This window comes from Mixophyes fleayi, chromosome 11, assembly GCF_038048845.1.
Source record: "Mixophyes fleayi isolate aMixFle1 chromosome 11, aMixFle1.hap1, whole genome shotgun sequence".
NCBI lineage: Eukaryota > Metazoa > Chordata > Amphibia > Anura > Limnodynastidae > Mixophyes > Mixophyes fleayi.
Window position 1 is genome coordinate 81915993 of NC_134412.1, and position 123352 is coordinate 82039344.

General features: G+C 42.3%; 2 protein-coding genes across 2 annotated transcripts; one reads left to right on the top strand and one right to left on the bottom strand.

Moving 5' to 3' along the window:
- Positions 1–4420: 4420 nt before the first annotated feature.
- LOC142106903 (uncharacterized) lies at positions 4421–21360 on the top strand. Its single transcript, XM_075189956.1, has 9 exons — positions 4421–7008; positions 10291–10415; positions 12165–12229; positions 12598–12791; positions 15462–15627; positions 17245–17409; positions 18722–18795; positions 20128–20273; positions 20459–21360. Exons 1-9 carry the CDS (start codon positions 4434–4436, stop codon positions 20507–20509), a joined length of 3561 nt encoding a protein of 1186 aa, XP_075046057.1. The 5' UTR covers positions 4421–4433; the 3' UTR covers positions 20510–21360.
- A 1342-nt stretch (positions 21361–22702) lies between these two features.
- Positions 22703–115302, bottom strand: LOC142106904 (putative oxidoreductase YteT). The gene is made up of 15 exons (XM_075189957.1): positions 115073–115302; positions 103339–103398; positions 94909–95019; positions 83471–83555; positions 82446–82519; positions 81062–81121; positions 77820–77927; positions 76310–76366; positions 74991–75121; positions 74527–74581; positions 73129–73221; positions 65068–65202; positions 63365–63466; positions 28329–28490; positions 22703–24796 (listed from the first exon to the last, which is right to left on the bottom strand). Exons 1-15 carry the CDS (start codon positions 115139–115141, stop codon positions 24671–24673), a joined length of 1428 nt encoding a protein of 475 aa, XP_075046058.1. The 5' UTR covers positions 115142–115302; the 3' UTR covers positions 22703–24670.
- Positions 115303–123352: the final 8050 nt, after the last annotated feature.

Genomic DNA, 123352 nt, shown 5'->3' on the forward strand with positions numbered 1-123352 from the left:
CTTCTACATCTTCACAAACTTCTTCTTTTGCCCAAACATCAAGTGTTTCCCAAGCCACAAAGCAATCAACACTACCAAATACTTCACATTCCACTGAAAGCATTGAATTTTCTACTGTTACAGAGTTATCAAGTGATTCTGGAACACTACAAACATCATCTGTTACAAGAATGACATCTCCTTATCAAACAAGTGAGGTACCAACTTCCACAGAAACAATATCAGAAACTCAAACTCTGGAGCCATCAACACTGAAAGAAACAACAATTTCTTCTGGTATTACTGAAACTCAGACATCAACTGCTTCCCACATGGCAGAGACATCAACCATAACAGAATCACCACATTCCACGCTGCCAGAACAAACTTCAACAATCACAGAAATACCAACTACTTCTGGCACTCTACAAACTTCATCAGCTGTCCATACATCAAATGCAGCATTCACTGAGCCATCAACACTAACAGAAACTTCACATTCTACAGGCATAACAGAACCCTCTACAATTGGAGACTTATCAAGTTCTTCGGGTACATCACAAACGTCATCTGTGACACAATCATTAACTGCATTGCTAACAACAGAAGCTTCAACTTTATCAGATACTTCTCAAACAACAAAAGAAAAAGAATCCCTAACAATGATAGGGACATCAATTTCTTCCAGTATAACTGAAACTCAAGCAACAAGTGGTTCCCATACAGACGAGACATCAACCTTAACAGAATCAACCCATTCTACTGTAGAAACACAACCATCATCAATCACAGAAATATCAAGTTCTTCTACATCTTCACAAACTTCTTCTTTTGCCCAAACATCAAGTGTTTCCCAAGCCACAGAGCAATCAACACTACCAAATACTTCACATTCCACTGAAAGCATTGAATTTTCTACGGTTACAGAGTTATCAAGTTCTTCTGGAACACTACAAACATCATCTGTTACACGAATGACATATCCTTATCAAACAAGTGAGGTACCAACTTCCACAGAAACAATATCAGAAACTCAAACATTAGAGCCATCAACACTGAAAGAAACAACAATATCTTCTGGTATTACTGAAACTCAGACATCAACTGCTTCCCACATGGCAGAGACATCAACCATAACAGAATCACCACATTCCACGCTACCAGAACAAACTTCAACAATCACAGAAATACCAACTACTTCTGGCACTCCACAAACTTCATCAGCTGTCCATACATCAAATACAGCATTCACAGAGCCATCAACACTAACAGAAACTTCACATTCTACAGGCATAACAGAACCCTCTACAATTGGAGACTTATCAAGTTCTTCTGGTACATCACAAACGTCATCTGTGACACAATCATTAACTGCATTGCTAACAACAGAGGCTTCAACTTTATCAGATACTTCTCAAACAACAAAAGAAAAAGAATCCCCAACAATGATAGGGACATCAATTTCTTCCAGTATAACTGAAACTCAAGCAACAAGCGGTTCCCATAGAGACGAGACATCAATCTTAACAGAATCAACCCATTCTACTGTAGAAACACAACCATCATCTATCACAGAAATATCAAGTTCTTCTACATCTTCACAAACTTCTTCTTTTGCCCAAACATCAAGTGTTTCCCAAGCCACAGAGCAATCAATACTACCAAATACTTCACATTCCACTGAAAGCATTGAATTTTCAACGGTTACAGAGTTATCAAGTTCTTCTGGAACACTACAAACATCATCTGTTACAAGAATGACATCTCCTTATCAAACAAGTGAGGTACCAACTTCCACAGAAACAATATCAGAAACTCAAACATTAGAGCCATCAACACTGAAAGTAACAACAATTTCTTCTGATAATACTGAGACTCAGACATCAACTGCTTCCCACACGGCAGAGTCATCAGCCCTACCAGAATCAACACATTCAATGCTGCCAGTAGAAACTTCAACAATCACAGGAATACCAACTACTTCTGGCACTCTACAAACTTCATCAGCTGTCCATACATCAAAATCTTCAGAATTCACTGAGCCATCAACACTAACAGAAAATTCACATTCTACAGGCAAAACAGAACCCTCTACAATGGAAGAATTATCAAGATCTCCAGGTACCTCACAAACTTCATCTTTGACCCAATCATTAACTGCATTGCTAACAACAGAGGCTTCAACTTTATCAGATATCTCACAAACAACAAAAGAAACAGAATCCTCAACAATAACAGGGACATCAATTTCTTCCAGTATAACTGAAACTCAAGCCACAAGTGGTTCCCATACAGGAGAGGCATCAACCTTAACAGAATCAACACATTCTACTGTAGAAACACAACCATCATCAATCACAGAAATATCAAGTTCTTCCACAACTTCACAAACTTCTTCTTTTGCCCAAACATCAAGTATTTCCCAAGCCACAGAGCAATCAACACTACCAAAAACTATACATTCCACTGAAAGCATTGAATCCTCTTCAGTTACAGAATTATCTAGTTCTTCTGAAACACCACACACGTCATTTGTAACAAGAACGACAACTACTTATCAAACAATTAAAATACCAACTTCCACAGAAACAATATCAGAAACTCAAACATTGGAGCCATCAACACTGAAAGTCACAACAATTTCTTCTGGTATTACTGAAATTCAGACATCAACTGCTTCACACACGGCAGAGTCATCAACCTTGACAGAATCACCCCATTCCACGCTGGTAGTACAACCTTCAACAATCACAGAAATACCAACTACTTCTGGCACTCCACAAACTTCATCAGCTGTCCATACATTCAATTCTTCAGTATTCACAGAACCATCAACACTAACAGAAACTTCATATTCTTCAGGCATAACAGAACCCTCTACAATGGGAGAATTATCAAGTTCTTCTGGTACATCACAAACATTATCTGTGACCCAATCATTAACTACATTGCTAACAACAGAGGTTTCAACTATATCAGATACTTCACAAACAGCAAAAGCAATAGAATCCTCAACAATGGCAGGGACATCAATTTCTTCCAGAATACCTGAAACTCAAGCCACAAGTGGTTCCCAAACAGGAGAGGCATCAACCTTAACAGAATCAACGCATGCTACAGTAGAAACACAACCATCATCAATAACAGAAATATCAAGTTCTTCCACAACTTTACAAACTTCTTCTTTTGCCCAAACATCAAGTGTTTCCCAAGCCACAGAGCAATCAACACTCCCAAAAACTATACATTCCACTGAAAGCATTGAATCATCTTCAGTTACAGAGTTATCAAGTTCTTCTGGAACACTACAAACATCATCTGTTACAAGAATGACATCTCCTTATCAAACAAGTGAGGTACCAACTTCCACAGAAACAATATCAGAAACTCAAACATTGGAGCCATCAACACTGAAAGTCACAACAATTTCTTCTGATATTACTGAGACTCAGACATCAACTGCTTCCCACACGGCAGAGTCATCAACCTTGACAGAATCACCACAATCCACGCTGGTAGTACAACCTTCAACAATCACAGAAATACCAACTACTTCTGGCACTCCAGAAACTTCATCAGCTGTCCATACATTAAATTCTTCAGTATTCACAGAACCATCAACACTAACAGAAACTTCATATTCTTCAGGCATAACAGAACCCTCTACAATGGGAGAATTATCAAGTTCTTCTGGTACATCACAAACATCATCTGTGACCCAATCATTAACTACATTGCTAACAACAGAGGTTTCAACTATATCAGATACTTCACAAACAACAAAAGCAATAGAATCCTCAACAATGGCAGGGACATCAATTTCTTCCAGAATACCTGAAACTCAAGCCACAAGTGGTTCCCATACAGGAGAGGCATCAACCTTAACAGAATCAACACATGCTACAGTAGAAACACAACCATCATCAATCACAGAAATATCAAGTTCTTCCACAACTTCACAAACTTCTTCTTTTGCCGAAACATCAACTGTTTCTAAAGCCACAGAGCAAACAACACTACTAAAAACTTCACATTCCACTGAAAGCATTGAATCTTCTACAGTTACAAAATTATCTAGTTCTCCTGGTACACCACACACATCATTTCTAACAATAATGACAACTACTTATCAAACAAGTGAGGTACCAACTTCCACAGAAACAATATCAGAAACTCAAACATTAGAGCCATCAACACTGAAAGTAACAACAATTTCTTCTGATAATACTGAGACTCAGACATCAACTGCTTCCCACACGGCAGAGTCATCAGCCCTACCAGAATCAACACATTCAATGCTGCCAGTAGAAACTTCAACAATCACAGGAATACCAACTACTTCTGGCACTCTACAAACTTCATCAGCTGTCCATACATCAAAATCTTCAGAATTTACTGAGCCATCAACACTAACAGAAAATTCACATTCTACAGGCAAAACAGAACCCTCTACAATGGAAGAATTATCAAGATCTCCAGGTACCTCACAAACTTCATCTTTGACCCAATCATTAACTGCATTGCTAACAACAGAGGCTTCAACTTTATCAGATATCTCACAAACAACAAAAGAAACAGAATCCTCAACAATAACAGGGACATCAATTTCTTCCAGTATAACTGAAACTCAAGCCACAAGTGGTTCCCATACAGGAGAGGCATCAACCTTAACAGAATCAACACATTCTACTGTAGAAACACAACCATCATCAATCACAGAAATATCAAGTTCTTCCACAACTTCACATACTTCTTCTTTTGCCGAAACATCAACTGTTTCCAAAGCCACAGAGCAAACAACACTACTAAAAACTTCACATTCCACTGAAAGCATTGAATCTTCTACAGTTACAAAATTATCTAGTTCTCCTGGTACACCACACACATCATTTGTAACAATAATGACAACTACTTATCAAACAAGTGAGATACCAACTTCCACAGAAACGATATCAGAAACTCAAACATTAGAGCCATCAACACTGAAAGTAACAACAATTTCTTCTGATAATACTGAGACTCAGACATCAACTGCTTCCCACACGGCAGAGTCATCAGCCCTACCAGAATCAACACATTCAATGCTGCCAGTAGAAACTTCAACAATCACAGAAATACCAACTACTTCTGGCACTCCACAAACTTCATCAGCTGTCCATACATTCAATTCTTCAGCATTCACAGAACCATCAACACTAACAGAAACTTCATATTCTACAGGCATAACAGAACCCTCTACAATGGGAGAATTATCAAGTTCTTCTGGTACATCACAAACATCATCTGTGACCCAATCATTAACTACATTGCTAACAACAGAGGTTTCAACTATATCAGATACTTCACAAACAACAAAAGCAATAGAATCCACAACAAAGACAGGGACATCAATTTCTTCCAGAATAACTGAAACTCAAGCCACAAGTGCTTCCCATACAGGAGAGGCATCAACCTTAACAGAATCAACAAATTCTACTGTAGAAACACAACCATCATCAATCACAGAAATATCAAGTTCTTCCACAACTTCACATACTTCTTCTTTTGCCGAAACATCAACTGTTTCCAAAGCCACAGAGCAAACAACACTACTAAAAACTTCACATTCCACTGAAAGCATTGAATCTTCTACAGTTAAAGAATTATCAGGTTCTTCTGGAACACCACACACATCATCTGTGACAAGACTGACAAGTGAACGTTCCAGCGAAACATATACGGTGCCATCAACTTTGTCAGTGACAACAACAATTCCTACAAGGGTGACGAGTAATAGTGCTGTTGTCACCTCAGAGATACAAAGGACTACAGAAATATCAACCATCACATTAGAACATTCAACCTCTCAAGAGACCAGTACTACTCAAACAAAAAGCCTTTCAACAGCAGAAAAAGAAACTTCAACATCTGAAAATGCTTCCACCGCTGAGATTTCTACACATATGGTATCATCTACCATCAATGAAGTAATGAGCACACCTTCTACAACAGCAACAACACCTCTTTTGACTTCATTGTCTTCAAACTTATCAGTAGCAACACTGCCAACTTTAGAAACATTATCTTCAAGAGGGACTAGTAGCGTTGCCCCATTTACTTCTGAGACCCAAAGCACTACAGAACTACCAACTCTTACAGTAAAGACAACTTCCTTTCAAGAAACCAATACAACTCAAACATCTAATAGTTCAACAGTCACACAACAATCTATTGCTACATATCCAAAATCTGAAAGTGTCTCCACCTCTGAGTTCTCAACACATGCAATAACGTCAACCAAAAGTGAAGAAACCAACACACTTTCTAAAGCAGCATCGACATTGCCATTGACTTTCCCATCTTCTAGTTTGTCAGTAATAACAAAGTCAACTTCAGAAACAGCAAGAGTGTCTAGTAATATAGTAACTCACACTGCCGAGACACAAACAACTGCAAAAATACCAACAGTAACATTGGAAACTGAAACAGCTCATCAGACAAATGTTACTCAGACAACAACCCTTACAACACTACACCCACAATCTCTTTCAACACATCCTGCATCAGAAAGTGCCTTCACTTCTGAATTTTCCACTCGCATGATAACTTCTGCAAAAAGTGAACTTCCATCAACATCTCCATCGTCTTCCCCACCCTTTGTAACAAGTCCTACTAATACGACTTTCTTAACTTTATCGACATTGAATAAACCATCTGGACAGTCGACGGAAAGCATCCAATCAACCTCTTCATCAGCTGAACTTTCCTCCTTGACACAATCCTATACGACTCAAAATCCACTGAGTAGTCACATGACAACTGAGAAAACATCCATCTCTTCAACGCATAGCACTTCTGGCAACAGTACTACAGTGACATCCACTGGAAACACATCCACTCCTTTAAGTTCTACTTCTATTTCTTGTGAAAGCAGTAACAAGCAAAATTGTACCTATTATGAAAATAATGGAACCTGTTCCTGTGTCTGCAGCAAATATTACACTGGAAATGATTGCCAATATGGCATAAATGAGACAAGCGCTACCGTGGGTAAGTCATTGAAATGTAATAATGATGTATCATATAAAAAATGCACATTGATTAGAATCTTTCACAAAATGTGCATTGAATATAATTATATACAGACGTGGACACATTTGTTGGTACCCTTCCACGAAAAAAGAAGAACCCACATTCTTCTCTGAAATAACTTGAAACTAACAAAAGCAATTAGCATCCATCATTGTTTATTCCATAGTTAATAGAAATCAGACAAAGTTGATTCAACTGAATATTTTAAAGAAATAAACAAATGAAAATGGCATGGACAGAAATGATGGGACCCTTAACCTAACATTTTGTTGCACATACTTTAGCGGTAATCACTGCAATCAAACAATGTCTGTAGCTCTGAATGAGACTTCTGCACCAGTCAATAGGTAGTTTGGTCCCCTCTTCCTGAGCAAACTTCTCCAGTTGTCTCCGGTGTGATGGGTGCCTTCTCCAGACTGCATGTTTCAGCTCTTTCCATAGATGTTTGATAGGATTTAGGTCAGGGCTCCCAATGTTTTGTTCTTATCCATTCTTGGGTGCTTTGAGCTGTGTGCTTTGGGTCATTGTCCTGTTGGAGGACCCATGACCTGCGACTGAGACAGAGCTTTCTTGTCTTGAGATTTCATTGCGATTCAAGGCACTCCTAGCCAGATGCAGCAAAGCAGCCCCGAAACACAACCAAACCTCCTCCATGTTTCCCATTAGGTATGGTTTTCTTTTCTCTGAAAGCTTCACTTTGTCATCCATGGACATAGAGCTGATGTGACTTGACAAATAACCTCCAGTTTTGACTTATCTGTCCAAGGGATATTCTCCCAGAAGCATTGTGGCTTGTCAATATGCATTTTAGCACAATCCAGTTTGGCTTTTTTATGTTGTTCTTTCAAAAGTCGAGTCCTGGTGGCTCTTCTTCCATGGAGTCCACTGTCGCTATAAAACGTTGGATTGTGTGATTGGACACTGACATTCCTTGCCCTGGGGGTTCAGTTTGTATCTCTTTGGAAGTTTTCCTTGGCTCTTTTTCTACCATCCTCACTATTCTTCTGTTTAATCTGTGGTCGATTTTCTTCTTGCGGCTGCTGCCAGTATTGGCTACAGTCACATGGACTTTAAACTTTTTAATAATATTTGCAACTGTAGTCACAGGAACATTAAGCTGCATAGAGATGGTCTTATAGCCTTTCCCTTTAACATACTTGTCTATAATCCTTTTCTGATCTCCTCAGACAATTCTCTCCTTTGCTTTCGCTGGTCCATGTTCAGTGTGGTGCACACGATGATACCAATTCGCAGAGTGTCTACTTTTATCCATTTAAATAGGCTGAGTGACTGAGTAGAATATTGAAGACCTGTGTGATGTTAATTACAGAAAGCAAAACTTTGAAATATCATTATAATCCAATTATGTATAATCTTTTCAAAGGGCTACCAACTAATCTGTTCAACCAACTTTAGAATATCTTTGGACACTAATCAATAATGTATCTCTTTTCCATGTTTCTTTGCTTTATTCTATGACATACCAAAGGCGTGCAGGTATACCTGAGCCAATAACTTACAATGTCATCACTTTTCAGGAGGAATGAAGCATTGTTTCAATGAGCTGTAATGCAATCAATAAATTTGTCCACGTCTGTACAGTATACTAATAACTTATCAAAAAAAATATGTTTTGAAAAAGATTTTCATCCACAGTTTTAAATGGTCATAGTAGAGAAAGAGCATTTCAGCCATTTACAAAGTTTTAAAAAACACAGATATACAGTGCAGTCCACCGAATGACAAATTACTGCACACACAACCTTTGTACATATGGCAAATGAGTCCGTGCACGTGATTTCCACAACCATTGTGGGAAGTCTGCTTAGCATGATCGTCAACTTTATCAGTGACAACAACTACCAAGTGGAATTTTTGGCACTGATAAACCAATTTATTTGGGCACCTTCCATAGTCACTGGGGGGGCGTGTCCACACCAGGTTAGTGGCTCCTCCCACTACACAAGCAGGACTTATACCCGCCCCCCCCCCCCCCCCTCTCGGTATCCCCTGGGTGTACTATTAACAGTCACTCTCCACCATCTCTGAGGAAATGTACAAATCAGATAATTTTATTGAGAAACAGGTTCAACGCCCCGAAAATGCCCATTATTCTCATCAGAATAAGCAAAATTTTGCAACACTCCAGCAGCCTCCATCTTGATGTGCTAAGCCAATGCGTAAAGCCACATAAATAAGCCTATTGGTGCAAAAATACCATAAAACACCATTTTTGCCGTTTTAAAAGCCACTCTTATTGTCTATCACACTTTTCACAGCTAATTGATATGTCTGAATGACTGGACAGCGAATTCAATAAGCACCTATACTATTGCATCGTCCCTGTAATACTGTTGGAAACCCCCCCCCCCCCCTTAAAAATCCTGCATGTGCCCCTGGGGGTAAATTTATGAAGCTCCGATTTCTGCAAGTTTATCTTTACACCCAGCGCCGCTTTAAATTTCCCCTGCAAAGTCGCCAATATCCATCGACTTGCAGTAATCGGAGATTCATACTTTTACCCCCTGGAATTTGAAGAAAGTAGCAAGATTTTCATTGGAGGAAAGAAGAGACATTGTCATTGATAAATATGTCTCACTTAGGGTGTATCAGGTTTTGCCCTAGTATAACAACTCTTTAAAGGATAATTTCACCCCAAACTAAAATTTTAATTTTGGATGGAGTTCAAAGAGTTGAAATAAAAAAAGCAAAGTTATACTAATCTTGCACACGCCATTTGCTGGATCCGCAGAGGTCCCCAATAGTTGTAATTATCCCTTGGCCACCCAAGAGGTGTCATGACGCTTTCCTGTAAATCTTTCATTTCTGTTAAGAGTAAAGAGGAGAGCAGTGCGAGACCATTAATTCAGGAGTCTAATGGATCCAGAGAACTGCATAGTTTTTCTTTAACCCTGCACCATTTTTGTGTGAATATCAGAGTATCCCTCTGAATGCACTATTTCTACACAACACCGCTATTTACAAATTTACCGAAGTGTATTTACTCAACATTTTGGCCTATTTAATATCCAAAGCTAATACCTGAATGGTTGGTATGGGTTACCTCATATTTTTACTGTTTACACCAAATATATGGAATAAGCAAATGAACAGAATTATGTAGCATTTATTTCAGGTTATACACTAAAAAAATCAAAGAGGTGATGAGAGGTTATAACTCAGTGCTGAAAATGGGAGAGAGACGGAACGTTACTGGAAATCTGTCCTTTCATTTTACAGATAAAGAACGCGGTCCCAGGCGTAGTATCGTCGTTGAGATCACCATACACATGACCTTTACTGCAGAACTAAACGATCCTTCAAACGAAGCATATAAAACTCTGAAGAAACAAGTAATAGATGTTGTAAGTAAAAATGACCAATATATTACTATTGTGTTGTTGTTGTTGTTGTTGTTATTGTTATTATCATTAGTATACTTGCTTTCGTCTTTTTGTATTCATTTGCAAAATATTACTGGCATTGCCATAATAAATCAAAGTACATGGTTGGAGGCAGTGGAGGTGTATACGGTGGTATGCCATACCGCTACTTCTAAATTTTCACTTCGACCACTGGTTGGAGGAATTAGACAGTCCTCTGGGGGGGAAGCAGGAGAAGTGGAGATAACTGGGATGGAAGAAGAGAGGTGGAGGACAGGAGCTAATGTATTAACATGTATAAAAATGTACTTACAATGAATGATAATTCATTCATTTTACATGTATGTTAATACTGGTATTTATCTTCATTCTACAACGGCCTTTATTCTGATTGCTGTGATTACTTCCCCACAACGTATATTACCGGGTCTGTCTTTAACTTGGAGCTGATTTTGAGCTGTCGTGGCTGGAGAACATCAGTTTACTCACACCATCAATCAGGGGCGGGCTGGCCCGGGGGACAGGGGGGCAGTCAGACCGCTATTAGGGTCGGGGGGTAGGCCGGCCGGCCGCCCCCCGGATGCAATATACAACATTTTCCCCGGCGGCCGCATCTGATGACATGAGATGCGGCCGTCTGTGTGCCCCCCGGGCTTCCCTCTCCCAGCCCGCGCCTGCCGTCAATGTGAACTTAATACACACATATACACTGATCAGTCACAACATTAAAATCACTGACAAGTGAAGTGAATAACATTGATTATCTCGTTACAATGGCACCTGTCTAGGGGTGGGATATATTAGGCAGCAAGTGAACAGTCAGTTCTTGAATATGATGTGTTGGAGGCAGGAAAAAGGGGTATATGTAAGGATCTGAGCGACCGACAATGGCCAAATTGTGATAGCTAGATGGCTAAGCGCCGTGGGGCACGTGAGCACCGGAACTGGACCATGGAGCAATGGAAGAAGGTGGCCTGGTCTGATGAATCACGTTTTCGTTTTCATCTTCATCATGTGGATGGCCGGGTGCGTGTGTGTCATTTACCTGGGGAAGAGATGGCACCAGAATGCACTATGGGAAGAAGGCAAGTGTGATGCTCTGGTCATTGTTCTGCTGGGAAACCTTGGGTCCTGGCATTCATGTGGATGTTACTTTGACACGTACCACCTACCTAAACATTGTTGTAGACCAAATACACCCCTTCATGACAACGGTATTCCCTGATGGCAGTGGCCTCTTTCAGCAGGATAATGTGCCCTGCCACACTGCAATAATTGTCCAAGAATGGTTTGAGGAACATGACAAATAGTTGAAGGTGTTAACTTGGCCTCCAAATTCCCCAGATCTCAATCCGATCGAGCATCTGTGGAATGTGCTGAAAAACTAAGTCCGAGCCATGGAGGCCCCACCTTGCAACTTACAGGACTTAAAGGATCTGCTGCTAACGTCTTGGTGCCAGGTACCACAGGACACCTTCCATATCTCTTTGCTGGAGCACAGGTGTACTCATTACTGACTGACACATTTTGAAAGATCCACAGATGGTATAATTATATCACTGGTCACCTGGAAAACCTGCACTGTTAGGGGACCCTGAGGACTGGAGTTGGGAAACACTGCTATATGCTATGAATCAATAATGGAACTAATCTGCATGTTAAAAATTGCTATTTTGAACCCAGAAGCTGTGGTTATGATATACTAATATACTCTATCCTTTGTTTTTACAGCTGGAGCTTGCATTCAAGAAAGCGGCGTCTAAATATTTTTTGGCAGTGGTTATTAATGGTTTCAGGTACCCTAATACTCTTTAATATTGTATCTCTGTCATACATATGTTTTAAACAAGTCAAAAAGTCATCACAGATGGCACATTAGACTAAATAAGCTTCCCTACACAAAAGGCACTTATTGCCAGCGGTAACCCCTTTGAAGTATGTATTATTTGTTTTTTGCATGATTTTGTTATACCCTATGTCTGTTGCTGTGGAGTTTTGTGGCACCTACCAAATAATCAATAATGATGATGTATAGAGCAATGCGATAACAAACAGTATTTTCAAATTTGAATCTACTGCACCCTGTAGCTTTTTATGTGTATAAAATTGCAAAACATGGAGTTTTATGCGTAAATAATATCTTAACAATAAACGCACTTTACAGGAATGGGAGTGTGATTGTGAACAGTACCGCGTCCTACGGCTACCCAAACAACCAAACAGGCATTGACTTCATAAACCACGATTTGGAGTCTGAGGTAAACAGCTCACTAGTGCGGTCACTACCGGATCTCAGTGAAGCAGTGAAGGCGAACGTTTCGATCCGCAGTGTCAATTTTGAAAACGCTACTATAACAAGTAAGTAGTATGTTGTACTTAGTGAAATAATCAAGTGCATTAAACCATTTGTTTATTGGAATTAAAGAAACAAAGTCAAAGCATTTATTTTAAAACCTCACCTTAACGTTATCTATTATATAAGAGTCCTGATTTGGGGGGGAGGGGGGGGCTGCTCAGATTCTCTTAAGGGGCGTGACTTACCTTAAGTGGACTTGGCTTCACAGATAGGTGGATTTGGTTGGTTTTAAGGGGATCAGGATTGAGGCACCATTTTGATTTGTAAAATATTGGGTATGATCTATTCGTCCATTTGAACATAATACAGGGATAATGTATAGTGGTTTCACCAACTCAATGGTTGCTGACTGGATGCTGCCATAATGATCCCCCAGTGTAGGACCGACAACGACGAAACGTCAAAAATAATCAGTTTCCAAATCTGCAGGTTAAAAAAATTCTAATCTAACACTTCACTATAATACTTACCAGGACGTGTATTTATTTATTATGTTCAGGTAACTTGGGATGGGGATTAGACATAGATACCTTAACTATAGTAATCTGTAGTGAGTAACTTGAGCTACATTGATATTTCAAACACAGTCCTCTCTTCCCTTCATCATATCTGACGTAGTTTTAGGCTTAGTTCCACATGACATTATTTTCTCTATATGACCTGGCAATTATTTTATTATTGCAATTAAATTCCATTGTTTACCTTCAGTGAAAAAAAAAAATCTACCCATTTAACTGTTATAGTATTACAAGTTAACCGGTGCATGATACTCATGTATTCTAGTCAAATCAAGCTACTTAAGGTGTTAAAAAGGTTCTTGTCCTGCATTTGGGCCATAGCCCAGGCCTCAACCACCAACCACTCCCCACTGTCACCCCCGGCAACCACCAACCACTCCCCACTGTCACCCCCGGCAACCACCAACCACTCCCCACTGTCACCCCCGGCAACCACCAACCACTCCCTACTGTCACCCCCGGCAACCACCAACCACTCCCCACTGTCACCCCCGGCAACCACCAACCACTCCCAACTGTCACTTCTCCTTCAAGAAATATATATATATTTTTTTTAAATCTTTATAAACACTTTTAACAATTAACAAATTAAATTAACAAATTAAAAACATCTTAGTATACCAAATTTCAGCCCTTTCTGAATTTTTTTTTCCACACACACTAAGAATTTAGTAGGTCAGTGTATAACTCCGCCCAGCAGGTGGCGCTGCAGCTTGGTTTTATTTTTTCCCACACACACACAGACAGACTAACACACGCCACTAGACATTTTTATTATAGATAGTATGCCACACAATATTCTACGGCTGGGAATCGTGGCCCGCCCACGCCCCGCCCATTGTGGGTGTGGTCACTTCCCCTCGGGTGCTACTCGGCTTCCAACAACTCTCTGGGTCCCATAAATCTACTCTTCCCTGCCAGCCATAATTAGATTTACTACCTATGACTTTATTTCAGGTCTGCATTACCAGATCACATACAACAGTCATTGGGTTCCTTAGTGTAGAACTGAATCTCTCAATCACATTGCCTTGTGAAGAACCTGGACCTAGTTAAGACATCAGTATAAACATAGGTTCCTCATTCATCTTTGGAAGTAAGTCCCTCTGTGTGCTGTATCTTTCGTGAAACAGCTCTGTACATGCTCAGTAACGGACCTTACGCCGATGAACGCAATTGTATGCAATGACTGCCTGAAGGGCGGAATGAGGAAGGGAAGGGACGGACTGATATAGGACGTGCCGTGTGCCACTTCCAGGCTTGGGTTTCTCTTAAGTACGTCTTTTTTAGCCGTATCAGGGGAGGTGTAAGTGCCGACTGATAGTGATGATTGACACGGAGTAGTCTTTGTACTAAAAACTACATATCTGTGTGCCACTGGCTAGCACCGAACATGTGTATGCAAGTAAGTTAGACTGTAAACATGCATTGTATGTACAGTACGCGGTAATATCCGCTATCCTGCGGTCTGTTCTGTCTACACACAGCAAGTAACGTTTAGCCAGAAGGTACTTGCACCCAGAATCAAATTGAAACATATATTAAGACCCGCTTGTATTTGCATACGGTCGGAACTAAGCTCAAGTTCCCTGCTGGTTTTTTCCAAACTCGAGGGTTTTTCCAAATCCGGGCTGGATTAAAGGAATGGAGGCCCTTTGGCTAATGGGGTCCCCATTCCACCGTGAGGCCTCCCTGTGAGCCGCACAGGCGGGGGTGTCCCCGGCGGATCATTAATGCTGTTGGGCACTGTCAAGTGCCCCCTGGATGCCCGAGGCCTCTGGGCTGTAGCCCAGTTAGACCTCAGGTTAATCTGGCCCTGGCTGCATCCAAAGATTAATGAGGCCCATATAGTTAGAAGGGAGTAGGAGGGTAGGTTCTCCACAAGGCAACTGAGGTAAGTACCTGAGGCTCCAATTACAGCTACTGGGAAAGGGTGTTATCCAGGAGATTATAATGTCTGAAAGTGAACATTCCATTAAAAAAGACCATTCTTGTAATAAGGCTTTTTCATGATAAAGTGACCACTAGGTGGGGCTGTTTTATTGCTATCTACTGAAATGTCATTTTACTGAATAAAATGTGCATAGATAGTAGATGCACAGTCATTTGTCTCAGCATTGAAATGTACATTGATTTGTGTCCCTCACATTACAGAGGTAGAGCAGATAAAACAGTATGTGAATTGCTCCCTGAATTATACCGGGTATGCAGTATCATGTAATAATGAGTACTGTTACTGCAATGGACCATGCTTTTATAACTCAGACTACTGCCATGGCAACGGAGAATGTTTCAACGCATTTAATGGACCTATATGTCGGTAAGTACCTGTTTTTTTATTCCTGGTAAAACGTACCTGTGGCATTCATCCTACACACAGTGTAGGCGGACATTTTGTTGGATATAACAATATTTATGAAAATGCAGCCTATTAGCAACGTGTGTGACATCCTTGAGGCACTGCGGGTTAGCAATGGTTAAGTCACCATTTGACATTAATATATTTCAAAGGCTGTGTATTACAGGAGCTGAACATAGGCAAACCGAGGGGGGTAGTGTTCTAAGTGCCTGGAAACCCCCCTCCAAGTCTGGGGCACTATATAATTGAGGTGGCTGGACCCTGCTCCTGCTTCACACAGCTCTGCTTGAAAAGAGAGAGCTACGTGCACCTAACAGTAGTGCACGCAGCATTGCCCATGTATATTATGGGGATAGGAAGAGTTGGAGAGCAGCCAAGCACTGTCTAAAATTATAGCCATGCCCCCATGCATGCTGGTCACGCCCACTGGCGGCGTGGTGTGGAAACCCCCCCTCTACAAATCCCGCGTTAGCCCCTGCTGAATATTTTACTTACTATGCATGGAATGTTTACATGCTCCATGGAACAGGTTGCCATGTAAAGGGGGGAGGAGCTTCCCTAATACAGGAGACACACAGTGATAGTTTGTCAGTCTTGCTTTGCAGAAATCCTCCCAGTGGATTGGTGGATCTGTACACAAGGGCAGGGCCAGTGATGTCACAGCAACTCAAATAACTGCATTCTCAGCTTTTTGGCTCACTGTCCTAAACAATATATACAGGTAGAGCTGTAGCTGTCTGTAATGAACTGGGGAGGTAATAGTTTATTGTTTTCACTTGTGCTGCAGTGAAATGTCAGGGCAAAACTGTGTACTGCAAGCATGGGAGTTTTGGTTGTTATATTTCCCACTGAGGGTATTATAGTCATAGGGCCTCATAAAGGAGAGCAAAGCAAAAAAAAAAAAGGGAGTAACTTTGCATCTTGGCAAAACCATGTTGCATTGGAGGGGGAGGTAAATTTAAAATGCGGGGACAGATTTATAATTGGGGTAGGGCATGTCCTAGATCAACTTTAAATTTCAGTGTACAAATAAAACTATCAATTATTTGAGTGCTACGTGAAAAAGCAGCCAGTACTTTCCTTACATGCAAAAAATAAAACTAATTTACACCCCTTGTATTGTAACATGGTTTGTCCCGTAGGAAATTTACTCATTTTTTTTGCCTTAATGACTCAGGCCCATAGTGTACACTGTGAAGATGTGAGCTGTACTATATACTGAGGGCATTGGGGAAATTCTATATATGGTTCGTAAGCATGGGAGCCATACTGTATACTATGGGCATTGGGGCAATAATGTATAAAGTGGGCATGGGAACCATACTGTGGGCATTGGTAGCTATATTGTATACAGTGGGCATAGGTCTGAATGTCTACTGGGGCATTGGAGATTTATTTTACACTGTAGGCATCTAATGCTGACATCACAGCTCACTGACATTTGCATTTCATTTAAAATACATGTTCATCAGAGAATGACAAATGTATCCAAAAGGTGCATTTTTTTTGTTTGTGTTTTGTTCCTTTCTTTTTATAATATTATGTTGATTAAATCTTACAACATTTTTCCCCCACTAGGTGCTACAAGTACGACCTGTATCAGTACAGCGGCAGCCAGTGTGCCCTTTATGAACGGAATGGCGCGTTTTATGGCTTAATTTTTGGCATCCTGGGCGGAGCGCTCCTGCTTCTCGCTGTGTTGATATTTGCGGTGGTATTCTACAGGAAGAAGAGAATGACTAAGTACGTGTATTTAAATGATTTAATATCACAGGGACAAAATAAATCTTTTCTGCTTTTACTGATGGGAATGTGTTCAAACCTTTTTATATTCAAATTGGTGGGAGCAATGATTTTTCAAGTTAACTAGAATACAGTAAATGCAATCAGAAATGTAAGCCCACTAGGACAAAATCCCACCATAGCTGTAGAACCTTTGTCTGGCAGATAAAACTGGGACTTGTAGTTCCACAAGCCGTATATCTGTGCAGTAAGAAAATAAGTACTCCTAATTTGTTTTGCCATTATAAGCAGATAAGAAATATGTATTCACCAGTATGGTAGCTGCCATTTTGGAATATTGGATTGAAATATCATCCGCAGACTCCACTGTAACACTGCCCTCTAGTGGCCAAATTGCCATGAAAATCTTTAACTAATTTATTCATTTTATATTATGCATTTACCACTAAATGAAAGATCTCTTGGGCATGGGTATTATCTTGTTTTACTCAGCACAAGACGCTCTACAAAACAAATTACTTTTAGGACAATGTTTCCATATGAAGCAACGTTGCTATCGAAGTAATCAATTAATATTAATATTACGGTAATAGTGCGCATAATTACTGTTAATACGGTCATTTCAACGGCGGCTTTTTACAGCTTTGTGCACTTGCCCAGAAGAATAGCAGTGTATTATATGCCAAGAACGCTATTTGCATTCAACTTAACATAAGATCTTTAATCTCAAGCAGGGGCTGGCAAATTTTAGCCTGGAAGGGGGAGGGGCAAAATTCGGCTCAGCAGCCTCTTAGCAACATTTTGAAGTAAAAAAAAAAAATCAAGGTAGTCCAGTGACCCCCCCTCATAGGTAAACCAAGGGGGAAAGGGGTTTTCTAGTGCCTGGAAACCCCCACTCAAGCCTGGGGCACTGTATAATTGAGGTGGCTGGACCCCTGCCCCCGCTTCACACGGCTCTGCTCGAAAAGAGAGAGCTGTGTGCACCTAACAGTAGTGCAGGCAGCACTGCCCATGTATATTATGGGGATAGTGAGAGTTGGAGAGCAGCCAAGCACTGTCTAAAATTATAGCTACGCCCCCATGCATGCTGGTCATGTCAAATTTCTCCACAAAGAAATCACAAAAGCATCCGTTATGCTGATCGATCAACTAACCTCCCCCCCCAAAAAAAAAAAATAGCTATGGTTATATGTTATGCATGTTTTTAATGCTAAGAATATAAATGCCAGGTATAGCCTAATCCTGCAACACTGCTTTGTCTACAATGTCTATAATACACTTTCAGTAATATTGTTTCTCCTGTGTTCCTTAGCTTGTTCAGTGAGCGACGAGAGTCAAAAACTTGGTTTACGTTTGATGAAGAGCGATATAACTTTCAGCATACAAGTAAGAATCAAGAAAGTGCCCCTTTTATACAGCGAGAACGTTTTTTCCCCTGGATCATCTAAAATACTGTATTTATTAACAAATTCAGCACTATCGAAAATTATCAGAATAGTTATTACCTCAAAACAAAAATGTACAACATGAGGCCAGACCAACTCAGGATACTTGTTATTTGCGGACAGGGCTGGATTAAGGGAATGGGCTAAGGGGGCCCCCATTCAACTGTGAGCCCCCCCTGTTAGCCCCGACCCGATCAATAATGCTTCTGAGCTTTATCAAGGGCCCCCTGGATTCCCGAGGCCCCTGGGCTGTGGCCCAGTTAGACCTCGGGTGAATCCGGCCCCGTTTGCGGAGTACAGCGTTTGGTTTATGAGTGATCATAAAATAATGTTGCCGGAATCATAAGAGCTATATATAGGGATAAGAGGTAAAGAAATTCATGAATGTGTTCACATGTCTATCAATTACACTTGCAAAGTGACCCCCATTCCTATTATACCAGTTATTCCAAAACAGTTAATAGGAAACCGCTCATAAGTCAGTTGCCGTCAATAGTTAATTAGGAATACTGAACGGTAGCAGCAGTGAACCCATCACCTGTACTCCACACATTTAGCTTATTAACGGCTTATCACGCACACAGTGGAGGCAGCCATTTTCTGTTGACCGAGCACCGTGGCAAAGGCCATGCATTTGTAACTCATAGTTACTGACGCTTAGGGGCATATTCAATTAGGATTCCGGTCCGCGATAACACATGCGCAGTATTGTCGGTAATACGGTACCGCAATAATGCAGATTTTCGGACGCCACCCTATGGGGTGGGAACGAAAATCCAAGTTAGTGCGGTACCGTGGATTAACTTCGCGGCCTGTTCCGGCGCGATCCTGCGGACCGGAAACGTAATTGAATATGCCCCTTAGAATTTAGTTTTAAAGTATCAGTGCTAAAACAATGAATAATTAATAGCACTCCCAATGTGCCAAAATGAGGCAATACAATTTTATTTTTTTCACACACAACAAAAGTGTATTCCTGACAGACTGGCACATATGCATTTACACTTCCTGCCCTCTTGTGGGTAGATGAAGTACAGCAAGTAACAAAAACAAATCTATATAAAAGTTTTATTCCACTATACACAGAGGTGATTCTGTAAATGCAGATCGATTGGCATGAATCATGACACCAAACAATGATAGCCCTGCTGCATTGAAAATTGTTAAATTAATTTTGTGCCTTCCTACTGCAAAAGGGTGTATCATACACCGTGTATGGCAGAAACTTAAAGCAAAAGGTAACTGATGTTTTTTCTTTTCTCTGTAATTGTAGATATGGATGCGGTGGCCAGAGACAACATGACCACGTTCTCACCTAAATCTGGGAAATATGATTTAGAAGGACATTCGTCTACAGACAGTGACCTGTCAGCAGGGGTCTACAGGCCCAGACTGGAGAAAGTGGATACTATGCAATCGGTAAAAATGTTATTAATTCAAGAGGCTTGGCTATAAAAGGAAGGATGTATTCACTAAACACAAATATCACCTCTAATTGTGTAGCTAAACCTGCAGCAAAAATAGGGGGAACGTCACAAGCTGTTGTGCGAGGTCAAACATGTGGAACGTAAAAACAATTAACAATTTGTTTCTTTTCTCCACAGTTCAAAATAGATAGACCAGAACTGGTGCCGACCAATAGAGGACAAACGTGATCTCAAGTCATCATAAGTAGGGATGAGCGAAATCGAAGCGAAGCAAAATTTTGCACAAATGAAAATTGAGGCCTTTTAGCAGAAGTGCGAAGTTCCGGCGATACAACCTTTGAACTCCACTTTTGCTTCGCCGTTCCATGGAATGGCATTCTGCACTTTATTTATGAACTTTGTATTTTGTTGAACTTATAGTCTATAGATACAGCTGGGGCTACGTTGGTGTCAATTCCGGGCAAAACAAAAATGATAGGGGGGATTCTACATGGAACACTGAAAGCCTAATTTTGCCAGCAAAACTCTGCAGCCAAGTGCAGGATAAAGTGAATATTTCGTGGATAAGTGGTGGATCAACACTTTGCTCATCTCTAGTCATAAGATTGACATTACTTTATGTTGTGGCCAACGACAGAGTAAATTTGAACCTCATTTACTTCTGTGAATGTACACTTGAAAAAAATAAAAATAGCAGTAAACGTTTATGTGACCAATGTTGCTATTTGCACATTTCTATAAGAAATTAATATATTACATTTATATTTTCAGATTGATATATTATACTTTTATTTTCTTAAAACTAATGTATGAATGATAAAATGAACAAAAACTATTCTCTAAGCACTGAGTTTCTTCTGGTAGGGAATGAATAAATTCCGACGCTTCTGGCACTTATATATTACATTGTATATTTTATGGAATAACAAATAAATTAAGTACAGTTTTTAAATGAATACTATGCAGAGATTGTTTTTATTATGTTTATGTTTTATAATACTTTATTACTGGACCATGTGCATTAAAATGTTTGATAGGAGAGATCCCCGATGAGAACAGATCAATAAAAAAAAAATACCTCAAACAGCAAAAAATGTTTTTTATTTATTCATTGGTCCAATAAGTGACGAGCGATTTAGAATGGATAATGTTAAACACTGAACTCTTGCAGAAAAATCCATTGTGCAGGGTTGCACTGAACAGTAGATTCCCAATGCACACCTTGATGTAGGACTGATCATCGCCCATTATTGCATCAGCTTTTTGCATGGCTATCGGCCATCAGGGCACGCCCTCGCAGTCTAGGCGTTCAGTTCGCTCACTGAAAGAAACGATCAAATGGCATCCGCTTTAGTTGCTCTCTTTAGTATATGTTGCGTAGTGGTTAGCACTTCTGCCTTACAGCACTGGGGTCATGAGTTCGATTCCCGATCATGACCTTATCTGTGCGGAGTTTGTATGTTCTCCCCGTGTTTGCGTGGGTTTCCTCCGGGTGCTCCGGTTTCCTCCCACACTCCAAAAACGTACTGGTAGGTTAATTGGCTGCTAACAAATTGACCCTAGTCTGTCTGTGTCTGTCTGTGTGTGTGTATATTAGGGAATTTAGACTGTTAGCTCCAATGGGACAGGGACTGATGTGAGTGAGTTCGCTGTACAGCGGTGTGGAATTAGTGACGCTATATAAATAAATGGTGATGATGATGATGATGATATGTTCTAACCAAATTCTTTTCTCCCTATATATCGGTCCCTTGGGAGGGTTCACAGGCATATTTTGAATGTCTGTTGTGTGGATGCGTATTATTAAAGGACGACACTTTACGGTGTCAATCTCTTGAATGGATTTTATTTCTGCCCTGTGATTTTCTTTATACTTTGATTCGACTGATTCTCATACATCGCTGGCTAAAAGATCCGCTGGCGACAAACCTCTATATACTTTTGTAAGAACACATAGCAAGTTTACCTCCTATATACCATTTCATTATTGGCTTCTTCTTTAATAAAGGAGACCTTTTGCAGTAATAAAATACGGAGGTGCATGACTTGGGGTTATGAAATTATATGAACTAGTTTATAGTTACCCGATTGTGTAGCAGGAGGTCTGTAAACAATAATCCCCGTAAAGGGCAGATTGCCATCGGCTATTGTTTAACCAGACACATAATAAGTCCACCTACAGCACAACGGACTCAGTAACATGTAATTTGCATAGCTGTGTAATATCAGTTGCAGGCATGTAGCATTCACCTGAACCAATAGCAGCCCAGCGTGTAGTGTTTCTGGTCATACAGGTTGACACGGTCGCCCTGGAAACGCTGTCAATGTCCAACTGAGGAACAAAGTCTATAAAAGGAACGTATTCATCGTAACATACAAAGAAGTATTCAACAAAAGGATTAGGAAATAGCATCACACCGATTTCTATTTTGTATATAGCTTTAATGATTATTTCATATTATAATAACTTACAAATAAAAATGAAATACATTTCAGCCATATATATAATTCCCGTTATATAAAACATTCAGATTTGCATAAAGACATGATTGAGAGATTACAGTCGCACAGTTACTCTATGTAACACACAACCAGGCAGTAACACTTTAGCTGTAGCTGAAGTACATCTCCCTGCACAATCGTTAAATACTAGCGATGAACAAGCAATTTCTTCGTGTGAAATGATCACGGGATCTTCCTATAATAAGGTAACATGAGACATTGAGTTTTGGGAGCAGAAAACTTAAGGGAATTAATTTTTAAAAAATGTCAATTTTCTTGATGCAAAAGTTTAATTACTTGTATTTACCTCATTAGTAGTTCTAATAATAGTTAAAAAAATACTACGAGGTAAATTTACTAAATTTCTAAAATGAAAAAAATTGGAACCAATCAGATTCTAGCTATTGTTTTCTAGAATGTACTAGATAAATCATAGCTAGCATCCGATTGGTTGCTATGGGCAATACTCCCACTTTTCCTTTTTAGATTATTATATCTATCTCTATGGAGCCATTTTATCAACCTCAGAGGAGGTTAAAATCACATTAATTAGTAACTAGGCTATTTATGATTATAGGATATCTCCGATACCTGCTGCTGTCCCAGCCCCATCGTTCACAAATCGAGTCCCGATAGCCGTCTATGGGGACTGCAATTATGCATTTTTTTTTTTATCAAGCACCAAAATTCGGAGCTTGACCCCGACAGCTAACACCATCTGAAGATGGCATAAGCCGTTGTAGTCTAAGGGGTGGGCATCAAAGGAGCGGGATCTTCGGATCCCTTCTCCCATCGTAATTTTTGCCTGGTTATAAGAGCCTGTAAGTAAAGTGATTGCGAATGCTTATCATAAATTATTCGCCGGGGCAGGCTCCTATCAGAGCAGCTGTGTCAGCTGAACAAAGTTAATAAATTGGCACGTTATATTATTTCTTATCAATGCGATAAGAAATGATCGCTAACGTCAGAAAATTACGATGGCTCATAAATAGACCCCTGTATCTTTTAAAGTTAATACAGCTCAGCTATAAATGTTTATAACAGTCTGCATAAGGGATGAGAAGGACGCCATTTCTCCTGTAGCCTCAGGCACAGAATGTCTAAGCATAGTCCTATAAATGGTGGCGCCATGTTTGAAATATATATTGCATTAAAGGAAATAAAACCTTTTATTAGAAGAAAGGTGTAACTTGAAATACATTTACTGTTGTTTTACGATATACATCAAGAAAGAAATTGTTGACAGATGTGAATGAAGGAAAGAGTTAGCACGACTATCCCAGGATCCTAGGTTCCCTTCTGTGGTGTCCATATTGAATCTCAGTTGCTCTGCAATAAGGCAGATTACTGGAAGAGCCAGAGCTTCTGAACCCAAAATGCAAATGAGCAAAGACTGGTGTAAAGCTATATAAAACACATGACCGGCAGCCATCTTTCTCTCTCTTTCTCGTTTATGAAAGGCACTACAAAATGGCTGTTGAGTATTTATTTATTTGACTGGGGCCTGAGAATCCTGCTATCCGTGAACAAAAGCCAGCTGGGGGAGGCTGGCTGTGGGTTTATGACAGGAAGTCTGCTGTGCGCAGAAGAATAATTTCCCCCTCGATCACAACTTTCCCGCATATGTATTCAGTTCTATTTAACTCCTGAAACTTTTACTTATATATTTGAGATTATTATTAGGTAGCTTTTTTTTTGTTTATAATCCAGCTTGTATATTAGATTTATTGGTCCTTTGCAACACGTAGCTCATTGTAAACCGTCATACGGATATTATAATCCAGTTTAAGGTCTGCAGGCAGTATGCAAATAAAAGACGGGGACGCTGAAAATCTATGAGCTGTTAAATACAGTATATACCAGATTTAAACAGGACGCTCGGCAGAATTATTGTCCATGGTGGTCTATATGCACCACACAGCTGTCTCTCCTGGATTTCTCGGCCTGGAACACCAGCAGGTGACTTCGAAGAGTCTCGTCTGGGCCTGTAGCAATCAGCGACGGGTCATTATTCTGTTGAAAGCAACCACAAACCAGACGGTTAATACCAAGCATCTATATGAATAAAGGAGAAATGTATTCATTTTAGGATTTTTCCCCCACACCTTGAAATGCGTATAACTGAGTAACGGGGCTGTTCCTGGGAAGAATCCTGTACTCTGATGAATCACAATCACTGGAAACACACATTGACCAGCCGTCACCGATAAACATGGTCAGGCTTACATACACAGGAATAGCAACAACACCCTTAAATAAAGATATGACTATTATACATACTAGATAGAGGAATGGACACTGTAATAAAAACATTTATTTAATAAATATATCATACTTGCCAACTTTGGGCAACTTCTTTCCGGGAGAGGGGTGTGACTGGAGGGGCGGGACGCGGCCAAATGCGTCATTTTGGCCCCTCCCCCAGCGACGGAAATGCCGTTTGACGCAGGGGCGGGGTCAAAACGACGCGATTCACAGCGAATTGCATCATTTTCAGACGCCAGTAGCGGGATGCGGGAGATTTGCCTGCTCTCCGGGAGTCCGTGAGACTGACCCGAAATTTCGGGAGTCTCCCGGACATTCCGGGAGAGTTGGCAAGTATGAAATATATATGTGAAGAAAGAGTGGTATAAGACACAATTATTAACAAGACAGAAATGGACCCCACAAAACAAAGCTGTCCAGCATGAATATAGTCTAGACAATAAAGTGAATAAAGTTAAAAAAATAGAATATTGTTATTATTTATCAACATATAATTATTTTGATATATAAAAACAATATTATTATTGTTATATGTTATTATATATAATTGATTGCAGTGATAAACAGTAGAGGATGAGTATTGTATAGAAGGACTCTCTAAATTTTAAAAAGCGCTCGTTTTAAAGATGAGCTGATAACTCAATAATGTAATAAGCATAATATAATTAATAAATTATACTGCCACCCAGTATATTTAATTGCAAATGGCGATCAAATCAAAGACTGAGCACTGGCAGAACTGCTGTCACAGTGTTGTAATCTGGGGTAAATGCACAGACAGTTTCTGGCTAATGCGAGTCCTCACTCTGTAGCTATGTTACGTAGTAATATATCTGCGTTCTTAAATAGTTCAACTGCTAAATAAAATTTAAAGTACTGTGTAATGGAGGTAGTTATGGGAGTAGTTTCAGAGGTTCCAGACATGCACACAACCACATTATATCCAATGTTTCGCTAGGAGTCCCGACTTTCTCGTGTAGCTGTGACGGAAGCAGCACATTACCGGGTATTTAAAGCTAGGTGCATGGGCCACATAAACGTTACAAGAAAATTAACTGCATTACAAAGACATTGCTAAACTATGAAATATATAATATATACACACACACACACAGTATATACATACAATCTATGAATTAGTTGTTACAATTCAAATGTTAGAAACGTTAGTGGAAATTATGTATAGAAAAATGTGCACATATTGAGCATACAGAGTTAGGGGCAAAAAAACAAAAAGGAGCAAATTTGCACCTTGGCAAAACGCCACTGCACTGCAGGGGGGATACATTTAAAGACAGATTTAGAGGAGGGAGGGGACGTGTCCTAGCTAAACTCTAAATTGCTGTGTAAATATAAAACTGTCCACTATTTGTGTGCTACATGCAAACCAGCCAGTATTTCTTTGCATGCAAATAAAGAAATGCATTAGCACCCTTTGTCCGGGAGCAGATTGGTACGGTTCTCTATCTGCCTATGTCTGCGCTAGTTTGGTGAATGTAAGGCAGCAGTGTTTAGTAGCTGTGACCGGAAATGAGACGGTCACTGTCGCTGCAGTTCATGACAACCGGCTTCTACTCCTCCGCAACTGCTTTCAATCCGGAGGAAGCCCAAGCGTTTCTCTCTGACCTGTGCATCCCTGTCCTCCCTGCAGAGCAGAGGTCTCTCCATGATGCCCCACTTAACATGGAACAGATCTCAAAAACTATATATTTTTAACGGAAAGACATCAGGACTAGATGGTATTTGCAGATAGATTTATAAACTTGACATGGAGATCGTGTTTTCTAGTCTTATGTCATTATACAATATTACTTTGCAACACCAGTCTCCTTTAAGTCTGGGCTGCAGACATACTAAGCCAGATAAGCAGGAGATGAATGAGGTCACAGCACCTTACCATGTTCAAACACATATTTAAAAATACAGAAAACAAATAACCAAGCAAATGAGCTGTTCAGGCCATGTGCCCGGCACTCTCAGCCATAACTTTAATCCATGGACAAGTTGCAACGGCCATCTGCATGCGGCCCAAGGCTGGTCTGTTGCCCACCCCTGCTCTGGAACCCTCTAAGTCACACCCCCAGCAGAATGCTCAAGAAATAATTAAAAATACACAAAGCCCATCCAAACCTGGCTTGGACGGGAGAGCTGCCATTATGTGCTAATTTTTGAGTCATGCTAGCTCGAGTTTTGCATCCCTTCGACTCACTCGATGCCAGGTGAACCCAACAGTTGTGCGAGCTTGAGAGTGCCACCAGGTTAGACAGCGGTTACCCTGCCCTAATTGTGAGTCGAGAAGTGTGAAAATCGGTGCTTATTCCGTGAGACACCAATGAGGTCCGTGACTACACTTCCAAGTGTCCCAAGTGTACTTGAGGATGGTTGGTGATGAACCCACTCCAAGTGAGTAGGCTGGGGTGAGCACAAATGTTAAGAAGCAGAGAGATTAAAGTTCACGTGACAGTGCCACTACGTGAGGTCAGCTCTTGTGTAAAGTAACAGTACTGCCTAAAGTAATTAGATGAACTGTGAGGTTAGGAGATATAAAAGCGCTACAACATTTATTTTCATCGAGAGCTACACTCACTACATCTGCACTACATAAACTTTGCTGCTATTAAAACTGCATTTGCAGGGTCACCTGTCTGCTGATTTACGCCTAGAGACCCGAGCTGAGAGACTGAGCTATAATCCGAGTGGCTGATCCAACAGTGCCCAGACATAGCTGACATTGTCAGAATACACGTTTACCACCAACCAGGAAACTGCAAATATTATTTAATTTGGAGAACTATAGATCGTCTGCCTGTGGGTCTGTGTTGTACACTAGCCACCAGAAATTAAGCCTGCACTGCACAGTACACAACTGACACCAGCATTGTGTACTAGTCATCAGATATGGGGAACATCATTGTATACAATCCAACAGAATTGACATTGGCATTGTGTATTAACTGAACTGGGGTATGTGCTGTATTTTAGGCATTAGAATTTAGGGTCTGCATGGAACACTAACCATCCAACATGGGTTCTGTATTGTACACTAGCCACTAGGCAGGGGTCTGTATTGTACACTAGCCACTAGGCAGGGGTCTGTATTGTACACTAGCCACTAGGCAGGGGTCTGTACTGTATACCAGACTCACTGTGCTTCATGCCTTAGTACGGTCACTGGTTTCTAGTGAAGAGATATCCTCATGAATATCAGTTCAGGCCTCAACATTTCTACGTCCACTCCAATGAGTAACGGCACATTTAAAAGAGACGGATCAGTACTTACAGCGACTGCAGAAATGAAGCTGTTGATAAGGTAGTAGTCCGCCCCGCCGTGTCCTCCCAGATGCGGTGGGATAAATGCCTTCTTTACCATATAAGAGGTTTCCTTTCTTGTCACAAAATCAAACACTTGAATAGGACCCCCTCCACGGCAGCGTAATTCTCCCTTTAGCGACAGAAAAATTCTGGTCATTAGTAAGAGAAGACATTATAATGATACATTGTCAGACATACAATGCAACTTCTTCTTTAGCTTGCATTCGTGTAGGGATAGATATTAGTCACAGACTAGGCCTCCTCATGAACAGTTAAAGCAACAGTGACACCTACAGGTGAAATACAGTAGTACTAGCTAGTAATACAATAATTACCAACCTTATTATTAGCCTATTATTCGGAGCTACCTCAAGACATAGGGCCTGATTCACCAAGACACGTATCTGCCAATTGTGAGCGGATGGTCCGTAAAATCACTCTGAGCGTGCCCAGAAGCGAGAGATACGTCCGTGAACACAGCCCTGTACGCTGCGTCTTCATACGCAAAGGACACTTACTAAAGCCTACGATTTCGGGGAGTGAATTGGGCGGGGAAAGGGCAATTTGCCATAGTGAATTTACAGTAGGAGCATGCCAAACTCAAGAGCACCCAGCCACATGCGAATCCAGCTCTGGGCATCACAAAGTTACTGGTTTCTCTGCCGGATCTCTTGCTCCGGCTAGAGGTCTAGTCTAAGTCCCGATCAGTAGTGATGACAGTCTCGTATGCATGCTATAACATGTGTTGCATTGTTCTCAGAATACGTGACTTGATGAATCAGGCCCATAAAGAGTAACTGTGGGATACCTGGTTTGATAATTGGGGACAAACTGATGGCCAGATGACATCTTGACCTCTTGTAGGATACACAATGTACATTAGCAGGAGAGCACATGGATATCATTCACATCATACAAATCTCTAAAATATTAAGGGCCTATTTCACAATTCATCACATACTGTATTACACGTATGAGATTGAGAGACACAGTGGGGTTAGATGGATCAAACATTCTAAAAAGGAAAAATGGAGGTGTTGCCCATAGCAACCAATCAGATTCTAGCTCTCATTTATCTAGCACTTTTTAGAAAATGATAGCTACAAACTGATTGGTTGCTGTGGGCAACACCTCCAAGTTTCCTTTTTAGAAGGTTTAGTATATTTATATAGGTGCAAATGTGCACAAAATCAAATACAACAGTTATACACCTGCTTTCCCTGTCTACGTTGTTCTAAACAGATAAAAGACAACTGCCAGTTAGTTAATGAGCAATGATCACCTAAATGCAACGTTAATAAATAACCTCACTATTCAGAAAGCTCAGAAACACAGAAAGAAAAAAAGATAATAATTACTACTTCAGTGTCATAATCACATTCACTGAGTGTCTCCTTCTAGTCACTATGAGGAGCACTGCTACATAAGGTAATCATGATCATCTATTTATTTATATAGCGCCACTAATTCCGCAGCACTGTACAGAGAACTCACTCACATCAGTGCCTGCCCCATTGGAGCTTACAAGCTAAATCCCCTAACATACACACACACAGACCGAGAGAGACTAAGGGCAATTTAATAGTAGCCAATTAACCTACTAGTATGTTTTTGGAGTGTGGGAGGAAACCGGAGCACTGGGAGGAAACCCACGCAAACACAGGGGTGAACAAACAACTCCACACAGATAAGGCCATGGGCGGGAATTGAACTCATGACCCCAGTGCTGTGAGGCAGAAGTGCTAACCACTGAGCCATAAACAGACATGTTTTTGCTGAGCACCTACAGTCACTGCAAGGAGCACCGCTATATAAAAGATAATGATAAAAGCAATGTCTCATACAGACATGTTGACAAAGTCTCACATAGAAAGTAATCCGATGCAAATGGGAATCTCGAAGGAAAAAAAAAAAAAGTGCTCAATGTGTGAATGATTGAATGAATATACTGTAACTCACTGGAATTTCGCGCCTCAGTGATACAATTTGTTACACCGTGAAACGTGATTAGAAATTTCACAGCAATTCCATTCATCTCTCAGCCTGAATTAGTGCAGGCTTGTGTTAACATAACATTTCATTTGCCTGTATTTACTGTGCGTCAACACTAGGCGTCACTAAAACCACATGTCATACAACAGCAACGCAAAATATTGTAGCGCACTTATTATTAGTTCTCTAATTGTGACCACCCCACAGTATATTTGAGTGAGGTTCAAGGGGATGAAGACAAAATAAATCTACTGGTGGAAATACCAAAGTAGTAAAAAAATAAACTGTACAATTTTGACACGTAAAATAAAGATGGTCCAGGGGGTGTTTATGGATATGTTAATTTAGTGCATTCAACAAAACGACAGGTAGAATCTGATTGGTTGCTATAGGCAACATCTCCACTTCTCCCGACCTGCAGTTTAGTAAATATACCCCCAGATGTCTCCTCGCTCTCATGACTTTATTAAGACATGTACGAGGGTCAGCAAGTGGAAGTAGTTTTCAGGACTTTTCATTAATCTCATCCAGCGTGCACAGACCTGCAACCCCACAAGTTGTTTAGCAAAGTGTTTACATAGATACATATATAAAACATGTAATTGGGGCTATGCATCTGTTCGGGCACATGGCAGCCAAACAGACGTTTTTCCCCATTTATAAGTTGCACTTTAGGTCTAATATATCTCATAACATTGTAACTCAAATCTGGTCACTAGGGTCATGCCACATACCCTTCTGAAGCATATACCCTCTCCCCCCCACTCCAGGAAACATTGCGGTGTGGCATGACCGCACACCCTAGGGGCGTGCCTAGGCTGCCCTGTACTCCTAACACCCCATTCACATTTACAGCCGGCATCTGTCCAAAATTCCCAGCAATTGAGGCAAAAGTCCTGACTGTTGGGACGGACCACCGGAGTCAGGACTCTACAACTAAATTAGGACATTTGGGAGGTATGGTCCCAGATATGTTACACCGGCCACTTAACCACATTCAAACAGTTTGAACATTATTGGTCATTTACGAAAACCCACCATATGTGGCAGCGTAGAAAATCTCATATAGGGGTCTATTTATTAAAGTTTTTCCCCCTTGTAAAGCCACGAAAACAACGTTTTCGGGGCTTTACCGTTAAAATCCCTATGTATTAATCTAGCATAGCAGCAGATATCGGAGATATCTGCTGCTTTGCACCCATTAACGTTTTTCTGAGCACTCCCCATAACAATGTATGGGGAGTGCTCAGTACCGCTATGTATTAAAAACTGGCAGGTGAAATATTTCTTTTTTTTTTACTTGTTAATGTACGCCCTCTGAAGCTGGCGCCATCTGAAGCTGGCGTACATTAACATAAGTGAAACATTACACTGAAAACAGCGCTGCTCTGACGAGCAGAGCTGCACAGCGCATGTGTGGAGGGATCACATGATCCCTCCATCACATGCTTCAGGTTCCTGCAGACAAGGATCTCTGTGCGCATGCCCAAGTTTACCAGTCGGCGCATGCGCACAGGGATTGAAAGAGGGACGATCGGCACCGCAGAGGGAGGAAAAGAGAAGAATACAGTGTTAGGCAAGTGTAAGACTTCACAGGAGCAGCCGTTTTTCAGAACGGATGTTCCTGTGTTGATACATATGAGAAACTTTTCAATCCGCATCTATGCGATGAGGATTGAAAAGTTTCTACAGAAAAAAACGAAGGGTCATAAATAGACCCCTTAGCCTCATGCAAAACTCGGAGCACACTCACATTCCGGTCTTTGGAAATACCCCCAAGGATTAAACACACTGAGCAACCTTTTGCAAGTTTATAGGTCAGGCTGAAAATGTGACGTAGAAAGAGTAAAAACACCAAATTCCAGCCTACTACCACTTTAGGGCCTTCACTTCTATCATTTTACCATTTCCAGTTTTCCCCTGAAATCTGTTCTGTTGAGTGAGGGGACAACAGGACTGTTACAGGGAGAAACACATTTTACAACTGCACTACATTAAAAAAAAACATTACAGCTAAACTTTTCCAGGTTACAAAATCTGAGAGGCCGAGATCCAGACTGTAACCCGAGGTAACGCTCTGAACAGCGGCATGTCAACAGGTGTAGCAGACAGCCGTGACTTCAATGTGCTATGCCGGCTTATTGCTGGTATTTTCCATCCCGCTCTCTGTGTAAACGGTTACAAGAGAGATCCTAATTTGGGAGCTCCAAGAAGTGTAGACACTGTGTAATTTGGCTGTGCGCTGGGTGTTATTAGGGCACGGTAATGTATGGGGGCCATGGTATACATTTTGCACTGGGGTTAAGGGGCCTTTAGCCATGTCAAGGGTGTAAAGCTGCACTTAAACCATAGCAACCAATCAACAAGCCCATTAGCTGTATAGTGTAGGTCAGACAATGAAAGAAAATGTCCGATTGGCTGTGGTGGTTTTAGCTAAGATATGCACGTTTAGACAATGTTCATTAATAACTCACACTATCTACAAACGATCATTATTGATTAAATAGCTCAATTTTTAAAGTGCGCTTGGCTAGGGTCAATACCTCTTATTGTAATCAGCCTTCATCATACGCTTAGTTTTTCAAGTGAACGGGGATGAAACAACCTGTAGCCAATCATCAGACTGCTCGAAGCAGCACAGAGTGTTTTATAAGACGAGTGCGTACAGGAGACAACGACCTGTTCACTTGTAAGTAAAGTTAGACACACAGGCGTGGATGCAATCAGTCTGCAGAATTGTTTTTCATCTTATTGTTACCTATGTACTCAAGAAAAGATGAGATTCAGGTCCAAAACAGATGGTTAAAAATTGTTTGCTCCATCCTTGATGCGGTGAATGTTCAACGTTTTTGCCAGATAGTAATAACTATCATAACCACTTATGCCGTGGAAAATGAAATGATCGAAACGCCATGTGTATACAGCAAGTAAGTTTGATGCGGCCTGATATCGCATTAGTGCAGTGTTGGCTAACCTGTGACACTCCAGATGTTTGTGAAACTACAAGTCCCAGCATGCTTTGCCAATATACAGCAGCTTATTGCTGGAAGGGTATGCTGGGACTTGTAGTTTCACAACACCTGGAGTGTCACAGGTTAGCCAACACTGCATTAGTGTGTGCGCTCCAACGATAAACGGTTATTGTTCCAAAGCACATGGTATCTTTTCATTTTATTTTATTTTATAAACGGACTAAAAATCTCGTTCAAAGATGGAACGATGTCGTTCCAATCCTGCAGTGTGTAAGCACTCAGGACCGGCAGTGTCCATAGATCTCTATGGAGTGTGCAGAGTCACCATCTTTTCAGCCGATGGTTATGACAGATGAAGAGCACAGATCTGATGGAAAATCTTGTAAAACGTGTATAGTGTATGGATTAGCATGCTGATCGGGAGAAATTTTTTCTAGTGTGTACCCAGCCTAAGATATGGAGATTTCAGTAATGCGATCTTTGTCCTGAAGTCTCGAAATGTCAGGAGGTGACTAGTGCCTGCAAACAGAACTTGCTGCTATGTATTACTTTGTTACATAATGGAAATTCAAGTGGATCACAGCATAATGAATGACCTGCAACATTGCATCAAAATACCTCCCACTATTTACAAAAAGTTCTATGGGAACAAAGAAAAAAAGCAAAGTGTGGCTCTATTCTCTATTCTCTGGCATCTAGAGCCAGTGAGCTGAAAAACTACATATCCTTTTATCTTTATTCAGTGGTTTCAAGGGCTGATTAAAGTTCCCGGTCAGGGGTCATGAATGAAGCCCAGGCAATTGACAAAGTGACTATATCAGCCTCACATCTGGTGGGTAGCCAGGTCGCTGCTCGTTAGGGACATTACCATACAGAAACGTGTCCTTTGTCATAACTTTTAAAAAGATTGCTTGAGACATGCATTGCAAAAGGTGAAACTGCCAATTCAGTCACGTTCAAATGGCAACACATGGATTGAGTAACGCATACCATTAGGCATGAAGCTATGTAGGAATAACACGTCTGATCTTGTCTACTGGAAAAAAAAAATAGCTCATATCCTCACACACAATAGTCTAAGTCAATGGGCAAATGAAACTATTCAGGATCCCAGACATGGCTGCTTTCCTTCACATAGGGTTCAATGAGCCACAGGAAGGACATACTACACAGGTGTTCAGTGTTAACGCTAACTGAACATGGATGCAGTTTGGCCGTGTCCCCATCTCCGCCAAAGGGTCACTTTCAATGCTCATGTGTATTGCGTTCTTCATAGGATTTGATGAACCCTCTATGCAGTACCGGTTGGGGGAACATGAAACATATCTGTGTGTTTGAGCACTTAAAGTGTACTGACTGCCCGCACACAGTGGAGGCAGCCATTTTGTGAACTGTACCAATATTCATGAGAAGGCAGCCTATCCATCTGCTAGTAACTAGTGACACTAATGAGGCTAAATGTGGTGCGACTCATTTTTAAAGGGGATACAGACCTATCTGATTACTAGCTAAGCTGTTACCCATTTATTGCTATATTTCATGTTGCTATGTGACTGACAGTTGAGACAACCAATAAGAAAGCAGTAAAGAAGGGCGTCGCTGCTTTCATCTGCACTATAAGGACGGCTGACAAGGGAGAGCTTGTTTTGAAGTAAAATAACTCGGCAGCATCCATTTTAAGCTTTTTATTTTATTTTGATTGCATACTGAGGGCAAATGAATGCTGTGTTGTACACATTTTTCACAAATAAAAGCGCCTGTTTGGTTAATTTGTAGGTACCATCTCTACTTTTTCAAACCCGCGGTTTAGTAAATCTAGCCCTAAGTCTTCACAATTCCTGCCATCTTTCACTTCATGTTAATGCCCCTTGCCCCTCCTCCACATAAGCAATTAGATGCATGTAACAAGGCTGTACAGGAACAAAGCAGAGATGCTATTGCAGAATGAAGGATTCCAATGCAAGATGTTAAAATTCTGCTCTATCCATCCCAAGCAGATTGTATGTCAGGACACAAATGAAATCCACATGGCACCACGGCTATACAGCGAATAAATTACATGCATGCTATACGTCTGCACAATAACTACAGGCAAGCAGCACGCACACAAATAATTCATGTTCGTAAAACAGACGCTTTTTGTGGTGCTTCCAAAACACCACAAAAATACTGATAGACACTTGCGTGTCCATGGTAGAAATGCGTAGCTTTGTGTGAACCACAAATGCATTAATTCTTTTATACACAAGAACATTTAGCGTCCATATATACAAACCCTCTAAGCTGACTGCTGCGGAATTAGTGGCGCTATATAAATAGCTGATGATGATGATGACTGCCTTTTACCCGCTACAAACGCTTATTTTCACACTTCAGCAACTACTGGAGTTTAACTGAGCCCCTTTCATTTACGGTTTGTTAAAAAACAGTAATCAATTAATTAATTTAGCACAGATAACCGCAATAGGAACGGCATCTGTGTTATAAGCAGCCCCCAAATTTTAAGACCATTATTGTAAGAAGTTCACTGGGGCAGCATGGTGGCTCAGTGGTTAGCACCTCTCCCTCACAGCACTGGGGTCATGAGTTCAGTTCCCGACCATGGCCTTATCTGTGTGGAGTTTGTATGTTCTCCCCGTGTTTGTGTGGGTTTCCTCCGGGTGCTCCGGTTTCCTCCCACACACCAAAAACATACTGGTACGTTAATTGGCTGCTATTAAAATGCCCTTAGTCTGTTTCTCTCTGTCCGTCTGTCTGTGTGTGTGTGTTGGGGAATTTAGATTGTAAGCTCCAATGGGGCAGGGACTGATGTGAGTGAGTTCTCTGTACAGCGCTGCGGAATCAGTGGCGCTATATAAACGGTGATGATGATGATGATGATGATAATATATGCCTGACAGAGGTACAGAAGAGTCCTAAAAGCTTAATTTTATTTTTCTGTCCACCATTAAACGCTATCGCTATACTATGGGACATTCATTCCACTTTCTTTTTCCACAAAAGCACACGCTTCAGCTTGTTAGGGAAAAAACAAATGACATGTTACAGGATCCTGACAACAGGGCGTTCTCTCCACCACACATATTTACTATGTTAAGGATTAGCCAGGTCCTTATGTGTTCTTTGATACTGAACAGATTAAGCTGTGGAGGTGAAACTTGACACCCAGCATTGTAGGAGGACTGTGTGCAAACCACAAGGCTGCACACGGTACTAGCCGTCTCCTTGACAACCCCGGGATTTGAATCTACAAAGGATTTTTTCCCCATTAGAACACCATGGAAACCCCTGTAGGAAGCGGTCATCTGTCAGTCACAATTGTGTTTTTAAAGCATGTACAATGTACACAGGCCTACGCTGCAGCAAAGGGAGATGCTCAAGCTATCAGATCCGCACGGACATGCAGCACGTTCAGGAATAATTCTGTTATCACAGTCTGCTTATGGAATGATCATGAGCCAATGAGAAAACAGAGACTGAAATGAATCAGGTGAAGAAAAAAAAAAGAACATTTTCAGTAGGGCCGTAACTAGGGCTGTGCGACAGGGGCGAACGCCCAGGGCCGTAACTAGGGCTGTGCGACAGGGGCGAACGCCCAGGGCCGTAACTATGGCTGTGCGACAGGGGCGAACGCCCAGGGCCGTAACTAGGGCTGTGCGACAGGGGCGAACGCCCAGGGCCGTAACTAGGGCTGTGCGACAGGGGCGTACGCCCAGGGCCGTAACTAGGGCTGTGCGACAGGGGCGAACGCCCAGGGCCGTAACTAGGGCTGTGCGACAGGGGCCTACGCCCAGGGCCGTAACTAGGGCTGTGCGACAGGGGCGAACGCCCAGGGCCGTAACTAGGGCTGTGCGACAGGGGCGAACGCCCAGGGCCGTAACTAGGGCTGTGCGACAGGGGCGAACGCCCAGGGCCGTAACTAGGGCTGTGCGACAGGGGCGAACGCCCAGGGCCGTAACTAGGGCTGTGCGACAGGGGCGAACGCCCAGGGCCGTAACTAGGGCTGTGCGACAGGGGCGAACGCCCAGGGCCGTAACTAGGGCTGTGCGACAGGGGCGAACGCCCAGGGCCGTAACTAGGGCTGTGCGACAGGGGCGTACGCCCAGGGCCGTAACTAGGGCTGTGCGACAGGGGCGAACGCCCAGGGCGAATTGCTGAAGGGGGGGGCGCAATTTAGAAACATTTTAAGTTCATTTGGTTAAAATTGAGGGCTAGTGGGGCGGCATTTGTCCTTCTCGCCCCAGGTGCTAGAATACTAAGTTACGGCTCTGATTTCAACACAATCTATAAGAAAAGGCTTTGAAGTACTTTTGTTTGCAAAAAAAGTAAAAAGGTTGTTATCATACCTAGGTAAAATGTAACACACAGGCAATTTAAACATGACTTGTGGAATGGACGCTACCAGTCATTCAAGGGGGTATGCCCTTGGCGCAAAGATTATACATCAGAGATGTCTTATAACCATATGACATGGACCTTCTGTACAATTTAATTTACTATAACAATGCACATGTGGTGGTGCATATTATTATTGTATATATTATTATTATCAACATCATTGATTACCAAAGGAAGTTTGGAACTCCTCTCCGTATACCCCTTTGCCCCTACGGCAGCATCACCACATATTCACCTACAGGGAGCGCAGGTTCTCAAATTTCCTATTGCTACATTCCAGGGGGTAGATTTACTAAACTGCGCGTTTGAAAAATTGGAGATGTTGCCTATAACAACCAATCAGATTGTAGTTATCCTTCTGTAGAATGTGTTAAATAAATGACATTAACAGTTTGCATAAGTGCAAACTATTATTTTACAGCAAATACTGTACTTTAGATATGCTACAATATGATTTTTAGCACCGTAGAATAATCTGTTACTTTCAAAATAGAGATTTTTACCTCTCAATTACATTTCCCCTTTTTTTTCTGTAACACTTTATCGTTTATTTTGAGTTCAATAAAAAATGAATTGGGGAAAAAATAAAATAAAATAGAGCTATTGAATGGGGTTACAAATACCCCTGTATAAAACAGAATTCTTAATCTGGAAAGCCTGGACAATGACATTCACTTCTGTTTAGATCCAACATATGTCATTGATTTAGGTCACTGAAGGTTAAAACCCCCTGCTCCCTGCATCACTAGATAGATCTGTTACAGCGCTCAGGAAGCAAATCGTCCGATAAATTAGTTCAGTCATCAGGTTTATTTTAGGACATTTAAATTAAACAACTCACCATGTTGTTGTATGCCTCATTTCAGTAACTTAAGCTGGGTACACACTGATGCAATCATTGTGTAGATCACACGATAACAGACCATTTGGTCAGATATTGCAAGAGTGCGTACGCTCCCACGATCATGTCTTATGGTACTAAAGCACATCGCATCTGTTGATCTGGCTTTATAAGCTTCCTAAAAATTACCTTCAACGTTGGGCCAATGCAGAAGTGTGTACGCACTCACGACCAGGAGCGTAGGCAGATATCTATAGAGTGTGTACAGAGTTACGATCTTTTCAGCAGATGGTTATGAGAGATGAAGATCTCCGATCTGATGGTAAATGGTGTAGATGTGTACGCATGAATTAGAATGCTCATAGGGACTTTCAGTCATTTGTAAAAGTCGTTACAGAAATCGCATCTGAAGTCAGATTGCATAGGTGTGTACCCAGCTTAATTGTAAAATCCGTGAGGGGATATAAAATGTTGATAAAATGTGCTTGTTCTTTTAGTACTGAAACATTGCCTGACAGTTCACCATAGTTGCCAACTGTCCCTAATCTCCAGAGATCGTCTCAGTTTTATTAATGTACTGGACGGCGATCTGGTGAATGGGAGAGTCACTTAAGCTGAATTCAATGTAATTTCTTTGGGTCTGTTTGTAGATTTTCATCATCATTTATTTATATAGCGCCACTAATTCTGCAGCACTGTACAGAGAGCTCACTCACATCAGTCCCTGCCCCAATAGAGCTTACAGTCTAAATTCTCTAACACACACACCGACAGACTAGGGTCAATTGGATGCTTGGCGGCGTGGCGCATTACCAGCGGAATGTTCAGGTATCCTGAGCGTTCCAATGTCACCCTGTTCATATCAGTGTTCTGTTACTGCAGCTTCTTGCTGTTCACTAGCATAGGTGGGAATATGATGGGCAGTCGGATTGCATGGCCCATCCTTGACAAGATACTATATGATAAGATGTGTCTTCTGATCTTACAGTACCGCTGGTGAAGCTGTTAGCTGGTTGGCTGTAGCCGGTTTGTTCCTCGGCACAAGTTGTGTCACCTCCTATCAGCCGCTCTAGTTAACTTTCTGTCTCTGACGACAGAAAGCCATTTGGTTGGATGTTAGTCAAGGAGTGGCCCATTCTCAATACACCCGTGACACTATCCTGTGTGAGAACCACACAGTGTCGCCATTCTTGATACACACAAGGCCCCCACTCACCTGCTTCATTCAGAGCCACATAAAATGCTTTGTTTTATCCACACGCCCTCTGACTTTCACACATCTACGATGCACTAGAACCTAATTGCTTCCAATAGAACTATCTGTTCCTATAATACTGTCACAGCTCACACACCATGCTGGCTGCAGGAAGACTGCCCAAGATAGAACACAGCGCATAAACAGCGCTTTGCATAAAATGCTTTTTCTTCTGCAAATTCTGCTACAGTAGAACCCTCTTTATTTGCTTTAGTTCATATCGCACAAGGCAACTCGTAGTAAAACAACAAATAACATCAAAGGACCTGGTGAAAAGTCATCTTTAAATAATTTTCAAAAGCTACGTAGCTGCCTCAGGTCCTTTTTATAGGCTCCCTAGAACAGCCAGTAACTGTTTTGGTATGATTGCCGACTTCCAATGAAGAGATTAGGTTACATAAACTGCACAGAAACAATATACAGGTCATGAGCGAGATAAATTCAACACAGCAATCAGGCAAAGTAACTGCTTAGTCTTATTTCTATGATTTTGTTTAAAAAAAATTAGAATCTTGCAAACGTGCTCATCAAAAAGAAGAAAATAAATCACTCTAAAGCTAAGTACAGTGACTACAAACTCACAGTGTTTACTTGCCTTGGTTATAATGTATTAGCTTCACATTTTATAGGTATAGGTTCAATCCTGAGCCAAGAAAAATAACATATAGTAACAATTACATCCAATATACAGAATATGAGGAATTGTACCGTGCAGTTGGGCAATGCAAAAAATTGCTCAGAATATTTCATGTTAAACCCTGTAACCGTCCCTGTAAATTAGGGACAGTGGGTAACTATATTACCTGCCGGATCGCAGCAGAGGATGCTGGGATTTTTCTACAATCTATAGCCAAAAGTCACACGTGTGACACACAGATGTAGTAGATAAAGTTGTATAATCACAGATAAAAAACAAACAAAAAAAAACCCCACAGTTCTGAATCATGCAAAGGCTATTCATATGAAATATATTTTGTGATAGAGCGTATATTTCCCTGTGACAGAACTGAAACTTAGGGGTATATTTACTAAACTGTGGGTTTGAAAAAGTGGAGACGTTGCCTATAGCAACCAATCAGATTCTAGTTATTTAATACATTCTACAAAATGACAGCTAGAATCTGATTGGTTGCTATAGGCAACATCTCCACTTTTTTAACTTTGTTATGATATTACAGTTCACTACAGTCAATGTTCCCTTTGTTTTCTTTAAATTAAACTATATAATGCTATAGGGGGAACTCTTAGGCTAGGTTTGGGGTCCACTGAAGGATACTCGGGTGCCTTTAATAGCTGTCCTGTGACTGCGTATGTTATTATTATTTTTCTTTAAAAAAGTCAGTTTCACAACAATGTATGAATAACATAACAAACATATTACAAATAAAATCTGACTAGCTTTCCATCCAGAATTAGAACTTGTTGAATGTAGTGCACAGTCTTATAACAATATTTTCAAATGTAATATTTAAATATTGTTACAAGACTGTTTGAGCACTACAATCAGCAAATTCTATTTCTTGAACCTTATAGTTAATTTAGTTTGGTATTGGCACCTCAGAAACTGAGACATAACAATTACTTGTTGCATATTAGCAGAAAGCTACAACTAATAATTATTATACGGGCAACAGTCATTTATGACAAACCAGTGCCACAATTTCTCTACACCCCACTGTGCATCTCAAATTTAAAAGCAGGCTCATTGTCAGAGGAAAAGACTTATGTGAATACATGACAAGACCCTTGATTTTTGTCACACGCTGCATTTCTGCAAAGCAAATCTTCCAGGATGTCATCTTTTAGTTAGAGCAGCTTCTCTCTCTCCTAACATGGCAGCCTGCCGCAGAAGAGGGAACCAGAGCATGGTGAACGGATTTGTAGAAACTCAACATTTAATTCGGGTGTATTATTCAACTCCGTAATACACAGTCATTGATCTATAGTAACACACCACTCAACAGTGCGCAGTACTGGCACAACTTCCTGCCATGTATGCAGCCCAACATTCTAACCACGCAGACAAAGGTGCTGACATTCGCTACGGCAGGACAGGCCTCTCATATTGGGACTGTCCGGCCTAAATCTGTACAGCTGAGAGGTATCATCCTCACCGGTTATTTATATAGCGCCACTAATTCCGTAGCGCTGTACAGAGAACTCATTCACATCAGTCCCTGCCCCTTTGGGGCTTACAGTCTAAATTCTAGGGAATTTAGACTGAAAGCTAACATACACAGAGAGAGAGAATAAGGTCAATTTAATAGCAGCCAATTAACCTACCAGTATGTTTTTGGAGTATGGGAGGAAATCGGAGCACCCGGAGGAAACCCACACAAACACGGGGAGAACATACAAACTCCACACAGATAAGGCCATGGTCGGGAATCAAACTCATGACCCCAGTGCTGTGAGGCAGAAGTGTTAACCACTGAGCCACCGTGCTGCCCACGTATGAATGTCAAACCAACAGTGGCTTTATTTGCTCCTTAAAGGCTTTCCATAGTCTGCAGCAAAAGCAATACATAAACAGTATTTCCATTTAAAGAGGCACAGTATGTGTTAATTTTAGCCAAGTACAATGTCAAAAGCTGACAATATTCCAAGAACATCTCCGTTCTGCAGAGGGACTTCTGCATCACTGCCTAGAAGCGAGACTCTTACATTAATAATGATGGAGGTAGGTTAGAAAACTGGACTGTGTTTAAATTTCCATGCAGTTCTCATTTATGACACTCTGTCGGAATAGAGACCTATCCATACTGATTCTGAATTGTTTGCAAAGGAAGCACAGGAGTCTCTCTTATCAGTTGGCAGCAGGCATGGTCCTGCTAAAAATATACGGAAATGGTGCTATGTAATCCAGCGCAGAGTTCAGGGCTGGTGTCTGCTCTGAATACTATCTTTATGCTGCTTTTGTTTGACTATTTCTTCACAAATTTAGGACTGTGGTCAACAGCCAGAGAGCTGTTCCCGTCACTCATACAGAACAGAAATGTACTATACTTGGCATTAGTATTCATTTTTCTTATTCATAATTAACATGGGGGTCAAATACATTTTTTTCTGGCTTTCTATGCAGTATAGTGTCAAGAAAGAGACAACATAATTTGAGCGTATTCCACGGAGCAAAAATCACTGCTCTTGTTAATGGCCAACACAATAAGTATTTATAATTACTTTTTTCCCCCCAGTTTCCATACATTGGTTTCCAGGGTCAGGGAAACTTAACAACCAAAAATACAGGAAAAATAATGACATAATTCCATAAGTGGCGTTAAATTACATTCATTGTTATCACTAGCACAACAGGTCTGACAAAGGAACCCATATTTTCCAATATCATCAGACCACTTGCGTTCAGCTGCGCTACATTAGTATTGCATTGTGATTTTCTAAACAATTCTTACTCCATTTAAACACAAGTTAAAACCACTGGAGTGACTTCCAAACAATGCAGGTAAAAATCACACCTCCCAAAATTACTCCAAATCAGGAATCCCCTGAAAAAGACATTTAGGACCTCATTTAGAGTCGGACGCAAAGTCCGTTTAAGAAGTGTAGGAGTGGGAGTGTGCCGCAGCTTGGTAGGGTATTACGAGTGGCAAGCAATCCCAGTTGCGTCCCACTCTTAATACCCTATCGAGCTGCGAGAAGTTCCTGCAGCTAGCTAACCGCTTGTGCCACCTCATTCCTGCCGCACAGCTTTAGCCCTGTTTTGACGTGTGTTGCGTCTGCGCCTCACTGCGACAAGGATGTATTTACATGGTCACACCTTCACAATTCAGCGTTCCTCCCATTCTCTTGTAGTGCGTCGCAAGTGTTAATTGCGTCCAAGATGCAGGCGGATTTGGTACTTTCTGCACATGCGTGATAGTGTTTTTTTGTTGGCTGCGCCTAAAACGGACTTTGCGTCAGACTCTAAATGAGGTTCTTAAATTCCAGCCCCCCTCCCTCCACAGTAGCAAGTGAGAGGAAAAAAACAAAAAGTGCTGACTGTTAGTATAGTCCCTCAAGCTGGGAATGTCCCAACTAAATTGGGATAGTTGGAAGGTATTAAAAGTCCTATTTAACAACTGTGTCAATTTTTTTTAAACGCAAATCAAATGCCAGCCCATACCTCGCCTAAACATACACCATTTTTAAATGCCAATAAGGAACCATTTTCAAATTGAAAAATGACACATTTGCTTGAAATCCCCCTTAATCTAGTACTTTTACCCAGTATTCTTCCCAATATATCACTGATACTATAAAACCTGTGATGGACTTATTGCAGTACTTCCTGTAACCTTGTGCCCAGATGTTGGTACTGTCAGACTGACTGGGACAAGAAATTCTGGTGCCTCCAACACCCTTCTTGTTCCTTCCACCAATCAACAAACATTTGTATTAAATCATGATATGTTGTAATGCACAGCGGTCCAAGGAACGTAAACCCCAGTTGTAGCAGACCTCAAAATAGCAACTATTGATCATTATAAAGACACCCTGTCAGGAATCACAGCAGCCCCAAACACTGTGATCTATTGATCGCTATGAGGACCATACTGTCTTTATTCTTGGTACTGCCTTTTAAAAGCTAAATGGACAAACAATTCATTCTGCTGCATCCAAGGATTTCTGCTGCATACGACCACAATGCAAAAATTACTCATTTACCAAGTTTTATTTCAATATTTTGGCTAACGTGACTCCAAACAACCACAGATGAAAAGATTATGTTATTTGGGGTAATACTTCTGCAGCCTACTGAACCAATGTGTTAATAATTTTATATCTTTCTGGTGGAATACAGAACAGTCACATGTGATGCCAGCAGGGGGCAGTCCAGAGCTGGAATTTGACTGTTGTGATCTTTGAGTACAGACAAATGACCAATAGACACATTAAAGGTTATTAAAAAACCTTAAATATTAATATTATCATCAGTATAAAATGCCAACAGATTACACAGTGCACAGAGGGGAACCACACAAATACACAGAGATTATATATATATATATATATATATATATATATATATATATATATATATATATATATATATATATATATATATATATATATATATATATATATATGCCCCACACATATAGTTCCTTGGTGGGAAACAAGGCCCCACCATAGAGAGGGTGCAATGCTAAACCGTGAGCCACTGTACCGCCTTAAAGATGCAGGCCAGCAGCACACATACCGTTTTGTGATGTCGTGCATATCAATACGCCATCGACTGGGGACGGGAGGCGGAGCACAATTTTGCCGATTCGGATGGAAGAGGCTAACCAGATTGGGGCTCTGCTTGAATGTACATTGCATTGTGCTTACATGCAAATTACAAGATGTTGAGTGCAGATATTTAAATTAACATTCAAAGGGTAGAAATTGGGGGCATTTTTGGGCTATTTTTTTACATATTCTCAGGGGTGGCTCAAATCCAGCATGAGCCAATACTTTCAGTGGAATTCATTGTTTTTTAAAACATATAAAAAGGCACAAACCTACCCCTGAAATACCAAAAATAAAATAAAAAGTACAAGTGTGACACAAGAAGTATAGGCAACCTCAGAGTAAGCATTGATGGGTTTATGAATGTCTGTGTGTAAATTGATCTACCCCGGGAGTATAGAAGCTGGTTCTGCATTCTCCTTCCACCAGAAACGTGGCAGAACAATTCACATACTTGCATGGGCTTGTGAATCTAAAAATTTGTGCACCTGTATGAATTGCCTAGTGTACATTCCTGGACATGTATTAGTTTAGTACTGAAACACAGATGGCCTTTACATTCTTCAACACGGTAATCGATAACCAGACACTCCAGAAATTCCACCTGCAAGCAACTGCATTTGTTTGTTTTTGTTCAAAATACACAAAAACCTGTTTTTGATTAATCCTAAAGAATTTGCAACCTGTCAATTTAGAGGTAATTTGTTACTTACCATTTATTTATATAGCGCCACTAATTCCGCAGCGCTGTACAGAGAACTCACATCAGTCCCTGCCCCATTGGGACTTACAGTCTAAATTTCCTAATACACAAACAGACAGACACAGACAGACAGACTATGGTCAATTTGTTAGCATCCAATTAACCTACCAGTATGTTTTTGGAGTGTGGAGGAAACCGGAGCACCCAGAGGAAACCCACGCAAACACGGGGAGAACATACAAACTCCACACAGATAAGGCCATGGTCGGGAATTGAACTCATGACCCCAGTGCTGTGAGGTAGAAGTGCTAATTTGTTACTTACATAGTACCTATTGTACTATCAGTGCAAAAAATAAATATAAACGGTGCTCCCTCGTGAGGATGCTGGATGCCAGCCAGGACTACGTACAGAGCAGAACGAGGTCCGGCTCACACAAGCAGAGTTCTCGCCTTCAACGCACCACTTTTTTATATGCACTGGAGGAAGCAAAGAAAAATGAATTTGAATTTATAATGGCAACTCCCCTGCTTGGATTAGTTGCACTGAATTGCATACAGTACAGCGGTGTTTTACTCTAAATTGTACATGCAAGCTGCGGGTGCATCTCTGTGATTACAGATAACAAGAGCGATATAATCCACTTCTACTTCATTTAAACGAAACCATCTTCTATATAACAGACAGTGTTCTAAATGGGGCAACAGAATTATACAACTTTCCCTGCAGACATTAAAATCTGGTTTTGGTGCCTATAGCACAGGAAATCAGTCATAAAGATATATAGAGCCTGCAGCATTAAACAGCTGATATATAGAGACAGCACAAACACAATTACACTAATCTAAAAAAAAACACAAACGGAAATTGTGTGCAATCTTACATACAGTAGCTATTCCTGCTCCCAGCAGCCAACGTATCAATCACAGATGTCCTGGGGTGGTGGTTTCTAACCTGTTGAAATACCAAACTCCCTTAATTCATTTTTGTGACAACTTGTAATAAAATATTGGGTAAGCAGGAGTTAACCAATTTACTCTGCGGCTAAATCTTTGGCGGTGTAGCATTCCAGAGCTTACAATCTGAATTTGGCTTCTTAGCCAGGATGCAAATGATGACTGTGAATCGGTCGGTTACTAGACATCTATGGTGCCCTTGGCAAACATGCTGAAACAGGTGATGTTTTCTACTTCACCAAAGACCCTTTAGTTGAAACGCGTAATTGGCTTCACCGAGAGGACTGGCGCGTTTCCCATGGGACACAGAGCCGGTTAACGTGGGAGAATGCACAGACATCCTAAGAATTACATCTTATTTGTGTTTGAAACACACATTTTTTTGTAGGAATGCTTGCAGCACCCCAAAAGGAGACGATTTCAATTTTATATGTTTCAATATTTGTAAGTGCCTTCACTTATTCATAATATATATTCTTTAATAAAAGTTAATATGTCAGGATCGTAGACCTGTTTTTTTTTCTTTTGTGTCTTCTTTTTTTTGCATTCAAGTTATTAAGGTAGAAATTGATACCGAGAACTCCATTGGGAGAACGACCCATCACAGGAGAATTGAAAAAGAAATTTCTAAAGTCCGTAAGGAGAAGTGGTTACAAATGGAGATGTTGCCCATAGCAACCAATCAGATTCTAGTTATCATTTATTTAGTACATTGTACAAAATAATAGCTAGAATTCATTTTTATCTAAACAAGTGAATGTATTTTGCTTGCTGAATATTCATGTACAAGGATACTGTTTGAACAACCATCTATGTTTTGAACTGTGAAAACATTGGAATGCTCTGTAACATAAGAAGGTGAATAAATCTATTGAGCGCCAGTGTAGATACCACGTTATCTTTTTAAGATTTATTTTTTTATTACTTTTGCTATACTAAAATTTATAGATGCTCTGATGTGGTCCTAGCTGTGTGGATTGCTGGGTGACAGTACCTTCTGCAGGCACCGGATTCCAACTAGTCCTATTTGCTCCTCCATGTGATAGCAGCCTATATTCTGTTCCCTCCAGATACAACATTATATCTGGTTTCCTAGACATACAGGACATGACTCATTAAGGAACATGAATCCCGATACATGCCATATTTTGCGTAAAATCCTGCAGTGCATGGCCAGGAATGAAATATACGCTAGTGAATGCAAGAACATCCCATTCATCCTCTGAATAGGCGCATGCACGTAGTCAATGTACAGTAACAACATGCCAAGTTCAAGCTCACACAGCTGTGTCCGATTCAAGCTTTGGGCATCTCTAAGGTTGTATCTGTTGTATCACTTGCTCCAGCTACAGGTCAGGTGTAAGTGCTGAGTGATAGTGTTAACGGCTGTGTATACATGCTACAACATGTGTTTGTAATTAGGAGCAACTGTAAGAATGCATTTTATGTACAGTAGACATTAATAACAACCTAATAAATGTATTTCAATGCAAAAAACACATTTTTTAAAACATTTTTAGCATTAATGACTATATTACTAACAGGTGATGATAATTGAATTTATTTTTTCTTCTGCGCGTTCTGCTGGGAATTGGATGTATCCTGCAGTGCGCTATAACGTCTGTCAAAGCAGAGCGCCCCTACACCCGTATTCAGGGGACCAAGGAGACGTTTCTTCAGATCCGACACTTGCGTTCACTTAGTGAATCAGGCCCACAAGTAAAACAGGACAGCACATCTGGCAGACCAGTTTTTAACACTTTAGATTGCAAGCTCTTGGACCTACAGTCCTCCACACCAGTTATATATTTCTGCGTGTACACATTAACGCCCTTCTTATTTACGCTGTGACAACCTGAGTAAATAATGACACATAGCCCAGTACAGGGAGGTGGAGATATTTGATAACCCAGTTATCTGAGTACAGGGCATTAATGCAGTGATCTATGTGAATTATTATACATCACAGAACTGTAGAAGTGGTTACATGTTGTGCTACTTTGTTATCTAGCTAGGGAGGGTTCTATTGCCTCAAGGTGCTAAGACTAACTGCATTCCATTCCTCTCTCAATTACCCTGCTAAGCAACTGGTATCAGTTTACAAGGTGATTGGAGCTGGCCAATTGATACCGTGCTTACTTTTAAATGAATCAATCAGCAGACAATATGCCTTCTGGAGTAGAAAGCTGCATGGACCAGAACAGATAGAGAAAGTCCGGTCACATACACAGAACATGGAAGTATAAAGACAATACGCAAGGACAATAGAGCAAGGTGTCTGCTATCTGTAACGTTTTATATTTCAGAAACAGCTGGAGCCGTGACTCTGATCTGTTTAGTGACTTTCAAGTTTATTAGTTTATATCTTTATGCGCTCTGTAAAATAAGCTCAACTGCAAATAAAAATAGGCAGAGCAGCAGTTCATAAGTGACCCTTAATTGCTTTAGGTAGTAAAAAGAGTATATATACTGTATATTCATAGAGCAGAAACGTTTAACCTGTCGCTAAGGCAAATTAATATGGTAAAAAGTACTACTGAGGACGTGTAAGTATAGGCTGAAATAAATACGGGAAAGGGGTCCCGGCTCATTAAAGTGTACAATCCAAAAATGAATTAAAAGGAACAAGATGGTAGATCTACCCAACATTCTAAAAAGGAAGACGTTGCCCTTAGCAACCAATCAGATTCTAGCTATCATTTATCTGGTATATTTAGAAAATGATTGAATCCTATTGCTTGCTATGGGGAAGAACATGCAGTTTACCTTTTTGATAAAGCTATGTCAAAATACTGCACGATAATCCTCTTCCCCTATACCAGCATTTCCGGTTTTATAATATTAAACTGCCTGGACTCTCCTGCCTACTGGAATCCAGACATAGAACAAGAACGTGCTATTTTTAATCTCTGTGTTTGCTTGAAATAAACATCAGACAGAAACTCCCCTACAAAGAAAAACAATTTAAGCTTAATGGAAAATATTTGCACTCACAATAAGTGAAGTGTGGTCTTTAAATATCTACCTCTGGCAGTTTTTAGCTTTCTATTTATAAATAAACCAGCTCTGCAGAACTGATTTTCCTATACTAAAAAAAGATCTGCACGTTCTGAACAGATTTCAGACTCTGTTCGTATACTTTGTTATACAGCAGATGTACAAAAAAAATGGCGTGTTTGTGGCAAGAAAAATGTACAAGAATGCATACGTGCCAACTTTTAAATCCTGGTCATGTGACAACTGTAGGGGGGTATGGTTATGCCGCTGTGCCACCATAACCCTGGCCCCCTACTATTTAAAAACCTGAAATTTGTGGCATTAGATAGCAAGGGGCAGAGTTTAATGACAGGTTTGCGTTCTTAAGCCCCGCCTCCACAAGTGTCTGGGAGGTTACCTACTCTTCCGGGATCGGGAGTCTCCAGGAAATTCCAGGAGAGCAGGCAAGTATGCAAAAATGTCTCAGATTGTACAGAGCTGTGGAATATGTTGGCGCTCTATAAATGAAGAACAAAAGGTTGGGACGATTTTATCACCCCCTCAAGGTCACAAAATCATCAAACAAGTAAGTCCATAATGATATTGTGCATTTGATGTATAAAATATGCCAGAGGTCTGCAGGGGCTCAGTCTATGGGGGGGGAATGCAAATACTCCCAGATTAATGCGGCGTTACTCATACAAGTGTTATCACGGTAAATTTCACCTGGCTCTCTGCTCGCAGCCCGGCGTTGAAATTACCATAATAAGTAACGCGGCCAATTGAATTCCCAACCTATAAGTGAGCCATTTACTAAAATAATCATGGGCAGCAACCACTGCACACTATGGCCCTGGTTTCTGGAGGACGCTGGCTGTGCAGTGCAAATCTCCGCTGTTTGGAGACCCCTTTCACAAACTAGAGGTACACATAGGTTTGCAAGAAGGCACAAAATTCTGAAGAGATGCACTGCGTAAAACTGTAAATGTCACATTAGTTCAACCTCCTTCTACTTTAGAACTTTTTCTCCTAAACCTTTGTTCTCTTAAAATACTACTCAGTATAGCAGTGGCACAAATTAAACATGGGAGCAAGGTGACATCAGGAATTCCTTTATTACGTGTTTGTGTGTTTTTATTACTATTGGTTGAAGGGTGCCTAGTAATTAGCTTCTCCGTAGAAGTATAACTGGAAGGTGCAACGTACAGGATAATACCTCCACGCTGGTACAGAACCCAAGTATTACTGCGGAGTGGAAAAGGCTGTGTGCCCGTCCGCAAAGCATCCCTGGCAGAAAAGCTGTTGGACTTTTATACCCAATTCCGCCATAAGCTTAAATGTGTTTTAAATCAGAGCAAGCAATCAAATTATAGCTGTTTTTTTCAAGTAATTTAGGTTTGATTGGCTGCTATGGGTTACAGTACATATTGCACCGTTCTTAAATAAGTCTCCAAGTTGTGATGCATAGTTGCCAACTGTCCCTAATTTCCAGGGACAATCCCATGTTTTCAAGATTTGGCCCTGGAAATGTCGCTATTTTTTTTTCATTCCTTGCTTTCTACACGTTTGGTCCCATTCACACCATCTCGTGTCCCATGTTGAGAAATCCCATTTAATAATGCTCTGTCTGTGTGTTCTTAAAAGAATATATGAGCCAGATAGGCTTGGTTTTTTATGCAGGGAATTGTTACAGTAAACCAAACTCTAAATAAGTTAGGTTAAGATTCCAACATGGGGAACAGTCAGTGAGTGAATGAAGACCTCAAACATGTCAGCTCTTGAACTAAATCTTAGTGGCGACAGGACTTTGTATTTAATATAATCTTTGGGGGTGGATTTTAGTAATTTTTGAGAGACTATGTGATTTTTTTTTTTTTTTTACTAACCCATTTTTCACCCAGATGTCATCCATGCCCAGTTGGGTCTTGTCATGACAGATGTCCTTTTTTCCTATCAAATTCATAGATTGAATATTGGTTAAGCCTAGAAAATATCTGCTTCCACTTTGTGTAGGTCATTGGTCCATTTATACTTCACCCACACATTAAGGGGGGGGATACAATTAACCGCAGGGCTTTTTTCCACCGGGTTAAAAGAACAAAATACCCACGCAGGTTTTGACCCACTGACGCACCGTTTTTAGCTACCGCCATGTAAAAAATTGTGCAATTCAATTCTAAAAACAGGTAAGCCAGTGCCCGTGCGTTAATCATTGGTGGTTGCAAATTTTTGGGGGAGGGTTTAATGCGGTCATCTATAATAAAAAAAAATGCATTGGCATAGATTTTATCGCATTACACAACCTTTCTACTTTATAATATCTACATACAGTACTTTTTTTTTACTATACAATCATCTATGCCATGACAAACAACATTAGTACATACATATTAGTACATATAACATACATAAATATATTAATAATATATTAGGGCAGCACGGGGGCCTAGTGGTTAGCACTTCTGCCTTACAGTGTTGGGGTCATGAGTTCAATTCCCGACCATGGCTTTATCTGTGTGGAGTTTGTATTTTCTCCCCGTTTTTGCGTGGGTTTCCTCCGGGTGCTCCGGTTTCCTCCCACACTCCAAAAACATACTGGTAAGTTAATTGGTTGCTAACAAATTGACCCTAGTCTGTGTGTGTGTGTATGTTTTAGGGAATTTAGACTGTAAGCTCCAATGGGGCAGGGACTGATGAGAGCGAGTTCTCTGTACAGCGCTGCGGAATTAGTGGCGCTATATAAATAAATGGTGATGATGATGATTATTAATGATAAGTGTGTATTTTTTTGAAATTTTATGCATTACTGATAAACATAATTTATCTGTTTTATTTTTACATTATTACATGATTTCAAATAGTTTTCTCATGTTTTTAATTTTTTGCACGGCCGTGAGAGGTGTGAGATAAAATTGGAGATTTGACAGTTTACCGCATTGCGTTAAACAATTGAATAGCTTTTAACGCTTCTCCCTCCCTATACTTTCAATGGAAAAAAAAAACGCGTTAAAAATTTTATTGAATATGGGGTACCGTTAACCCACTCTAAAATGAGTGATAACCATGTTAAAATTACTTAACGAGGTGGAAAAAAAACAAAAAAACGCGGCCAATTGAATTCTCCCCTAAATAGTCACAATTTCAGCACCTGAAAGGGAATAGGGCTTTGTGATTCTGGGAAGGGGATTCTGCCATTTAGATGTATTGTTTGGGTAGATTAAGTGCAGCCTGTGAGGATCAGGGGCCCAAAATCTCCTAATTTTTCTAATCCGGAATGTGCAGAGGTAACAATTTATAGCAGTCAAATATAACATAAAGGAAAGCGCTCTTAATAAATTACAAGTGAATATGTCTTGACCTCAGGAGTTTGCCAAATAAAATATACTGGCTTTGTGCATTCTGTCTAGAAGTGGAGTATGGACAATAGTTAAGGAGCATTTCACAATGAAGTGTGAACAACAGAAGAATAGACTCACAAGCCTGTGAAAGCATCACACTATACACTCAGCACAGAGCCCGGTGTCAGCTTACCCCAGGGTGTCTGCAGTAGGGTCACAAAGGAATTCCTGGAGAGAAGCAGCCTCCGCACACGTTTACACAACAATATGATGAGCAGCTCAGCCCATTATTAGATAAATTATATATAGAACGGCTAAATTCTGCATGTAAATTTTATATTATCATTATTTTTTCAAACATGACATCTGTAAATGAGTGTTATAGGATGGTGACTTTGGTTTTTGCATGGTGGGGCTTACTGATGTACAATCAGTTTCTTCCATGAGGGTTGATGACAACGATGCATTTGAAAAACAAAAATCTGTAGTTGACCCTCCTCAATCTCAGCGACTTGGCACTCATCGTGCAATAGAAATATACGTAGCTGTATTATCACCAATTAGATGATACTGTTGTCTACAGTTCTGCAGCAGGCCCCTGTGACTGAACAGAGCAAGATGTATTACCAGGTGACAGGGCTGCAACCAGAATTGTGGGGCCCAGTACAAATGGTCCCCCTCCTTCCTTCTCTCACCCCACCCTCATTTCAAGTTATTCTCTAGCCAACATTTGCCTCCCCCAATTCTCTGCAGTCACCCCCCATCCTCGGTTCCATCTAACCCCTGCAGTCGTTTACCTACCTCTCTGCATCTTCTTGCTTTCTCCTTTCGGCTCCTCTCTACTGACAGCGCTGTGACGTTATTAATTACATGTCAGCGATGCTGCATGGAGTCTATCTGCCCTGTCGCGGCTCTCTGTCCTGGAGCCGGGCACCTGGGAGACTGGGACTGGAGGAAATTGTGGCAGCTGTGGGGCCCCGACATCTTGGGAGTGGAGGTAGACATGCTGCCTACAAGGGGGCCCCCTGCTACATCCTTAATTACACGTAGCCACACTCCCCACGGCCCCTCTCACATCCCAGGAGAAGCTGCTGCCTAGAAATGGCGCCCGCTACCTCCCTTAAATCACTGCGGAGGCCCCCTCCCCTAATAAATTTGTTTGGTCCCAAGGCTGGCGGGGCCCCACTCTGCAGCTGGGCCCCATACAGCAGTACTCCCTGTACCCTCCCTGATAGCAGCCCTGCCAGGTGAGATAATACTGATGTGCAAGGGTCTTCTACAGGCAGTTTGGGCACCCTGTCCTATTGGGAAAGGAAGTAAAAACACTCAGTATGAACTAATACTAACCAGATCAAACTTCAGAGTGCCGAGACAAAATAACGATTTGCATCATGGTAGCCAGTGGGTAAAAAAAACCCTAAAAGAACGTACTTTTATTAGGAATGTGGTAAGAGCATCTGTCTGCATCATTTACTACACAATGCTCAGAATATTGCACACGTGTGTATATTCATTATTTTATTCTACAAAAGGAGCATATTTCTCCATTTCCATTTTGGTGCAGCATAATGAGAGACATAGTAGAGGGGTAGTCGTGAACGATTCTACTGAAAATAGTTTGTGTAAAAAAAAAAAAAAAAAGGAAGCGCAGTGTTACCCTGAAGAGTTTGCGTCAGTGTAATGGCAAAGCAGAAGCGGAACTTGAAGATTCTATCGCCAAAGCCACGGAACTCTGGGAAACGGCCTGTTCTCAATTCATGCAAAATGTCATCGCGATATGGCTCATTGCTAGTATTCTTGTAGAACACTAGAGATATATAAATTATATATATATATATATTTTTTTTTTTTTTATTTATTATATAATTTTTTTTATTATTTAATTATTTTACACGTATGTATACACACACACACACACACACACACACACACAATCCAAAAACTAGAGAGCCACAATCCAACATACAGTAGATATATTATATGAAAACTTGATGAGCTCTTCTTTATTCCTCCAGCAGAGGGCACTGTTAGATTTTATGGACACGGCAGGTTAGTTTTATTTTCAGTGTTTAGACCTCTTGTATCAACTGCTAATGTGATTGATACAGAGTAAATAAACCCTCTACCAAATCACCAGTAGTTAACAGAAATGCCTAAAGCTTTACAATTGGGAACAAATACAGTAAAAAAAAAAAAACGAGAGGATATTACCAGCCAGAGGTAAAAGGGCACTGCTGGGAAGCTTACAATCTATAAGAAAATAGGAGGTTTAATTGCCTCACAGTGCACATTGGTCCAGCCAGATTACAATGGTCAAAGTGTTTAGTAGTTCGCGTAAAGCTGGGTACACACTACAGAAAATTACTGGAGATGTGATCTCTGTAACGATTTTACCAATGACTGAAAGTCCCAGTGATCATGCAGATTCCTGTGTACCCACCTACATGATTTACCGTCTGATCTGTGATCTTCATCTCTCATAACCATCTGCTGAAAAGAACGTGACTCTGTACACAGATATCTGCCTACGCTGCTAGTCTCGAGTGCGTACACACTTCCACATTTGCCCGACATCGTTCTATCGTTGATTGTGATTTTTAGGAAGTTTAGGAAACCAAAACAACAATACAATGTGCTTTGGGTAAATGGGTAAATAAAACATGATCCTGGGAGGGTGCAGGCTCTTGCAATATCTGACCAGATGGTTCTTTATCGTGTGATCTGCACGGTGACTGCATCAGTGTGTACCCAGCTTAAGTTTAAATCACTATCTGTATTTGTAGAACAACAATGTGAATGTTCAGTTCTTTTGTCCTCTTACTGGAGCACCTGCTACAACTGTAATAAATGAAGCTGTCGTACATACTGTATGAGGAAGTGAAAACCTCCCACGGAAGTTCCCCAGCTCTAAATGTGGCACTGCTGTATGTATGAGTCACGCCGAAAGACAGTCAAACAGAGGTGAACATCAGTTTCTTCATCCACCATATAAAATTTGGATACCGATGAATGACATCATACTTGGCTACATTATTCTTCTCCCCTCCAGGATCTCAGACAGGGGTTAAAAGCGATACTGCCTAGAGGGGCGGGGCGAGGTGAATCGCATCATTTTAGCCCCACCCCATGAAGCCATGACTAATTGCGGCTTTCCACTGCAAGGGGTGTGGCCAAAATGGCACGATGGACGGGTAACTGATTCATGGCAGCGTCCATCCTGTCTACTTCACTAGGAAGTCGGGAGAATGGCCTGTATTCAGGAATCTCCCGGATATTCCAGGAAAGTATGAATTGTGTACTCTGCATGGTGCTAAAAACAGTAGGCCTCTATGTAGGCCAATTGCAAAGCAGCCATGCATCACATGCAATTCATGTGTGTTTGTATCTGGCAACTCAGAAGTGTCATCTAATGTCCACAAAGGAACCTAAATTAGCCCTGTTGCCTCTATCATGCAGGGAAATAATCATGAATTTGCCTCGGCAAATCACTACAAGGGCATTGCTCTGTTGTCTTTGCACTGAAATGCATTATTAGAAAATTATAACTAAGTTACTGGACCCCTGAGCAAATTCAAAACACCTGCTGCATGAGCTACAATATATTTATGGAACAGAGATCTCATCTCAATTTGGTTGTAGACCCAGCAATGCATTTATTTTCCATTTCAGTCCCGACCTACAGCCTTGGTGATTACCGTTTCCGTAACACAGATTGACAGCTTCTGTAAAGGGCACGTAAAGCCAGTATTTGTCATTAATATGTACAGAGCATTGTCTATCAGTGAACTAAATCATTCACATGAAATAACTGAGCAGGAAACCCTATCCTACAATGATGAGCTCCAAAAAGTGCAAAACAGACAGTCTGTAGGGAGAACCTGCCTCAGCACTGTCCCTTGAGTCATGATCTGAAAGTACAGTGACCAAAAATATACCGTTTAAATGACATTCTAAAGCCAGTGCTCCAGAAATTGACTGGCTTATTTGCATAGGCATTGTTAAAATCTTGGAATGTTTATTAGCAAGGTCACTGTAACAGAGCTGCAAACTGAGCTTATTATTCTTGGCATACAGTACAAAACTTTGTTGTATGTAGTGACAGCGCTGTTTGCAGTAAATCGGCCCGTCCAATTATATCAAGTATTCATCTGTTTACACGACACCTCAAAAGCCACAGGATATCCAGAATGTAGTCAGCCGTTACCGGCTTCCTGCCCCTTTATTCCAATGGAAATAAATGTTAAATGCAAAATTAAAAACAAGTGGGGTGGAACACACTATTTAATGTTTGAAAAATCTACTATTTTTAATTGTAGTTCAATACCAATATGACAGTTCTAACTGAATGTTTTGCTATAGACATTTAATGAAGTTCTTTTTAAGTGTATGTACATATATTGTATGTATAAAGAGTTTTATATGGATAAATGCATTATTATTTTTTATTATTATTCATAAAGTGCCAATATTTTACACTGTGCTGTACATTGAAGGGATCATGACACAAACAATGAAACAGGAGGTAAAGGCAGTTTATAATTACACGTACAGCAGTATTTCCTGGTTCTGGGCAGTTGCTAACTACAGCCACAGCGCTAGTTCCTGGTTCTGGGCAGGTTGCTAACTACAGCCGCAGTGCTAGTTCCTGGTTCTGGGTGGTTGGTACCTACAGGCACAGTGCTAGTTCCTGGTTTTGGGTGGGTTGGTACCTACAGGCACAGTGCTAGTTCCTGGTTCTGGGTGGGTTGGTACCTACAGGCACAGCGCTAGTTTCTGGTTCTGGGTGGGTTGGTACCTACAGGCACAGCGCTAGTTCCTGGTTCTGGGCAGGTTGCTAACTACAGCCACAGCGCTAGTTCCTGGTTCTGGGCAGGTTGCTAACTACAGCCACAGTGCTAGTTCCTTGTTCTGGGCGGGTTGGTAACTACAGCCACAGTGCTAGTTCCTGGTTCTGGGCGGGTTGGTAACTACAGCCACAGTGCTAGTTCCTGGCTCTGGACAGTTGGTAATTACAGGCACAGTCATACTTGCCAACTTTACTCGTCTCCCAGAGGGGAAGTGAACTACAAGTGCAATCATTATGTCCTCCTTAGTGAAATGATGTAAACGTTTCATTTCCCGTGAGGGCAAGGCCAAAATTACACAATTCATATCAAGACCCCCACCTGCCCACTCCACTAAAAATCCAAACCAGAGTTGCTTCTCTATTTACACAAGTACGCATAGATGTCTGCCAAATGCATTACAAGGTGCACACAAACTTCCCAATATTTGGAACGCCCACAAAAAAAAATATTTAAGCATACAGCTGCACGTTAGCTGGAGTCTCCAGAAACTGCTGATTAACATAATACTAAAATAATAAAAATAGAATCAATGATGTGTAAAATGAGCAATGTATCACACACACTTCTGCTGCCAAATTTACGGGCCTATGTTGCCTTTTCACAAAACCCGACCTGTAGAAAATGTGCAAAATAGAAATAAGAAAAATGCCCAACAAAGTTCAGCCTATATCAATTTACAATTTTACATTTCCACCCTAAAATACTGCTTGGTTAAGCCTAATAAATGTGGAGTTTGTATATTCTCCCCGTGTTTGCATTTGCTCCGGTTTCCTCTCAGCGTCCAAAAACATACTGGTAGGTTAACTAGCTTCCGACTAAAAAAAAAGAACTCTAGTGTATGGGAGGGTGTGTGTGATAGGTGATGTAGAATGTCAGTTCTTGGAGCAGGCACTGATGTGAATGATTATATATACTCTGTACATCGCTGCGTAATACGATAAGTGCTAAATAATTAAAATGATAATAAATAAATAATCGTAAAGACAAGGATGGGATTGCAGCATGTCCGACCAACTAGAGAATTTAAGTCAATTTACAGGGATGAAAGGTCTTCTGCAAAATGGGAAACGCCTCATTAAATGCGTCTCCTCCATTCCCAACAGCAATTTGAAATATTTTTTTTCCCACTTAAGCGTAAAACTAGACACTTTAGTGCACCTAGGGACACTCCAGATACTCCCAACTCCCCCATCAGACGGTGATAGTTCATTCTAAACCAGCATTAGCCTCTGCACTTTTGGAAACGGCTCTTGTAATTTCTTCCTCTGCTGCCTTGATTGCTTCCCTGCAGCATTAAAAGTAACAAAGACAGTTCTACTGTCTTAGGAAATGTGTTGAAACAGCTTTAGTAAATAATCTATTTCCATTGTAAGGCAGCAGAAAAATTCATAAAGTTTGCAGAGCTTACAATATCTTTTAGCCAAGTATATGACCGTTTATTGCAAGTAGGAGGTCATTGATTGAGGGTTGGGTTCCTTACAGATGTAAACTACTGACATCAACTTACCAGTACTTCCGAATAGTCTTCTGTTGGTTGACAGCCTGTAGACACGTTAACAAATTATCCAAAATCACATTAGAGAAGAGGTAAGCCCTGTGGTAATGGTTCTGCTGGGTCCCACCATCTGAATTTCATTAATAAATTATAATAATAATGCAGAGCGGCAGGTTCATTGTCCAGTTCATTTGGACGAGGTCTGGACATGTGGTGCTTGGGCCGAGTGGCATTACTTGCCCTTGTTTGGCCATCTTAATACTACTTGCAGTACAAACATTAATTAAGGTCCTGGTATGAAGAGACTTGCATGGTAAATCATGTTAATGTATTTCTTTATATCCTGTACATTAACATTTGTCATTTAGGATGTAAGCTCTCAGGAGCAGGGCCCTCTTTCCTCCTGTTCTCCTTCTACTATTGAGCCACTACCTAGGCCCACCACCCAAGCCCAGTTTACTTGAGCCCAGAGGGTATATTTACTAAACTGCGGGTTTGAAAAAGTGGGATGTTGCCTATAGCAACCGATCAGATTCTATTTTGCATTTATTTAGTACAATATACAAACTGACAGCTAGAATCCGATTGGTTGCTATAGGCAACATCTCCACTTTTTCAAACCCGCAGTTTAGTAAATATACCTCCAGGTCTTCTTCACGTTGGACATCACCAATCAATCTCACTCACTCTCCCATAAATAACAGTCTGCATTATCAAGTTATCTCTGTGCAACGAGTCAGGAGAGATGCACACATAGGCCAAAGGCCGGTCATTGTGTGACCACATTTTTCAACATGAAATAACGAGCAGATTATTATCTGATATCTCAGTCGTTTTGGAACAAACATGTCCAAATTATTAGCCGCACTGTCCGATATTGCTGAGGGGTATCCATATCGTAGTGGTCATCTTTACTCTAACCTGGCAAATGATACATTAGATCATTTTCCATATTACACTATTGGGTAATTGCAGATATTCGGATTACAGTTAATCACAGTGAACTATCTAATAGTGTCGCAGAAGACCTCTCCATTGTGATCACTGGCAGACCCAGAGGGGGGAGATCAGAGCAAACACCCCCCCCCCTAGCAGCATCTCATTAAATTTACGGTGGAGAGGTCCCATCATCAAGTGAAAGGGGTGGGGCCAGCCAGGAGCAACCAATCAGAGTGGAGGAGGGGCGTGGTTATGCAAAATCCCCCACCCCACCCTAATAAAAACTTAGGTCTGCCTCTGATTGTAATGTCAAAGCCAAGGCATAGTGTTCCCCCCACACTCCCTCAGACCAAGAAATCAATTTTGAAAATAAAACCCTGTCTTATACAGTGGAGATAACATTTACTATTTGTATCACTAGTCTCACAGGTTCCTAGTAAGTAAATAGGCTACATGCTAATGAATATATGTTCAGCACCAAAAAAATGTCTGCCCCCTCTATGTGTAGGTGACAGGACTACTTTAAGACATTGTAACGCGCAAACATTTCTTTGAGAGAACAACACATCACTGATGTTTTAAATCATTCCTTAGGACCCAATTCCGTATGCTGCAGTTATGACAAGATAATTAGAAGGCATGGTTAGCAGACAAAGAACCAAATAAATATATAGCATGTTTTAAATATTAAGCAGCCTCTTGTGAATTTAGGCGGATTCACTATGCAAACAGGAACTTATCTTAGAACGTCCATCTTTCAATTTATAGGACTACAATAAAGACATGAAGAAGGACAGCAATCTTGAATACTGGGCTAAACAGAAGTGTGTGCTTTACATCAAAGCTTATCTCCTGAACGGATCTGACAGCAGGAACACTGGCACTCACATCACAGAGGAGTCCAGCTGCTGGGAGAATGGGCCTTTTGTTAAACAAATCAGGCAGGCTGGCACTATAATGAGATAAGCGGAGGTTAGCAATGTCAGGGCTGGAATCTTTTACAAAATATAAACAAGATTAAATGCAGCAGTGAAGCCACAAGGACTTCTGGAATATGGAAAATAAATCTATGCAGGAGAACATTAGTCAGATAAACCATATCTCCGGCAATAAAGGGGCCCACATTAATCCTTGGGCCATCAACAGTGGATTTATGAAGCTCTAGTTGGAAGCTCGGAGGCCTCAATGCTAGAGACTGGCGAGTGCGTTCTGGAGCTGCCCGCCATCGCGTCAATCACTGCGGACACAGACACAACACCACCACCTGAGGAGGTACCAGATGTGGCTACTGTCAATGTATTTAATTATCGTATCACCAATAATAATGATTGTTCTTTATGGGATCTACATATTGTGCAGCACTATGCAAAGTGAACAGTCCATTTAGGGGGTTAGACATGCAAAGATCAGTAACATCCTGGTACATGGATAACTCAATACTGATTTCAACATTGATTTCACTTTGACTTTTGGCTACAACAATCTGATTAGAGACAATTTCTGACTATTATTTGAAACAAATGTATAAAATGCCAGAGCCCCCACTGATGTCCAGTATACAGTGTAGAAGCCCCCTACTGATGTCCAGTACACAGTGTAGAAACACCCTACTGATGTCCAGTATACAGTGTAGAAACACCCTACTGATGTCCAGTATACAACCCCCACTGATGTCCAGTATACAGTGTAGAAGCCCCCTACTGATGTCCAGTATACAGTGTAGAAACACCCTACTGATGTCCAGTATACAGTGTAGAAACACCCTACTGATGTCCAGTATACAACCCCCACTGATGTCCAGTATACAGTGTAGAAGCCCCCTACTGATGTCCAGTATACAGTGTAGAAACACCCTACTGATGTCCAGTATACAGTGTAGAAGCCCCCTACTGATGTCCAGTATACAACCCCCACTGATGTCCAGTATACAGTGTAGAAGCCCCCTACTGATGTCCAGTATACAACCCCCACTGATGTCCAGTATACAGTGTAGAAGCCCCCTACTGATGTCCAGTATACAGTGTAGAAGCCCCCTACTGATGTCCAGTATACAACCCCCACTGATGTCCAGTATACAGTGTAGAAGCCCCCTACTGATGTCCAGTATACAGTGTAGAAGCCCCCTACTGATGTCCAGTATACAACCCCCACTGATGTCCAGTATACAGTGTAGAAGCCCCCTACTGATGTCCAGTATACAGTGTAGAAGCCCCCTACTGATGTCCAGTATACAACCCCCACTGATGTCCAGTATACAGTGTAGAAGCCCCCTACTGAGGTCCAGTATACAACCCCTACTGATGTCCAGTATACAGTGTAGAAGTACCCTACTGATGTCCAGTATACAGTGTAGAGCACCCTACTGATGTCCAGAATAAAATGCAGATCTCCCATTGTGATGTCCAGTATAGTATAGAGCATCCCACTGATGTCCAGTGTATAACGTGCTCCTCTTCCGATGCCCACTATACAGTAGAGAGCTCCTCTTCCCTTCATATAACTAAACCTTAACCCAAATGTTAATATACGCTATGAGCTGTGTATCATATTAAAATCCATCTTTGTAAAAATGCTGAATGATACAAACAGGTTTGACATCATTCTTTCCTCCCTAATCCTCTGCTCACCCGTATGAAGTGTCTGAGGACCAGACATTTTAGGCTCCCTGGGCTATGTAGCATTTTTTGTAGGTCTTTGAAGATATTGCAGCCATAATAATAAGTCTCCTAGGTGAACCCTGCCACGGTTCATGACCTCTGAAACACGTCTAGAGAACTGTAAACAATGTCTAAAGCAAGTCTCTGGTAGAAGCAGGGCTGTGTTTAATAAACATTAACAACATATAGCTCAGAATACAGCTCCCATAATTTTAGAATGAAAAACTGGGACACGGAAGTGACCTCAAGTTTCTTGTAAATCAAGATGAGTTGGGGATCTAAAGAGAACATGGTTAATGCGAGTGCTTCGGAGGTTTGAATGATGGGAAGATAAGCATTGGGAGTCAGATTTTAAGTGGAGAGAAACAGACTGTTGTGGGAAAACAGGAACACATGGAAAACCTACCTTAGACCCGTAGACGGTGGTACTTCTCACGCCAAGCGCATGTGTAAACGCCATCATTGTAAATGCAGCGGTCTCTCCCCCTTCAAACTCCATGTTCACAACCTGTTGGTGGAGATCAGTATTATTAGCGTCCTTTATCCATGTCGGCCAACGCACAAATGTTCTTCAGCGCAGTATAATCAGGGAGAACACACAAGCAATACAACCGAATAGAACACAATATTATTATTATTATCATTTATTTGTTAGGCGCCACAAGGTATCCGCAGCGCCGCACACAGTACTAACAGGAGACTATACAGGGTGAAACCATACAGAACAATGAACAAAAAGTACCAATACTTCAGAAACTCCGGCTAGTCATATGCAGTAAAGACGGAGCGGAAGAACAGGTATGGAGACAGGAGGGGAGGGGGCCCTGCTCATACGAGCTTACATCCTTAGGGAGGGTAAACAGACCAGGCACATGAGGAGCCAGTTGAGGCAAGAGGAGAGAAGGGAGGACGAGCAAAGGGAGGAGATGGGGGTTAAGTAGATGGTTGGTAAGCTTTGAGGAAGAGGTGAGTTTTGAGTGCTCGTTTGAAGGAGCAGAGAGTAGGAGAGAGACGGATGGAATGAGGGAGGTCGTTCCAGAGAAGGAAGGCTGCATGGGAAAAGTCTTGGATTCTGGAGTGGGAAGAGGTGATAAGGGTGGAGGAGAGGCGTCGATCGTTGGCCGAGCGCAGGGAGCGGGCAGGAGTGTGAATGGAGAGGAGGTTAGAGATATAAGGGGCAGTAGAGTTGGAGAGAGCCTTGTAAGTGGTGGTGAGGAGTTTGAAAAGGATTCTGTAGGGGAAGGGGAGCCAGTGTAAGGCAAGGCAGAGAGGGGAGGCAGAGGAGGAGCGGCGTGAGAGGAAGATGAGTCTTGCGGCCGCATTGAGTATAGAGCGGAGGGGGGAGAGACGGGAGTGGGGGAGGCCAGTGAGGAGGAGGTTACAATAGACCAGCTATGTATATAACACTAAGATGAACTCATAATAATTCATTATATTTTGTGCCGTTAAACTACAATAGTTATACTATGCAGATGGAAACCGGTACAAAGCAATGTAACTGATGAATAAAGAAAGAAATAATTAACTGATGGGTGCAAAACAAACAAGACAGTTTTAAATTCATTGCAAGAGTAACGCTACTCCAAACAGAGCACCCGGGCTATGAAACAACTACATTACAGGATAGGAACATGATAGAATTACTGGATCACAGAGAGGAAGAGGAGAGGGAGGTGAGGAATGAACTGGGGATCCAGACAGTGTGTTATAATTCAACAACATTTGTATCAAATGTTTATGTCAGTTACAAACAATTAAACAAAATCTGACACATGAGCAGAAGAGAGACAGGTTCATCATTAGTTTTGTATCCACGTCAGTCCTGTATTATGAAACACATATTTTTTGTAGCTTTGCCTACAATTATATGACAATCATCTGTACATTATATGTAACATGTTAGTAAGGTGGGAAAAAGCAAAAACACAACTTACCAATCCGGCGGCACCTGGGACCCAGCATCCTCCTCCCTCCTTACTGAATGTCGGGCGCGACGTCATCACGTCCGACATATTCAGTGAGAAGCTGCAGGAGAGAGGCGGATGCTGGGTACCGGGCGCCACCGGATTGGTAAGTTGAGACATCAGTATTTCCATATATTCTATTTACCTGATTGCTGACAACATCATTGTCACACTCGTAGACACATCTTCCATAGGGACCCGTCCTTAAAGCTTCAGTCAAAGATTCAATATCATAGACTCCGTTGCTACATACGACAGCTGTAGGCCAGCCAAAATCTCCCTGGAAAGCACAAGGTGGAAATTACATTTACTCATTAGTGATATCTCAATATCTATAAGGTAAGGCGTGTCGTTTTGTATGGAATTTTACATTAATCATCATCAGCTATTTATATAGCGCCACTAATTCCGCAGCGCTGTACAAAGAACTCACTGATCATTCCCTGCCCCATTGGAGCTTACAGTCTAAATTCCCTAACACAGACACACACAGACTAGGGTCAATTTGTTAGCAGCCAATTAACCTACCAGTATGTTCTTGGTGTGGGAGGAAACCGGAGCACCCGGAGGAAACCTACGCAAACACGGGGAGAACATACAAACTCCACACAGATAAGGCCATGGTCGGGAATTGAACTCATGACCCCAGTGCCGTAAGGCAGAAGTGCTAACCACTTAGCCACCGTGCTGCCCATCTGTATAAATAGTTAAAATCACTAGAATAGGTTTAAAGGGAGCTGCTATTTTGCATGTAGACCTTAATTTGCTCAAGAAAATCTATAAACCATAATGGAATGTAACCATGCTTTTGATAATTCATATATATTTAAGCAAGTGCTCCTAAGCAATGTCCAAATATTTTTGACCGTTGTTAGATGAATCTGTTAATAAATAAAACTATATTTCACATGAGTCTACATATATACAGTTTATTTATATAGCTCTTACATATTATGCAGCAAGTATATATAATCAGTCACATCAGTCCCTGCACCAGCAGAGCTTACAATCCACATTTCCCACCACATGGACGCACACCACATGATAACTAGAATCTAATTGGTTGCTATAGGCAACATCTCTACTTTATCAAACCTGTAGTTTAGTAAATATACCCCCAAGTGTTTTCCCCATGACAAATATGTTACCAACCCCTGCTTTAGGGGGAAAGGTTATATATATATATATATATATATATATTTAAAGCCATTATGTTTAAAATATACATCCACAAGAGTCACTTCTGACCCTTATGGCATTTTTCGGCTAGTCTGTAGATGAACCCAAGGAAAGAAACAGCAGTGGTCCGTCTGTGTTACTGCACTAATACCCAAAATATTACAAGTGACTCCTCTGTACACTTATAAAGACTGTCACACCGAAACATTACTTAGCATCAATAAAAGCGGATAGTAACACAAACAGGCATGCACAGCTATCGCTCATTTTTATCCAGTCACATAATCTGAACAGATGTCAATTTTTTTTTTCTCCTACAAAGAGAAAGGGGAAAAAAAAAGGGGGAGTGGAACACTGGAGCAGTCTGTTGAGCAGATGTATTCTAAGTACTCTGTTTGGCTCCTGGCAGACGGCACGGGCCTTTTGTATGTGTTCGCACAAGTCGCTCTCCTCTTGCTTTCCTATTCATTTGTGTTTCTCAGGCCTATTTTGTCCACTATGCTTATGTTGGAGGTTTGGCAATGCTTTAATGAGCAGATGGCAATCTTCTAAGCAGCCGCCTCTGAACAATAGATTACTTAATAGACAGCCCTTGTAGATTGTTGGTTGTAAAGAGACTTTGCTCTTCTTGGGCTCGGGATGACAGATGTACGCAAGGTTTTATTTTCAGCTATTTACTTATTTTCTGCGTTTATGTGTTACATTTGTGGTATAACAAGGCAGGAATTTACCTTGGGTAATGACAGCCTGATGAACTTTATATAACTTTTTTTTTATTTTGTTTGGTGAAAATTATTGCTGTTATTCTTCAATTTTCAATCAGATATTAGCTAATTTTTGCAATCTAGAAAAAAGAATTTAAAAAAAAATAGGTGTAGCCTTATCTCAAAGTCCTCCTGCTACTTAACGTTCCCCCACCCATCTGTTCCTTAAGACTTATCAATGCTTAGCTGCCTCTGAGAGCATCAGAAACACCAGGAGAGCAGTGGAGCGGAGGGGAAGGGAAGGGGGAGCCAGGGGGCGTGGGCGCAGTGGAGCGGAGGACGGGAGCCAGGGGGCGTGTGGGCGCATGGAGCTGAGGACGGGGGCCAGGGGGCGTGGGCGCAGTGGAGCGGAGGACGGGGGCCAGGGGGCGTGGGCACAGTGGAGCAGAGGACGGGAGCCAGGGGGCGTGGGAGCAGTGGAGCGGAGGACGGGAGCCAGAGCTGGGAGCAGTGGAATGGAGCCAGAGCTGGGAGCAGTGGAATGGAGCCAGAGCTGGGAGCAGTGGAATGGAGCCAGAGCTGGGAGCAGTGGAATGGAGCCAGAGCTGGGAGCAGTGGAATGAAGGAATAATGCCAGAGCTGGGAGCAGAGGAATGGAGGAAGGATGCCAGAGCTGAGAGCAGAGGAATGGAAGAAGGACGCCAGGGCTGGGTGCAGTGGAATGGAGCCAGGGCTGGGAGCAGTGGAGCGGAGGGAGGAAGGGAGCCAGCCGGGGGCGTGGTAGCAGTGGAGCGGAGGGAGGAAGGGAGCCAGCCAGGGGGTGTGGGAGCAGTGGAAGGGGAGGAAGGGAGCCAGCCAGGGGGTGTGGGAGCAGTGGAAGGGGGGAAAGAGGCCAGCCAGGGGGCGTGGGAGCAGCGGAAGGGAGGAAGGGAGCCAGGAGGCGTGGGAGCAGCGGAAGGGAGGAAGGGAGCCAGGAGGCGTGGGAGCAGCGGAAGGGAGGAAGGGAGCCAGGGGGCGTGGGAGCAGCAGAAGGGAGGAAGGGAGCCAGGGGGCGTGGGAGCAGCGGAAGGGAGGAAGGGAGCCAGGGGGCGTGGGAGCAGCGGAAGGGAGGAAGGGAGCCAGGGGGCGTGGGAGCAGCGGAAGGGAGGAAGGGAGCCAGGGGGCGTGGGAGCAGCGGAAGGGAGGAAGGGAGCCAGGGGGCGTGGGAGCAGCGGAAGGGAGGAAGGGAGCCAGGGGGCGTGGGAGCAGCGGAAGGGAGCCAGAGGGCATGGGAGCAGCGGAAGGGAGGAAGGGAGCCAGGGGGCGTGGGAGCAGCGGAAGGGAGCCAGGGGGCGTGGGAGCAGTGGAAGGGAGGAAGGGAGCCAGGGGGCGTGGGAGCAGCGGAAAGGAGGAAGGGAGCCAGGAGACGTGGGAGTAGCGGAAGGGAGGAAGGGAGCCAGGGGGCGTGGGAGCAGTGGAGCGGAGGACGGGAGCCAGGGCTGGGAGCAGTGGAATGGAGCCAGAGCTGGGAGCAGTGGATTGGAGCCAGAGCTGGGAGCAGTGGAATGGAGGAAGGATGCCAGAGCTGGGAGCAGAGGAATGGAGGAAGGATGCCAGAGCTGGGAGCAGAGGAATGGAGGAAGGATGCCAGAGCTGGGAGCAGAGGAATGGAGGAAGGATGCCAGAGCTGGGAGCAGAGGAATGGAGGAAGGATGCCAGAGCTGGGAGCAGAGGAATGGAGGAAGGATGCCAGAGCTGGGAGCAGAGGAATGGAGGAAGGATGCCAGAGCTGAGAGCAGAGGAATGGAAGAAGGACGCCAGGGCTGGGTGCAGTGGAATGGAGCCAGGGCTGGGAGCAGTGGAGCGGAGGGAGGAAGGGAGCAGCCGGGGGCGTGGTAGCAGTGGAGCGGAGGGAGGAAGGGAGCCAGTCATGGGGTGTGGGAGCAGTGGAAGGGGGGAAAGAGGCCAGCCAGGGGGCGTGGGAGCAGCAGAAGGGAGGAAAGAGGCCAGCCAGGGGGCGTGGGAGCAGCGGAAGGGAGGAAGGGAGCCAGGGGGCGTGGGAGCAGTGGAGCGGAGGAGGAAGGGAGCCAGCCAGGGGGCGTGGGGGCAGCGGAAGGGAGCCAGCCAGGGGGCATGGGAGAAGCGGAAGAAAAGAAGGGCGCCAGCCAGGGGGCGTGGGAGAAGCGGAAGAAAAGAAGGCATCCAGCCAGGGAGCGTGGGAGCAGCGGAAGGGAGCCAGGGGGCGTGGGAGTAGCGGAAGGGAGGAAGGGAGCCAGGGGGCGTGGGAGCAGTGGAGCGGAGGGAAGAAGGGAGCCAGCCAGGCGGCGTGGGGGCAGTGGAAGGGAGGGAGGGAGCCAGCCAGGGGGCGTGGGAGAAGCGGAAGGGAGGGAGGGAGCCAGCCAGGGGGCGTGGGAGAAGCGGAAGAAAAGAAGGGAGCCAGCCAGGGGGCGTGGGAGCAGCGGAAGGGAAGAAGGGAGCCAGCCAGGGGGAGTGGGAGCAGCGGAAGGGATGAAGGGAGCCAGGGGGCGTGGGAGCAGCAGAGCGGAGGAAGGGGGCCCTAGGGGACGTGGGAGCAGTGGAGCGGAGGAAGGGAGCCAGGGGACATGGAAGCAGTGGAAAGGGAGCCAGGGCCATGAGAACTAAGATCTAACCAGTTCTGAAACAGACAAGGCTCTATCTCAAATCTCCAAAGGTCAATAAATCTTTTTCATTTTTGTCTGGTACACAGCAGAAACGTTTTGTATTTAACCACCATTGCACTTTAGTTTACATTTGCTAGTTGTTTTCAACGTTAACAAGGATTTTGGGATGCCTCACCAGCTCTACTGGACAGAACACTACAATACCATCACAGCACTGACATTTAATGCTATAGCATGTACCATCATCATGTGCTCTTGTCGGTTATAAAGCTATTGCTGCGTTTCTTCTCAGTGAGCTTGTGCTTCAGGGGAACACAGCGTGATTTTTGTTATCCAAAAATAAAGCAGCCCACTAGTACCGGTTACTGTGCAGAGGCCTTACCCGTGTGAAGTTTGTATGTTCTCCCCGTGTTTGCGTGGTTTTCTCCGGGTGCTCCAGTTTCCCCCCACACTCCAAAGACATATTAGTAGGTTAATTGGCCGCTATCAAATGGACCCTAGTCTCTGTGTGTGTGTGTTAGGGAATTTAGACTGTGAGCTCCAATGGGGCAGACACTAATGTGAGCAAGTTCTTTGTACAGCGCTGCGGAATTAGTGGCGCTATAAAAATAGCGGACGATGATGATGATTGCCACCAGAATGGGCTCTGCTATATAGTCTTACATATTAAAATAAACTTCAGTCTTTTTCTTGCCACCTTGATGGCATCAGCTACACGTTGTTAGAATAGTAAGTGAGTATGGCAAATCCTCTGGAATATTACGGATTCTTCGGTTATTCCTTCTTGACCTATTATCTAGCTCCTCCAGGCGGAGACGCACTGGTGAAATAACATCTTGCATCTCATAGATCTTCCTTTTCAGGAAGTGTTATCTTACTTAGTTAAGTGGTAAGAACCCACTGTGCTAGTGCCAGAGATTAGAGAGGTAAAATCTTTAAAAAGTTCAACCACTGAAGCTTTTAACGCTCACCTTAAAAGCGGCCTTAACTTGTTAAATAAAATGCTTAATGCTAAATCAACATTAGTGAAAGGAGAACTTTCTGCCGGAGCCAACGTAGCCAGGATGCCTTCTTGGGTGCTGACCTGTTGTGCAATTTTAACGTCTTCAGCCAACGAGCTGAGGCTCGTCTTCAAAGGCTTGTTTCATCTGAGCCCTATTATGTCTGCAGGTTCGAGGTGTCTTTAACTATTGCATGGGCTAATGTAAGCTGTGGTGAGAGCAGACCGACTTGAAAAATGTAGGGACTTCAGAGCGCTCTGCGGAGAATACCTTACATCCGTGACCTGCTGGGCCAAGAGCCGCACGCACACGCACCCCACTCACTTATACATTTATCAGACGGAATCACTGAAAACTGGCGCACTGGGCTTAGTCCTCTCTATTACTACTTCAGTGGTCGAAGTGGAAATTTATAAGTGGAAAATGCATTTAATGGGAATGTAAACGAATAGAATTTGATAGGTTTACAATGTAGGCAGTATGAGAAGTGGCGGTCACACATACCGCTGTATACACCCCCACTTCTACCACGGCTTTAAATTTAATATCTATGAGGCCAAATGTGCACTTACCTTCCCTCCCACCTGCTTGCTCAAAGTCAAAGATTCTGGCATTCATGGGGAACTTGTACAGCTGCATTAAACCATTTCTGCCGACCATGTTTAATAGACTTCCCCTTTGGCCAGTGTAAAGAAGTTCCTGGTTCCTTTCTAACATTCTTATGCTCCGCACTACCCCCGCATCTTCCTTCGCACGCTCGCATCTTCTCTCACCCCTACCTCCACTTCTTCCATCGCATCCCACAGCAGCTTACCTAGGCCCTACCCTGGCATCTTCCATCGTCCCCCCACATCTTCTCTCACCCCTACCTCCACATCTTCCATCTCATCCCACAGCATCTTACCTAGGCCCTACCCTGGCATCTTCCATCGTCCCCCCACATCTTCTCTCACCCCTACCTCCACATCTTCCATTGCACATCCTGCATCTTCCCTCACCCCTACCCCCGCATTTTCCACCGTACCTCTCCCTCCTCAGAATGTTCCCCAACACTCTGAATATTCTCTCACACCCCTGACATCTTCCATTGCACCCCAGGCATCTTCCCTCACCTTTACCCCCTTATCTTCCATTTTACCCGCCCCTGAATCTTCCCTTGCACCACCCGCATCTTCCTTTGTACGCCCCCGAATTTTCCCTTGCACTCCATGGCAATTTCCATTATTTCCCTGCTTTGTCAGAATCATCAGCAAATCTTATACAAACATGCTCTGCAAGCAAAGAAGTGCATGTGTGCTGCTCAAAAAGGAAGTGGGCAGACGAAGTGCCGCTATCTCACACCAGCACACGGCGCCGCCCCGCTATCTCACACGCCGCCGCCCCGCTATCTCACACGCCGCCGCCCCGCTATCTCACACGCCGCCATCTCACACCAGCACACGCCGCCGCCCCGCTATCTCACACCAGCACACGCCGCCGCCCCGCTATATCACACCAGCACACACACCTCCCCGCTATATCACACCAGCACACACACCTCCCCGCTATATCACACCAGCACACCCACCTCCCCACTATATCACACCAGCACACCCACCTCCCCACTATATCACACCAGCACACCCACCTACCCACTATATCACACCAGCACACCCACCTCCCCACTATATCACACCAGCACACCCACCTCCCCACTATATCACACCAGCACACCCACCTCCCCACTATATCACACCAGCACACACCGCCCCACTATATCACACCAGCACACACCGCCCCACTTCGAGCCCTGACTTGTATTATACATTCTACCACTAGGTAAGATAGCCTAACTTGTATGTTACACACAATTATATCTTTATTTAAGCCAGGTTTCAGTGCCATATATAAATGTCTGCCTAGTGTATATAAAATAGAAGATGTTTCATTAGTGTTCAGTGTCAACCAGGTAAAATACATCATCATCGGGTATTTATATAGCGCCACTAATTCTGCAGCGCTGTACAGAGAACTCGGTCACATCAGTCCCTGCCCCATTGGGGCTTACAGTCTAAATTACCTAATATAGACACACACAGAAAGAGAGAGACGAAGGGCAATTTAACAGCAGCCAATTAACCTACCAGTATGTTTTTGGAGTGTGGGAGGAAACCGGAGCACCCGGAGGTAACCCACGCAAACACGGGGAGAACATACAAACTCCACACAGATAAGGCCATTGTCGGGAATTGAACTCATGACCCCAGTGGTGCGAGGCAGAAGTGCTAACCACTGAGCCACCGTGCTGCCCACGCATCTATTCATTTACCCAGGAATCAGATCGCTATGTAGATCTCTCCACACATCCAGTTGTGTTTTGGTAGAAGATAGGCCAATTGTTTCTTTATCTGAGCTTTTTGCTTGCTTTAATTGTATTTGAGCAAAATACTTATTCTCTAAGCCTCACACAAAAAAGATCATTATTACAGCAAGCATCATATAGTCAATATAAAACTATCCCACATTAGGACAGGAATAGATCACTACTACGCAGACAGACCAATAAACAAAATGTATCACCAACAATAAGACCATTAAAAATTAATCTGTTCTGATAGGTGATCATCGTGATGTTATTTTGTGAAATATTAAACAGAAAGCACTGAAAGGAGAACATGAACAGTAGCCCAATTATAATTAACCCCAACTACTCTGTACGCACCTGATGAGCATTCTTCAGGTATATCTTCTGTACTGAATACGGACAGGCTTCTTCCATGGGACAATCTAAGCAGCGGCTACTGGCACCTTCGGGCTAAATAAGAAGCATTTTATTCAATACAAGAACAAACATTAAAATAAATTGCTTTAAGGGATCCTATTAGGTTCCCTCCCTCATGTGTTCAATATGGTTTAACAGCAGAATTGTTTAATGTGTTCCCCCCACTATGTACCCCTTCAATCCTTCCCCTTTTTATTTTGTGTCCTTTCCTTACCCCCCATCCCTTTCTTCTTTCTGTACCCCATAATTTTTGAAAAATTAATAATAAAAATACTATTGAAGTTAAAAATAAATTGCTTTTATATTATTAAATGTCCTCATCTCCATGCTTTAAAATTCTAGCTGTCATTTATTTAGTACATTGTACAAAATGACAGCTAGAATCTGATTGGCTGCTACAGGCAACATCTCCACTTTTTCAAACCCGCAGCTTGATAAATTTACCCCCTAGAGAGCAATGCGCACAGGGCATTATGTTTAAAAGTCCATATAACGCTATGGGCAGTGGTAACTCCAGTGAGGCAGCGGATTTGGGGGGACAGTATTATGAATGGATCTAATTAAAAGTCACTGGATTAATGCCATTATTTAAATTCTACCTTGTTACACATATGAATAGTAGTATTATTATTACTTTATTTCTTATTTTTGTTCTTCTCTTGCCGCTTTGAGATGGTCATGCGCTAGTTACCCACATATCCAACCAAAATCTGCAAACAGAGAGGATTTATCCATTCTGCTGCCTAGGGATGCAGCCAAAATAGCATCTTTGTCGTTCCTTTTAGAGACCAATATAAACATTTGTATTGTTGTAGTTTACACTACAAATGACACGACGATTACTATTTTAATTATCATTAGTTACTATAATTTTCTCTTCTGTTGTCTGTAAAAAGCTGCCTTAAGACTGTGCCCTCTTAGTCCCTGGAATATCATGGTATGTTCAGCCCTTTTTGCATAATCACGCCCCTCCTTCCTTCTGATTGGCTAGCCCCGGAAAACCCCGCCCACTCCGTCCGTTTTGATCGGCGTCTTGGACCTAAATTTAAAGGACTTGTACTGCTGGGGGGGATGGGGGGGGGGGTGATTGCCCCGATCGCCCCCCCTGGATCCGCCACTGATGACAGCAATGTCTTAACATTCAATGTAGAAACAGGACTTCTGTGCGAACGCATACTACTAGTACAGTACAGTACAGGACATAATACTGGGCAACACCTTTGGTGCCGTAAAGCCGGCCTAGATGACACACAGCACTGGAAGAACAAGACTACAAATCTATCAGTCTGTCACTGTCAAGTTCTGAATCTCAACAAACATCTCCCGACTCTTTCACACCTTGTTCTCCTTAGTAAAGTGGGACAGTGTTCCGAATGAGGACACCTTGATACATCTGGAAAGAAGGGAGATATATTTGTTTAGTTAAAGGTGTACTCAAAAACAGCCAAAGCTCTGTCCCCTTTACCAGTTCATGTATTTTATCATTTATAGTAATTAAAAAATACATATATGCATACAATTCAAATAGAAGGTCTAAAAGGGAGATGGAAAGCCCTAGCTGTATAGTAATAGTGAGCCGTACAATTAAGACGTACCAAGTGAGAGAGGGCGCCCACCGCCCTTACCCAAATATACCGGGTTATTAATGGAAATGAGGGAACAGGTTTTGTTACAGTCATTTAAGTTGGAGAAAATATTTCACATAACAGGCTGTCTTTAGGTGCCCAGGGTCTAGTTATTTCGTATATGATCTGTAGAATGAAATAGACAGAACAGATAAAAACATCAGATAAATGCTATACCTTTGCTTACCCATCCAGTAACATATCAGGTCAATATCATGGCAGGACTTTGCCAGCAGAGAAAACGTGCTCTCCTCTTCATTCCTCCAGTTTCCACGCACATAGGAATGAGCAAAGTGCCAATGTCCAATCTTTACAGAGAGAGAGAGAGAAACATCAGGAGAATAGACAGCCGGATAACACAAAATGGAAACAATCATCACATGGATAGTACAAGATGCATTTTCCTTGTTTAGTCTTTTTCTTGCTGGATTGTAGTGTTGGACTCTTGCTTGTATATTACCTTGTTGCTAATACCCTTTCCCTGTCCCAAAAACTATAGGAAAGGATTGAAAATTTGCATAGTCTTTATTTGTGGTACTATCTGTGATCGCCCTCAAACTTCAATAATGTAACTAGCTTTATCCACTCCCAGTATATAGGAGCATTTCATTTTAACATTTAAGTTGTGTACAGACACTGTGCAAATCATACTGTGGTACAGTGCATAGATGCTTCATGTCCACAATCAGCAGGAAATGTCCCTAATCCACCCAGATTCTCTTACTAGAACGTGCAAAAGTCTGCACCCCCCCCCCCCCCCCAGACACCTCCGTCTTGATTCATAAATCCTTGCAACTCCTCCAAAAAAATGGATGTACAGTATATGCACCAAAATAGGCAGATAACACCGTAAAACATCTGTACTGTGCAGAGGGGGAACTAGCTCGCTGTGGGCCCCGGTGCAGGGAGGTGGAGAGGAGGGAACCGGGGCTTCCGACACACTACATCTGCCATGCAGAGGGCCCCATTATCTCCATGGACCCCGGTTCACGGCACCAGCCGCAACAATGGCAGCTCCGACACTGATACTACGCTTATCTACGTTTTTCAATGACCCGTTGTGTCATCTGAACATCTTGGTGATATTAATACAAAACGAATAGAATGTTCAAAAAACATGCACCCCTTCCTTCATATTAACAATGAATTAAGTGTGACTTAAAGGCGAGCACCAGGGATCCCGATTGGTGTAAATGATTAGGTCTGGTGTGAAAAACAATCAGAGGCAAACTGTGAATTTGTTAACTGTCCCAGCATGCCCCCTACCAGTAGGAAACCCACAGGTTCACCTGGCAGACATTGGCATGTAGACTATCGTGTATATAGGAGCATTTACTACATGATTGTAACATTTATTTACTAGGTTCAAGTTTCCCTTTATTATTATTCATTAGTTACAATGTAATATCTAAACTCTCACATTGTGAGCTAATAAGGGGCCCCACTGAGTAAGGCTTTTGGGGGCCACACAGAAGAAGACAATCCTAAATACTCACAGGCTCCATGTGTTGAATGTGGAGAATATCTCCAATAGCGCCAGAGTCCAACAGCTTCTAAAATGAAAACAGGAACAACAGATGAAATGAGTTCTATAAAGAGGCTGCTGGCGATCAGGGCCCCTATATGGTCCTCATTACATATCAAGAAGTGACCACCACTTATTTCTATAACTAAAACATTACTCGTCTGAAGCACCAAGGCCTGAATACATAAAAGGGCCAACAGACGGGCACAATTTACTGTACAGCGATTCTCGGGGAAACTGGTTGTTCCAAAGAAAAAAAAAATGACTGAATCGGTTACCAGTTGTGGCCAAATCAGATCCAGTCAATATATTAGTTGAATAAAGAGGTTTCTAGGGGAGGGATCCAACTGCGGTCAATGTGGCGCACAGACATCGCGCTGTGCACATTGCCTGCAGCGAGGAACAATGAGCAGAGACGCCTGTGAAATCTCCGCTGCCAAGTGTCTCGCGGACGTTCTGGAGACATTTCGTGGCTAACTGAATATCGCACTTGGAGCGCAAAGTGTTCCATCAGCAGATAACTGCACACAGGGGAGAGCAGAGGGGTTAAAGTGGTTCTATCACTTATACCCCATTCATACTGCACCAAAAACCCGGGTTTTTGCAGAGGCACGCTGAAAAACCCGGGTCTTGGTGCAGTATGAATAGTCCAACCACAAAATCCCGGGTCTAAAATCCCGGGACTTAGACCCGGGATTTTGCGAGGGGTAATTCCCGTGTTGGACCCCGCTCGCCAGCAGTATGAATGGTGCAACTCGTGTAATTCCCGGGTCTCACCATTCATACTGTAAAAAAAAAAAAATTGGGAAGTAAAAAAAAAAAAAAAAAAAAAAGATTTTAATTACTAAAAAATACAAAACAAATGTTTACTTAACTTATTTTCAGCCAGCGGTGTCTCCGGTGTGTTGCCGGCTGTCAGGGGGACCTCTGGGTACTAAAACGACGTCATTTCTAATGGACTAGAAATGACGTCATTTTAGTACCCAGAGGTCCCCCTGACAGCCGGCAACGCACCGGAGACACCGCTGGCTGAAAATAAGTTAAGTAAACATTTCTTATGTATTTTTTTATTAATTAAAATCTTTTTTAACACTTTATTTTTTCTAAAACCCGGGTCGGGCAGATGCAGTATGAACCCGACCTGGGAATCTTGTTATCTATACTGCCCTGTGCCCCGGCAATATCCCGGGTTAACAACCGGGAATTCACAAAGAAACGGTACCTGAACTTTTGTCCATATAGACAGAAAAAACAAAAAAAACAAAACCGATCATTGAACTAAAAATACAGAACATGGCGATTTGTGTTGTCCACTTTATGGTACTTGTATAAAAAGGACAATAAAAAAATAAATGAACAAGTAATGGGACACCTGTAATGTAACAGAATGTAGAGAAATCTTCCTTCACACTTACACACAACTTACAGTGTCACACGTTGGCTATTTAACTTTAAAAAGTATACAAATTGCGAAGATTTACCTTCACTTGCTTGGAAACAGGATGATAACGCAACACATGTCCCACCGCCAATATAATGCCACTCTCTTTACAGGCACTAACTATATCACAACAGTCTTCAGCTGTAACCTGGGAAATAAAAAGACAATACAATTAATCTTTTTTTCCCCCACACCGGCATAGGGAGTGCATTTGCTTCTCTAAGGCAGCTTGGTGGCACAGTGGTTACAATTGGTGGCACAGTGGTTAGCATTGGTGCCTCATAATACATGGACCATGGATTCTATTCTGGCTAGGGCATGTCTGTGAGCACACGTATTTGACTTAACATTGCATTGTTACAACTCCCTCTTACTGTTTAAGTAATACTTTCTTAGGTTTATCAAATTTTTATAGTAATTATGTTGTCCCACTTGAGAAGCCAAAAACAAGGCTTCTCAAGTATCTATCAAAATTTCAGGACTACAACATAACATTATTTCTGCAAAATACAAACGCAGGTAGAGAATGTTCCATAACAGCGATGACATAAGAATGCAAAGTAGTTCTACAAACATTAAAGATTTAACAGCCCATCTGTTGTTTGTGGTATTTAGTTAATTAACTCAAATCTCACCGATAGAGACACGATCTTTGGCAATTTTGCAGGAGTGAGATAATGAGACCAAGACATGTTAAAATAATCAGCGTTATCTTCAGCACATTAATACGGGTTTACGAGTGCCACTTCTTAGTATACGTCGCAGTTTGTTTTTAAGTGATCGTTTAGGATAATTTTATTAACCATCACATGTTCTTAGGTTTCAGACTGAGAAATGCAGCCGAAATCAATGGCGAAAATCGGCAAATTGGTCGGATATCTCCATGTGTTATGACCCCAAGATAAGAGCGATGTCCAAGAAAGATCAGATAAAATATGATCGGCTTATTATCGGCCATGCCTGTAAATCAGTTGTCTACTCCCAAAATTAGAGGGAGACCTACTGGACTCCTGAAAGCAAACAATTCTTTCGGAGAGAGTTTACCAGCCCCAAGGTGGGTGGGGACGCAACGCCAATTGTGTTTTAAGCCCAGGGGCAGGGGCTCAACGACGCACCCAATCGGACACGAATCATGTAATCAGGACAAGTCCACCACTCCTCCTACTTACAACTCCTAGAGGCGAAGTCAGAAAAGTAAGCATGCATCCTGTAAATATGGTCGTCCGATACTTTTCTGGTGTTCACCGGCCACCATGTTATTCGGCGGAGTCGCCCGTGTGTCAAACAGATGAATGTTTCCAATTTACCTGTATAATGCTGGGTTCACACTAATACAATCATACTTCAGATGCAATTTCTGTAACGATTTCCCCAAGGACTGAAAGTCCCGATTAGCATGCCGATTCATGCGTACACACCTACACAACTGACCTTCAGACCTGTGATCTTCATATCTCAACCATCTGCTGAAAAGATTGTGACTCTGTAAACACTACAGATATCCGTCTACACTGCTGGGCATGAGTGCGGACACAGTTCCACATTTGGCCGTCATCGATACGATGTGCTTTGGTCCGATAGAACATGATCGTGGGAGTACACACTCTTGCAATATCTGCCCCAAAGGGTCGTGAATCGTGTGATCTGCCCGATAATTGCATCACTGTGTACCCAGCTTAACTAAACTGGAAGGTGAACCTATTGCTTGTGCCGAGTGAGTGGCTTAGACCATGTGTAAAGCTGGGTACACACTACACAGTTTTCATCCAATAATCGGCTAAATCAGCCGACATACGACCTCTCCTTTAAAAGTCGGGTCAGTGTGTGCAGTGACACGATGGTCGAAAGTCTGCCCAAATGGACGATTGTCGCCTCATTTGGTTGGTCGTACCGTTTAATATTTTCATTGCAATCTCGTTTCCATTGTGTAGTGTGTATAAACTTTCGACCGATCCACAACAGTGAGTATGAAATTACAGTCATTGCTCACGACAACATGGCTGTAAAAAGTCGCTAAAGGGACGTCTGCTCTTCCCTTTATCGTCCTAAACGATGCTAGTGTGTATGCAGTCGGCATAAAAAGTTGGTCGCAATTTCTGTAGTGTGTATCCAGCTTTAGACTTAAGGTCCAAAGGAGATTGAGAAACAGATGGGAGACCCTGGGACTATGTTAATTCAGAACCCACGGAGCTAATGCAAGATTATGCAAATGAAGAAAACCCATTGGCTGCATACGAAATACAGCCTAGATCAGCATCACAGAATTCCAAAGTGAGTGATCCAAATAGATAAATGAAAAAAAGTTTTATTCCTACAAGTCAGACTCATCAGGAGTAAAAAAAAAAAGAAAAAACAAGTTTGGTTCATATCAAGGACAGCATGGCAGAGGCCCGAAGAAAGTTTGGATTTCAAGGTTCTCTTGAGAGGGACATAAATCTCCCATTCATTTTATGACAGAAACGTGTAAAGAAATAAGAGGATTAGAGGATACACAAATCAAATCATTACACCAACAGAAATGTAGATGTTTAAAGGACCATTAAATTTAAAATACAAGTTGTCTCAAATAAAACCTCTGCCAGTAACACAAAATACGTAAAAGTGTCTGGAGCTTATCGGAACTGAAGATATTCGAGATAAAGTTGTGATCACGGAGGGCATATATTCCGACGCACAGCAGACTTCCTGCTCAGTAATCCCATTCAACAAAACTGCAGCCAACTTTTCCCGAAACCTGAAATGGCCAACATAACATAAGCTCTTATTCTGTGTTCTCACATTGTACTAGCTGAAGTCCTGTCAAGGTATAGGAACTTTTACATACATATCTGGAGATACAACTTCTTTTGTGTTTAGCAGTTGTTTAAAGGACCTGTGCAGATCTGGTTTATGAAAGTTTTTGAAACATATCACAGTTAAAGATATCTGAGAGAAGGTTGTAATTCTCGGTCACAGATATTTCATTATGCACTGAAGACTGTGTTTTAATAAAGCTTTAATACAGATAGAAAAAAAACTTTATACATACGTCCCTGTTTTTGGAGACAGTCCAGACCTGCTCAGATACAATGATCAGCAGCTTCCGCATGGATTGAAATATTTTACATATACATTTGCAAGTGACACCTGAGAACTTGTCATATTCCATTAACTTGTATTTAAGGGTTACTGGCCCACAATATGCAGTAATCCCAGCGCATTTCATGGTGTACCGCTGTTGATTTCACAGTATGAATGTACATTCTCTTCACATTTTATAAAATAGGGCAATTCAACACTTACAGCCATGGGTTTTTCCAGTAGAACATGATATCCTTTCCTTGCAAAAGCAATTGCAGGTTCCTAGAATACAAACAATGTTATTTAAGCACAGAAAACATTTGTATAACCGATTCCCTTCACAACAACACAGTGCAAGCACTACCCCCATACAAATGATATTCACATTTTTCTAAGAATTGCACCTATTTGCAGACTCTAAACATCCGGAGATATTTAAACCTTCAGGGCAGATGTTTGCATTTTGCAATGCGCTGGTTACATCCCGAAAACTTTCTGTTTCTTAATATAGTCACGCTAATTGTATATATTTTTTTCTGGACATAAGGCTTTCTCGAAGCAGAATACTGGAATAAGCAGAATTACATCTTACAAAGGGCTATCCACTTTTGGATGATACCCTATCTTTCCAAAGTGCAAACCCCTCTGTAGTGGATGCATCTTTTCCCCTTAACTCCCGGCTACCCGCAGGCCCGGCGCTCCCATTAGGCAAAGTTAGGCACTTGCCTAGGGCGCCGGGCTCTGGAGGGCGCCACAGTATTCTAAAATACTTTAAAACTGTGCGGCGACCGCTGACCATACCTGTCACGGCCGCCGCACAGCATTCAGATGGACGGGGAAGGGGGGGGGGGAGAGGCTATTTTGTCACCACCGCCGCCTCTCTGCTCCGTCTCCTCCCCTCCACTTACTAGTGTCAGTGAGTGGAGGGGAGGAGACGGAGCAGGGAGGCGGCGGTAGTGAGACAAGGTAAGGAGAGGAGGGAGGAGGGAGGAGGGAGGAGGGCAGCGATTTTTGCGGGGGGAAGGGGGGCGCCGCTTTTTTAAAAATGCCTAGGGCGCCGTGGACCCTAGCACCGGCCCTGCCTACCCGTATTATAAAAGAAGATCATGAGGACTGCAGCTGCCAATCACAGAAGGAGGAAGAGCAGAGCGCCTCAAGATCTAGACAATCACAGCCGTCAATAGTATTCTGTACATTCCATGCAACAGCATCTGATTGGATTGGTCATAGCTCTTGTCCAATCTTTTGTGTCATTCCTTGCACACCTGCAGATTCAGGTAGGATTGGAATACAAGACTTCCCCCTGTTGGCCTATCCTACAAACAGTACAGATAGATAGATATAGATAGATAGATAGATAATCCAACTAGCCCCATTGCGGTACCATTTCAGAGATAGAAAAAATATTTTGAAAGATGATAGGATGATACCAGGGAGATGGTACAGATACAAGAGAATACAACAGCTGCTTGTGATACACCCAATGAGAGACCTATGAAATAACAGCACAGAGGCTGGGACTCGGGAGGGTAGAGTCCTCCCTACAGAACCTGCACCTGCTACAGCAAAATAACTTATGTGCGAGTGCGGATTTCTAAACATGTACCTTGTGCAGTTTGTCCGGGGTGGCGATGATCACCGCGTCAGCAAATTTTTCCTTTTCCGCGGCTTCTCTCCAGTCTGCATAAAAATTATTTATCATTTTAGGTCAAGGTGGAGGTCAGATTTTCTTTGCAGGTGTTTATATTGAAGCGTATGCGTTATCTGCACTCCGTGAAGGCAGCCGGTAGTTATGAGAACGTAGATTATCTATTCACTAAAAACTAGTGAGGTACAAAGAACATTCTCATGAATACTGGTCCAGTGCAAAAAAAAAAGCTGTCTTCACTGTACGCTTAATTTACTAACACCACAACCAATCAGCAATTAGCTTTTAAATGTCTACTGCCAGGTTAAACAATAACAACAAGTATCTAAGTGGTTGCTATAGCTTAGTGCAAAGTTTGCACCTTAAGATCAAGATCATTATCAGTAAATAAACACGTGTGTAGGCACTGAATGCACATTCATTTGATACACTCTCTAGCAGAGTGTATCTAACACATACTTCTACTGCAAGGTTTCCAACTCATCCCCACTCCTATGTCACGCACTGCATGTTATAAGATAACAAATAGCTTTAAAAGTTATGTGATGCAGGGGTGTTGGCCGTGTCGGACAAAATATTCTCAGCCCTCCGAAATAGAAATCGTACAGGACAGGAAAGAGTTAGATACACTCTCTAGCAGAGTGTATCTATTGAATGATTAGATATAGGATAAGTGTTCTATCATTTTCAGTCTATTTTATTTATATAAAAAGCTCACAAAAGGTGGACTTATCCTTTAAACTGCTCCAGGCTTCAGTGTTTGCAGCAGTGTTTACAATCTAGAACACAGGATTTCAGTTTACAGTTGATATTAGAGTTTTTTGCAGCTTAACAAAAAGGTAATCTAAGGAACATTCACAGAGAACGGCTGTCTCTACACCACCACAGCCGTCTCACACCGTAAACTTCTGTACACACTTCACAGTGCAATCAGACGATGGGGATCGCCTTTAAAGAATTTAAAAAAAATAAAAAAAAGTTACCGGCAAAAAAATTGTCTTCTTCTATATCATGAGACATCTTAAGTTCTTCTTTAGTGCAAAGTCGAGGATCTGCAACCCCAACAATCTGTGAGAGAAAATATATTGTAATATTTCATTATATAAATATATTAACTAATTCTTTATGCACAAAAGGTATCACCTGTCATATTAAATATTACGATATATGCAAGCACAAAACACATACATTTTTGGACACAAAAAAAGTTATTTACCAACGCCACCATATTAAAATATATTATATTTTTTATTATTCACATCAGTACCTGCCCTATTGCAGCTTACAGTCTAATCAATGTCCTAACACAGACACAGGTCCATTGTTTTGTCAAAAGCTGGAGAAACGTAGCAAAATAGTTTTGCACTGTGGGAGGAAACCGGAACACCCGGAGGAAACCCACATAAACACAGGGGAGAACATACAAAGTACACACAGAAGATAGGGCCTTGCTCAGAATCAAACCCATGTGGCCCCCCATGCTGTGAGACAGCAATGCTGACCACTGTGCCACAAACTACAAATTAAGACTAAAAGGCACAATCACAAATAAAGTAGGCTATGTTGTGTTTGGGAGTCAGGCCTCCAGTTCTGAGAGTCATCTTTCAAATATTTTTGTTTGGGGGGGGGGGGGTGTACTCTACATGAATAAATGACTACATTGCCTCCCATAATTGTATGTTTGTCACTTTCCTCTAGCTTAGTTCACCCCTGTCTGCATAGGGACTCATTTATCCCTTACAAAGCGGCCAAGGCGCACCGCAACTCCTCTGTGGTGGCACTGTGCCTCTTAGTGTTGGCAAGTGCACCTAGACTTCCATCAGAGGAAATGGGTTTGACGAGCAAGATGGTGAAGGCGCTGAAGTTTGCAGGGGCTGTAAGAGGAGTTGGGGGGCGCAGGGGCTGTAAGAGTTGGGGGGCGCAGGGGCTGTAAGAGGAGTTGGGGGGCGCAGGGGCTGTCAGAGGAGTTGGGGGGCGCAGGGGCTGTAAGAGGAGTTGGGGGTCGCAGGGGCTGTAAGGAGTTGGGGGTCGCAGGGGCTGTAAGAGGAGTTGGGGGGCGCAGGGGCTGTAAGAGGAGTTGGGGGGCGCAGGGGCTGTAAGAGGAGTTGGGGGGCGCAGGGGCTGTAAGAGAGTTGGGGGGCGCAGGAGCTGTAAGAGAGTTGGGGGGCGCAGGAGCTGTAAGAGAGTTGGGGGGCGCAGGAGCTGTAAGAGTTGGGGGGCGCAGGAGCTGTAAGAGGAGTTGGGGGGCGCAGGGGCTGTAAGAGGAGTTGGGGGGCGCAGGGGCTGTAAGAGGAGTTGGGGGGCGCAGGGGCTGTAAGAGAGTTGGGGGGCGCAGGGGCTGTAAGAGAGTTGGGGGGCGCAGGGGCTGTAAGAGAGTTGGGGGGCGCAGGGGCTGTAAGAGAGTTGGGGGGCGCAGGGGCTGTAAGAGGAGTTGGGGGGCGCAGGGGCTGTAAGAGGAGTTGGGGGGCGCAGGGGCTGTAAGAGAGTTGGGGGGCGCAGGGGCTGTAAGAGAGTTGAGGGGCGCAGGGGCTGTAAGAGAGTTGGGGGGCGCAGGGGCTGTAAGAGAGTTGGGGGGCGCAGGGGCTGTAAGAGAGTTGGGGGGCGCAGGAGCTGTAAGAGGAGTTGGGGGGCGCAGGGGCTGTAAGAGAGTTGGGGGGCGCAGGGGCTGTAAGAGAGTTGGGGGGCGCAGGAGCTGTAAGAGGAGTTGGGGGGCGCAGGAGCTGTAAGAGGAGTTGGGGGGCGCAGGGGCTGTAAGAGAGTTGGGGGGCGCAGGGGCTGTAAGAGAGTTGGGGGCGCAGGGGCTGTAAGAGAGTTGGGGGGCGCAGGTGCTGTAAGAGAGTTGGGGGGCGCAGGGGCTGTAAGAGGAGTTGGGGGGCGCAGGGGCTGTAAGAGGAGTTGGGGGGCGCAGGGGCTGTAAGAGAGTTGGGGGGCGCAGGGGCTGTAAGAGAGTTGGGGGGCGCAGGGGCTGTAAGAGAGTTGGGGGGCGCAGGGGCTGTAAGAGAGTTGGGGGGCGCAGGGGCTGTAAGAGGAGTTGGGGGGCAAAGGGGCTGTAAGAGAGTTGGGGGGTGCAGGGGCTGTAAGAGAGTTGGGGGGCGCAGGGGCTGTAAGAGAGTTGGGGGGCGCAGGGGGCTGTAAGAGGAGTTGGGGGGCGCAGGGGCTGTAAGAGGAGTTGGGGGGCGCAGGGGCTGTAAGAGGAGTTGGGGGGCGCAGGGGCTGTAAGAGGAGTTGGGGGGCGCAGGGGCTGTAAGAGGAGTTGGGGGGCGCAGGGGCTGTAAGAGGAGTTGGGGGGCGCACTGGGTTTTCCTTGCCAAGAATGGAGCAGACATATCCAGTGTGCCTAGTATTTCAGAGCAATGGACAAAAAAAGGGAGTATATTGCAAGGACATCAAGGGGTGGAGACTCAGGGATGCATTTTTCACTTTTCAGTTCCAGTTCGTGAAAGATTTCTTTAGAAGCATTCAATGCAAAAAGAAAAAAAAAAAAATGTAATGCACACAAAAGTGCTACAAGTAACAAAGACAGCTCTTACGTGCTTCAATAAATGAGGCTACACTAAGCAGTAACTTCGTAGAAAGAAAGGTTTTTATTAATGATAGTGTTGGCTCTAAAGTGTTAGGAGGTTGGACCTTGATGTGACTCACCTAAGCAGGCACGGTTTGCAGAAACATCTGTGTAAAACCAACGCATTTTGTGGGGTGCTCCACAAAAAAAGGGCAATCATGCAGCACGGTGGCTCAGTGGTTAGCACTTCTGCCTCACAGCACTGGGGTCATGAGTTCTCCCCGTGTTTGCGTGGGTTTCCTCCGGGTGCTCAGGCTTCCTCCCACACTCCAAAAAAACATACTAGTAGGTTAATTGGCTGCAATCAAAATTGACCCTGGTGTGTGTGTGTGTGTTAGGGAATTTAGACTGTAAGCTCCAATGGGGCAGGGACTAATGTGAATGTGTTCTCTGTACAGCAATGCGGAATCGGTGGCGCTATATAAATAAATGATGATGATGATAATGCATATATGCATCTTGCATTGCCTATTAAGCTGTAACGGGCATATTCAATTAGGTGCGGGCATCGTGGCTACGCACCAGAACGGCCCACGAAGGTAAATCACCGCAACACCACAGGTTCCCGTTCACAATCCTATGTGGTGCGAACGGAAATGCGCAATGTTTCGGGACTGACACACTTACATGTGCAGCCGCGTGTAGCCGCGACGCCCATACCCAATTGATGTCCTGCCATCCTACTGCGGGATTCCCCATCCACCGCTTCATTTCAATATAGATACCAGTAAACAGTAAATCACACTGAAAAACATGTCCGTTAAACCAAAGGAACTTTATCACTTCTCCTTTTTATCTCCTGTGTATTTACATAATATGGCGGAGACCTAGATCAACGTTGGTAACATATTAAACAGTTGCCAGGAACATTTAACTGCTGAGCCAAGGCACGGAAGCTGGTCATGCGTAATACTGGCTCCCGAGCCTGGGATCACTACAACCCTGGTGGTGACAAGCACTTGCGTTTACATTTGAAATAAGTCTCCTTAATAAATATTTGTTGTTAAAGCCCATAGAAAAAGAAAGGTTGATAAAACATGCAGAAAAAGGAGGGATTTTAGTCAGCAAATGATCAGTATTGAAAAATAGGGACACTTACAGACACAAAAGATAAAAATTACAATCTGTGACAATTAGGGTCAGATGGCGACTAAGCTATTGCAATAGTTTAAGGGTATGCGACAGATTGCCGGCATTCACCCAAGGGGTTAATGAGCACCTTCCACCTACACTGAGATGGCCATTTTGTGTGCTGAAGTAATAGTCAGTCTATTCACTGGAAAAGTAATGCCACTGGTGTATACTGGTTAATCCCACAAAATGGCTGCCTACAGTATGCAGCTAAGAGATGCACAGGTAAAATGTGAGTGTTTTACAGACATAATAGACTAATGATATATAGCCTGTAGTGATGTCCTCCAATCAAGTCTCTGCTTGAGTCCTGTATTAGTATGTAGAAGAATCGCACTCGGCCTTAACAAAATTTCAACTGATCAAACTGCTTTTTGCTCGCAGTTCCTATTTGACATCTGCAGCTGCAGAGGTGTCTCCCTTTTCGGTATAAACCCTCCTCCCATTACTCCCGAGAGGCTACACCCTCTGCTGCGGAGGGTGCAGCCGGCTACAAATCATTTTTGTTGAACTACGTTTTGTAAAATGACACATTAGTTACCTGTTGAAAAACAGCAAATCAACATTTTGTAGCTGCAAATGACAGAATCCAGACAGGGGGAGCCATTTGCCCCTCTATTTTTTTTTATTTTTTTGGTCGGTCAAGCATTGTGCTTGTAAAAGCAGGAAGGAATGTTTTTAGATTATTTCTAGTCATTCGTTTGGAAAAACACAAAAAAAAAACAACAAAAAAAAAAAAAAACAGTCTTGGGGGGACACTAAAATTAAAAGGATATTTATTGTCAATTCTACATTTATTTATTCTTATTTTTTTTTAAATAAAGCAACTTTGTTCTCTTTATTGTCGGATATTTATAGTCTAAATAAATGTGTAACGATTGATGCTGTCGCTACGTCTGCCTCTTCATCCCTCAATTCCAGAAATAAGCATTGTCCCTTTTATACTAAATAAAAAAAAAATGAATAGAAATCCCAGAGCTTGGATTGGCTGCCTTCCTACCTTGGTTTCTTGCAGACTAGCCCTTGTTTTCTTTCTTAGCTTATCTCCAACTAAGTGACCTTTGCCCCCCCCCCTTTTTTTTCCCAAAAGTCAACTAGGAAAAGGGTGTTCAAATAAATACAAAAAAAAGAAGGACTTTATGTCTCATAAACCCACCCTGTTTTGGGGCTATGCCCAGAAAGCCAAAAAAAAAAAAAGAAAAGAAAATTGCATCATATTTTTTTTTCTCTCCATTTTGCAAATGGTTAAACAACAGCTTAGAGAGCTCACCCCCCACCCACTTGCTGAAGACATGGCTGGAGCAGGATCCATTACAGCTCAGGCGAGAGGCACGTATTTAAGCAGGCTCTGCATAAAATAGAAGGAGAGACTTAAGGGCCAAGAGAGAAATGACAAGGTTGTGACGGGATGTAACGTGTCATTTTCACAATCAATGCAATACCGGAATTTTTTTGCTGAAGACAATGGGGATTACAGTAGCAGAAAAAAAGCAAAAATGAAGAGATATTTTGTGGAAGATGCATAAGATTAACAGAAAACAGATCCGATGCTTTTCTGACAAGGACTTTTGAAGTAGAATTGGTATTGGGGCACATGTATTAAAGGTGATTTTATTTTATTTGCATTTGTTGTTTAAATATAGTATATACTATTCTCTCTAAATTGGAGATCTTTATACCAGTTTACAACATTTCATTATATGTATTTTATAATATATTTATGTATATAATGCATATATATTATTTGTTATCTTTTGTACATGTAAATATGTTTTGTACAATAATAAAATTAGATATTATCAAATAAGTTTAAATTCGGACACTGAATCATTATAATTTGCATTAAAGATGACAATTTATTTAATTAAAAGAAAATTAATAATATCAAATATTACAATAGTTGTTTCAATTTAATATCTGTAGTAACAAAGTCTCCATTTTATAAGAATAGAATTGACACATGAAAATAGGATAAATTATACAACCCTAAGGTCGCCAGCAATCCAACAATCTAGTACAGAGTTTTCTCTACCATTATTTCCAACCACCTAGATGGAAGATACCAAATTTTTGGGTGGATGTTATTTGATGGCTTCAGACAATTGGTTTAGACCACGGAATGCTTGTGCCATCAATTAATGAATTATGCATGTAGATTACCGACATGGTACTATCAACAGCAGCTTCCAGCTTTTGCAATAAAATAAAATTGCACAAAAATGTAAAAAAATAAAAAAAATATATAAATATAAAAAAAAATGGAAAAGCTAAAAAACAACAAAAACAAAACAAAGCGTTACTCTTGGTTTCCTGGTAAATGGCCTGTAGGTCAAAATCAACAAACTGTTTTCTTAATCCACGTATAAATTATGTTTTCTGTTTTGCACGTGACTGATACATATAGTGATATTGTCAATGTGGTTTCTGAATTTATCTTAAGAGTGTAACAATTTTTATTTAGTCTGTGCATTCACAGTACACAAGGTCTGTAAACACCATAATCAATCTTACAGGCTTAACAAACTGGAAAATGTAGCGAATAAATATAGACCGTCTAAATCTATGCAGGATACATTATTAATTCATATCATTTACTGTATCTGTTTCAATCAAATACGACTCGTGTCAGAGCTTTACAAATATGTCACTATGATAGAATACATAAATATATATAGTACATTTAGACATCGTTACAAATGGTGGATGGAGTTGGCTTTCTTATTCCTTACAGTCCAAGATATCTTCTAAGGAGATAGATATATATATATATATATATATATATATATATATATATATATATATATATATATATATATATATATATATATTTATTTTTTTTTTATTTATTTTTTTACTTTGTTCAGTTTCTGCAGTAATAAAATGATCTACATTTACTACCTGTGGTGCTGATTTTATCATATTTTACACATTGTGGTTCTGAAATCTTTCACTATTTTTTCTCTCTCGGTTTGTGTTTTAACATATAATACTAGTGGTTGTGTTCCTTCTATTAACCATACTGCTCTGGTCTGTTTTATGTTTTGTTTGCATCTATGTAAACATGTTGTATCTCATCGAAGAGTCTTAAGAGACTGCAAAGGATGTTGACGGTAAAGAAACCGAATAATGTTAAGAACTGGATAATATTGTCGTCTTTAGGTATTTTCCTGCTCTCTGCAAAATATAGAGGTTGACGTTCTATTTAAGGAAGTTATATGAGCTCCATCCTTTATGTCACATAATGCATATTATAGAACATGCTTATGATGTTTGGAAGAACATTTTGATATTCAAAATAAACAGGGCAAAAGATGAATTCCTTCCACTAATGTAAATTGCTGTATAGGTCTTTGTAGAAGGACTACAATAAATAAATGACTCCAACGACAAGCACACATTGGAAGACCTACGGATGAGGAACTGTGAAAAAAGTGCAGACTAAAAGCTTCGGAAGAACCCAACACGTTTTGTGTCCAGCCGTGTGTGTCTTCTATCAATAGAGGGATAAATTAAAGTGTGCGTAGGGTTCCGATTTTCTTAAGTCAATAAATGCTATCAAATATTTCTTTTTGGGTGCCCGGTCCAGTGCCATCATTACAGGTGCCAATTCCCACTAATTTAATTAAACCATGTAAATCAAGGCCCAGAATTGAACAAAAATAAGCCATCTAAACAAATGATTTTCAGTAGCAGAAAACACAGAAAAGTGTACTATGAAATGCGAAACACATGGCAGCTCTAAATGTAATCAATAAACGACCATCTGGCAGAGACGTTTCACTGATGATCAGAATTTATAATCATTTATTGTACGTACATTTCATGTAGTGTGTTCAGTTTGCAGATAAGATATACAAAAAATATTATTTGCAAAGTGTATTTTGATCATTTTAAAAGGTAGCGAGTGAGTAAGACTACATGCCTTAAGAAGTGGAATACTTAGGATGGTCACTGTGATAGGGGTTTATTACATATATGACAACCACAAAAGAAATTCGAATTTAAAGTGGTTTGAAAATAGATTTGGATCCTGACATATTAAGATAAGATGCCAGTGTTACAATAGGCGACTTGTACAATATTAACGGACTTCTATAAAACAAGCAAGCTGAACATGTTATGATACCCTCCACTGACCTCATCGAGAAAACACAACATTGCACAATAGGTTAGAGCAAGGTCTTTCCACAAGGGGTCGTTAGTGGATCAGTAATGTATATGCTAGAATTCAGCTTGCACAGTATTTTTCCTTATGTATTGCAATCTGTGTCAGTGTTATTTCTACAGCTTTTTTTCTGCTTAGTCTTAATTTAAAGGGAAAAAAAATCAGCAGTAATTTGATACCAACGTTTAAGCATTTTGGAAAACACGGTGATAATCAGAATGCACCGCTTGCAAGATCTCACTGCTACTCCAAGGGCTAGATTTACTAAGCTGCGGGTTTGAAAAAGTGGGGATGTTGCCTATAGAAACCAATCAGATTCTAGCTTTCATTTATTTAGTGCATTCTACAAAATGACAGCTAGAATCTGATTGGTTGCTATAGGCAACATCCCCACTTTTTCAAACCCGCTGCTTAGTAAATCTAGCCCCAAGAGTCTAATGAGGGATACATCGGATGCAGCTTATCCTACACGTATAGACAAAAACACAAATCAGTTGATATTACACTGTAACCACACATACAACTAAAAACACATACTAACAAACAGGTCAGCTGTATTATAAATGTAGCAGTCAAAAGAGACACTCATAGCTGCCAATGGATAAACTTAAAGAAAACAAATCCATACATTACATACAAAATATGTAAATTGTGAAGGTAAAAGTGACGGGGGAGATATGGATCTAAAATGGGAAAAGAAGCTTTTTTGTAGGGTTCATCATTAATAACCACATAATTCTAATCCAAAGCAGAAAAATCCTTAGATGGCATAGGTCTGACGCAATTCAGGAGCGATACTGGAGGTTTCTCTAATGTAGTGGTATTCTCTGACATAGGAATAATATTGGAATGTTTAGTTTAGAAAATATATAAAAAAATAAAAAATAAATAACTCCTTCCCTATCAAACAATGTTAAAAACCTTGGTTTCTACATCTAATAAATACAACCAAAGGACTGATTCCAGAACATTGTAGATCTATTAATATCCCACAATTAAAGAACGGATCTACAAAGTGAATTATTATTATTACCATTTATTTATATAGCGCCACTAATTCCGCAGCGCTGCACAGAGAACGCACTCACATCAGTCCCTGCCCCATTGGAGCTTACAGTCTAAATTCCCTAACACTCAGACAGACGGAGACAGACTATGGTCAATTTGTTAGCAGGAAATTAACCTACCAGTATGTTTTTGGAGTGTGTGAGGAAGCCGGAGTACCCGGAGGAAACCCACGCAAACACGGGGAGAACATACAAACTCCACACAGATAAGGCCATGGTTGGGAAATGAACTCATGACCCCAGTGCTGTAAGGCAAAAGTGCTAACCACTGAGCCACCGTGCTGCCCCACGAGACACTATCAAGTCTATATTCTTATAGCTACCACCATTACCCATATCTTCTCTTCTTTTCCCTTTCATCTGCCAATTCTTAATCTACATCAGTATTTGACCAAAACCAGCACTTTTGGAAACCAGAGTCCTAAATGTGGTTTGCACTTTTGGAGAACTGCTCCTTCATCAATCATTATCATCACGTATAGCAAATATGTCCCGAAAAACCGCCATCTCCTTCGATACACGCAGACGGATCTCAATACAGCTTGATCAAAACCAGCTCCGAACAACAAACTCATAGCTTCAATAGAGCTCTGTTCACACAGTATGGACGGATTGAGTCCTACAACCCTGACAGCCGGACCAAGACCCAGCTCTCGACTTCAGGTAACATCCCCCTCCCATTGGGCATGTTTTTACTCCCCCTTTAAGAAAACTCCAACTCACATCTTGCAAGACACTAGACATTGGCAATCACTCCAAACTTTATTCCCCCTTGTTAATCATTTTTGTTATATTCAATAGTCATCTCTGGTTTGCTCCTTTGTTCTAAGCGCCCTAATTGGGTATCATAACTTTTATTTTCGAAAAAATGTATAAATAAAGAATTGAAGAAAAAAAAAAAGAAAAAAGTAATGACAACTCCAAATACAAAATACCATTAGGTTGATGTGTTGCCCTTTAGATAATGATCAGAGCTGTACACAACAATCCTTGTCGATTATTAACCACTTGCATCTTCAAAAGGGACTTTCAACTGATAAACGGAACTCACATACTGGCATGCTGTTACCTACTGTCCCCTCCAGGGTACTAGCTTAACCAGGAGGGGAATCATTTCAATACACAGACAAAAATAGACATATTCCCATGTCAGAAGTCGGTCTGTAGTTAGCTTAAAATATCCAGTGTCAATAAACTATTCCTTACACAACTTATTTGGTCACACCGGTACAAAATATTCATGCCAAGACATAAAATAAATGTCAGTGAGTGTACAGGCTGAGCAAATACAGATTTCAGAAACACCTTACCTGGGTTAAGAGAAAGCTCAAGGTGAATTTGCGAATTGTCTATAAATGCTCTCTGAAAACCCTCTTTATTAGATCCTACCCTACACTACTTAAACTGGTACACTCTCACTACTGGTCCAACCTCCACTCTACGAGTCCCACTCGCTCCTCTGGTCTCCGCTCTGCTCTTTTCTCACTAGATTGTAAGCTCTCAGGTGCAGGGCCCGACTCTCTGCTTTCACATCTGCATTTATGTGGTCTACTTTGCATGTTTCTACTTTATGTGTGCTCTGTTTTCCCAAGTGGCCGCCGGGTCTGTCTTACAGATCAACAACAACAACATTAATACTCTGCATAGATTATTAGATATAAAGTCAAGAATGGAAAGGTACCAACTCATATTATCATCAGCTATTCATATAGCGCCACTAATTCCGCAGCGCTGTACAGAGAACTCACTCACATCAGTCCCTGCCCCATTGGGGCTTACAGTCTAAATTCCCTATAGATACACACACATAGAGAGAAACAAAGGTCAATTTAATAGTAGCTAATTAACCTACCAGTATGTTTTTAGAGTGTGGGAGAACACCGGAGCACCCGGAGGAAACCCACGCAAACACGGTAAGAACATACAAACTCCTCACAGATAAGGCCATGGTCGGGAATTGAACTCATGACCCCAGTGCTGCAAGGCAGAAGTGCTAACCACTAAGCCACCGTGCTGTCCAAATCTAGCCCATATTATCTATCAGAGAAGGAAGTGGTTTTAGGTAATCTCTAACATGAAAACTTTTTTCCCCCCCATGAAGAAATGGAAAGTGCTTTATATATTAGAGGTTTATTTAATATTTCAGAGCCTGCATAGCAATATTTTAATATTTCAATATGTAGGGATAACTAAACTTTTAGCTAATCTATATGGAATACCTCCTAAGTGCCTTTCTTTTGGACTTAAATAATTGACGATGCTCTTGGCTTCCAAATATGTACCTATATGGAAAAATAGATGGCCAATGAACAGAGGTCTATAAACAAAATGTAAAATGGACTGAGAATGCAATAGACATGTTCCCTTTCCGTTTAGTATAAGAAACGTAAGCTATATAAAAAGAAACCAGTCATTGCTTTGTACTTTAAGCATATTGAGAATATGAAATATAGTAAAAAAAAAAATAATAAAAAAAAAAAATGATAAGATTCTTACCTTCATTCTTTTGGGGAAACTTACGGCAAAATCCGTGTAGCACATTCCCCGACTCCCGGCACCAACAATTAGGACCGTGACGCATTTCACGTCATCTTCGTCAGGCCTTGGCTGATTAAATAAAGAAATATTTTCATTTGTTGGATGAAATAAGCATAACGATCATTGCTTAAATTGTGTTGGTCATATAATTTTTTAAATAACGTATTTTATTTTGAGAGGTACAGTTAAAACATTTTTTATGCATTATGCCAGCCACATATACATCATAGTGTCTGTGGCACCAAAATGACCACGATTAGTCATAATAATCTTTTTGAAGTCCATCAGATTATGGACATGTTGGTAACTCCAGTCTGACAATATACATCATCTGCCACCATCAACTTTGTTTAAAAAACTGAACTTTTAAAGGGGGGAATTAGATTCCCCCCGAAGTACCGTCGCGTAAAACCTATTACCGTTATTACGGTAATATTAACCCAGCTTTCTGCAAGCAAAAAACAGACGTTGAAACAACCATAATAACGGTATTTAAGCGCACTATTACCATAATAACGGTAATAGTGCGCAGGTTGCGTTACTTTTTACAGTAATGCAGCCAATTGAATTCCCCCATAGCCTTTGTTACGGTTAATGCCCTATTTCAAACTACAATCAAAACTTAAATTCAGAGTTATCATTATCCACATAATATCCTATATGTCAGTTACATAGAATTATATATAACCAAGCTTAATTAGCACATGAATGTGTTAACGTTCTCTCTCACTGTTCTTATTACGCAGCAATTATTATGGAATAGCAACATTGCTTAAGGCATATAAAAAAAATAAGATAATAAACTGGTATACAGTAATATGAAGAAAAGTTTCTTTAAAAATAAAAAAGGAGAAATGCAGAAATAGAAAAACGTGTGCAATTCCTTGATTTCTGGACTGGGGAAAGTGGAAAGTTGGACAGGACTCCACTAACCAAGTAAGTCTGACAAAGTACAACAGTTTTTTATTTAAAGACAAGCCCGTGTATATGCTAATAAGGGGGAAATCCCTCCTTTTGCTATGCCGCTACTACATTATAAGTTGTATGTGGGCTAGAAGCATTTTAAGAAATTAGTGGGCCTGTGTGCAAAATAAGTGCTCGACCCTGCACATAAATGATAACTAGAATCTGATTGGTTGCTATAGGCAACATCTCCACTTTTGCAAACTCGCAGTTTAGTAAATATTCCACTAAGAGTTACAAGGTTTGAGGTGCTGGTGTTAGTGTGACTTCATTACCACATAAATTCTCTAAAAGTGTATCCATATTGCTTTATTGATTACATTTACTATTAGATTGTGCCATGAGCGGTTATTGCATTGGTAACATTGCTACTTGTTCATTGTCTGACTCACCCTAGCAATATGTGGTGCAGGGTCATTTAGGAGCCCTCACCTGACTCGTGGACAGTAGTTGCTTAGTGAGGGAAACACCCACCTGATAGGGGGAAAAAAAAAACACCTGGCATATTTATTAGTCAACAGCAGGAAATGATAATGATGACGGGGGGGAGCTTTAGCAAAATATAATGAAGTCAGGTGAGGGCTTCCTAAAGTGGTCTCCTAGTAGGAATCCGACAATACTACTGCCACAAGGACCACATGCATGATTCCGGTGATGTTACTGCGCTAGAGACCAAGGTGAGACCTTATCTACACCTGTCAACATACTGTCACATGACGGAATTTGTAGATTCCGAGGGTTCCACAAATTATATTGTGAGATTTTTGAGTGACGTTTGCTCTAATCGTAGTTACAGCACTGTTTCTGACTTCTTTGATGTAAAGGCTTTCCTCAAAAACTAAACCATTCACAAGTTTCCCAGCACAAAACACAACATATACAGTTAACCCACACATAGGCGTAATGGATTAGGACTTTCCTCTAGTGAGAATTCTTCTAAGTGAAATTCTTACAAGTGTATTAACTAGTATAGTTAGAGATATACAAGAGGAGAACAGGAGGGGAACCTTTTACCTGCAAACACTGCTACATGAGGACAACAATCAACTAACAGCCCTGAGCTCTGATATCCCTCACCACCTGGATTACTAACTGCCTGGACACTCCCTGCTGAACGGTTTCTCACACATATTCAGGCCTGCTGCAGTATTATGATTTGGTGATTCCTCTTATGCTGCTTGGATTCCCAATTTTAATCCACACTGTTGCTCCACTTAGCTTGAACTTTGACCTGGCTCCCTCTTGTCCTGTGGATTTGTATAACCAGCTCAGTGCACCTTGCATTACGCTTTGTTTTATACTATTGCCTTCCAATCATGCCTGATGTTACTGTTTCACCTAACTGTTTTTTCTAAACCCACCCATCTGCTATCTCTGCTGTCCTTTCTGCTTCTTATTCCCTGACTCTTACTTTACATCTCTTCTTCCTCTTTTCTCTCCTTCTTCCTTTGCATTCTTTTTATTCACCTCTTGTGCTCTCACCATTTCCTCACTACACTTGTACGCTCTTACCATTCTTGATTTCTGATTTCTTTCAACTGTCTATTCCACACCTTCTCTAGCTTTATCATGATTTACTCCTCTCTCACTTCTGTCTTCTCCCTCTATCCCCCTGCTTCCCATGTCCAACCTTTCCATATTCTTCCTCCTCCTCACTCCCCCCTCTCACTTCCCATCCCCCTCCCTATTTCACTCCTTATCTCTTCTGTGCCTCTGGGCCCCTGATCTAACATGCTGCCCCCTCTTACATCTTTTCCTCTCGCCTCCCTTTTCCCACTCACACCCTTTCCCTCTTGTCCCCTTCGCTGCTCTTTTCTCAGTGTCAATCTGCTCCTACCTACTTCCTCCCTCTCTTTCCCCCCAGCTTATATTCTCCCTCACGTCACTTCTACCCTCTGCCTCTCCCATTCATAAACCCCCTTATCTGCCCCATCTCCACTCCTCCCCCACCTCTTGCTCCCCTGTCCCTCATCTCCTGTCTGCTGACAAATCCCCTCTTATTTCTGTGTCTTGTCCAATTCGAACCCTCTCTTCCTGTCATTCCCCTCGCTCCATATCATACTCACCCTTGCAGACGAGCAACCCCAACAATGTCATCCACATCTCTCCTCTTCCCTCTCTTCCACTATCCTGTGGTCTCTGGAATGCCAGATCAGTCTGTAACAAATTGACCTCTATCCATGATCTCTTTATCTCTAGATCCTTCAACCTGCTTGCCATCACTGAAACCTGGTTATCCCCAGAAGACACTACCTCTCCTGCTGCTCTCTCTTTCGGGGGCTTGTCCTTCTCCCACACACCCAGACCTGAGGAACGGCAAGGTGGTGGCGTCGGCATACTTCTCTCCTCTTGCTGTTCTTTTCGGGTTCTTCCCCCTGAACCCTCCCTCTCTTTTTCCTCCTTTGAGGTACACTCTATCCGCCTATTCCACCCAGTCCACCATCGTGTTGCTGTTATCTACCGTCCTCCTGGTCCTGTCTCCCAATTTCTTGATCACTTTGCCACCTGGCTCCCTCACTTTCTCTCCTCTGACCTTCCCTCCCTGATCTTGGGGGATTTTAATATCCCTATAGATAATCCCTCAGACCCTGCTGCCTCCAAACTTCTCTCCCTCACCTCCTCCCTTGGTCTCTCTCAATGGACCTCCTCTCCCTCCCATCGCAGTGGCCACTCCCTAGATTTGTTTTTTTCACAACTCGGTACTGTCTCTGACCTCATTAATTCACCTTTTCCTCTCTCAGACCACCATCTCCTCTCTTTTAGCATCTCTCCACCCCTCTCATTGTCCCCGGCCCCCAAGGTTACTCTCACCAGGCGTAATCTTGACACAGTTGATCCTACCAGTTTCTCCTCCTCCCTGGGCTCACTCCTCTCCCCCATCACCACTCTTTCTTGCCCCGATAAGGCTGTCTCCTTCTACAATCGCACTCTTACCGCTGCACTTGACTCTGTCGCCCCAGCTGTCACCGTCAAGCTTCGTCGGTCCCCGCCACAACCGTGGCACACTAAACTTACCCGCTATCTTCAAAAATGCTCCCGCAGTGCAGAACGGCTTTGGAGAAAGTCACGCACTCATGCTGACTTCCTCCACTTCAAGTTCATGCTTGCCTCTTATAGTTCGGCCTTTTCCCTCTCTAAACAATCTTTCTTCAAAGCTCTCATTTCTTCCCAATCCTCCAACCCCGTCTGCTTTTTGCCACCTTCAACTCCCTCCTCTCCCCTCCCCCTCCCCAGCACACTCTCTGCTGTCAACTTTGCTACCCACTTCTCCTCCAAGATTGAGTCTATACTTCATGACATCTCCCAGCAGTCCCTGCTTACCCCACCCTCTCCCCCCTTCATGCCCATTCTGTCCCCCTTCTCACCCTCCTCTGCTGCTGCCATCTCCTTTCTCCCCTCCAGCTAGCTCACCCTCCTTCTCTTCCTTCACTCCGGTATCTGCAGATGAAGTCCATACCCTTCTCTCTTCCTCTCCCCCCTCCACTTGCACACAGGACCCAATCCCCTCCCACCTCCTCCGCTCCCTCTCTCCTGAAGCCTGCTCCCACCTTGCACACCTCCTCAACCTCTCCCTCTTCTCTGGAATCTTCCCCTCCTCTTTTAAACATGCTCTTGTCTCCCCCATAGTCAAGAAACCGTCCCTTGATCCCGCCTCTCTCTCTAATTACCGCCTTATTTCGCTCCTCCCTTTTACCTCCAAACTCCTTGAACGGGTTGTCTACAACCATCTCACCTCCTTTCTTTCCTCTCACTCACTACTTGACCCGCTCCAATCTGGTTTTCGTCCCCTCCACTCCACTGAAACTGCCCTCACTAAGGTCACTAATGACCTTCTCCTCGCTAAATTCAATAGGCACTACTCCCTTCTTATCCTCTCTGCTGCCTTCGATACCGTTAACTTTAGGCCTATGTAACACTGTTATCTCCTGGTTTTCCTCTTCCCTCACCAACCGCTCCTTCTCAGTCTCTACATCACCCCCTCTTCCCCTACCCATTGGCGTTCCTCAAGGCTCCGTTCTTGGCCCCCTGCTTTTCTCCCTCTACACCTCCTCCCTTGGTGTCCTCATCCACTCCTTTGGCCTCCAGTACCACCTCTATGCTGATGATACCCAAATCTATCTTTCATCCCCTGACCTCTCCTCTTCCCTTCTGTCTCGTGTCTCCTCCTGTCTCTCGGCCATCTCATCTTGGATGTCCCAACGCTTCCTTAAACTCAATATTTCCAAGACCGAGCTTATAGTCTTCCCCACCTGCCAGGACTCTCCCACCTCCCCCCCTCTCTATTTCTGTTAATAACACTACCCTCGTTTCTGTCCCCCAAGTCCGATGCCTTGGGGTCATCCTTGATTCCTCCCTCTCATTTACGCCTCACATTCTGTCCCTCTCTAAATCCTGTTACTTCCACTTTTGGAATATTTCTAAGATACGTCCCTTTCTCACCACGGAAGCCACGAAAACCCTTGTTCACTCGCCTTGACTACTGTAACCTTCTTCTCTCTGACCTACCTGATTCTCGCCTTGATTCTCTTAAGTCTATCCTCAATGCTGCTGCCCGCCTCATTTTTCTCTCCCGCCGCTCTATCGCTGCTGTCTCCCTCCAACAGTCACTACATTGGCTCCCCATACCCTACAGAATTACATTTAAACTCCTCACCCTCACCTTTAAAGCTCTTAGTCAATCTTCCCCTCCCTGCATCTCCAATCTCCTCTCTACCTACACTCCTACCCGCCCCCTCCGCTCTGCCTGTGGCCGCCGCCTCACTACTTCACTGATCACCTCCTCTCACTCTCGTCTTCAGGACTTTGCCCGGGCTGCTTCCCTGCTGTGGAATGATCTTCCATGTTCCATCAGGTTAGCATCTACTCTCAAAGGCTTCAAGCGTGCCCTTAAGACTCATTTCTTTATTCAAGTCTATCAGTCCTCCTAACTCTCTTGTCCTGGCTCTCTCCCCCAGTTAGTACCACCGTAATTTGTGTCTCCCCTTTCCCTTAGGATGTAATCTCTCATGAGCAGGGCCCTCTTTCCTCGTGTGCTCCTTCTACTGTTCCTTCACCCTCTGTACCTCTTGGCCTGCTTCCCTAGCCCTGCTTTCCCTGTTTTCTTAAGCTTCGGCCTTCTTCTCGCTGATTTCTACCATCCCTTTCACTATCTGTCCCAGATATAATCTGATTTGCTTTACCTGTCACCTGTGTTTGTATATATTTGTGTATCATGTTGTGTCTTGGTTCTGTTTTCTGTATATGTAATGTACGGCGCTGCGGACCCTTTGTGGCGCCTTATAAGTCAAAGATAATAATAATAATAATAATAATAATAATAATAATAATAATAAAATACACATATAAACACTGACAGACGTACAGAACCATTATTTCCTAGCATTCACAAGCTAGAGTCATTCCTCAGGAGTCAGTTCATGTTCCCATGTCCCTAGATGATCCCAATAAATCTGTCAGATCCTAATTTACCTAGTATTGTTATGGAAAGGAGGCCCCAGTCACTCAACCAGCACATTATCTGCAACTAGAGACGGCTGGTTCACTCCCAGTATGACAGAACATGTAGCCCATGGGACTCAGACCATGTGTTATCTCTGCTATAATAATTAAAGCTGTAATCTTCTCTTACACCCAATACTACATATACTGTCCTGCAAGACCGTATGCTCCCTTGTTACGCCATCCGCTACTTCACACAGCTCTATAGAAACCACATAGTTGTCAACTGTCTGTAATTTCCAAATTTTATATATTAGATGAAATTCTTAATACCCGTTAAACATTAATGGTTACTAAAATTATATATCAGACGTTATTTTGTTGTATTTTTAAAAAAAAAAAAAAAAACAAATATTTGGCAACTGTAGTTCACCAGTGTCCACCTAATGCCGCACATTATGAGCTTGACTCATTCAGGCACACGAAAATGAACTTTTAAAAAAAACAACAACAAACTATAAACAAATAGAAAAAATTGTGTATATGCTCGTCCATATTCAACAAGGAGTGGAAGTAAGATACAAGTCTCTAACAGACAAGACACTAGGCAGGATACGTCCAATACATAGGTGGAACGTAAAGCGCCCAAGAGAACAGGCAGAAAAATAAATAAATAACAATTCAATTAATATCACCTCTTGGGGCCTGATTTGTTCTGAAAGAGTTCGCAATTTATTTTTACTTAAGTTTTCTCCTGGACAATACCATGTTGCAATAAAATGGGGTGCAACTGAGTTTTTTTATTTTGCACATAAGTTAAATACTGGCTTTTTTTTTCCTATATCAACTTTAAAATTCAGTGTACAAATAAGTTATCAGGTATTTGTGTGTTACATGAAAAAAACAACAATTATTTAAGTTGTGAAAAATTAACTCATTTGCATTGCAACATGGTTTTGTCCAGAAAACTTACATAAGAAAACTTACTAAAATTTGTTGCTTAACTTCTTTACTGAATCAAGCTCATAGTCATTGATTACAAAACAATTAATAAACATTTATAGAAGAAAAAAAATAAAAATAAAACAAACTTATGTACTGTAGGTATTAATAACATCCTAATGTATATTCATAAGGATGTTATACAGTGCATAAAATGGGGGGGGGGGGGGGGTGAATTATGGTAAAGGTCTACACACTGACAATGAATTACAAACACAGGAAGCCATTTTTTTCCCCTCTGTTCCTCTTCCAGTACCAACGCGCCCTCTGATTGGTCCTGACACTCACATGACCCTCCATTTAAAGTTGGTGAACATAATGATTTGGTACTGTAATACCACATAGCATCTAGCAGCCCCATGTAGGTGGTGGTGCAGCTTTAATGCAATTCAGCTGGGAGTATAATAAATATATATCTCCTTTATTGATCTCTATTGGTCGGGAGGGACAGCTGATCAAAGAGGGCATCACATGAGTGGATTATTATTATTATTGTAAATCTAATCATTTATAGCTGGTTGGTCCAAAACACCATTTATTGACACCTGGGGACATTTATGGAAACTAGTGCAGAGGAAAACTGTGATGTTGCCCCTAGCAACCAATCAGATTATAGTTGTCATTTTCATAGTGCAGATTAGAATAAATGCAAACATTAGTTGCTATGGGCAACACTACAGTTTTTCTGTGCACTAGTTTCCATAAATGTCCCCCAATACTTACAATGTATAAGATGTATTTATCGGCCAATACTTTTCATACGTTGCACAGAGCACTTGGCTCAACAACCTGTACAACCTAAACAGATGGTTATCACCTTTCTATTAAAATGAATGTGTTCAAGCGTGTCATGCTGTTAATGGTACGCCTCTCAACGTGCACAGAAGTCAACTCCATCTGCATTTGGGTTTATTGTAAGACAAGCAGGAAACAATATTAACAATGCATATATTGATAATAAATCAGCACATATGTCATACTTACTGTATCAAAGTCATGCTGGTCGTTTGTCGCCTCTAATGAGTTTTCTTTATTCTTAGACTCCTGAAAAAAAAAAAAAAAAAAAGGGATAAATAATTCAACGTTGGGTATATTACCAGAGAATAAAACTAAATTAAAAGGGGGAGTAAATATGTTCTGCGATTCTGACAACTACACCTACATTAAAAAATATAAAATTTAAACCTTTCTTCCTTAAATGTTGCATACATGCTGCTACTTTGCTGGTCATTTTAGATCAAATTTGCCAAAAATTGTTGAGTGTATGGGCCCAAAAAGGGGGATGATCACAATCAACATCTTGATCGTCCACGAATTGCTCAATCTTTGTGGACATTTGGAGCCCCCCTTAAGATCATATAAACAGAGGAAAGCAATTTTCACTCTGGCTATGTTGGGGAGCGGGCACTGTAAGGAGACGTAGGTTGTAGCTCCTGTCCCCTTAGTCATCAGGCCAAGGTGAACTCTGCAGTGCCAATAGATTTCACAATATATAGTTCCAATCTGCTGATGTTTTCACCCCCTGATGTTATTAGAGCTGCAGATAACCACTAAATATAGTGTTAATTACTGTCCTAGTTCACATTACTGAACGCTGTAAATCATTAGTAAGAGACACAGGTCAATTTATTCTGCTTTGGTAAAACCATAGATCATTAACCAATAACTTAGTCCTAGCTCCGTTTTCCCCGGTTAATTTCCTGCTGTATTAGTTTGTAGGTGTGGTTAAAGTAAAAAAAAAAAAAAAACACAAAAAACATATAGAGCCATTTCTTCCATAAAGTGAGGTGGCCCAATTCTAGGAACAGAAGATGTGAGGTTCCCACCGACATCCCTCTCTCTTCCGTGTGCCCAGTGTAGGTCACCACTTCAGCATCCAATGACCACAGGAGCAGTGTTCACCCAGCACCCATTTCCAGGTGCTCCACCCGGCTCTTTTAACTTGCTACCCGGCTCTTGAAGCCCAACAGAGTCCTATTATAAAAGAATAAACCATTGTTTCTCCTATTAGAAGAGGCAGTATGTGAGCACTACAGCCAGCAGTGTGTATTAGACCACTGACCACCAGTCTGACCAGTCCTGGCAGGTGTGGGCAATAACCTCCAACATTTTCAATATTAATGCAATGTATTACAACTGCCCCCATCCAGATGCGTCTTAATACCACCAAGCTGGCAAAATGTTCTTGGGAAAACACTGAGGAGGAAATATTGATAGTGGGCAGAGAGGTGGTACATGGATGGAAGAATACAAGAAAGGCCTAAAATTGGTGCAGGGGAGGGGGATACAAGGAATGGAGGCACAGAGGAAGTGCAGGTGACGGGGATACAAGGAATGGAGGCACAGAGGAAGTGCAGGTGACGGGGACACAAGGAATGGAGGCACAGAGGAAGTGCAGGTGACGGGGACACAAGGAATGGAGGCACAGAGGAAGTGCAGGTGACGGGGACACAAGGAATGGAGGCACAGAGGAAGTGCAGGTGACGGGGACACAAGGAATGGAGGCACAGAGGAAGTGCAGGTGACGGGGACACAAGGAATGGAGGCACAGAGGAAGTGCAGGTGACGGGGACACAAGGAATGGAGGCACAGAGGAAGTGCAGGTGACGGGGACACAAGGAATGGAGGCACAGAGGAAGTGCAGGTGACGGGGACACAAGGAATGGAGGCACAGAGGAAGTGCAGGTGACGGGGACACAAGGAATGGAGGCACAGAGGAAGTGCAGGTGACGGGGATACAAGGAATGGAGGCACAGAGGAAGTGCAGGTGACGGGGATACAAGGAATGGAGGCACAGAGGAAGTGCAGGTGACGGGGATACAAGGAATGGAGGCACAGAGGAAGTGCAGGTGACGGGGATACAAGGAATGGAGGCATAGAGGAAGTGCAGGTGACGGGGATACAAGGAATGGAGGCACAGAGGAAGTGCAGGTGACGGGGATACAAGGAATGGAGGCACAGAGGAAGTGCAGGTGAGGGGGGGGGGGTACAAGGAAGAGAAACATAGACGCAGGCAGTAACTGGGGAGGGAGTATAGTTATCCTTCCTCCTTCATCTCTTTTGGTCCTTGAATTCCTCATAAAGTAACTGCAAGTGGTGATACATGGTTACTCAGGTCGGTGTGATTATGGCTTTAAGATCATTTCTAGAACGGATGTTTGTTTTGATGCTGTGGGAGGATGTTTTTTTAGGCCAAAATTGGTTTGTGGTTTTATATGGAGTGATACGTTTATAACAGTGTAGGCGATGTTGTAGCAATATGAAGCAATGCCAAATGTTGAACGAGAAGCAAAAGGAAAATGAATTAATTGTAGGGCATTGTTGTACAGTGTCAACATGCAGTTTAGATCCTCAGCAGAAATGAACAGGTGTTTATATACCTTTAAAACATTGGTGACGTACATAGCAGAGCTCAGGCAGAGTGCATTACAAAATTCACAAGAAGAATTAAAAATAATAAAACTAGATGGGCATTAATGAAGTTATATATATATATATATAAAATATACACACACACACACACATATACATACACACTTGATTTGGACATTTTGATCATGTATGCAGATTTTTTAAAAATTTGATCAGATGTTCTGATGTGTACCCACACCATTATTTCTACTACATTATTCAGTTAGATACAGTGCTATATATTAAAGCATTTTTACAAGGCAGTCTGCAGGGTGGAGAAATTAGAAAGCGGATCCAATTAACTTGAAGAGGAAGCCACAGAACAATGATTGACAAACAGACGACATGAGAAGAATATTAAACTGGATCAGTAAATTACTATGATAAGTCTGATTAAAGGCTTGTACAGATGGGGGTTGGACAACACCTGTTAAAGGGGAATACTCTACCAGGAAACACTGCTACAAGAGGACACAATCCAACACCCTCCAGTGAGTTCCTGATACCGTACACCTCATGCACCTGCTATGTGCACGGTCTGAACACTCCCTAATGAATTGTTTACCCGCCAGGCTTCCTAAAACTGCTGCTTCACAATCTTCTTACCTTTATTTTTAATGCTGTTTGTGAACCTCAACTTCAACCCATTATAACTACATACTTGACACACTTTCTTCCAGGTGCTCATTTTCGATTACCCTCTACGGTCAGGGGCACACGCAGGATTTTTAAGGGGGAGTATCATCCCCGAAAAAAATAGAGAAGGAGAGCTCGCTGCTGCGCAATGCGGCCGTGCATGCGCAGTAGCTCCATTCAGGCGGCACTGCATTGTACAGCAGCCGCGGACGCTTCTTTGACAGCGCCGCGGCTGCTGTACAGTACAGTGCCGCTATGTAGGGGCACTGTTTAGCCCCCGTTCTTCGTAGGGGAGGGGTTTCTGGAGAACCAGAAACCCCGCTGCGTGCCCCCCCTGACGGTTTACTAATAGCCTTTATAGTCTCTTATGAATGGTCTGTTTTACCACTTACTCACTCTGTTACTCCTGCTTAGCGAACTCCTTATTTACTACGGCCTCTAAACTTCTCCTGCTTACTTCTTCATCTGGTGTTTCCCAGTGGACGTCATCTCCCGCCCATCACGATGGACACTCCTTGAACCTTGTGTTCTCCCGTAACTGTACAATTTATGGCTTCTCCAACTCGGCCTACCTGCTCTCGGACCACAATCTCCTTACCTCAACTTGCCTCTAGCAGCCCTCCTGCACGCAAATCTTCCTAAATGGCCTTGACTTGATTCTCTAAGCACGGTGGCTCAGTGGTTAGCACTTCTGCCTCACAGCACTGGTGTCATGAGTTCCGTTCCTGACCATGGCCTTATTTGTGTGGAGTTTGTATGTTCTCCCCATGTTTGCATTTGGGTTTCCTCCCACACTCCACAAACATACTGTTTAATTTGGCTGACAAAATTAGCAGTAGTGTGTGTGGGGCAGGGACTGATGACAAATATACTCTGTACAGGGCTGCAGAATTGGCAGCGCTATGAAAATAAATGGTGATGATAATGATGATGCTGTAGTCAAACTACAACATGACCCTCTCCACAGCCCTAGAATAGGCACCTCCAGCAACCACACATCTTCCAAGATCCAAACCCTAAGCCTAGTACTCCAAACAGGCCACACCTGCAGGCGTGCTCTCATACCGCCATGCATAATCTTGCTCCAACGCCGACGTCCTCCACTAAAAATGTATTTGTCTTCTCACTATCCCGTTTTCTATCTCTCTCAACCAAACCTACTTCAAGTACATAATATCTACCCAGTCGACCAACCCATCTCCTCTTTGCCAATTCGCTTCTCTCCCTCACTGTTCATGGCTTGGCCACTGCTTCATTGGTAAAAATCAATTCCAGCCGTCAAGAAATCTCCTCTCATCAGATACATCACCCAACCCCTACGTTCTCCTCCACTCACCTACATATCCATCCATCCTCAGTTCTTTCTCTCCTGTTACTGAGGAAGAGGTCTTCACATGCATCTCTTCTTTTTCCCCTTCAGTCTCCTTGACCTTGTTCGCTCTCAACTTCAAAATGCGCCTCTTTCTAACCAAAACCTTTTTCAACTTTCCAATCTCCAGGTTTTGCTACTACAACCTTCTCCTATTTGGCATTCACCTCACCCATCTTTCCCCTCTACAATCTATCCTAAAAGCTGCAGCGAGACTGATCTCCTCGCTCACTGTTCCACATTCACTCCAAATTCGTACACTGGGTTCCCGTTACCTCTAGAATTCAATTCATACTTAGCGTCGCCTTTCAAATCCCCACCAACTCCTCCCTTTTATACATCTCTGACCTTATCACAATATACACTCCCTCTCAAAGGTGCCTCTGGATGGTGCCTCCTCTCCGATAACCACCTTTCACTCCCTCATTCAAGCTTCTCCCTTGCAGCTCCCCACTTATAGTCCTCTATAATCTGCCTAACCAGACTCTCACCTCATTCAATCTCTCAAGTACTGTCTAAAAACCCACCTCTTCCTCTAGACCAGTGTTGGCTAACCTGTGACACTCCAGGTGTTGTGAAACTACAAGTCCCAGCATGCTTTGCCAATATATAGCAGCTTATTGCTGGAAGGGTATGCTGGGACTTGTAGTTTCACAACACCTGGAGTGTCACAGGTTAGCCAACAATGTTCTAGACTGTAAGCTCCAACGAGCAGGTACCTCTCTACTACATGTTTCACATCAGCACCTTATTCATCAACCTCATATGCACTTGTCCTGTTTTTATATACGATATGTATTCTGTATGTTTTTCATGCTTACTTTCCAGCGCTGTGGAGTTTTGCGACGCCTCACAAATAAAACGATGATGTGATGATGAAAGTGTAGAAAAAAAAAAACGTACTTGTTTTTCCCCTTACTTTCAAAAGAGAGTACAAAACTTGTTTTGAAAGCCTCTTGGCAGCCCAGTGTACCCTGTACTTAAGGAGAGCTCCATAAAAATGGCATTATATTGTACTGACATTTTCCGCTTGTAAACACTGCAGGCAACGTTGACACTGATGTGAAGCAAATGCTTGTCAGAAAGTGGGTAGAACATTGATTCACTTACATGATTTGTGGACTATTTGCAAATTTACCAGGATTTAACAACATGTGTTGAACATCTAATTTCAAAGCCCATATGCCAGACATAACTGACAGAATATCTGCATGATTTTCTCCAGAATAAGAAGAAAATAAATGTACATTCATGTAAGCTTTCTTTCGTATAATCAAATTTTTTACTAAGGCCAAAATTCAGTAGGTGTATTTGTTCCAGCTTATCAATTACTGTGCTACACAAACAAACCTATTTCACAAATATACAAAGGACATGAAGAGATTGTCACCAGGAAGTCGATTTTAATCAGCTGGTGCAGTAACAATTTGGTACTAATTTAAAAGCTGATGTTATCAAAACCATACTTACCAACTCCCGGAAACTTGTTTCTGGGAGAGGGGGCGTGACTGGAGGGCGGGAGGGGGCGGGACGAGGCCAATCGCGTCATTTTGGCCCCACCCCCCGCAAAAAACGTAATTTGCGTCGTGGGGGGCACCCTCCCGCCCTCCATGGCGTGATTCACCGAGAATCGCGTCATTTGACGCGATTCTCGGTGAGATGGGGATGCGGGAGAAATGCCAGCTTGCCCGGGAGACTGACCCGAATTTCGGGAGTCTCCCGGACTTTCCGGGAGAGTTGGCATGTATGATCAAAACTCCTTGTCATCAAACAAGACTTTACAAATACAAATTATAGATTAATAAGCTTTGTCAATGTACCTAAGGGCAGTGGAAACAGATGCGCCAAGTGTCGAATAGCCAGAAAACGTTTAATTTGGCCTCCTAAGTGTGTGGCGAAATTGAACCAAACGCAATTACATAGGACATGCAGTGATAACCAGAGCTTACACTTGCAGTCCAGGGAAAGGAAGTAATAAATGGAGAACACTCCACTGCATTTACTTTCAGCAAACAAGCATGCATTATCGAAATATGTTCCTGACCTAGGTGCAAGTAGGTGAAGAACCAATAGGTTTTGTCCCCATATCCCTTTACTGGCATTAAGAGACATTAGTAAAAGTAAGATTATTTACACCAGTGGGTAAGAGACCTAAGGTTGTGGAGACTGATTATTTTGTATTTCATTTGTGCAATAGGTCAGAGTATGAGACTGGCTATAGCCGTTTGCCTAAAAACAAACCATACCGTATAGTTTATACTACACAGTAGTATGGGATTGTGCACGGTGGCTCAGTGGTTAACATTTCTGCCTTACAGCATTGGGGTCACGAGTTCAATTCCTGAACATGGCCTTATCTGTGTGGAGTTTGTATGTTCTCCCAGTGTCTGTGTGGGTTTCCTCCGGGTGCTCCGGTTCCCTCCCACATTCCGAAAACATACTGGTAGGTTAATTGGCTGCTATCAAATTGACCCTAGTCTGTGTGTGTGTGTGTGTGTTAGGAATTTATACTGTAAGCTCCAATGGGGCAGGGACTGATGTGAGCGAGTTCTCTGTACAGCGCTGCGGAATCAGTGGCGCTATATAAATAAATGGTGACGATGCATCTCCATGGAGCGCTTTCACTACCATTCCAGGAGTCACTTTGCGGCATATTTCAGGAATCGTATTCCCCCCGTATGAATTTGAGCTCTGGCTTCTGCAGAGTAGTGAACTGAGATCTATTCCATTTGTATGTGTTTATAGCAAGCGGGTTTATCTTCCTGTGTGTCTAGCAGCACAAGGACCAGTGGACACATGACAACAATCCACAAAATCCATCCTTCTGCCATTTGTAATTTTGGGCGATATGAACAACATTTTTTTTTATATCAATTTAAAGTACATATATAATTTTGCATCATGAATGTTCTGATGTGGTAATTCTGCTATACGGCTATTGCTGGTCTTGCTACCATGTGATGCTTTATTTCCGCAAACAACCTATTGAATCCTCTTCAGTTAGGCTTCCATTCGCAACACTCCACAGAGACGGTGTTGAATACCGTTGTCAAGGATTTGATCACAGCTAAAACTAAAATCCATTACTCTCTTCTAATTCTCCTGGATCTCTCTGCTGCACTTGACACTGTTGACCACTCTCTTCTCATACAAACACTACAGTCACTAGGTCTTCAACTGTTCTATCCTGGTTCTCATCCTACCTATCTAATTGATCTTTCAGTGTTAAATTCTCTGGATCCATCTCTGCTCCGCTTCCTTTATCAGTTGGAGTACCACAAGGCTCAGTACTAGGTCCTCTGCTGTTCTCCATCCATATCACTTGTCTTGGAAAACTAATAAGCTCCTTTTGATTTCATTATCACCTCTATGCGGATGATACACAAATCTATCTATCCTCTCCTGATCTCTCTCCATTTGTGTTGTCTTACGTTACTGTCTTTCTGCCATTTCATCTTGGATGTCCTCTCGCCAACTCAAACTCAATCTTTCAAAAACAGAGTTAATAATATTCCTACCCGTCAACAGAAGTTCCCTACCTGATATTTCTATTTCTCTTGACAACATGACCATAAACACCACCCGGCAAACTGGCTGACTAGGTGTAATCCTTCCCACGTAAAAAACATTTCCAGAATATGCACATATCTCACACAAGACACTTCAAAAACTTGTATTCATGCACTTATCTCCCACATCGACTATTGCAATTCCCTCCTTACCGGTCTTCCCTGAATCAGATTCTCACCCCTAATATCAATTTTGCATCCACTGGCTAGATGCCTTTCCTTGCAAATCTTCTTCCTCTGCTGAGCCACTTTGTCAATCTCTACATTGGTTGTTTTTTTTTCACCAAATCCAATATAAAAAAAATAACATACAAGGACATGAACAAAACTGCACCAACAAACATCTCCTCACTTGTCTCAATATATGTCCCAAATCAAAACACCTCCGTTCTGTGTATCTCATCATTACCTCAACATCATCACCATTTATTTATACAACGCCACTGATACCGCAGCGCTGTACAAAGAACTCATTCACATCATTCCCTGCCCCATTGAAGCTTACAGTCTAAATTCCCTAACACATACAGACAGACAGAGACTAGAGTCAATTTTGATAGCAGCCAATTAACCTACTAGTATTCCTCCCATACAGGACTTTTTTTTTTTTTATAGGGCTGCACCCACTTTGTGGAAATCCCTCCCGCCCATAATAAGACTTTCCTCTTGTTTTCAAACCTTCAATCGTTCTCTGAAAACCCATCTCTTCAGGCAAGTTTATAATATTGCTCAACCCAATATGTGCTACGCTTGCGGATACCTTGTAACACCTTATAAATAAAGCTTATAATAATAACCACCTCGTTAAGCTCACGAGGTTACCTTATTACCACCCTATAAACAGTTTACACAAGACAAAAACCCACTGAGCCCTTGACCAACATTGAAATATGACTGGATCATATATCCCACTAAGCACTTTTACCTTTACATTCTGGATGGAACAATATGCAATATGTAGAACCACATGTATCAAACTCCCATTGTCCCATAGATTGTAGACTTGCGAGCAGGGCCCTCTTACCTCTCTGTCTGTCTTATGGGCAACACAGTGGCTAAGTGGTTATAACTTTTGCCTCACAGCACTGGGGTCATGAGTTTGATTCCCGACCATGGCCTTATCTGTGTGGAGTTTGTATGTTCTCCCCGTGTTTGTGTGGGTTTCCTCCGGGTGCTCCGGTTTCCCCCCACACTCCAAAAACATACTGGTAGGTTAATTGGCTGCTAACAAAATTAACCCTCGTATGTCTGTGTGTGTATGTTAGGGAATTTAGACTGTAAGCCTCAATGGGGCAGGGGCTGATGTGAATAAGTTCTCTGTACAGCACTGCAGAATTAGTGGCACTATATAAATAAATGGTGATGATGATGTCTGTATATGTTACCAAGTATCGTTTTATTAATGTATTTGTTCCCAATAGTAAAGCACTACGGAATTTGCTGGCGCATATATATATATATATATATATATATATATATATATATATATATAAAAATGTTGATGATGGAGATTATGTGATTATTTATCAGAAAATATTCATGCACTTCACCCTAATAAGAGATACAGGAACTTCTGCGAGATACTTTATTTGCAGGACAGGACTGTGCAATTATAATTAAAAGTTGTGTACCAGTTACGTGCTGCATTATTTCATTGCTGAGCCGATTCTATCCTTCACTGCGTCACCCACCCCTTTCACAGCACTGCGACATCATCGTTCGCCACAGGGTGACAAATTGGCAGACGCAACAGTGACTGCCGGCTACAGCACCAGTGTCTTGTGGGTCATAAACAATGTCATAAATTATAACAGTCCCATTATAAATATTTACATCTACAGTTCACAATATGCAGCCTGGAGAAAGCGGAATTCCCAAATTTCTTCTGTAGAAAATCATGAAACAGGGTAGACTCCGGGGCAGATCATCATTTATATAGCGCCACTAATTCGGCAGCGCTGTACAGAGAACTCACTCACATCAGTCCCTGCCCCATTGGAGCTTACAGTCTAAATTCCCTAATATAGACACACAGACACACACATAGACAGACAGAGAGGGAGAGACTAGGGTCAATTTTGATAGCAGCCAATTAACCTACTAGTATGTTTTTGGAGTGTGGGAGGAAACCGGAGCACCCGGAGGAAACCCACGCAAACACAGGGAGAACATACAAACTCCACACAGATAAGGCCATGGTCGGTAATCAAACTCATGACCCCAGTGCTGTGAGGCAGAAGTGCTAACCACTAGGCCATTGTGCTGCAGAAAAATATATATACATAGCATGCAATATAAAATCAGCTGTTTTAATATATACTAGGCTCGTTCCAAACTCGCACTTCTACAGTGACGATCAGGTCTTAAGTTGATCTTCTTAAACTAACATCCTCCACGGTTTTGAACCATAAAATTTCTATGGTCTTTTCAACTGTGGTAAACATGGTGTTGGATGTAAAGGGGGGTTCAATTAGCCACGAAATGTCTCTGGAAAGTCGGTGAGAGATTTGACAGATATCTCTGCCCATTTTTCCTCGCACCTGAACTATGAACAGAGATTTCTAGCGTAATCACCAGCAATGGGCACGGTGTGACGGCTGCGCACCACATCGACAGTCGAAATTGCCCCCTTATTGTCACAGTAACATAAAATCATACCCATGTGCTTATTGCTTTATTTTATATTTAAGGTTTTTGTACCTCTATGTTTGGAGTTAATTAGTGTTGAGGGACTTGGTTTATTTGGCTATTATTTGTGGAAATATATTTCCTTGTTTATGTCTTTTGTATTCTTTATTTAAAAATATTAATAGAGACTCAATGCAAAATAAAAAAAACAAAAAACAAACAAATAAGGACCTCACATTAGAACAAATTTTGCTTCAATTGAGACACAACAGAAGAAGTTAATTATACGCTAAACTGTTACATCTCACCAGTTTAGTGTGAGCAGACAACCATGATTTAATATTTTGATAATTTTTTTTACAGTCCAAAACAAAAGGAGGTGGTGAATGTAAAATCAACTGAATTAAAATGAAGACCCAATTCTCACCGTAAAACGGCGAGTCTTGATCTGGCTTAACATCTAATAATACAGACTGGCTTTATATTACACACTACGTATATTTCTTTTTTTTGGTTCCAACTGCCCTGCCGTCTACACTATTTATATGATAAATATTGCAAAGATATAAAAAGTGGCATACGCTTCTCTTGTACTCCAGCAGAGAGTACCACCACTTCAGAAATTATAGCTCTTTCCAAGCAATGGATCTTCCAGGGACTTTTAAATCAGTAAGTAGACCCTAGAAGCAAATCAGGAATTTTTTTAAAATCAATATATTGAGCACCCGTAGTCATTTTTTACATGCATCAACCACCTGGCTCCAGTGCAGAATGAATGCTATGTATTTTTTTTTTCTAGTAAAATAAAATGAAAACTACTAGACTATATATCAATGTATTATAGTGACACTTCTGATGTTATAAAACAAAAACAGTACTCGAACTTCCTTTCTATAGGAGATTTGCAAAAACAGACAAAAAAAAAATGATTATATAATCATAAATATTGCAGTAAATTATTCTAAACACAGGAATATTTTGAAAAGAAACTTGCTCTTGTTAACTATGGAATTAATTTGTGACTCTAAATGATAAGATCTGGCATGTTGCATTTAATATCAGACAGGAAGAATCACATCCTGTTCAACAGGCATCAGCACAGTACCTGATTTGAGGAGGGGGGCTTGTCACCCCTTTTACTGCTAGATCTGAAGACCTTGTTGAAGAAGTCCATGATGTCCCTGTCACCAATTCAGTTGAAGCCCCCCCAGATAAGTGTGCTGTGGGGAAGGTTTGCACTGTCACACAAGGAGAAAGTCACACAAAACAGGCTGTTGAGTGGGAGAATATTTGCAAACATTGGCTGCTTCTTCCAAGGCACATGAGGGTGACGTCACAAGCCCCGCCCCCCCGGTGTCACTGACTCATCATGCAGACACTCCTGCACTGCTTGTTGCTGCTGATTGACTGCAATACTAATACTAATACAATACTACACTGATATGATTGCAAGTAAAATATTTGCAAGAAAGTTGTTTATAATATTGATGCAAAAAAAAAGAAGAACGTTGTTGCTTAAACTTGTCTTGCAGAGACACACAGCAGCTGGTTATTATGACCTGACAGACTCTCCCCCCCTACTCCCCAAACTGGTCTTTTATAATGAAGCATGAAATTAATTTACCTCTCCCAGTACTCACTCAAGTGTCCTCCATTGTTGATGTTTATTTGTATTGCACCATGATATTATGCCACGTTGTACAGAGAACATTTAATCATTCACATCAGTCCTGTCCTTTTGGAGCTTACAGTCAAAGCTCCTTGCCACATGCACTAGGACAGGGTTTCCCAAACTCAGGGCTCCCTAACAGTGCAGGTTTCCATATCTCCTTGCTGGAGCACAGGTGTACTCATTACTGACTGACACATTGTAACAGATCCACAGGTGGTCCTAATTATGTCACACGTGATCCAGAAAACCTGCACTGTTAGGGAGCCCTGAGGACTGGGTTTGGGAAACCCTGCACTAGGGTCTATTTATTTTAGTCAGCAGGAAATTGTTCTTCAGAACTTTTTTGGACTGTGGGAGGAAATCAGAGCAACCGGGACAAACCCTGAGAGAACATGCAATCTGAACACGGATAGAGCCCTGGTCGGAATCAAACTCATGTTGCTAGTGCCGCGAGGCAGCAATGCTAACCACAGTGCTGCCTGGTTTTTTGCAAAGACAATGTGAAAGGATACTGGTTCTGCTGCTGGAGCCCACTGAAAAGTGTGGTTAGGGTTGTGGTAAACATACATTCTAAGGGGGTGAAGTTGTAAGTCCCTTTAACCTGAAGATTGCCAGCTGTAGGACAACTCATATTTTGTATCAGTTTGACATTTGTTCTTTGTGTTAGTATGTCATGGTTTTAATCTTGATAATTTCAAGTATATTTTTCAATGTTTTATAGGACAGATATAGTTCTGCTCAATAGTGTGCAGATTAACAAGACTTTGACAATGGACCCCTATGCAGGGATAATGCTAACTTTGAAGGCTGGTACCTCCAATATAGCCACCTCTCTAGGCCACACTTGCTAACTCTCCTTTGAATGTCAGGGAGACTCCCTGAAATATTGGTGATCTCCCTCACTGTCTGAAGAGTCTGGCATTCTCCCTGATGCTGAGCCATTACAAGACGTGGTTGGCTTCGCCATCTGTGGCAGGATGACACAGTTCAGAAATTGTGTCCTATACCCATGTATTGATGCCTGTGGAGGTGGCCATTTTCAAGGAGAACAAGATGTAATCAAACGCTGACAGGTAAGACAACATGACCAGTAATGGAGACAGAAATGTAAAAGACACTTCAGTCTCTAGGGATTCATTAACTGCAAATCTTTAAGCATAGTTGCCTACTCTCCCAGAATGTCCGAAAGACTCCTTCATTTCTGAGAGACCTCCCGGGAGAGCAGGGCAACCTCCCGGTTCTCGCCCCCGCAATAGATAAGTGGCAGGGGTGGGGCTTAATGATGCAAATATTGTCATCTTAGCCCCGCCCTCTGTTGTAATTGGCCAGAATTGTGACAATTATTTAGTGGCAGGGCTAATATTTTGCAATTTGTCAAGCCCCGCCCCCGCACGCCCACCTTCGTTGGGCTCTCTCTGAAACCAACGAGGAAAAGTTGTCAAATATGGTCTAGGCACAAATGAACCTAGAAACATAGCTAAGCTTAGAGAGCGTAGACAAAACCAGACTTTATAGCCCTTCTTTGAGGAGCTTGTATATTTAATAATGATGAACCTTCCAACTAACGTTTAGGACATTGTCCACCTTCAGATGATTTTGTTTCATTTGTTTGCACATAACATCTTAATAAAATATTACTTCTTCTGTGCTTTTCAGCCAAGTGTACCTTGCTCCCTCAGTCTCTGTGACTTGACAAAAATAGGTCATTGCTATTATATCTATTTAACTGATTATTTTGCATTCTGAGCCAGGCTGCATGAGCATTAGGAGCAAGAGATATCATAAAGGTGCTGTACAGGTCTCTTGTAGAAAGACTTGCACACACAATCATTTCAAACTGTTTTAATGGAGGGAAAGGTTAACTTGATGTTTTGTTTTTTTTTAACACATAGAGCATTTTGCTCTATATTAAAAAGAGGTACATATACAAAGTTAGTGTCTCTATATGTTTCCCACTCTCCATTACAAATAACTGCATCTATTCCCAAAACTCTAATGATGGGCACATGCTGTAATACAACAGCCAATATCATGTTAATGGTCTGGAAACTAATAATGTTCCAAGGAGCAGGTCTCATCTAATTGGACACCTGTGTGTGGCCAAATTTGATATTGATCCTCTTGCCTGTCGCTCTCTGTGAACAGAAAAATGGGCCTATTTATGGCCAGCTTAAAACACTATGGTAGTGATAAAGGACAAAAAGATGAAATATTAAAGCATAGCATGTCAGTTATATTTTTGTGATAACATTGGCAGTACCGCTTTTTATCAATCCACAAGTTTATATACTGTACACAGTATTTCTGTTACCTAGGAAACTGCAAGCTAATTATATAAGCTCCGTCTTTACACTGCCCACAGGATAATGCAACATCCTCTTCCTCCAATGCTGGCCACACACTGAGATATATTCAGTGATATCAGGCAGTTGGCCCAATATTGCAGCATATGTGGTCCTAAAATGACCCCCACTATAGATGGAAAACAATAAACTTCCATTATTTTTCCCCAGAAAACGGAAACTTAGTGTAGTCTCATTTGTTTACCAATGAATTTAATAAAACATGTTTCCCCTACTGTGGTGATGCCAACTATGTGTACTTTACACAAGGTATGACACATTTATAGGTCCAGGGATAAATGTTTACTTAGTAGTTTTAAAAGATTTTATTTTCTTTGATGGTAGAACTCAAATGCAATAAATTATTCGTTTAAGAGACATGAGCTAGGGTTGGAGTTGAGAAGTCAGACGTTTGGACATTGACGTAATTTGGGGGTTTAAATGCTGAGGAACAGGGTTAATGAGGGCAACACGGTGGCTCTGTGGTTAGCACATCTGCCTCACAGCACTGGGGTCATGAGTTCAATTCCCGGCCATGGCCCTATCTGAATGGAGTTTGTATGTTCTCCCTGTGTTTGCGTGGGTTTCCTCTGGGTGCTCCAGTTTCCTCCCACACTCTAAAAACACACTGGTAGGTTAATTGGCTGCTATAAAAAAAATTGACCCTAGTCTGTCTGTCTGTGTGTATGTTAGGGAATTTAGACTGTAAGCTCCAATGGGGCAGGGACTGATGTGAATGACTTCTCTGTACAGCGCTGCCGAATCAGTGGCGTTCTATAAATAAATGATGATGAATGTCCAAGTTGGCCACACACATGCTTGGGACAAGCAGTCGGAACTCTTATGGCATCACTGGAGTCAGAAGATGACCACGCACACAAGCCAATTGCAATCCACCTTTAACACATTTACTAACATGCCAATAAAGAGCCAACTGATCATTACCAACATTAATCCATATTATATATATTATGACCCAAACTCTTTCTCAAATTACCATCCCAGCTCTTAGTTCCCATGCCCCTCCAAGCTACTTGTGAATATTCCCTACAGTCGCCTCATACGCTTCTTTCCTTATACAACCTATTGGACCCTCTTCAGTCAGGCGTTCGCAGAACACTCCACAGAGATTGCGCTCACTAAGTTCATCAATGATTTGAGTGCAGCAAAATCTAAAGCTCATTATTCCCTTCTAATTCTCCTGGATCTCTCTGCTGCATTTGACACTGTTGACCACTCTCTCCTCATACAAACGCTACAATCCCTAGGTCTTGAAGGCACTGTCCTATCCTGGTTCTCATCCTACCTATCTAATCGCTCTTTCGGTGTTAATTTCTCTGGATCCACCTCTGCTCCGCTTCCTTTATCAGTGGAAGTACCACAAGGCTCGGTTCTAGGTCCTCTGCTATTCTCTATCTACACCACTTCTCTTGGAAAGCTAATGAGCTCCTTTGGATTTAAGTATTAACTATATGCTGATGATACCCAAATTAATCTATCGTCACCAGATCTCTCTCCAGCGTTATTGAACGTCTTTCTGCCTTTTCATCGTCAGAGTCCTCTCGTCACACCAAACTCAATCTTTCAAAAACAGTAATAATATTCCCACCAGCCAACAGAAGTTACCTACCTGACTTTTCTATTTCGGTTGACAACATGACAATAAATGGTACCCCTCAAGATCGCTGCCCAGGTGTGATCTTTGACACAGAATTATGCTTTGGCCCCCCCATATCTAAATCATGTTGCATACATTTTAAAACCATTTCCAGAATACTCACATATCTCATACAAGACGTTGCTAAAACTCTAATTCATGCACCCATCACCTCCCGCACTGACTATTGCAATGCCATCCATATTGGTTTTCACCGAATCAGACTCTCACCTCTACGATCTATTTTGCAGGCAGTGGCTACATTGATTTTCCTTGCAAATCTTTCCAATACTAATACTCTCTTGCAGTCTCTACATTGATTGTGTTTTTTTACTGAATCCAATCTAAAAAACTCCTACTAACATACAAGACCCTCCCAGGACCGGTGCTAGGGTCCACGGTGCCCTAGGCATTTTTAAAAAAGCGGCGCCCCCCCCCCCCCCTGCGCAAAAATCGCCGCCCTCCTCCCTCCTCTCCTTACCTTGTCTCACCACCGCCGCCTCTCTGCTCCGTCTCCTCCCCTCCACTCACTGACACTAGTAAGTGGAGTGGAGGAGACGGAGCAGAGAGGCGGCAGAGGTGACAAAATAGCCTCTTCCCCCCCCCCTCCCCGTCCATCTGAATGCTGTGCGGCGGCCGTGACAGGTATGGTCAGCGGTCGCCGCACAGTTTTAAAGTATTTTAGAATTCTGTGGCGCCCTCCAGAGCCTGGCGCCCTAGGCAAGTGCCTAACCTTGCCTAATGGAAGCGCCGGGCCTGGACCCTCCACAAAATTGCACTAAAATACATCTCCTCTCTTGTCTCAAAATATCTCACAACTCGACACCTCCATTCTGCACAAGATCTGCATAATGGAAGGCACAGAATGACTGTGGCAGCAAGTGACAGCTGGCATACGGTCCCAGTGACCGTTTCAAAGGTATCTGAGCAAGGCGCAGGCGAAAGATTGCTGCCCTTAACCAGGTCAATTAACATCACAGAAACATTTGCAAGAGTATTGAAGGCATTGTTGGCCCAGCTCTGTGTGGCAGAAGACGACAATCAGCATGTCTCCGCACCTTGACCTGCCGCAGTTTATATCCTGACTAGTTTAGTCGAAGTGCATCCAGGCGGCGTCTCTCAATGCTCTGCCACACAATACATGGACGTAGCTAGCGTTAAACAAGACTGACCATGCCATGGCTAGGTTCACAATTTATAGGGGAATTAGGGAGCATGGGGTGGAACACCAGGAGTTCGGAAATTGGAACAGTAATTCAGTCTGAGCCACCACAGCCAGCGAACCTATTGCATGCATCGGCAGCGACAAGACCACCTAAATTACACGCTGTGCCACAGGATGCACTTAGGCTCACGCCTAGTGGCCCCAACGGCAGGGTGCGAGGTAGTAGGGGGCACATGAGCAAGCAGAGAATCCAGGTTCCATTATAAGGAAGCCTATGTATGTATGGCACCTCCACTAGGCTTACACTCGGCTATGGATTAAGGAAAAAATATGGAGAGGGGAGTGAGTAGAGACATAGTTACTCTGTTGCTGAGCTTTAAAGGCCTTTAATGCGGGCCATGGCAGGAGGGGCCTCATCTGTAATTTCCGATGAGTGCTCAGCCTGCAGTGACGCTCATTGGCACAACTGGTATCTTAATAGAAACAAGGCAGTTATAGATGGGGCATTACGGAGGAGCTAAGGGTAAGGGCTTCAATGCCAGTTGAGGTCAGTGATGAAAGAGAAGAATATGCCACTCAGCACAGAACCACAGGGAAGTAGTGCAAGAGAACTTGGGTAATGAGGAGGCACTGCAGGTATGGTGGGTGTGTTCGAATGCCCTCTGTTTTCCCAAGTTTAGGATTTCACCTCTACGAGTGAGCTAGGGGTATTTAAGATTCATCCCTTATTCTATCCAATGTGATGATGAATACATTATGCCTTTGCCCTGGCGTTATGTAGGGTGGTGTGAACCTCCTTTCACAAGACTATGAGCAAGGTTAGAGTCCTTGGGAAAGGGGCACCTTTGGTGAAGGCTGATATTGAGCCAACCTTCCGCTTGCTCCCGTTACATCCTTCCTGTTTTCATTATCCTGGATATAAATTTGAGAGACAATATTTTGTGGAACGGTCAATTTAATGGATTGTGCAATGTCCTGACAGTTATTTGACGCATTGAGATAGTTCTTGGAATGGGCAGTGAGAGTTTGTCATTATTTGAATAACTTCCCCTTTGCCGGTCTGCCAGGGTCCTGGGGCTGTAGGGACATGCTGGTGAGCTTACAGTCCTTGGCCTACAAGTCTGGTGTCCTTGGCACCAGACAAGTTATTAGGCCCTAACATTTCTAGGAATAGATGTCAACACTATGCTCCAAGTGTTTCGCTTACCTGAATATAAACTGCATGAGATGAGCCTGATTCAATCTCTGCTAACAGTTAAAAAGGGGTACACTGGGGCAACGACAGCTGTTGCTGAGGTATAGTGTGGTGCAAATCACGCCAAAGGCGACGAGGCTTTTGTAGACACCATTGACGACTCTCGGTGCTCTCCAGATTGCACCATTTTTCGTGCCTCACCAACAAAGGTAAGAGGACATGAGGATGTAGTTGTACTTCTTGGGGAAGAACAATGTGTATACTTACTGGTGTGAGGGCAGGATATGACATAGAGCTACAGCTGTTCATGGACGTGTCAGGAAGCATAGGGGTTGGTGGCTTGTTCGCTGGGAAATGGTGCGCTGAAAACTGGCCACAAGAGTGGTTTGTTGCGGGCTTGACACGTATTCTGGTGTCTGAAGCTTAACATGTGGGGACGGCATATCACATTCCAGGGGGTAGAAACGAGATAACAGACGTAGTTTCTTGGTTTAATATTCTACCCACTGTAGGCATATGTACCTTTATTGGGGACTGTGGTGATCAGATGGAGGGGTTGTTGGGGATACAGGCAGGGCCCTCTTAACAACATTTTGGGCCCCCGGGCAAAGCAGTGCACCGGGGCCCCTATATATACATATATATATAAAAAAAAAAAAAAAATGATTATATATATGGGCCCTGCAGCCCAGGGGGGCCCGTCGGAGGCAGCACAAAAAAAAAAAACCTGAAAAAAAAAGAAGAAAATACTTACCTTGCGGTCAGCTGGCGATCCAGCTCTCTCCTAGGTCTCCTCCTCCGTCACATCACGCCCCAGCATGCGCTGCGAGCGCCGCATGGAGGAGAAGACCAGGGAGGGAGCCGGATCGCCAGCTGACCGCAAGGTAAGTATTTTCTTCTTTTTTTCTTCAGTTTTTTTTTTTTTGTGCTGCCTCCGACGGGCCCCCCTGGGCTGCAGGGCCCCCGGGCACCTGCCCATTGTGCCCAATGGGAAAGACGGCCCTGGATACAGGTATAGAAAGCTTCCCAGTCTGAAGTAAAAGCTCCATCGACAGTAATAATTTAGGCCTGGTCTGAGGCCTAAATTAATTTTTTGGGGTGTCATTTTCACTGACATTCCATAGTTACATTTTAATCTACCCCTTGTCTCTATTTACTGCCAGCAAATCTTTAATACAAGTCACATTCTATACAAAGATATACGTGGAGACAAATTCAGTATTCTTCTAGCTTAAGATCAAAGAAGACCAATTCTGTGGTATATGTAATAAACTTACTTGGTTGTTTAAGACACAATCAGCTACACAAAACATTTTTGTTGCTTTGAAAGGTACCAGTACAATTTATAGGTAAT

Coding starts and splice junctions, on each gene's coding strand:
- LOC142106903 (XM_075189956.1), top strand. CDS start 4,434: ATGGAAGAATTATCAAGATCTCCAGGTACCTCACAAACTTCATCTTTG. Junction 10,416..12,164: donor AGAAACAAGTAATAGATGTT/GTAAGTAAAAAT, acceptor TTGTTTTTACAG/CTGGAGCTTGCATTCAAGAA. Junction 12,792..15,461: donor TGAAAACGCTACTATAACAA/GTAAGTAGTATG, acceptor CTCACATTACAG/AGGTAGAGCAGATAAAACAG.
- LOC142106904 (XM_075189957.1), bottom strand. CDS start 115,141: ATGGACTTCTTCAACAAGGTCTTCAGATCTAGCAGTAAAAGGGGTGAC. Junction 81,122..82,445: donor CCCCGGACAAACTGCACAAG/GTACATGTTTAG, acceptor TTTGTATTCTAG/GAACCTGCAATTGCTTTTGC. Junction 75,122..76,309: donor ACATTCAACACATGGAGCCT/GTGAGTATTTAG, acceptor CTCTCTGTAAAG/ATTGGACATTGGCACTTTGC.